Source organism: Arvicanthis niloticus, chromosome 17 (genome assembly GCF_011762505.2).
Source record: "Arvicanthis niloticus isolate mArvNil1 chromosome 17, mArvNil1.pat.X, whole genome shotgun sequence".
Lineage (NCBI taxonomy): Eukaryota > Metazoa > Chordata > Mammalia > Rodentia > Muridae > Arvicanthis > Arvicanthis niloticus.
Window position 1 is genome coordinate 21,249,553 of NC_047674.1, and position 144,179 is coordinate 21,393,731.

Here is a 144,179-nt window from a genome sequence, read left to right on the forward strand (position 1 = left end):
TCGGTTTCATACAAAGGTGGCACAGCATATGCAAAAATAACCAACACTCAGTTGAGTACATAGCCTCTGTGCCCTTACAGATGTCTCTGCTCAAACCGGTATGCAATACACATAGGTTTATTTGTGTAATATGTATTCTATTGTAACATATACTGTTTCATATGCACACAAACACATATTTCTGAAATCAGATTTGTTGAGGGATAACTTACATGCAGTGTATTCACACTTTCTTATAGCTGAGTTGAGAATGTGGTGACAACGCCTGTCTATATAACTAGCCACGGCTTCAAGGTAGCTCAAGAACGGTCCTTCCACACCAAATGATGCCCTGGCACCTCTTTCCCATCAATCATTTCTCCCCACCATGGTCCATCTCAACCGTTGGTTGGTTTTATAGTCCTATAGTTTGTTGTTTTAGAAGACCATACAAATAAAATCATATGGTACAGCCATTTGTTTCTGGTTCTCTCAGTTAGCATAAGGCCTTCAATTAGATAATGTTGTATTGAGAAATATAACTGATGTGTAAAGTGTTCTTCTGTTTTGTATAAACATTTTCAAGCATGAATTAACACTGTAATGCAGAGCCTTGTGCTCATCCCCAATGACATACTTCTCATTAGCACTGGCTGAAGTTTCTCCCTAGCTGTAGCTGACGTTCTACCTGACCAGTTCCATAAGTCTGTCTTCAGTCTTATAGACAAACAGCTAGTGTTACCTCTCTATATAAATATTTAATGAAAACCCTTAGAATAATGGGATATTTTATATACTTCTTTTTAAATTGGTTTTATAATTATACTAGGTTGATTCATGACAAGATATATTTATTTAATAAATGTTAAAATTGTGAGGCATAGTGATGTACACTTATAATCTCAGCACCTGAGAAGATGAGACAAGAGAAGCCCAAGTTCAAGGTCAATCTGTGCTATGGTGTTGAGATTTTGTCTCTAATATGTGTGTGTGTGTGTGTGTGTGTACACATACATACATACATATATACATTGAGATATATAACATATATATGTTAACATTGATATTCACATAGATTCAGCATATTTTGGGAGTATAAAAAGCTGTTATTTTCTAAAATGAAATTAAGCTAAAAATATGTTTTTAATTATTCCAAATTACCCTCTAGCTCTTCACAAATTTTTATTTTGTAAATAACAGAGAAAGACTGCTGAAATTAGCAAAATTTGGTTTTTATTCTGGCTGTTTACTGATGGACATTTTAGAAACTTTTTATTTTTTGATAAATTTGAAATGCATAAAACAATAGAACAGTGTAATGAAACCTCTTGTTACAAGCTCCAATTTTAGCAGTAACTTGTGTATGGCCAATCTTGCCCCATTTGCTTTCAATATTAAAGTATTCACCCCCTGTTCCTAGATTATATTGAAGCAAAACTGTTGTTAGTGGGTCAGTTCTCTTATTAATGCTACAAACATTCACAACCTACTTCATGATATCCTAGATAGGTTAGATGCTGCCTTCCAAAACACACCATTCCTGTGTGGTATGGTGGTACACACCTGTAATCCCAACACTTAGGAGACAGAGGACCGAGCAACACCAAAAGATCCAGGCCAACCTGGTGTATATCGTAAGTTCCAATTCAGCCAGCTCTATCTGCTTGGCAAGATATTTTCTTAAAAGTGAAAGGAAAACCAAAACCATTCCTGATCTATAGTGTCCTCAATATGTGGCTGTATCTTTCTCTATCCCAACTAAATAGTGTCTATACACATTATATAATGGTCAGTGTAGTTTACATCTTCTAAGGACTTTTATATTAATCATTTCCAGATAGCTCTTGTACTTTCTGCAAACCTGTTGTATTTTAATTAGAAATGTGTGAATGCCTATGAATAAGATAGACAAGAAGCTTAGGTAGGTAAGTTAGAAAGAAGTCTAGAAATGAGACTGAAGCATCAATCTGTAATAGCTACTGTTGTTGACTTGATGGGACATAAAATGACTTAGGAGATGGCCATAGCTATGGGAGATTATCTTTATTAGGTTAACTGAGGTAAGAAGACCAGCCTACTGTGGGTGGTACCATTCCTTAGGCTGAAATTCTGCACTGTATGAAATGAAGAAAGTGAGATGAATATAGCATCATTTGTGTTCTCTGCTTCCCAACTATGGATGTGATGTGTCCCACTGCTTCAGGCTCCTGCTTTCCTGACTTTCTTCACTATGGTAGACTGTATTCTGTAACTAGGAGTCCATAATAAATCCTTTCTCCATTGAGATATTTTTGTCAAGGTATTGTATCACAGCAACAAAAAACTTTACTAGGAGGCTGTCTATTCTTTCTATATTATTCTATACAACCTGGTTTAAATATCTTTTTATGACAAATCCATACATCTTTATCTTTTTCCAAGTAAAAGGCTGACGTCGAACAAGTAAGGAAATTCAAGTTTTATTTTTGTATGTCCCAGAACCTTTACCCTTCAAACTTAAAGTACTCTGCTCAAAGTCTTTATCTTTCGACCATGTCTTCTAATGACTTCTGGTATTTTCAGCTTTATAAATGCTTTCAATTAGGTTCTTTCAGTGAAAAGTATTTTAAACATCAGCTCATAGAACAAGACCAAAGCAGGGTAAGTAAGCACATAATAGAAATTGTCCAAAAGATATAACAGAAAATAACTCCAAGTTGATTGATGACTGCCAAGCCCTCATCATAAATGTTCATTTATTATAAGCTACATTTATTAATTCCTGTGACTATGATGACAAGGGACGCTTCAGAAGATTAGGGTCTTTTTTTAATGAAAAATATTAACTGAATCAACAATTTCATGTAACACAGAGATTTGTTAAAGGGAAAGCTGCATGAAATAATCCAATCAATTTCTCAGCATTTCTCAAAATGGTGTTACAACATTGGCTGTTTGTGGGTCTCCCAATTGAAAGATGGATAAGGTGGTTTGATAGAGACTCAAGACATGTATTTTCAGAGATGACTGGAAAGCTAGGGAAGCAATTTTTGGTAAAAGCTAAAAGGAATAAGTTTTATACCACCTAGGAAAGGCTGAGGAGTCATTTAGAAATTATGATTAGGTGCACAGCTCCTTCCACAAAGCACGGAAACTGTGTACTTACTTTCTTCACTGAAGGCGTAGTAACAACTACGCACTATCTCTACACAAGGCGTGGTAACTATGCAGTATCTTTAGTGGAGGCCTGGGAAGTGCTGTGAAATACTGCTTTACTGCTGACATAAATTTTCTATGGGAGTCTTAATTTATAGAAGCAGATGAAATTCACACCCTAGAGTCAAGGGAGGTATAGGAGGAGGTAAGCAAACAGCCACACACCTAAAAAGATAGGTTTGTTGTTTAAAATGCCCTTTTATTTAGATAAATGAGGACAGTGACACCCCACAATTTTCATTTTGGAATACTCAACCTGGAGACACTGGCTACTAGCTTTGTCCATCCCTTTTACTGCAGGTCCACACCCAGACTGCAGGCAGAGAGACCCCTGGGAGGAGGGGACAGATGAGACATCAGTTGTTGATCAGATCCCCCCTCTACTTAGTAATCTCATTGCCTTCAATTCTCCTCCCTGGGGGACCTTGAAGGGTAAAATAGGAACAGGGAGAAGCTCGAGAATCAGACAAGGCAGGGAGCAGCTGTGCTTGGTGGCGCCTTCATCTCACAAAACCCACAGCTCTGCCTCTGCATCCCCAGACTGAGGCAGACAGACACTGGTCTCAACTGCCCTGGGACCAGCTGATGGAGCCTGATTACACCCTCCATTAGATTATCTGATTAGGAGAACTGGTGCATTAGTCTACTTTTAATTTGATAAAACCTAGGAATCACAAAAAAATGGAGTTTTAGTTGTAATTCCACAGAGCTTAGTAAGGGGAAAAGGCACTCTGTTTGTGAAGCGCAAAAGAGAAATGTGACTATTTTAGGTGCATGAGATGGGGATTTGTTTAGGATTTGGGCAGACTCATGTATATAGAAATTGAATTTTTATTTTTATTTAGTTATTATGTGTGAGTGTGTGTGTGTGTGTGTGTAAGCATAGGTTCATGTGGAAGTCAAGGGACAACTTTCAGATATAGATTTTTCCCATTCCGTCTTGTCTGAAACAGGGTCTTTGTTGTTTCTGCTGTGTAAGTCAAGGCTAGCCAGCCTGCCTCCACTGGAAGTGCTGGGATCATAGATGCACAGCACAGCATTCAGCTTTTTATGTGTGGTCCAGCTAGCACTGTTACCTATTTAGCTAGCTATCTCATCTGCCCAGAATTAGTATCCATCATTCACTTTTAATTCATATTTGCACTTTAAAATAAGGTACAAGCCCCAGGCTATCACTCATTGACTCAGAGATTGCCTAACATACACGATGTTCTGGGTTCAATTGCTAACACCGGACAAAAGGAAAACAATGGATCCTATGATGCTCTCTGATGATGCATGTCCATGATGTACAGTGACCAATTTCTTAGCCTTTCTAGCTTCTCAGCTGTTATCATGTTTGCACCCTGGAAATCTTTGAGTTCTTCTCCAGTGATGTTGTCAATGGCAGTTGTCCTACTGCGCTCTATGACATTAAAGCCACACACCCTCCATCCTTTCTTTACCTTCTACTGTTCTTCTCTCAAAATAGTATCTTCAGTGTGTATGGAGCCTGTGATACTGGAAAGACTAGATAGCTTGAACAAGCACATTTCATGGTAAATACCTAGATGGGTGTGGTCTGTCAGGCTCCACCACCTCATGGCTATTTTAGTGTTTTGTTTCAAAGCACAGCTGCAGTTGAAAACCAGATCTTCTGTTATTAAGCAAAATAACTTTTAAGACAGAATGAATGAATACTGCAAACTGGCTCCCTCCTCATGGCTTGCTTGGCCTGCATCCTTATGCAACTCAGGATCAGCTGCCCAGGGGTAGCACCACTCACACTAGGCCGGGCCCTCCCATATCAATAATTAATCAAGAAAATGCTCCCAGGGCTAGAGAGCTGGTTCCACAGTTAACAGCACTGGCTGTTCTTCCAGAAGACCCAGGTTCAATTCCCAGCACACACACATGGCAACTCACAACTCTCTGTAACTCCAGTCTCAGGGGATCTGACACCTTCACGTAAACACACATGCAGGCAAAACACCAATGTGCATAAAATAAAATTAAAGTCTTAATTTTAAAAAAGAATATATCATATGAAGAAAATGCCCCCACCGACATGGCCCCCAGGCCAGTGTTATGGTAGTATTTTCTCAGTTGAGATCTCCTCTTCTCAGGGGACCCCAGTTTGTGCCTCAATGACAAATCAACAAATAACCAGCACACATATATGGTAGACATCTGCATGCTTATTACTAGTTAACCATCGTGTTTATAAGAGAAAAACATTTCAGCCTTCTCTTTTAAGAAAGAAATTCTTGAAAACGTTCTCTGTGTAACATTGCCCTTTCCCCAACCCTCCACTCATACGGCTGTGGGTGTTAATCAAACACCTCGCTGCTGAGCCACCCGCCTCACCTTGCTTCCCAATTTTTATTTTCCAAAATCCACTTCTATCTAGTTTTGCAGTCCCCGGCCTGTTCATCAACAGCATTGCATTGACTAATGCCATCATTGATCATCAGTGTTCATCTTACTGCGCCAGTTGGTAACATTGTCGCTGTGGTCGCACTACAATTGGTAACATTGTTGCTGTGATCACGCTACCTAGAAGGGCTCCTTAATGACTTCTAGAACACCATGCAAACCAACTTCTCTCCATCATTACTGCCCCATTCTATCACCTCTGCTAGCATCTCCTTTTGAAACTTTTTAACCTTAGAAAGCCCTGATGCTCTCTTCTCTATATCCTGTTTGATGACATCCTACTTTTACTATCTTTTACATCTTCTGCAGATTCCTCTTCCCAGCAGTCCCAGGGCAGACTACTCCCACCCCTGTGCTTTATTTAGCTGAAATATTAGCATTTCAAGTGTAGCTACTGAAAACCAAACCTCAGTTCTCAGCTGCCCACTTAACATTTTCATCTGGATGACTACTAAGTATTGTTGGGAGCCGACTTTTAGCAGAAAGCGGCTATCAGCTTTGCAGCCATCTTGAGCCATATACCCTGACATGAGACTTGGATTGCAATAGCCTACAACAGCTGAGCAACTCTGATACTCTTGGTTTAGATACCTTGGGTGTGTGAGATTAAAGGTGTGTGAGATTAAAGGTGTGTAACTTAAGAGTGTGACTTAGAAGTGTAGAGATCAGATTTAGAGACAAGACCTAAGGGCATGATTAAAGGTGTGACCAAAAGGCATGGCTTAGAAGTGAGACACATAAAAGGCAGAGGCAGACGGTAGAGAATCAGACTATGGATGAGAGAATGAGACACTTAGAGGAAGAGAGACTGAAGAATAAACAGGATTGAAACACACTCTGTCTGGTCTCCATTCTTCCTTCGAGTCCATCCTCACTCTCTCTCTTTCTGAACCCCGACCTGAGGACCGGAGCGGCAGCTTGAGCCTGAACCGCCAAACACGGGGCAGCCCGGGCCTCAACATTTTGCTCAGGCCGAGACATTTTTTGGCCACCCGAACGTGGGGTTAGTGCGGTTCTCAACAAAGTATATTAGGCCAACACGCGCCATTCAGTTTTTCTCATGTACTTATACTTATTTATATTGCATAAATAGATGAACCATATATACTTAGCCTACACAAATACATGTTTGTATTATATACTATACAAAAATATATACCCACTCTTATGGCTTGTTCTATATAAATTTTGAACTGATTAGCCAAGCCCTGACAATCACATAAACTGTGATAAAGTATCCCTTAACCAAAATTTCTTATAAGTTGACCCCTGACCAGTATAAATTTGGTAGCAATCATAGTTAGAGGAATAGAATCTTTAAAAGTTTTCTGGCCAGCAGCAGCACCAGCCCGGTAGTGGATGGGGTTGACCAACTCAGCTACCACCCAGGCCCAAATTCAGGGCTTTGAGTTAGCCCATCCCAACATCTACCGCATCTATGAGCTTCTGGAGCATGTGATGGGGCCAGTCCTGAAGAACCAGAGCCACAGCATCTCAATGAATCTGGGCAACAGCAGGATATCTGAGAGGAGTTCAGAGAGGGTCTGGTATTGATGGTATGGCAAAAGCCAGGGGTCTTGAACCAGACCAACGACTCATTGCAATGAACATTTATTTGCGCATGAAGCTGTTTGTGTAAAAGGGTATACTGTGTGATACACTGCAGCTTCCAATGCCACTATAAGGAAAGGACTATGTTGGAGGGGCAGAAAAGATGAAAGAGCAGAGCCGTGCATGCACAGCAGAACTGGGAACCTCAACACCTGTGACAGATATGAAGGAAGGCTGCAGTTGATAGAGGAACCTCAGTAGGGGTGGCAGGATGTCATGCAGCAGCCTGGAATTTACAGGGACTCAGTCCCCTAACAATTTGCTGAGTCACATCCTGGTTCTGAACAGTGACAGGATGTTCAAGATGAAGAATGGTCCATTAACTGGATTGAACCTTCTCAAAAGACTGCCTGCATGGTCTGTACTTCTCTGGGAGGCCATGCTAGTCCATGGCTGTGCTTCAGCCCAGTGCAGGCAGTACTGCCACCAGAGACCAAGCACAGAGGTCCTTGCCACATACTGATGCTGGAGACCACGTAGATTTTCATGGTCCGTGCTATTGCCAGAAGCCACGTAGAAGCCCAGAATCCATGCTTCTGCTGACTATAAAGGGCAAGGAAGCCACTCTTGCAGTGTAGTGTCGATGACTGCAGACACACAGCTGAGAAAGAGGAACATAGAAGGCTTTTGTAACAACCCCTACCCCCACCCCACCCCCATGCCCAAAAGTAACAGCCTAAAAACTGAGCCATCAAAGTGAACTCTTAATGTTTTTAATAAGGACGTTGAAGTGTAGCTCTCCACAATTGGTAACTTCTGGCAGGGGTTGCAGGGAAAGAAGGACTCAGCTTCCCTTAGGAGGCTGGCCAGTGGGAGTTTGACCAGGCGCCAGTGAGTATATGAACAAGACAAAATGAACTTGGGGTTTTTTCCTTCTTTCTTCTTTTTCTTTATTTCTTTTTTTTTTTTTTTTTTTTTTTTTGAGTCAGGGGATGTCGCAAGGGTTGGGAGGAGACATAAGAGGACTGGGAAGTGAGTGTGATCAGGGTGCATGATGTGAAATAATCAATAAAAATAGATTAGAAAATAGCTTTCTGAATTATTTCTGGGTTTTCTGGAATGGACTTGGTAATCCAGCTATATATTTTTAATTCATTTTATTTTTTTTTATCTTACATATATGTGGTGTGGGGCTGTGCATGTGAGTGCAGGTGCCCACAGAGGTCAGAAAAGAGCATTTCTTGGAGCTGAAGCTGTGTGGGAGCCAGATTTGAGTCCTTGCAATAGTGGTGTATGTTCTTAACTACCAAGGCATCTCTTGAGCCCCAAATCTGGCTACATTTAAAATCACAAATGAATCTGGGAATCTGGTCATAGCGTGAAGTGGTTATAGAGGCAACAAAATATCACCAGTGAGTCTCCTAAACAAATGCTATATCAGTTTCCTAAGGTTGTTGTAGCAAATTATAGAGACAGGGGACATTCATTGTTGTGTTACTGAATTCTAGGATCAAGGCATTGGCAGGGCCACGTTCTCTTGAGGGCCAGAGGGATGTCCCTTCTCTGTTTTTCTTTTTGGTTTTTTTTTTTTTTTTCTTTGTATTTGATGACTTCCAGAGCTCCTGGGCATTTCTATAGGTACATCGATCTTTCTCTGTTGTGTGTGGTTTTCTTCTCTGTGTGTCTATGCCTAAGCTGCCCTCTTCTTAGAAAGAAACCAGTAGTGTTAGATTTCAGGTCTTTCCTGCCCTACATCAGTTCACATCAGTTTACAGCACACCTATATCCATGTGCTTGCTATGTTGTATCATTTTCATCAAACTCAGAATTATAGTGATGTTTGTTGCTCTTAACTGCACTGGGACAGATGGGAGAAAATGAGCTTCAAATTCCCGTCCTGAGTGTGACATTCATGACCTAAACGCCAACGTGGCCTGAAGGAGCTCTTGCCATGCATAGCCAGAAAGCTGGGATTCTGAAAAAACAAATGCAGGATCTCATCTTGCAAGTGGCTGGGTTTAAGAGTGAACTGAACTTCGAATCTTTCAAGGTATCTCTGGTGAGGAGAGAACACTCTCTGAGAAGGAATAGAATCGTGGGAACTGGAGTGGAGACAAGTGGAAGATGTCACTCACGCTGGGGGCATCAAACCACTTTATTCTGACCAAGAAGACACCCTCTTTGCAGCAGACTCAGTCCTTCTATTCTCATGTTATGGCTCTTAAATGTTTGGATCCTGATACCAATCAAGAGCTCATGTGTGGAAGAGTTGGTCCTTAGCAGATGACACTGATGAAAGGCAGAAGTTTTAGGAGGTGGGGCATACCTGGAGAAAGCCGAGTCACTGAGAACTTGCTGTTGAAAAGACATGGTGACGCTCTCCCTTTTCTTTCTCACTCCATCCTTCACTTCCCCCGGGCCATAGACGTGTATAGTGTCACGCTGGCGCACACACACTCCTCCTTGTCATTTCTACTCTGGACAAGGTCAGAGTAGCAGAGCTAAGCAGCCAGAAGCTGAATCCTTGGCAACAGTGAGCCGAAAGAAGCCCTGCGTCCTTTGTTTCTCATACGTACGTTGTCACAGTGATGTCAGCTTCACTTTTTCAAAACCTACTTTAATAAGGGTTCTTAAAGGCTTCAACCTCCCTTACAGCCCATCACCCATCAGAGGTAGTAGAGAAGAAAGGTTAATAGGAAACAAATGTTATGGACCTGTTTAGAAATAGTTCTTTGGGGCCATTCGAATCTTCATTGTCAGCAGCCCAGTTCACTGGGCAATCACCACTCATGAACCTGCAACAGCACTTCAATCCAGAAGAAACTAGCGAACCGCCGGTGGCTCGGCCCTTAAGGCTCCTTAAGGCTCCCGCCCGCAGAGGGCGCCCCGTCTCTTGGTCTCTTGGTGCGCGGGTTCGAGTCCCGCCGTCGCCTTGTCCCGCGTCTTGTAGGGGGGAAAAAAGAAGAAGAAGAAACTGCAAGGCTCAGCGAACCAGCTTGAATCCACTAAATATTATGAGAAGTTCTTTGGCAAGTTACTCTCTATGAAGTCATGACAAGTGGAAATCAGGAATGCAATGCAAGGTGAACCAGTACATGAGGGTAGTCAGTAAAGACTAGCGAGGCAGAGCAAGGTGAACCAATGCCAGAGCCTCCTCCCACCATCTGTTGGGTCATATTTATAGTCTTTCTAAATATCATGTGCCCTCACAAGCATCTGCTTCAGCAAAACTTCCTATCACCTGTCGGCCCTAGCAAAACATCATATGACATAACTGAGTTTCCAAAGAAACAAGAAACTTCCACTTCACAGTGGCATAAACTAACATGACTATCTAAGGAAGGAAGCCTCTCCTTTACCTAAAAAGCATGCAGTGGTATCCCCTAAGGCAGATAGATAGATAGATACTGCGCACAGCCCTGAATGTTCTTTCCACATCCTCTGTTTGAGATCAATAGCTACATTCCAAGGTAACAGGCAAGCAACAAGATGTGACTTACAAGGAGGTACACTTCACACCAGAATAACTGCATTATTTTCTTTGTGTTGCAGTGTATGTTAAGCCTCTTATATGTTACATTAGTGCTGTAATACTGTACCTCCAGAAATACATGGCTCTTTCCACATTAGGGACATACATATAGAGATTAATGTTTAGGAATACATTTCAGTGTATGAGATTATTGTGAAAGTAACACATACTAGACACAGGTAAATACAGGTATAGATCATCCAGTTATAAGCTCTGGATTGTAGCTGGTTATTTCAGGATTGCAACTATTAATTGTATCATTTCCCTATTCCTTTCTTTGAATGTATTGCATAAAAAGAAATCTTTCAAAACCTGTATAGGCTTAGTTCTACTAGCATTGGTTCATAATATTTTTTGTATCAATGATATTCTTTGTTGTTGTTTTGCTGCTCTTTGAGAATTTCTTATGTGTATAAAGTGAAATATGATCATAGTCCATCCCTCTGATTCCAAAACCAACTCCCCACCTCACATCCCAATTTCTTGTCTTCTTTCTCTTCCTCCCTCTCCTTTTCCTTCTCCCCCTCCCTCCTCCTCTTCCTCCTCCTCCTCCTTTTTCTTCATAACCCACCAAGTCCATATAATGTTTCCCATATGTGCATGAGTATGGGCCATTCATGAGAGTAGGGGCACCCTATCAATGACAACCCAAAGAAGAATGTCTTTCTCTAGCAGCTATCAGGGCCTCCTGAGATCACCACAACCCACATATACACTGGAATTTCTAATGGCCTGAGCTTCTGAAGACCTTATGTGAGTAACCACAACTGCTGAGGGGTCATGAGTGCAAGAGCTATGTCATATCCACTCCTCCCCAACTCCACCTCTTGTATTCTTTCCCCTTTCCCTTCTGACATGTTCCCAGAACCTTAGCATGGGGAAGGGACTAATAATAAGATGTCATATTAAAGGTCAAACATCCAGAGTCACTTATGGCTTTACATTCTATATTTGGGGCTTGGTAGGACCCCATATCACCAGAAATCAGCTGGTAGTAATACAAATTGGAAACATGAGATGGAACAATTTGATATTTCATTAGTGGCAAGACTGGTTTCCAAGGATCTGATCATAGCTTCTTATGTGACCCTTCGTAGGAGTGCTCTCATGATGGGCCTCTCAAAGATCTTTGTTCAGCAACAAGATATCTCTTAATATTAGAAAGACATTAACAGGGATTAATTCATGTGGTCAAACAGAACACAGTGGAAAAGATTTCTGTAGCATGTTTTATTTTATTAGAAAATGTGGAAAGTATTATATAAGAACTATATATGAAAAGGGGAAAGGAAAAGGTACAGAGAAATGGGAGGGGAAAGACCAAATAAAGGAAAACTGAAGACAGTAAGCAGCCATGGAGGCCAACAGTAGGAGCTCATTGGACCGGGGTCAAAGGTTGGAGAGTTACATGGGACCAAGAGTGAGCAGATGCTTTCCTCTGAGAAGGCTTCTATCTATTCAGATAGAAACTCTGCAGATGAAAAGACTTCAGATACCAAAGGCAGGAGGGAAGGAGATGGAAGAATAGACAGCAAAGGACACAGTGACAACTGTTAGACACACAAGCCAACATTCTGGAAGGTTCCTAGCAGCAGCACTTCTTGCAGCCACACTTCTGCTGGCAGCAGCACTTCTGCTGACAACAGCCCTTCCCACAGCCGCAGCCACAGCCACAGGAGCTGCAGCAGGTGCGGCGGCAGCAGCAGACTACCACAGGCTTGCAGCAGCCACAGCAGCCGCAGCAGCTACCGCAGCAGCCACCACAGCAGCCACAGCCACCACAGCCACCACAGCCGCCACAGCTGCCACAGCCACAGCCACCACAGCTGCCACAGCTGCCACAGCCACAGCCACCACAGCTGCCACAGCCACCACAGCCGCCACAGCTGCCACAGCCACAGCTGCCACAGCCGCAGCCTCCACAGCCACAACAACCCATGATGTCAGTAGAGAGGATTCAGGTGCAGTGAGGAGAGAGACTCAGGAGAGGGGAGAGAGATGTGATGCTGCTCCTGCAGGGAGAGCCCCTTAAGTAAGATCTTGGGAAGGGGGAAGGGGCAAGATGGAGAACACATGACCTGAGGTCATTTCCTTGTGAACCAGCTGCTGTTTGCCCAGCAGGGTCACCCAAAGTTCTCCCTTGTTTACATCCCATGCCCTTCACATGACCTCTCACACTTGCTGGCAGTGACTTTTCCTTTGTAAAGCTGCAGTCACAAGCAAGTGAGAAGGTGGTGATGTGGAGGAGGGACTGTCATTTTCACAGTCACACTCCGCATTTTCAGATTTTGAATGAAGACTCCATCACTTGCAGCCATTTTCGCTTCCTCTTCTGTGCTTTTCTCCATCATCTGTTTGAAATCTCCCTGCTTTGACAAGTAGTCTCACAGTGAAAGAACACCTAGGGCCATCCACGTAGAACACAGCATGTTTTAAAAGGTCTCCTGTCTTCTACATCATCTTACCTTTCTTCTCATCAAAACAGCAAATCTCTTTTTATGATTTTTATATATTGACGGCTATATTTAAAAATCATGTATCATAAATGTCACTTTTCCCTCTTTAACTCACCAAATTTCCTATAAAAGTCCTGATACAATCCTTTTTATGATGGAGTTCTTGCTTGCCTGGCCTCATTCATCGCCTCAGATTTTGTTTCCATCTGTACCTCAAATGTCTGTCTCTAGCTCATACTTATCCCATAATCTAATCTACCCATAATCAAGTCTCTAACTCATCCAATATGTGTGTGTGTGTGTGTGTGTGTGTGTGTGTGTGTATTGAAAAAGTGTGTGACTCCTTGCTTTCCCTCACTTCTGTTTCCTCTGCCTCTCTGAATTCAGTTTGCTCAGCACATCTCTAGGTCACTTGTATATGCACATAATTCAAGCTACCCACTCCCTAAAAGCCTTCATGAAAGCTATCTCTACACCAGATGTGCTCCACCCATGTGGGCAGGACTAGGCAACAGAGAGCACCAATCAAAATTAAGAATTTTTAACCCTTCCTGGGGCTGCTCAGATCCTTGAGCACTGGTGCCAATTGAGGAAACAGGTTCTGAGCACTGGGTTTGGGTTTACTAAGTGAAGAACAGAGGAAATGCTTGCTATGGCTGAGTTTTCACTAGAACTTCTATATACTGAGATAGGTGCTCCTGGAGCTTTGTATAGAGAAGGGCCTTCTCCGTGACCTTTTTGAAGGTGAACAACCCTGTAAGCCTCACTATGATCCAAGCCATATTCTGATCCTCCCCAGGCAAATTCCATTCCTCCCTTGTATAAAGTTCTCCTTTGGCACTTCTCCATGCCCTGGCATGCGACAATACCAACCCTCCTGCTTAGGAAAAGGCCATCTAGGTTATTCTTCTGGACACCTGGGTCAGGCTAGTAAGCATCAATATGTTTTATACACATGAATTTATATTCTACAAATAAAAACTAAAGTTAATTCGTGATTCAAAGTAGACGATACCAAAAGCTACATCACTATAATATAGGTGGTTATAAAGACTGGGTGCTACATTTAAACCTGTCATTAAGGCCCGCGTGCCCATTCCATAAATCACACAGTGCTGCCTCATATGCAGAGGTGGGAATGGTGACTGCAGCCCAGCTGACCCCACTGCCTGTAAAGAGGACACTGGTGTTTGCACTTGGCAGTGACCTTTGACCCTGCCCTGATTTTCTCCTTCCCATCCACAGACTTCCTGTCTCTTACAAGCTCTCTGAAGGCAAGGTCTAGGCCTCATCTTTCCTTGTGGACATCTCAGAAGCACACAGCCCATGTGGCCCAGGGGCTCCCCAAAGAGGCCTGTGCTCTGTTAGCCCTGCCCACAACTTCACAGAACAACAGACATGCTTCCAACACTGTGAAGGAAGATGGAAGACCACCCATTGCTTGCACAGCCTTCCTGGGTCCCTGGAGCCCAGATTTCTTCCCAGGCATGTTAGGCTCTTTGGATTCATACTGGAGTGTAGTTTTAGGAAAAGCAAACATGACTGAAATATGCAGAATTCAAGGCTGTTTGAGAAGAGAGGTAAATAACAGCTGGTGAGATTCTCATGTGTACAAGTCACATGACAGTAAGGAAGTGGTCATGTGTTCCCTGCTGGACTCCTCAGCATTGGTACTTAAGGGGCTCCCCCTGCAGGAGCAGCATCACATCTCCCTCTCCTCTCCTGAGTCTCTCTCCTCACTGCACCTGAATCCTCTCTACTGACATCATGGGTTGTTGTGGCTGTGGTGGCTGTGGCTGTGGCAGCTGTGGCTGTGGTGGCTGTGGCAGCTGTGGTGGCTGTGGCGGCTGTGGTGGCTGTGGCAGCTGCGGCGGCTGCGGTGGCTGTGGAGGTTGTGGTGGCTGCTGTGGTAGCTGCTGCGGCTGCTGTGGCTGCTGCAAGCCTGTGGTAGTCTGCTGCTGCCGCCGCACCTGCTGCAGCTCCTGTGGCTGTGGCTCCTGTGGCTGTGGCTGCGGCTGTGGGAAGGGCTGTTGTCAGCAGAAGTGCTGCTGCCAGCAGAAGTGTGGATGCAAGAAGCAGTGCTGCTGCTAGCGTGGCTGCTGGCCTCTGGGCTTCTGCTGTAGGTAACTGATAGAGGTGAGTCTGCCTGTCTGTCTATCTATCTATGTGTCTGCTTCTGATGAGATTGGGAGTCACCAGCACAAACCTAGCTTACTGCCATTGTAGTCTGGCATTGCTAGAGTTGATATCCTGCCAATCCTTGATAGGCACCAAGCAAATGAATGAATCTGTTTGTCATTTACCATTCAGTCACCACTGTGTCAGATGCAATCTGACCAGGTTATGCTGTGACATCCTGCAGTGCCTGTAACTCTCACCCATGACCTGTTTTCCCATTGCATTGACATATCTGTAATTACAAACCTTCTCTTGCTTAATAAACTTCAGCAAACCGCTCTCAAACTGCTGACTCCTGTGTGTCTCATTTGCTTTCAGTCTCTAAACTGTCTTTCCATGGGGAGAAATAGCTCCATCTCAGCAGACAGGACATTCTGGATGGGAAAGCAGCAGAGGACTGGGGACAAGATAGACTGTGATGTACACAGACAGGCAGTTCTGGCTGACCCTGGGGTAGATCTTCTGGATGTTGGGGAGGGACAGGTCCTTGCAGTGAGTCATGGTCCCCAGTTCAGAATTCTCCTTTTCTTCCTACGTACTAGTCATGACCTGGGCAGCTTTGCTCTTTCAGGAGATCCCTGTCAGGGTATGCTGCCTCACCATGGCCTGAAGCTGCTGGGCCCAACCACTGTGATGGCTGTTCCCTGGGGTCAGCTTGCCTGCATTTAGATTAGCCTGGAAAATGAATGCAACAAACTCTGGGTTTGCCTTTGGGGTTGTTTGCAGAGAGGATTGTACTCCCACCCTAAATATGCATAGCACCTACCTGGGTTTAGAGCCCAGATGGAACAAAAGGGGGCAGGGAGAAAGCTAGCAGAATATCCCGCTTTTCCTTCTCTGCTTCCTTACAGGACACAAATGTCACAGCTACCTGTGTCACGTGTCTCTTATACCATTATATTCTGTCCACACATGGGTTTATGAAACCACTGGTTCCATCCTCTGACACTGTATAGCAAATAAAAAAAAAGTTTCTTGTGGTTGTCTGTCATGGGCATTTTGTCACATAACATGTACAGTAGCTAATGCAACAAGTGTGAATAAACACTTATGAAACAGTGTGCCACAATCAACCTAAGTTGACTTCTTTTTAAGTTGAATGTCTTGGATTCTTTTGTTCCAGGACTTGAAGATTGACCTACCCGTACCCACTGTAAGTTTCCTCATTCACAAAGCAATGTGTTTCCAAATCTTTGTTTGTTTCTCATAGTGTTTCCTGGTCATTCAGTGTAGATTCCAGATTCCCGCACTACTCTACTTCAGTTGGCAGCATCAGGAGCAATAAGAAGGGACGGCATCTCAGTGCGGGTTGGCCTATAAGACTGGGCCAATGCACATCAACCCATTGATCATATCTGCCTTGGATCCCCTAGGCTTGTCTTCATTGTCATTCTCAGGAGAGCAAGTCACAGAAGAGGAGCACAAACAGGTATATCTGAAACCAAGGATGATTCATCCAAAACAATCATCCATTGTTCATGAGTTCAATTCAACTAAGAACAGATAGAATGAGACTTTAGAGATGACTCAATGCCAAGTTTTTTCCTCCTGGGAGTTGATGTTGATGCTGTGTGGATGAACCTCTAGAAACTAAGCAGTCAAATCAGTTTGAGTATCCAAAAAAAAAAAGCAAAAGCAAAAACAGAACAAACAAGCATGTCTGCCTCTGATGCCTTGACCATCTGTAGGATCCCTGAGTCTCTGATGGCCACAGGTTACCCAGAGCCTGTTAGTTACTATCAACCTCCAGGATTCACTCTTGGATTCCTCCCATATCTCCACTTGGAATTGGCCCTTCCAATGATACCTCTCGTCTGACTAGAGAGGAGTGAGGAGAACTCAGATTCATCTATCTGATCTCAAGTCGGTTATTCACTCAGACCCTTGGACTAGTCCCTTGAGCATTATTGCTGGCTAGAACAACTCTGGAACATCTAACCTGTTGTAGGACCTAAGACCTAATTCCTTCTAGGTGTTTGATCCCCTTGTCTCATGCCCTGGAGATCAGTTTGTTCTTGGTCCATAGCATTATGTAGTACATACATTTGTGAAGAAAAGATCAAGGAAGGATGTTTGAGAGTTGGCTCAGTCAGTGAAGTGCCTGCCACATAAACATGAGGACCTGAGTCTAGATCCCCAGCACCCACATCAAAATCCAAGCATGGAAGGTATCTTAGTTAGGGTTTCTATTGATGTGGTAAAACACCATGACTAAAAGCAATGGGGGGGGTTCTTACAGCTTTTAGTCCATCATCTTGGGTATTCAGGGCAAGACCTCAAGGTAGGAACCTGGAGACAGGAGCTGATGTGGAGTCCATGAAGAAACGCTGCTTAATGGCTTGCTCTTCATGGCTTGCATAGCTTATTTCTTATAGCAACCAGGATCATCTCTCCAGGGATGATCACAATAGGTTATCTCTCCACAATAGGTTAGACCTTCCCACATAAATCAGTAAGCAAGACAATACACCCACAGGCCTGCCCACTGATCAATCTTATAGAGATATTTTCTCAATTGTGGTTCCTTTTCAGACAACCCTGACTTGGCATAAAAATAGCCAGAACAGAGTGCCTACTGTATAACCTAGAGACTTAAGTTTAGATCTCTGTCAGGGTCCAGCCTTGACACAGGACCGAAGTTTTCAACTGGAAGCAGGGATAACTGGAAGGCACATAATAAATATACACAGACTACCTTTTGGGTACAGGTTGACAGGTATTTTTCAAGGCTTAAAGTTTCTCTCTCTTCTCTCTCACTCTCTGCTTTCTTTCTCTCTTGCTCATTCACTCGCAGCTTGAGGCTGCACACACTCTGCATTCTCCTGCACACTCTGTTTTTTCCTGTGTGGTTTTCTTTTCTTGAACTCCCACACTCCTACACACCTTTGTGTGTTCCCGTTTCACTCTCACATACTCTTCACACACACCTCATATACACCACATGCACTCTCCTTTCACTCACACACACACTCTCCATACACACCTCACATTCTCTCCTCACTCACTCTTCACATTCTCTCCTCACTCTACATTCATTCACCTCACATGCTCTTTCATTCGCCCTCTTATTTGCTCTCTCAGTCCTTCTCTCTCACCACATTCACCTCACATGCATCTTTGCCCTTCTCTTGCCCCAGTCTTTTATTGTTACTCCAAAAGCAGATAGGAAAAAAGATATTGTATAATCATTGCCAAATCAAATTCAAAAGAATAATCGCATCCCACAAAGAATTAATAATTACAAATGTCCCCCAAAATTTCAAGCTTCCCTATTCCCAGGCCTGTAGCCAAAATAATAATAATTGCAAATTTATCATTATTTAAACTTTAACTTTTAATTTATTATACTTCAGAGCTCAGAGCTCCAAGGTCAGCTACTTGCATTTTCCTGTAAAGCTCTAATGATAAATGACATGGGCAAAGCTGCCAGGCAGTGGTCAGAAAGAATCAAATTAACTCAGTAACTAGGTTACTACTTCTGTACATTGCACACAATGACTCTCCTATGAGTCCCAGTGTTTTGACTTAGTTTTACTAGGATAAGATTTTATGTATTCTATACTTGCTTATCTAAGAACCACTCTTTAATGTTATGCAAAACTTATTTTATATCCTTCCGGTCTGGGCCAGAGCACTGAGCAGATCTTGGGTGGCAGCTCTGCCCCCAACTTCCAAGAACCCAGAGGAAGTAGGGATCCCAGGCGCTCGAACTCAGGCAGTATCTTAGGTAAGCAGACAGCAGGGCCCGCCCTAAACAGGGAGTAACTGGAAACCAAAAGGACCCAGGAAGTCACTCCCAGCAGGAACACTGGTTCCTTCCGGTCTGGGCCAGAGCACTGAGCAGATCTTGGGTGGCAGCTCTGCCCCCAACATCCAAGAACACAGAGGAAACAGGGATCCCAGATGCTCTAACTTGGACAGTGTCTTAGAAACTAGTTCTCAGATCTGAGGGCTGGATCAGACCTCTGCCAGGTCTGCTGTTGTGTGGACCCTGGATTCCACCTGAGACATACTGGAAGGTCCACTCAATCCAGAGCCACAGAGGAACAATTGAACTCAGAGCGTCAGCCAACATATCCTGAGATATTCTAGAGAAGACACTGCACCCAGAACAGCAGACACCTAGCTGGACTACTACCTTGGAGGTACCATATCCTGAGGCATCCTAGAGGTACCACTGTAATCAGTGCAGCTGGAAAAGATCACAGAGACATCTGGACCCCTAGGAGATCAGACACAAGCTAGATAACTAGAAAGACAGGCTTCAGTCAGAGACAGCAAGTACAGGCAGCACTAGAGTTAACCAGATGGCAAAAGGCAAGAGCAAGAACTTGAGCAACAGAAACCAAAGTTACATGGCATCATCAGAACCCAGCTCCCCCATCAGAGCAAGCCCTGAACACCCCATCACACCAGAAAAGCAGGAATCAGAATTAAAATCACTTCTCATGATGATGACAGAGTGCTTTAAGAAAGACATAAATAACACTCTCAAAGAACTTAAGGAGAGCACTGGTAGACAGATAGAAACCCTTAAAGAGGAAACACAAAAATCCCTTAAGGGATTGCAAGAAAATGCAACCAAACAGGAAAAGGAATTAAACAGAACCATGCAGGATCTAAAAATGGAAGTAGAAACAATAAAGAAATCACAAAGGGACAATACCCTGGAGATAGAAAACCTAAAAAGATCAGGAGTCATATACACAAGTATCACCAACAGAATACAAGAGATGGAAGAGAGAATCTCATGTGAGAAGATACCATGGAAAACATTGATGCAACTGTCAAAGAAAATGCAAAATACAAAAAGCTACTAACCCAAAATATACAAGAAATCCAAGACACAATGAGAAGGCCAAACCTAAGGATAATAGGTATAGATGAGGGGGAAGACTCCCAACTAAAAGGACCAGTAAATATCCTCAACAAAATTATAGAGGAAAACTTCCATAACCTAAAGAAAGAGATGTCCATAAATATACAAGAAGCTTACAGAACTCCAAATAGTTTAGACCAGAAAAGAAATACTTGCTGCCATATAATAGTCAAAACATCAAATGTACAAAACAAAGAAAAAATACTAAAAGCAGTAAGGGAAAAAGGCAAAGTAACATATAAAGGCAGACCTATAAGAATTACACCAGACTTCTCACCAGAGACCATAAAAGCCAGAAGATCCTGGACTGATATCATACAGACCCTAAGAGAACACAAATGCCAGCCCAGACTACTATACCCAGCAAAACTGTCAATCATTATTGATGGAGAAACCAAAATATTCCATGACAAATCCAAATTTACACAGTATCTCAACACAAATCCAGCACTTCAAAGAATAATTGGTGGAAAACTCCAACACAAGGAGGGAAACTATAACCTAGAAAAAGCAAGAAAGTAATCTTCCAAAAACCCCAAAAGAAGATAGTTACACAAACATATCTCCATGGATGTTAGCCCAAAAGCTTGGATTAGCGAAGACTCAACCCACAGACCACATGAAGCTCATGAAGAAGGAAGACCAAGAGGGGATGCCTCAGTTCTACTTAGAACGAGAAACAAAAATGCTCAAGGGAGCAAATAGGGAAACAAAACATGGAACAGAAACTGAAGGGAGGGGTCATCAGGAGACCATTCCACCTGGGTATTCATCCCATGTACAGCCACCTAAGCTAAACACTGTTGTGGATGGCTGGAAGTGCATAATGTGAGGAACATGATATAGCTGTCTCCTTAGATGTCAGCCAAAGACTAACACACTCAGATGACAATGTTCACAATTAACCACTGATATGATCAGGGGTTTCCCAATGGAGAACTTAGTGAGAGGACTGAAGGAGCAGAAAGGGTTATTGACCCCAGATGGAAAGCAACAATACCAAACAACTAGAGCCCCCCAGGGTCTAAACCACCAGCCTGGGAACACATAGGGAGGGACCCAAGACTCCAGAGGTATATGTAGGGGAGGATGGCCTTGTCGGACATAGGTGAGAGAGGAGTTTCTTGGTCCCATAAAAAAAAAATGAACACACAGTGGGGGGGGGGAATGTAAGGGTGGGAAGGGGATAGTGAGGGGGGGTAGGTGCGGTCACTGCCTCCTAGAAGCATGAGGAGGGGGATGGGATAGGAGGTTTCTGGGTGGTTAGAGGAAGTAGGGTAAGGGGATAAAATCTGAAACGTAAATACTACAACCAATTTTAACAAGCGGGAAAAAAAAGTCTTCAGAACCAACATCTTAAAAAAAAATGTCAGCACCCTGGGGGTGGGAAAAATTTTTTTTTTCTCTTGATACTAAAACTTGTTCTGAGAATTGTATATTGCAGAATACACAGCCTTGGTGTATCTACTCATCAAGCATACTGAGCAGATCTGCCCAAACCTCCGATGTCCTGGAATTCCATCTGGATTCAGTGAAGACACAGCATCAAAGGCTTATCAACTTACTCTTCCCCCCACCCCTCTTCTAAAATCTCAACACCCTTAATCAGCTTGGAGAAGTTAAAGAAGAGTCAGCGCCCCTATTCCCTGAGCTTGGGGACTAATGTGGTTAATAATGGTCTGTCTTTCTAGGGACAAGTAGTGGTTTTGTTGGAACAGGGGGGATTAGCTAGGACTTATTGCATAGCCATAACCTATTGGTAGAAATCTGTATAATTATTATCAAGATGAAGTTATAATTTCTTAAATGGTACAAAATTTACTTTGATCTCAAATTTAAGGTTTTCATTGGTACGAGCCTCTTATTAATATAAAAATGAGATGAATATTGATACGCTCATGGGCATTGTGCCTGTATAAAACATTTAGGAATACAATGCCTAGACCCAGCCTTTTTTTTAACTTTTTTAACTGATTTGGGACGGTTAACCTATGAGTTAAGGGACTATAGCAAATTCATGGCTTTGAGTTTATTGTTAGGGTGTTTTCCATATTTTATTTAGAAATAGCTGAGAGGAGTGAACAGACAACAGTCCAGGTTACCTTACATGGATAGTTGGTTTTCAAAACATCAGAAGTCCATAGAACTGACGCTACAAATATTTATATATTAATGTTCATATTGATTAGAGACCTGTCTGCTCCTGACAGCTTCCTGTCATGGATTCTAAGAAGAAATTGAGCATCCTTGGAGTTACTACAGTTGTGTGGTAACAGCCACTAGGCAAGAATTGCCTCTCTCCACCTACAGACAAATTACTGTCCAGAAAAGGACACACATGCAGAATAGTCGACTGATTATATCTGCCTAGACAGAGTAATCAGTCCTTAATAATCCTGCATCACCAAGGTCTGTCAGATGATTCTGGGCCAGAAGGCTGAAGATTTGATGCTCCAACGTTCGGTAGTATAGGGGCTTTTCAGGTGTTCAGAGGTCTCTATAAATTGGCTAAGTTTTAGAAGCTATGCTTTGTGCTTCCCACAATTATAGTTAACTCAGTCATTCTGGATTTCTGACGGGGTTGAAAACTTATAGCTATTTACCGTAAGAGAAAAGATTTGAGTGGATGGTCGTCAGCTGACATTCATCCTAAAGCCAGGTTCAGAACTAAATGTTTTAGTTAGGATAGATGACAGAGGTGCTGGTTAGTCAACAAAAGGATGGACTGGGTATTAGGACTATCTTGTACCTCACTGGTACAAATTGGCATAATTATGCTCTAATTGTATTTTGAGAGAAAAGTTTCATTTTAACAGGAAGGGTGATGTGTAGGGGGAGTACTTAGAGGAAGAAAAGGAGTAAGAAGAGGAGAAGAAGAAGGAGAGGAGAAGCTAGGTGATGAAAGAGAGAAAGAGGGGGGAGACAGGGAGGCAGATATTCATGTATCTCCACCAGTCAAAGATAGTTGTTATATCTAGGTTGGTCAGTGGGTTACACCTCTGATTGAACAATTCCAAACTTATAATGCTTATGATTAACATTATTTTAAAACAATGTATAAATGCAAAAAGGAAAAGGGGGCATGGGATAGAGGTTTTCTAAGGGGGGGGGAATGGGGAAAGGGATGGCATCTGAAGTGTAAATAAAATATCTAATAAAAATTTAAAAAAAAACTTATTTTATAACTTAATAAATTTTTCCTTTCTCGGGGTTCCAGTGTTGGCTCTATTTTATTTTCTAATAATTTCTTCAAACTTTCCTTGCAAGTCAAGCATTCATCTGGAACTACCATTGTGCAGTTATTGCATTGTTTCCAAGATGAGAGCACACAGGCCATTAGGACTGTGCTGTGCTGCATCCTATGCCTCAATTTTTAATTGTTTAAGAATCATTACATCAAGGAACATCTAGTTTCACAGAATCTGCCAGAGCAGAAGGAGAAAGAAGTAAGAAAGTCAGATATAGTAGAATAATTATGGACACCAAGGCCAACTGAAAAGCAGTCACACACAAATGAAATCTACACAGCCGTTGTCCAGGGCTAAGGTTAGGAGAAATGGGAACAACTGTTTTTTACAAGGTGCTGCCATGGGCTACTGAGATGTCTCCACCCCAGCCTATTGCAGGCAGTCCTTGTAATTGTATGCTGTCCCCAATGGATCTCCACAAGTTGTGTAAAAGTCAGATGCATAATATAAGTTTATGTAATTTCAGCATGCCTCTCTAAGGAGATAAGACATAGAGATAGGAAAACTCATGGGCCAGACAGACAGGTATACAAAGCTGTGATACCTTGTCTCAAACAAAGTGGAAAGCAAGCACCAATACCCAAGATTGTCCTCTGACTTCCATTGTACACAGTGGCACACATCAATACAATACACACACACACACACACACAGGTGCACACACATAGACACAGACAGACGCACACAGAGAAAGAGACAAAGTGAAAGAGAGAGATGGAAGGAGAAAGGGAGAGAGAGGAAACATAAACAGGAGTGTTCATGTGTAACCCTGGACTAGAGATAATGAAATAGATGGATTTCTGTTCCGGCTCCAATCTTTTTTGAGATCTTGTCTCAAAAAAAGAGGGCATAGGAATCAAAGACGAAACTGGATTTCTACCCCTGACCCCCGACCTCTCCATGCATCTGCACGTATCCACATGAATATGTACAGGTACAACACACACAAACACACACATACATCAGAGTGCATGCATTGTTTCATTTATCTTTTATTATCTTTCAAAATAAAATTTTAATTCATTTTTTTAGAAAACGTAGACATGTGTACAATACGCTTTAATATTATCCACCCCCGATACTTTCCTGAAACTCCCCCAGGACCCACCGATCTGTCTCCTTCTCATTCACACCTTCTTTTAAAATTATCCACTGCCTTCTGAATTCAGTTGGTGCTGCCCAAATGCAAATGGATGTGAGATCATCCACGTGGGCAATCTAACAGCAGCCACATCCTCAAAGAAAAGCGACTCCCTCAGCAGTTACCAATAGTTCCTCAGCTATGGCTTGGGACTTAGGAGCCCCTTCCCATCCATGCTGGAAAGCTGACTGGCTTAATTTTGTACAAGTCTTTTGCAGGCAACAAGAGCTATGGTGAGACAATGTTTATGAGCCACACCATAACTAGAAGGCAACATGTTACAGTTCTCCTCCCTGTCTTGTAGCTCCTACGTTCTGCCCACTCTTTCATGATATTCTCTGAACCTTGGATGTGGGGAGTTTTCACAACTGAATACCCATAGTCTCTAATTCTCAGCACTTTGACTAGTTATGAATCTTATGAATCTTTGCCTTAAACACTACCCATTTCAAAAACAATAACAACAAACAAATAGAAACACTTTCTGTCCAATAATGGGAGCAGAATAAATGTATGGGTAGAAATGTAAATATTTAGAAGGTAACTTGACAACTTGGCATTTAGCCGACCATCAGCAATAGTTTCTCTCCTTGCTCCAATGATCTCCCCAGTAATGAGTTTTAACCATGGTTACAGTACCAGACATGAAATCCTTCATGTGAAGTAGGCTTCCAATCAAATCGGAAAGTGGTTGGTTATTTCCTTAACCGTCATACCACTATTACACTGGTGGGAGCAGCTTTTCCTGACAAGTTGGTATTGTTGCATGCAGTTTGTCTCAGGGCAAGATCATTGATATTGTTTGGTCCCCGTTGGTTTGCTTAGTACATCCCAGCTCTATGTAAACTAATTGCCATAGGGAGAGTTTTCTGGTCAGTTTGTGTTGGGGGCCGACTTTTAGCAGAAAGCGGCTATCAGCTTTGCAGCCATCTTGAGCCATATACCCTGACATGAGACTTGGATTACAATAGCCTACAACAGCTGAGCACACTCTGATAACATCTTTCTTTGGATACCCAGGACTTTCCTTGGGTGTGTGAGATTAAAGGTGTGTGAGATTAAAGGTATGTGAGATTAAAGGTGTGTGAGATTAAAGGTGTGTGACTTAAGAGTGTGACCTAGAAATCAGATTTAGAGACAAGACCTAAGGGCATGATTAAAGGTGTAACTTAGAGGCATGGCTTAGAAGTGAGACATATAAAAGGCAGAGGCAGACGGTAGAGAGATATACTCTTTAGGGAGACTCTTTAGAGAGTACAGCTAGACTTGGGACTTGGACTAGGAAGAGAGACTGAAGAATAAACAGGATTGAATCACACTCTGTCTGGTCTCCATTCTTCGAGTCCATCCTCACTCTCTCTCTCTTGCTGAACCCCGACCCTCGGACTGGAGCGGCAGCTTGGGCCGGGATACAGTGGCCTCCAAACTCGGGGCAGCCCAGGCCTCAACATTCATTCAGCTCGGGCCTCAACAAGTTTGAGATTGGCTCCTCAATGGTGTACAATCAAAGAGGGTGGTGTCTTTAGGAATAGGGTGTGGCATTTGGTTATGATGGGCAACCAAGATAAAAGACAATAGTTTGCATTATTTTGGGTTCCTCAAGACCCCTCTGGCCAATAAGTAATAGGAAGGTAAGCCCACTGCTGGAACTGAGAAATACTTTAAATAATGGATGCAGTGGTGTCCACCACTGGGATACCTTGTATATAACTCCATGTTTATATTATATTTTGATTAGCTCACAATCTAGTAGATTTCTCTAAGGCTTCTATACACACCTTAGTTTTGGATAACTAACACCTCACCCTGCTCTGCTCCATCCACCTATGCTGATTTGTTTTTTTTAATAGATGTCAGATATTTATGGTGTCAGATATCTATGATGTCAGATATGGTGACAAGAGGAAATAGGAAAACTCAGGGAAGTTTTTTTAAAAATGAAAAAGTTTATTTTACAGAGAGATTCTGAAATGATGGAGTGCCTGCATACCAAAAAGAGGGTCACATCATAGGGAGCAGGAGGAGAGAAAACCCAACCAACAAGGCTGAAGAGCAGGGAGAGTGCAGTTATATCCAGTAAATTGTACTGATGTCCCTAAGAACTAGTTTTCAGAGGTGGACAAGGAGAACTGTGAGGCCAATAACTAGAGAGGGCTAGTTGACGATGTGGAAGTGATGCTCAAATTTTCTAAGATAGTATATCATCACCATTTCATGAATGTGTCTTTGTCAAACAGTGCTGGATCGTCTTGCAAGTATCATTTGCTATGAAAAAAATTAAGTGCAGAGGTGATATTTAGAAAACAGAGCCTGGTCCAGCTTGTTCCCAGGCAGCCACCACGTTCCTGCTGCTCCTCAGGCTCCAGCCAGCTAGATGTGCAGGCCCTGACACCCACGAGATGCCAGCGTGGGCGATGACTCTGCCAATCTACCACGCTGCATCCACAAAGCTCAGCTGAACCCCTGACAATATCTGCCATCTTCGAACTACCCAGTAGAAATGAGACTCTTAAAGGATAATGATCATCTAAAGGATTTATATATTTATATATATTTATATTTATTTATATATATTTATATATTTAGAAATGCTCAATCAACAAGATGCCCACACAATTAGAGTTCTGACCCAATATCTAGCCTTTTGACAGAAGTTGCTACCCAGGACAGCTTTAGACCCATCCATGGTTCTCCATGGCTGATAGCCTCCTTCTTCTCCTCCCCTTGCTCTATTTCTTCCCTCCCCTTCCTCTCTTTCTCTCCCAAATCCACCTCCTCTTCTACTGCCTAATCACCGAACTCCACCGTGAATACAATGTAGCAGAATAAGTATCCTGCTCCATTTAAGTGCAAATTCGTCATGGCTCCTAGAAACAAAATGAACAAAAGCAAAAGGCATCCTAGACTGAACAAAGGTCACTATGAAAATTGCCCAAATAAAGGATGAACCACACAGAGTCTCTATTTTGCTACTTTTCTGCTATGGGTCTGAACTGTACACTCTCTTTTATATACTGATGCTGTAACTCCAAAGACTGCAGAAAGCAGATGTTATCTGGAAATAGCATCCTTACTGCAACTAAGAAGAAGTGGATAAGACAACATAAGATCACACAGGTAGTGTCCAGGATAATTTTATGTCAACTTAAAACAAGCTGGTATCATCTGATAGGAGAGAACTACAATTGAGAAAATACCTCCATCATCAGGCTGTAGGCAGGCCTGTAGAGTATTTTCTTAATTAGTGATTGAAGGGAGAGGGGCTAGCTAGCTCATTGTGGGTGGGGCCATCCTTGGAATGGTGATAGTGGGTGCTATAAGAAAGCAGGCTGAGCAAGCCAGGAGGAACAAGCCAGTGAGCAGCATCCCTCCACCACATTTGCATCAGGTCCTGCCTCCAGATCCCTGCCCAGTTTGAGTTCCTGTCCTGACTTCCTTCAATGATGGCTAGAAACATGGAAGTGTAAGCTGTGGTGTTTCACCACAGCAATGATAAACCCAATGAGGACAGGTAGATTTGAATTCATCATGACTGAATTGTTCAATAACTAAGAAAAGAGAAACACATTAAAACCAGGAAGACCCTGTGAGGACAGACATTTCCCAAATCTACTTATACCTTGAACTTCTAAGCATGAAAAACTATGAGAAAATAAACACTCCTGATCTAAGCCAGCCACCCAAGGTACTTGATGGAAGCAGAGAAAAGACACTGGTGACACTTGGCTTTCTTTCCTCTTTTTTCCTTTTGATCCATCGGGGCCTCAAGCCCTTGGGTAGTTGCCACTCACATGTAGGGTGATTGTTCTCCCCTGACCCTGTACTTTTCTACAACCAGTTCCACAGACATATCCAGAGTTTCCTGCATCCATCTCCCAGGCCAATCTAAACCAATCTAAATGCAGGCAAGCTGACCCCAGAGAACAGCCATCACAGTGGTTGGGCCCAGCAGCTTCAGGCCATGGTGAGGCAGCATACCCTGACAGGGATCTCCTGAAAGAGCAAAGCTACTTAGATCATGGCCAGTATGTGGGAAAAAAGAAGGATTCTGAACTGGGGACCATGACTCACTGCCAGGACCTGTCCCTCCCCAACATCTAGAAGATCTACCCCAGGATCAGCCAGCACTGCCTGTCTGTGTACATCATAGTCCATCTTGTCCCCAGTCCTCTGCTCCTTTCCCATCCAGAATGTCCTGTCTGCTGAGATGGAGCTATTTCTCCCATGGAAAGACAGTTTAGAGACTGAAAGCAAATGAGACACACAGGAGTCAGCAATTTGAGAGCGGTTTGCTGAAGTTTATTAAGCAAGAGAAGGTTTGTAATTACAGATATGTCAATGCAATGGGAAAACAGGTCATGGGTGAGAGTTACAGGCACTGCAGGATGTCACAGCATAACCTGGTCAGATTGCATCTGACACAGTGGTGACTGAATGGTAAATGACAAACAGATTCATTCATTTGCTTGGTGCCTATCAAGGATTGGCAGGATATCAACTCTAGCAATGCCAGACTACAATGGCAGTAAGCTAGGTTTGTGCTGGTGACTCCCAATCCCATCAAAAGCAGACACATAGATAGACAGACAGGCAGACAGACTCACCTCTATCAGTTACCTACAGCAGAAGCCCAGAGGCCAGCAGCCACGCTAGCAGCAGCACTGCTTCTTGCAGCCACACTTCTGCTGGCAGCAGCACTTCTGCTGACAACAGCCCTTCCCACAGCCGCAGCCACAGCCACAGGAGCCACAGCCACAGGAGCTGCAGCAGGTGCGGCGGCAGCAGCAGACTACCACAGGCTTGCAGCAGCCACAGCAGCCGCAGCAGCTACCACAGCAGCCACCACAACCTCCACAGCCACCGCAGCCGCCGCAGCTGCCGCAGCCACCACAGCCACCACAGCCACCACAGCTGCCACAGCTGCCACAGCCGCCACAGCCACCACAGCTGCCACAGCCACCACAGCCACAGCTGCCACAGCCACAGCCACCACAGCCACAACAACCCATGATGTCAGTAGAGAGGATTCAGGTGCAGTGAGGAGAGAGACTCAGGAGAGGAGAGGGAGATGTGATGCTGCTCCTGCAGGGGGAGCCCCTTAAGTACCAATGCTGAGGAGTCCAGCAGGGAACACATGACCACTTCCTTACTGTCATGTGACTTGTACACATGAGAATCTCACCAGCTGTTATTTACCTCTCTTCTCAAACAGCCTTGAATTCTGCATATTTCAGTCATGTTTGCTTTTCCTAAAACTACACTCCAGTATGAATCCAAAGAGCCTAACATGCCTGGGAAGAAATCTGGGCTCCAGGGACCCAGGAAGGCTGTGCAAGCAATGGGTGGTCTTCCATCTTCCTTCACAGTGTTGGAAGCATGTCTGTTGTTCTGTGAAGTTGTGGGCAGGGCTAACAGAGCACAGGCCTCTTTGGGGAGCCCCTGGGCCACATGGGCTGTGTGCTTCTGAGATGTCCACAAGGAAAGATGAGGCCTAGACCTTGCCTTCAGAGAGCTTGTAAGAGACAGGAAGTCTGTGGATGGGAAGGAGAAAATCAGGGCAGGGTCAAAGGTCACTGCCAAGTGCAAACACCAGTGTCCTCTTTACAGGCAGTGGGGTCAGCTGGGCTGCAGTCACCATTCCCACCTCTGCATATGAGGCAGCACTGTGTGATTTATGGAATGGGTGCACGGGCCTTAATTACAATTTTTAACAAGACAAAGTCATTCTGGATTATGCATTTCAGTGACACAATGATTTGTATGGCTTGATCTGGGGAAGAAAGTAGTTTTTTCCTATGTCTGGATATTAATTTTCAGGGAAAGACACCACTACTCTCACATGGGCTCTTTCTGTCTGAGACCTTGTTCTTGCTGTTTTGCCTTTTAAATAAATTGTGCCTGTGACAGCAGGTTGGATGGAGTGCAGGCACAACAGGATCAGAGGAGAGCTGATCAAGGCCAGCGCAGGAATGGAAGGCGTTTACTGATATGAGATCAAGGGCATCCCTGCGGATTATGATGGGGTTTGAGAGTTGTCACCAACGAGGTAAGTGTACACATGTATAGCAAAGCAGGAGAAACACAAGTGAAGACTTTTCTCAGGAATACACGGAGGAAACATTGCTGGTGACCACTGGGAGCTCAAGCACAGCCGCAAGGATTAGTGGGATTCCAGAAGAGACCTTCACCTCTTGTGCGATAAAGGCTCACTGGCCGGAGCCTGTTTCCTGAACCTGGCGAAGCTGTTCCGTGGGGATCTGAGGTGGGAAGTTTCATGAGCTGTATTCATTTGTGACTCCTCGTACTTGGGTGGTTCATAAGGGCTCGGTTTGAGGAGAACTAGAGACATATGGGCAGATTTAAAGCCGTTGGTGAATCTAATGGGAGAGTAGTGGGGAAGTAAAAGAAAGGAATACTCCAAACGTGATTTTTGAGCATCGGCATGTAAGGTGTGTTGAAGCATCTGCGTGGACAGTTGGTACCTGGGAGGAGCATTTGACCAAGTGTGGGAGTGAACTCCAAATGGGCCTCAGAGGCCCCAGGGCAGGAAGATGGAGTCAAGAGCAGAATACAGTTGTGTTGTCGGAGACAAGCATGAACTGACTTACACTAGCGGATCAATCCACTCAAGAGTGTTATATAGAGAAATTAAATCCAGGCCAGTGAATTGGACCAGGAAGGGGGTGAGTCTAGAGATAGGAAGGAAAGGAGGGAAGATTATACCAGGACTTGTAACACACAGTTCAATGAGTTAAGAAAGAGGAGTCTTTCTCTCTTTTTTTGTTAAATAGGAAGTGGGCAAAGTCACAAGACACTAACTGGGCAGTTAATGGGAAAAATCACAGTAATGTAGACGAAGCCTTCTCTGTGTGTTAGGGTTGGGGAAGGGATTCTATTGGGATGTTCTTAATTTGCCTTTCACCTTGAGACTTCTTATTGAAGTGGGAAAATTTCAAGTGGGTGATGGGTAGAAACGCATAGAAGAACATGGAAAGGCTGCTTTCAATTAGGTGTCCACTTCCCTGCAAATCTGGAAGATGTGTATATGCTGCTGCGAAGATAAGTGCCCCTCCCCCACATCAGCTACTCTGCACTTGCTTGTGACTGCAGCTTTACAAAGGAAAAGTCACTGCCAGCAAGTGTGAGAGGTCATGTGAAGGGCATGGGATGTAAACAAGGGAGAACTTTGGGTGACCCTGCTGGGCAAACAGCAGCTGTTCCACAAGGAAATGACCTCAGGTCATGTGCCTTCCTTCCTTCCTCTTCCCCCTTCCCAAGATCGTACTTAAGGGGCGCCCCCTGCAGGAGCAGCATCACATCTCTCTCCCCTCTCCTGAGTCTCTCCTCACTGCACCTGAATCCTTTCTACTGACATCATGGGTTGTTGTGGCTGTGGAGGCTGCGGCTGTGGTGGCTGTGGCTGTGGTGGCTGTGGTGGCTGTGGCAGCTGTGGTGGCTGTGGCAGCTGTGGAGGCTGTGGTGGCTGTGGTGGCTGTGGTGGCTGTGGTGGCTGTGGTGGCTGTGGCAGCTGTGGTGGCTGTGGTGGCTGTGGCTGTGGTGGCTGTGGCTGTGGTGGCTGCTGCGGTAGCTGCTGCGGCTGCTGCGGCTGCTGCAAGCCTGTGGTAGTCTGCTGCTGCCGCCGCACCTGCTGCCGCTCCTGTGGCTGTGGCTCCTGTGGCTGTGGCTGCGGCTGTGGGAAGGGCTGTTGTCAGCAGAAGTGCTGCTGCCAGCAGAAGTGTGGCTGCAAGAAGCAGTGCTGCTGCTAGCATGGCCACCAGGTCTCTGTTTCTGGGTCATGGGCACCAGGAAACCAGAGCCTTTCCTTAAACCTCCAGGCCAGCTTTACTGTCCTCTACCTGTCCTGGTATGTCTCCCTGCCTGTGGCTTTGCTTCTGGATTCTGGGCTCCTTTCTTTTCTACTTTGGTATTTCTAACCTTCCTCTCTGAGGTGTTTGCTCTCCAGTAACAAACAGTCACGCCCTGCAGAAGTCATTCCACTGTGCTCCTTCAGAATGTGGAGTCAAGTACTTCTTGATGTTTCTGCTTGATGGAGGACTGTTTCTTCCCTGTTCATTTCCAGTCTCTAAACCATTTTATATTTGTACCTATCCAATATTATTTTTGTTTTCTAATAAAATATAAATAACTACTGAAAGTTTTTATTGTCTCTTCTTTGGTGTGGCCATATCCGCAACCCTAAAACTTCTATAAATCCTTTTTTAAAAGCCTTTGGTGACACCAGTGGTGGCATAGTGGGTCAACAACCTTGCGGCCAGTTCTCTTTCCTCTGTGGTCACCAACAGTCCTAGTGTCAACATACTGCTACTACTCAATCTGCTTCTCCTTTCATCAGAGTCTATTTCCAAGTATTATCAGTTACAGACAATGTGTCATTTAGCTTTCTGTCACTGTGACAAAAATACCTAAGTAAGTCAACCTAAAGGAGAGAAGATACATTTAAGCTCACAGTAGGTCAACCTAAAGGAGAGAAGATACATTTTAAGCTCACAGTAGGTCAACCTAAAGGAGAGAAGATACATTTAAGCTCACGGTTTCAGAGTTCTCAGCTCATGCTTGCTCAGTCCCATCCCAGAATATGTGTACCAAGGCACATAGCACTGCTGGAAACATGATGGAGCAGATACGCATCTCATAGCAACTGGATATAAAGAGAGAACATGCAATAGGGGAAGGAGCTGGGAACAAGGACTCACCTGTTCAACTAGGTCCAACTCAAGTTTCCATCAATTCTTCATGGGCCATCACTGATAGAGGATTAACCCACGGATGAAGCCAGACCCCCTCAGACAAAGCCCATGTCTGCTGTATTGGGACCAAGTCCTCACCACCTGAGTTTCTAGAAGACAGCTCAGCTCCAGATTGTGAACGTCAAGTACTGTGAATACATCCAAAACCTTATTTTACACACACACACACACACACACACACACACACACACACACACACAGGTGCGCACACACATGCACACCCTCACACACACATAGTCTCATACTCATACAGATACACACAAAAATCAAAAACACTGATTACTGAAATACAGATAATTCAGTCTTTTTTTCTATTTCTCTCTATTGAAGACATTTACTATTGGCCTGGAGGACAGATGACAGACTTTGTTTTCTTTTGGGGTGTGTGTGTGTGTGTGTGTGTGTGTGTGTGTGTGTGTTTTGTTTTTGTTTTTTGTAACTTCAGCTATGATGTGTACTTAAAATTTTGACATTGTTCCTCTAGCTTCCCTAGGTTTCTATGAGTTTTCAAAATCTGGTCAGCAGGAACGTTAGGGTCAGATGTGCTATATTGGGGGAAGCTGGTCTTTCTATAATCACTGTTCAAAATCCCTTTTGTTTTGTTTTGTTTTGTTTTGTTTTGTTGTTTTCCAGATAAGGCTGGCCAGAGAAAATAACAAAAAAAAAAAAAAAATGGCTTTAAATCCCCTCTCAGCCAGTCTTTGGGGTGATCTAGCTAGAGTCACCTCTGTTTGCTATAATATTATCAGAATGCTGAGTTCACCCCCTCACAGCACACTCTGTGGGCACTTAAAATTGTACGTGTATGAAGCATGCTCTCAAATTTCTGATGCTGAAGACGTTGCCCCAGCGTACAGGTGAGAACAGACCTCTCCGGTATGAACACACCTAAGTCTCTCCAGCATTCACACCTCGGGAGACTCTCTGTGGAGATTCCCCCTGCTCTCCCTTGTCCCTGCAGAGGATCACTCCTCCTCCGATTCTTCACCTCTGGTCATACTTGTTGACTCTGAGTTTATCTGTCTCTGGTCACAATGTGAGTTTCCTGAAAAGCCTTGAAATCCCATTGCCTGTTTTCAGAGAAAATTTAAAATATTACATTAAAATGAGGTCATAAAGGTCCTGATCCTGTGACTGAATGAACAGGTGCGGTCATACGTTGAGGGAAGAATTTGTAAAGAACACGAGGCTCGCAGAACAACGTTAGCTGACCTCCATTGCAGTCAGGAGACCCCCTCACATTCATTAGCCTAAACCTCCCTTCACCTCAGCCTGCCTACACCATGTGTCCTCTGACACTAGGGTCCACTGTTAGCATTCGGTCTAAACTCCACCCTCCACAGTTACCTGGCAACAGCCAGGTATGCTCCTCCCCACAGTTACCTGGCAACAGCCAGGTATGCTCCTCCCCACAGTTACCTGGCAACAGCCACCGTAGGCTTGGCCCACTATAAAAGGGGCTGCTTGCCCCCTCTTCTCTCTCTTGATCTCCTGCTCTTTTGCCTCTTGCTTCTCTCTTGCCCCACCTCTCTCCATGTGCTCATGGCTGGCCTCTATTCTTCTCTACTTCTCTACTCTCTCTGCCTCTCTCTGCCTCTACTACCCTCTTAACTCCCCACTCCCATGCCCTGAATAAACCCTATTCTATACTATATAGTCCTGTGGCTGGTCCCTCAGGGGGAAGAGTTGCCTTGGCAAGGGCCCAGTGAGACATCCCCTTCCCCCATACCTCACCACACACCCACAGAACATATTCTATATCACTTTATATTTTTATAAACGCATCATCCCCTGGCACAGAGTGTAATAGGGAGAGTAAGACAATGCCAAGGCCGTAAGAAATAGGAAGTCAAAGATTCTGTGCCATGAAGCCATAATGGTTACTCCTGCTTGTAAGCTTGACAAGATGTAGGTAGAATCAGCTAGATATTCTAGCCCCAGTCCTGACACTTTGTGAAGTGTTGGGAATTAGGGTTTCAGCAGACAAGTCAGAGGGAGCACATTTACAAAACCCCAGGGACTTTATATATGTGCTGTTTTTCATTCAGGTCCCTTTGCTGGTGTCATGCACTCACTCACACTTTGTTTGTGTACATTGTCCCACCTTACCCCTGATACTCATCATAGATTTGTGTTCCTCTTATTTTCCACAGCAAATGGTTACCTACTGAGCAGAAAGAATTGTGTCATGATGTTCCCGTACCAACACCATGGTTGAAAAAGATGTTCGTCAAATGGCAGTGATACACTCTCTTGTAAATTTTGAACATCCCTGCTAGGTAGTCAGGTCAGGAACCTTAATACAATGAAGTTATTTCTGGTCACAAGTTCCTCTTCCTGTCCAACCCTGGATGAGACCTCATATGACTTAGAAACACCAATGAAATCGGCTGCCAACTCTTGTTATAAGCGTCAGTGGAGCAGCCAGGAGAGCGCCCCTAAGTCCTCCCCCTCACTATGCTCCTCACATGAGTGACTACTTTTCTTCCTGGGGCTCACTACCATGCGATCCCCTTCTCGGCATGTGTGGACGCATCTCTCTGGGATCTATGAGTATAATAAACTTTGCTTCCCTGAGTTTTTGTTCTGTCTCCTCAGGTGATCATATCTGAGATCTGGTTGAAGAATAAAATTGTCCGTATGTCCTTCAGAAACCTGTGCTAACAGTTAGTGGTGAAAACCCACCAAGCCCTCACAGAGCACCTCTCCTACTTCCATGGGCCCCGAGCAAACTCACTTCCAGGAAATGGGACAAGAATAGCAAACATCTAGAAGGAAATGGGTTTGGGGGCCTACAAAAGGATGGGTGTGCCCCAGATTTCTGATCAGCATTGCTGTGCAAAAGACTGGCTCAAAGGTCCTGAGTGGGAAACAGTAGCCCTGGAATCAGATGAGTGAACCTGAATTTCTCTCTCTGTCTCTCTCTTTCTGTCTCTCTCTGTGTATCTCTCTGTCTCTCTCTGTCTCTGTCTGTCTCTCTCTCTCCACTCCTCCCTCTTGGAAGACAGCAGGTTCCATGAGAAGAGACAATTCCAAGAGTAGATAGATACATGGTAAGAGGATGAGTCAGACAGGGGGTCCAAGAATGAATCCTGCAAGCTGACAATAACTAAAGGATTCTGGCTAATCTGAGGCCATCAGAGGCTCAAGGATCCTGCAGATCAATGGACAAGACACCAGAGACAGACACGGGTGATACCCAAACCATACTGTCAGCTTACTGTCAGGAGACTCACCCACACCACCAACACTACCTTGATACTCCCTGGAAATGGTAGCTAGCTTTCCACAGACACTGCCTGAGCCTTGGGGCAGGTGGTCATTGGTTCACTGAATTCTTCTCTTTGCTTCTCTGTTCATTCCATGTGCTGTATCTGCCATGTAAGTTTCTACTCTGGTTTAGGCTCTGCTCAGGATTACAAGGAGTCACTCTAAGTAGACCTTAAGAGGTTTCAAGAATGTCCTCCTGGGAAATATACTAAAGGAGCCAGGCTTGCCTTGGTTCAGCCTGACCACCTAGTGCTTGCTGGGATCTCCAACCAACTCCATCCATTCTCATTCTATTGTTATATGAACCCTCAAAGAGCTGGAATCTGGAGTCTACAGAGATGGGGTGGAGCTTGTGGGAAGATTAAATAAGGAGGCATTTGAGGACATATTGCCTCGTGCATGTGGACACCCTTTGCGTGTGATTTGAGGGTCTTTATTCTACTGTTGATTTCACATCGTAACTGCCTTTGACCTGTGGTTTGGAGTGGCAACTGGGAGTTTCATGATACCCAAGCTAACTATAGCTCAATTTCATCGTCCAGACCTTGGATAGATGAATCAGATGATAGAGAGACTTTTTTAAGTGTGATAGCCCATGAGAAGTGTGTAATGAACTACTGAGATCATGGGCAAGAAAGGCAACAAGACCCAAAGAGTCCTTGGGGTGATCTTAACAATGAAGCCATGGGCCTTAAGACCAACACCTAGTAGGACTCTAGTAGTAGGCAGAGAGCAGCCTTCAAAAATGAGGATCCTTATGAGAAAGGTGATCTCATATTTGCTTCAGACTTTGGTTGCTGTCAAGTGAGAGGTTTGTGGTATGTTCTCATGGATAACACTGAGAGTGACAAGGTGCCCCACCCCCACGTACCTCCCTTCTCAAATCCACAAAGGGCCATTGGCTAGACATCGATGTCTACTGCAAACCATTTATCTCCCCCTTGGAGTCTCTGCTGCCTTCACATATTGATTGGCCTTATCTGCTGAAATAAAACTCTTGTGTCTAGGGAAGTATAGAGAATGGAAAGATGGGAAGAAAAAAAAGAGATGAATCTTTGAGGTTGGTTTAGTGTGATTTATTAAGACAGGAGTTGCTTTGTGTACATAGGTAAGCTTTGCAGAGATAAAAACAGAGCAGAGATAAAAAGTAGGCGATTTAAAAAAAGGTACATCATTAACTATTTTGACTACATTCCATCACAGTTGTGATTAGAATGTGGTGATTTACAGAGAAGGTTGCATATTTGTTCATCTCTACAGTTGTTACAAAGTGTGAGATTTCCATGGGCTGGTAATAGACTCAGGTCACAATTGTAACCTACAGACAAATGGGAACAGATAGACTGACACAACTCACCTATAGCAGTTACCTGCAGGAGAGGTCCAGAGATGGGGGAGGGAGTGTGCAGGAGAGATCCAGAGGAACTGTAAGTCTAGCAGCAGCACTTCTTGCAGCCACACTTCTGCTGGCAGCAGCACTTCTGCTGACAACAGCCCTTCCCACAGCCGCAGCCACAGCCACAGGAGCTGCAGCAGGTGCGGCGGCAGCAGCAGACTACCACAGGCTTGCAGCAGCCACAGCAGTTGCAGCAGCCACAGCAGCCACCACAACCGCCACAGCTACCACAGCCACCACAGCCACCACAGCCACAGCCACCACAGCTGCCACAGCCACAGCCACCACAGCTGCCACAGCCACAGCCACCACAGCTGCCACAGCCACCACAGCTGCCACAGCCACAGCCACCACAGCTGCCACAGCCACAGCCACCACAGCCACAGCCACCACAGCCACAGCCTCCACAGCCACAACAACCCATGATGTCAGTAGAGAGGATTCAGGCGCAGTGAGGAGAGAGACTCAGGAGAGGGGAGGGCGATGTGATGCTGCTCCTGTAGGGGGAGCCCCTTATGTACCCACTCTGGAGAGGAAGTGAACCTGGCATCAGTCCCACTTCCTCAGCAGAAACCTCATGTGGACCCTTGTGCACTTCCTTCAAGGATCCTGGCTTGAAAGAATTTGCTATGTTTAGCTTTTATTTTCTTTTTAGAGCTATCATTACTATAAACCAGTAAACAATCATTGATTCTCCTCTCTTTACTACTCTCCCCCTCCATCCCAGGTAACCCTTATTGTTGTAAAAGACAGGGTAGATCTAGGCTTCTCCCAGACATTTTTTTTCTTCCTCACCACAGCTGTAGAGGGTGCCATACACAATGAGCTGAGATATTTCTATCCAATCGCTAGAACATTTTATAACTTGAAAGGGGGGAAAATGCTTGTATACAGTGTAACTGCATCCCACTCAGCTGAGTTCTTGGGATATTTCTTACGCCTATGATGTAAATGAATCTGGATTCCAGGGGCTTCTGCTACCCTCAGTCTGCCACAAGGACAACCTTGAAGGTATGATTTAAACTTTCTACCAGTTTCCTGGAGCCTGGGCGATACCTGACTAACAGGCCCCTGCTCTCAATGGATAGATGCTGTGATAAAATGGGCTTGTGGGCCAGTTTGTTCTGTCATGTGAGGACATCTGCTTTGTCTCTTTCTCACCCTTTTGGTTTCTGCATATGACACAGAGACTCAGAGATGACAGTTGACCATCTTGGACTCCTCATACTCAAGAACTATGATGGATAAATCTTTGATTTTTATACGTTACCCAGTCTTACGTCTCAGGTGTTCTGCTATACTTCTGTTATAGCATAATGGACTAAGGCAGGCCACCATCCAATCTATTCAAGACCTGAATAGAACAAAAAGACAAGTAGCTAGTTCTTGTCTCTTTGAGCTAGGATGTCCACCTTCTTCTGCTCTTGGATGTTGTCACAACTGAACTTCAGACCTTTGATTGATGAAACTTATATCATTGGTTCCTCTGTTTCTTGGGCCTGTTTATTCAAATGCAACTTCACCACCATCTTCTCTGGTTCTCCAGCTTGCAAATGACACACGAACATGTCAGCGTGTTACCCAATTCCCATAACAAACCTCTCTTTGCATTTGTACATCCTGTTGATTCTGTTTCTCTGAAGAACCCTGCCTTGGTTTTATAATTATGTCATGATCTAGGTCACTAGCACTGGGTGTCTTAGTTAGGGTTTTACTGCTGTGAAGAGACACCATGACCATGGCAACTCTTGTAAGGACAACATTTAATTGGGGCTGACTTACAGGTTCAGAGGTTCAGTCCATTAACATCTCTCTATGCTGGCTGCTCTTGACCCTTCTTAAAGTAGGAGAGGGGGCAGAGGCACTGGACAGAGGACAACTCCTGCAGGTACTGCTTGGAGGTCCCATGACAAATATCTGTAGTTCCAAAGCCTACCTCAGTCACCAGCTACCACATTACGTTGTGTCTACTGCCATTTGTAACACGGCTGGCCATGTCTGTGTCATTGGCACACTGCCCTGACATCACTCTACTGACATGGAAACACTATCTGTCTTCTCCCTGGAAATATGTCACTGTCCCAAAATTATTTTCTCTGTTCCAAAATACTACCTTGGAATCTATTTTCTTTTATTTGATTGCTTGTTTGTTTTTGGTCTTTACATACTTTAGACACAAGTCTACAGTGGGATATAATTATAGGTTCCAACCTGGTAGCATAGCTTATGCTATTTATAATATGCATTCACAAGAGCATGTGGATTGCTCAAACTAGCCCTAAGAAATGGGACATCACATAAACATCAGTGTTTGGTCCTTTATCTGAAAAGTGACTTTGTTAATTTTTGTCTCATTTGTATGAGGAGGTCCCTTAGTCTCTAATTTTTTTTTTAAATTATGCATGTGGGTGATTTGTTGTGAGTGCTAGCAAGTTCACGTCATAGTACACATGTGGAAATGTCTTAGTCAGTGGTCTATTACTGTGAAGAGACACAGTGACCATGGCTACTCTTATAAAAAAAAAAAAAAAAAAAAACATTCAACTGGGAATGGCTTATAGCTTCAGAGGTTTAGTCCATTATAGTCATGGAGGGAAGCATGGTGGTGTGTATGCAGATGGGCTGCTGGAGAAGGAGCTGAGGGTTCTACATCTTGACTTGTAGGCAGCAGGATATACCAGGTACCACACTGGGCATAGCTTGAACACATATAACCTCAAAGCCCACCCCCACAGTGACACACTTTCTCCAACAAAGCCACACCCACTCCAACAAGGCCATACCTTCTAATAGTGTCACTGCCTATGGGCCAAGCATTCAAGCACATGAATCTGTGGGGCCACTCCTATTCAAACCACTACAAGAGGTCAGAAGACAGCTGTTAAGAGTTGGTTCTCACCTTCCATCTTGCTGAAGCAGTCTCTCTTGTCTCTGCTGCTATGGAGTATATAGGACAGGCTAGCTGTCCCACAGCTTTCAAAAAATTTCTCCTATATCCGCTTCACATCTCAGTGTAGGAGTGCTGGGATGGTAGATGGGCTAAGGCATCTGGGGTTTTATGTGGGTTCCAAGGATCAAACTCATGTCCACAGGCTTCCAACCTGGGTCATTATGCTCTTTTACCCACTGAACCATCTACCTTGCCAGGGTCCCCTAGCCATGATCCCAAGAAACCCTGACACACCTACTTTGCTATGTCTCTAAATCTAGTCAGACATTGGAGAATACCCTGACTAGCAGAGTTTGGCCTCAAGGCAGACCAGTTCCTCCCTAAATAGTCATAGAAGAAGGGATAAAGATTGTGGCTTGCTGATCCCTCTTCCAATTTTAATAAGCTTTCTACTTCCTCCCTGTACATTTGTCTCCGCCTCTTTTTTTGTGCCAGTCTCCCATACAATTGAATTGGAAATGTGCATATCTACGGGTCATACACATGTTCCAAATATATTTGTGAAAAGTCAACTTGAAAAATAGTATAGAGAATTATCTCAACTGGTTCCCCTCCTCCAAGTCTTCTTTGTCACTTGCAAGTATCTGGATAGTGGTGATGCTGTCATTTAGAGGCTCTGCTATTGATTAGACTCACAAGGAAATGGAATTACATTTTTTTTTAATCCTCAATCAGTAACTCTGTGGTTTTTTTTTCTGTGTTTTAGAAGTGAATGGCTGAAAGAGCTCTTTCATTTTTTTTTTTAAAGTGTTCTGCTGCTGCCTCTTCGATGGGAAAGAACAGAGGGTCCTATATGCTAATATGATACCCAGGGAGGAAAAGAGCAGAAAAGGACAGGTTTCAATGGATGTGACATGAGGATGTGTGTTAGAGTCATTTCACAGAGCCGATGGATGATGGAAAGCCAATAAAAGACAGACAGAAACTACAGAAATCAAGATGCAGTACCCAGGGATCTGAAACTTTGATGCCTAATCCTAATAATAATGCCTTCCCTCATAGAATGGTGTGGGTGTCCCTTTAATTATTCAGAGTATAAAGCCAGACTACCACATAAATCGCACTTAAAAAGAACTTTTATTCTATTAATTTTATTTTGCTTTGTGTGTGTGTGGTTTTTTTTTTTTTTTTAGACAGGGTCTCATGTAGCCCAGACAAGACTGGCCTCAAACTCACTTTATAGCTGAGAATGTGGTTGAACTTGTTCCCCTGTCTCCTGAGTGTTGTGATACAGGTGTGAACCACCGTGCCTGGGTTTTAATGCATCTCTGAGGAGCAAACTCAAGGCTTTGTATTCACAAGCTAAGCAAGTACTCTACCAACTGAATTATGTCTTCAGCTCTAAATCTTTATCCAAAAATTTTTTCTTTTATTGGATGTTTTCTTTGTTTACATTTCAAATGTTATCCCCTTTCTAAGTCTCCCCTCTGGAAACCCCCTATCTATGAGGGTCCTCCCCCACCCACCCACTCACTCCTGCCTTCCCCACCTTGGCATTTCCCTACAATGGGGCATCGAGCCCCTGACAGAACCAAGGGCCGCTCTTTTAAAATAACATTAGACTATGACCAGAGCTCATTCGAATGTGTTTGCACTGATATTTATCTGGCTGTGAGCAGTCAACTCATCTCAGCATGGCCATAGACCAAAATCTCAACCTTCAGTCAAACAACCCATAAAACCAAGGTCATAGGATGCCATTGGTTATCTAACCATGCAACGCATTTGTTAGTAGTACAAATATCTATATGAATCATGGCTCAGATGCGTCAGCATGCCAGCTAAAGGTAGTCAGGTGTCACTACTCTGATGCTATTTGGGGCACCTGCCAATTAACTTCCTGCTTACAATTCTATTTTGAAAGATAGCCACTTGGGAATCGCCAAAGCCAATCAAAAAGATTTGTCAAAATCTCATTCGGTGCAAGATAGTATGGAGAGTGCAAGAAATGTGCATTCAATTACTCTAAGCTGACAAGAAAAATAAAAAGAAATAGAGAAAAAGAAGAAAGGAAAGATGTGAAGTCTAGTAAGGTAGCAGTTGCCTCAAGGTGATGATTGGCGAAGTTATTGATGAATATTAGGACTTAGAGGTGACAAATTCCCTCCAATTATGTGATAAGAGGGGAGAGTCTTCCCAGGGAGCAGAGACTCACTGTTCAGCTCTGGCTGGCCTAGAGCTCTCAGAGACCTGCCTGTCTCTGCCCTTCAAATACTGGTATGTAAAGCAGTGTACCACTGCACCTGGCCCTGGAAGGCTTTTTGAAGAAGAGCTTTGACTGCATCTTGAAAGGAAAACAGGGAAGGAGGAAGTGGAAAGGAATTAGGGACCAAGGGTCTTTGACAAAAGTCTGAGATTGTCCTGCGTGGATTGGCCTTCCCCCTCCAGACAGCTGTGCCTCGATCGTCCTAGACATTAATTCTCTGACAGAAATGATAATACCTGATTCAAGAGTCACTGTAAAATGCACAGGAAATAACACTTCTAAAGTACCCATAACTGGGCTGGGTAGACCATGTCTTAGCTAGAGTTACTATTGCCGTGATGAAACACCATGATCAAAAAAGCATGTTGGAGAGGGAAGGCTTTATTCCACTTATGCTTCCATATTGCCAATCATCACCAATGGATGTCCGTGAGTGAGCTCAAGCAGGCAGAGAGAGACAGCAGGCAGGAGCTGATGCAGAGGTGCTGCTTTCTGGCTTGCTTCCCATGGCTTGCTTAGCCTGGTTTTGTATAGAACCCAGAACTACCAGCCCAGCAGTGACACCACTCACAATGGGCTGGGCCCTCCCCCATTGATCACTAAATTTGAAAATGCCTTACAGCCGTATCTCATGAAAGATTTCCTCAACTGACTCTCTGTTCTCTCTTCTTTCTCTAGTTTGTGTCAAGTTGACACACAAAACCAGCAAGTATAACCACTTAACTTAGCCATTGTTAGTATCTCAAAGCCATTATGAGATCTCAAAGTAGATCTCATAAAAAGAAAACAACTTGCCTACAGCATCAAGTTTCATCCAATAAAGTGAGTAGATAGTCAAGCTGGAAACAAAAGTCAAGACTAGTTATAACGTTTAGGCTATTCAATTTTTGATGCTTCTTCTGGAAGTAAATTATACATCATGATAAGAATGTTATATACCCAACATAACCTGTGGATAAACTTAAGAACTCTGCCAGGCGGTGGTGGCGCACGCCTTTAATCCCAGCACTCGGGAGGCAGAGGCAGGCGGATTTCTGAGTTCAAGGCTAGCCTGGTCTACAGAGTGAGGTCCAGGACAGCCAGAGCTACACAGAGAAACCCTGTCTCGAAAAACCAAAAAAAAAAAAAAAAAAAAGAACTCAAAGATGGGCCAGCTAGGTGGCGATCGGTATGGAATTTCATACCCATCCACAACTCTCAAACACATTAAGTCTTGCTGAAATTTTGTTCATAATACTTTATATCTGCTTGTCTTCCCAGCAAGTTGTGTACCTGGGAAGGCCAGGAGCCAACATCTATTATCTTCTGCTTGCTCAGCCCAGAGGAAGCACAAGAGCTTGAGATTCATTCTAGACCCTGAATAGATAAACACATCAGTGGGAGAGAACAGGGAATAATATCATACACACATATACATAGATATGTATCTGCATGTGTCCATAACCATATCTTATATACACATATATGTACATGTGTGTGCAAAGTATCTATAAATTATGTGTCATTTCTTGTTCATAAGAAACCGTAATAAAAGTGAATATATTACCTCGTGTGGTGATGATATTTAGTTTTCTCTAGAATCATCACCTGGGAAAAAGGTTCCCAGGTGATGATTCTAGAGAAACAATTGTCACAATCAGGTTGGCCAGTGAGCATGTCTGTAGAGGACTGTCTTGATTGTCCTGGAGAAGATGAACCAAGTAGCAGGTATGTATGCATTCATTTCTTTCACTCTTGACTGCGGATGTGATGTGGCTATTGTAAAGTTCCTTTCACTTTGACTCCCCTGCAATGATAGTTTGTGTGGTGGTTTGAATGAAAATGGTATCCTTTGGCTCCAAGAAGTGACACTATTAGGAGATGTGGCCTTATTGGAGGAAGTGTGTCGCTGGAGGTCTCCTTTGAGGTTTCAGAAACTCAAGCCAGGCCTAATGGCTCACTCGAACTTTCTGCTACCTGCAGATCCAGATGTCAAACTCTCAGCTACCTCTCCACTACTCTGTCTGCTTGTGTGTTGCCATGCTTCCCTCCATGATGGCAATGTAATAACCTCTGAATGTAAGCCAGCCCCAATTAACTATTTTCTCTGTAAGAGTTGCTGGGGTTATGGTGTCTCTTCACTGCAAGAGAAACCCTAAGATAGGTTGTCACCTAGAATTGTGAGCCAAAATAACCTTCTCTCCCCACTAAGTTGCTTTTTTGTTATATTTTATCACAGCAAAAAGAATGAAACTAGGACACCTTGTTACTAAGGAAACAGAGAGAGAGAGATTACTTCTCTGGGGTAGACCAAAGTAGAGGAGGTTTTAAGAGGAAGATGGGATATCAGCTAAAATCATGCCACCTCTAAACTGCCTTTGGTATAGGAGACATTTGAAAAGTAGCTATAGTCCCGCCATGTCAAGAATGTCTCCCATGCAACTTCCTTGGAATCTAGAAAAGCAACTTGAAGAAAACTCTTGTGGCTATGGATGTGGCTCAGTGGCAGAACACATGCCTAGCACATGCAAGGCCCTAGACCCTTATTTTAAAAGGAAAAGATCTGTTAAGAGTGTCACTAGGCATGGTGGCGCATCTCTGTAATCCTAGTACTTGGGAGGTAATGGCAGGAGAATAGAGAGTTCAAGGCCACCCTCATCCATATAGGGAGTTAGGGGCCAGCCTGGGCTACATGAAAGTCTGTCTCAAAAAGGAAACAAAAGAATCTCTTTTTCAAGATTAAGCATTACACCTGTGAGGGGTTGATAATAGCTGTTACCTGCTAAGTCAAAAGCTTTAGTGTGCTCATGTGTGCCCAAACTATCTCTGAGATGAGAAGAAAGTGGTTGCAGTGTGGCTTCTGCTACAGGGAGAGAACCAAAGGCCACACGGTAGAGTAGGGAAGGCAATGTGACAGCACATGCATGCATGAAACTTAGGAGGGTGGGAAACAGAGAGGAGGAAGTGGAAAGTCGGGGCAGTTCTGAACGCAAATGCTTTATGGTATAGGAAGCAGCATGGGCAGAGCATGGAGAAGAGAAACCTGGGCTTCCATCATGCTGATTCACTAATTCTTTCCATTTCTTTATTGCCCTAGCCTAGAGTCTCTTTTGTTGTTGTCATTGTTGTTGTTGTTTTGTTTTTTTTTTTTTTTTTCAAGATATGGTCTATCTATGTAGCCCTGGATGTCCTGGAACCTGCTGTGTAGATCAGGCTGGCCTCAAACTCAGAGACCTGCCTGACTCAGCCTCCTGAGTGGTGAGATTAAAGGAGTGCACTACCAGTGTCTGGCCAGTGCCAGCCTCTTTAGACTTGTTGGAAGAACGGAAGCATTCATAGCCAGAAAGGGTCCAAGGAAACCCCACTCTTTCTCCTCCTTTCTGACCTGTCCAGACTCAGGGTGCAAAGGGGCCCATGTATTGCATGGTTAGTGAGTTGGGCTCGAATGGGATTTAGGCTAACATCAAGGTGGGATTGCATCTCAGGAGACCTCAGAGAGTTGGTGGGTTGGGAAGAGATACAGGTCTCTCCTCATGGGACTTGCCTATGAGGTTTGCCTGTGAAGTCAGCGAATGAGAGAGGTGATCCACAGACACCAGCTAGGACCAGAGCCACATGACATCCCCCACCCACGCCCCTATCCGTTCCTCCCACCCCTCTCCCTGACATAGCACCTATGCTCCATGGCTAGCCAAAGTTTCCGGTCCCTTCAGAAACTGCCAAATTCTACAGGGTCAAAGCCAAACACATCCCCTCTTCCTTTCAGGCCCACTCTTCATTGTTTATTTAGGCAAATTAAGAAACAAAACCCCACTGATGCCACTAATTCCCACCTCCTTTACCTAGAAAGATGTAGGGGAGACCCAAGGACGCAGACACTGCTGGGGAAACGTCATCCCAGGCAGCAGCACATGGGTTTCTCTTTTCTAACAGTGATGCGTGTGTCAGGGGCTGGGGAGCAGTGTGAAGAGGATGCAGGAGTGTGGGTGTCAGAATGAGACTGACAGTGCAGAGGACAGAGAGCTGGCAATGCAGCAGATGTAAACAGACACATGAAGAGGGTTTTAAGGCATATCAAGTTATTTTATTAGGAAATTTATGGAGTGAATATAGAAAACATCAAGCACAGTCAGAAAACATCAAAATGACTAAATATACGTCTGAATATTTATAAAAAATTGAACACTTAAGGTAACTGCAGTGCATAGGATCAGGATTCCTAGCTGGCTCTGGTTTTATCCAATCAGCTTACCATCCAGTCTTCGGTTGTGTGCCTGTTCTATGTGGTCTGGGTAGATGCATGCAGAGCCTAGACAAAGCTTGAGGTTCACAAAGCAGAAGGAGATAAGCTCATGATAGATGGAGAAAGGGAAGAAGGGAGGAAATGGAGTGAATGCTTACCAGCAGGACACAGTGTGGCCTCCCCTATCACCTTGGCAGGAGCAGAGCAGCTGGCTCTCTTAGCAGCAGCAGCACTTCTTGCAGCCACACTTCTGCTGGCAGCAGCACTTCTGCTGACAACAGCCCTTCCCGCAGCCGCAGCCACAGGAGCTGCAGCAGGTGCGGCGGCAGCAGCAGACTACCACAGGCTTGCAGCAGCCACAACAGCCGCAGCAGCTACCGCAGCAGCCACCACAGCCGCCACAGCCACCACAGCCGCCACAGCCACCACAGCCGCCACAGCCACCACAGCCGCCACAGCCTCCACAGCCACCACAGCCACCACAGCTGCCACAGCCACAGCCACCACAGCCACAGCCACCACAGCCGCAGCCTCCACAGCCACAACAACCCATGATGTCAGTAGAGAGGATTCAGGTGCAGTGAGGAGAGAGACTCAGGAGAGGGGAGGGAGATGTGATGCTGCTCCTGCAGGGGGAGCCCCTTAAGTACCAATGCTCAGGAAAGTCAAGCAGAACACATGACTCCTTTCCTTGTTGCTGTTTATTAGTTTCTACAGGAAAATCTTGAATTCCTCCTGTTTACTTCCCTGTCAGACAGCCTAGTCATTAAGTCAGTTGTTTTCAGTTTGCCTGTCCCTCTCAGTGAAGACATGGAGAAACTGATACCTGCCTCTAAGTACAGTCAGTCTTGGAACAGCCATGCCAGGGAGGAATATCTACCATAGATACTTTCCTCCCTTCCTGCTATTTTCCCTGAGGCATTTCTCCTGACACCTGTAAGGGAATGTTCCTTGTGGCCAAGTCAACAGAAAAAGATACAACCTGTCCTAAGGAGGTAGCTTTCACCATCTGCTGTGTCCAACATTGGTTTGAATCTCAGTTGAAAGGACCCTAGGTTTTTAGGTTTAGTGGCTATGTCTTCTACCTAAGAGGATGCTCTGAACCCAATGAACTCCTCAGGGGAATTGTCAAGTCAGCCTCAGTGAAGAGGTCCACCATCTTCAAAGCCCATCTTCCTCCTCACAAATCACTCTCCCCACAGGGCTGATGCTTCTAGGTCCTGCCTTAAGATTATCAGATGCCATAGCAAACATGGGGGCAGGGTGTGGTCTCAGAGGGCTCAAGAAATCTTCTGTTTAAAAAACATGAAACAAAAAACCACCCCCCACCCCACCCCAAAAAAAAAAAAAAAAAAAAAAAAAAAACCTTTCTGCCTGAAGAAAGAGGGACATCACTCTTAGGCCTCCCAAAATCTGAATAACAGAATACTAACTCCACAGGATGCTGACATATCTCAATGAAGCCACACAGGCTTTCTGACTCTGGGTTTAGAAGTTCTTGTTTGTCATGTGTTCATTGCTTCCAAGAAGAAAGGGTAGGGGTTGCTCTGTGCCCCTACTGTGTGACTTCTGGACCTGTATTCAGTCTAGAGCACTGTGTTTCTCTAAGGGTGGCCCCACAATCAGATTTTGAAAGTAGATGTAGAAAATCATTTTGCATAGTGACCACAGAGCAGAGGGTCTATAGAAAAGCTACCTATCCTCAGACCATCCAGCTTCAGAGTCTGTGACCCTGAGACTACCAGAGACCCCAATCAATATTCAGCTTACATACACCTCCAGTTGTTTACTGCAGTGGAGGTAAAATTAAAGGCGCTGGAGTGATGTTTTCTCAGTTAAGAACACATGGCTTTAGCTGAAGACCCAAGTCCCCGACACCCACAAACCTTTGTGCCCTCTATCCTATCCTCATGTCTATAACCCCCTTTCCCATTCACTGAATTCCGAGTTCCAGGAAGATTACAATTCAATGTCTCTGCTACCGGTAAACTCTGACATGCTCTCACTTGTTACCGTGAAGTCTGTAAAACAGCCTGCCTTTCCTCCTCTGTGTCATTAGCCAGCAATGCCTCCCTGCTCCTGCCATGGAAGGCTGGCTCCTCTACCTGTGTTCTCAAAGTTACCTTTCAAAGCCTTTTAAGTCTTCACCTGCATCTTCCTCTCTTCCCTATTCCCCAGGCCCTGCCCACTCTAGATACTATAAGGAGGCCCACAAATTCTTCCATCTTTCTAGATTTTCACCAGCACCAAAGCCTTTTAAAATGCTATTTCTCCTGCCTTTAGGAAAATGCCTATTAACTTAAGCCCCCTCCAGCAATTGCCTTTTGTCCTTCTCTTCCTTATCAGCCACATTGCAGCAGGCATTGTCAGAAAGGGGGAGGGGGGTTGGGGGGGAAAGGGAGGAAGAAAGAGGGAGAGAGGAAGGGATAGAGGAAGAAGGAAGAAAGAAAAATGTTTACTCTAAAAGACGTAAATGAGAATGGTGACAATTAGGAAATAGGGGTTACATTGGGAAGCATGAATGTGGAAAGGGGCAATTAGCAAAGATAGGCGTGGTTATGTGTAGTAGAAATGCTGTCTATATTAAAGATACTTGCCACCCACACGAGAGAGTGAATCAGAACTCGTCTTCTCACAAGTTACAAAAAAAGGTATGTGAATTTACTACAGTCTCAAAGCTAAGACTTGAAACTCTGAATCCACTGGAAGAAAACAGGAGGATGTTTACAGATGTTAGCATTTTAGAAACAGTTGTTGTGTCTTTAAAAGAAACAAAATAGCTCAGTGATGGTGGTGCATTTCTTTAATCCCATACCCGAGGCAGGTAGATCTCAGTTCCAGGACAGCCTGGTGGTCTACAGAGTGAGTTCCAAAACAGCCGTGGCTACACAGAGAAACCCTGTCATGAAAAATATAAACAAGAAAGAAAAAGGAAGGAAGGAAAAAAGGAAGGAAGGAAGGGAGGGAGGGAGGAAGGAAAATAAATTTATCAGTGTCTCAATAGAATTATCCATGGAACTAGTGCATTTCATGACTTATTTCTTGCATGCCTTTCAGTGCAATATAATAGTCTTCTCCACATATATCTAGCAAGTATTTTGATTTTCATGCTATTATTTTTTTTCTGTTTTGAATAGCTTTTTTTTTTGCATGTTTATGTGTAGGGGTTGTATGTGTGGAGGTGTATGTGTATCTGCATGTGTGTGTGTGCACATGGTATGTAGGCTCATGTGGAGACCAGAGGTTGGCATCTGTTTTCTTACGGTTTCCACTGCTGTGATAAGACATTGGGACTAAAAACAGCTTGGAGAGGAAATAGTATTTCATCTTACAACTTGTAACCCATCAATCAGTGAAGTAGGGGCAGAAATTCAAGGCAGGAACTGATGCAAAGGTCATGAAAGAACGCTACTTATTGGCTTGTTCCTCAATGGCTTGTCTATCTTGCTTTCATGGAATTCCCAGGACCACCAGTACAGGGGTAGCACCTCCCATAGGGAGCTAGGCCCTCTCACATCAATCATCAATCAAGAGAATGCACCATGGCCCCACAAGCCAATTTGGTAGGGTCATTTTCTCAGTTGAGGTTTCTTCTCAGATGACCCCAGCTCATGTCAGGTTTACAGAAAAACTAGCAAGCCCATCTGGTATTTCCTTAACCACTCTCCACCTTATATAACAATGTAGAGTCTCTCATTTGAACCCAGATCTGGCCAGTTCAGCTGGTCTAGCTAGGCAGCTTGCTTAGGGGACCCTCTATATCCTTATGTGCTAGGACTGTAGGTGTATCAACCCAGCCACTGTTTTTATGTGGGTGAGAGGAATCCAAACACTGAACCATCTTTTTATCCTTGAATGGCTTCTTTTTAAAATAAAATTTCCTATTTAATATATAGAGCGTATTGATGAACATCGACTTTAAGGCTCTTTCCTCTCCAAACCTTCTTACCATTAATATATTATGTGGAAATAAAACTAAGACACAACACCTTCCATCTGGGGTACCAGCCCTGACTGGCAAGGATGAGGAAGATGTTCATCTCCGGCGGAGGTCAAAGAAATCTCATTCTGAAGCGGACAGAACAACACGTTTATTAAATATTTCAGACAGTTCACATTCCATTGTTGAAAAGGAAGTGAACCTACCTAAAACTGAAGTTCAGATGAAGCTGTGTGCCCTTGTAAAGAAAGCAGCCAAGAGGAAGTCAGTGTTCATCACAAAGACCAAAGCATCAACAAGAAGTGACCATAAGCCTCATGCCAAGCCAAACATTCAGACCTCCTCCTCTCTCCAGTCTCTCTCCTCACTTCACCTGAGTTCACTCTCCTAACATGGGTGGTTGCGGCTGTGGTGGCTGCTGCAAGCCTGTGGCAGTCTGCTGCTGCCGCCGATCCTGCAGTCGCTTGTAGCAGGATGATTTTCTGCTGCTGCTACTGTCTGCAGTGGAGTGATTTGGGAGGAGCTAATGTGGGAGGAGCAAAGAGGAGAGGAAGAGGAGGAGCTAGGAGGAGGAGGAGGAGAGATGTAGGAGCCATGGAGAACTACAAGTGGGTCCAGAACAATCCTGGGTAACGATTTATATCTTAAGGTTAGATACTGGAAAACAACTCTAATTGTGTGGGCAAATTGTTAATTGGGCATTTTTAAATATATAAAGCCATTGGATAATAATTAAGCGTTAGAGTCTTATTTCTACCGGGTACTGCATGGATGGGGGGATATTGTCTGGGATTCAGCCAAGCTTTGTGGAGACAGCGTGGTGGATTGGCAGAGCCAGCCGCCACAAGGGTGTCTTGTAGGTGCAGAGCCAGGGCTGGTGTTACTGGCTGGCTGTTTCTAGCTATGGGGCACACGTGTAGCCTCTGGTTGCTTCCAGCTATGGAGTGCGTGGCTTCAGGCAGAGCATGGCCATGGCGGCCTGAGCTAAGCAGAGCCACCACCACATAGATAGTCGGCCCACGCAGTGGTTTGTTTGTTTGGTTTTTTTTTTTTTTTTTTTTTTTTTTTTTTTTTTTTTTAAATATTACCCTCAACAGCCACTCCTGTGGTTGTGGTTGCGGCTGTGGGAAGGGCTGTTGTCAGCAGAAGTGCTGCTGCCAGCAGAAGTGTGGCTGCAAGAAGTGCTGCTGCTGCTAGCGTGGTTACTGGCCTCTGGCGTCTTTGCTAGGATGTCCTGGCCTGTTGGTTGGTCAGCCTTTCTGTTTTCTACTTTCTTCCCATGACCCAGAGGTCATTCCCATGCTTTCAACTGCTATGGATTTGTTACTCTCCTGCCATATCGCAGATTAATAATTGAATAGTATCAATAGCGGTCTCTCTGAACAATGGAGGCAAGTAACATTTTCAACAGGTAAGAACCGACTCATGGACCTTGCTAAGTGTTTCAAGAACGCTTTCCGCTAAGTATGCCTTACCTTTGGTCATACAACCCACACCATTTCCACTATACTCTTACAGCCACAAATTCTGTAATCCTAAAATTTAAATGCATAGGTGCCATTATACACATACACACACACACACACATGCACGCACGCACTCACACTAATTTCCAAGGATTTCTTTTGTGCTTTTATCTATTATCTTGCTGAAAACAAGTATTTGTATTCTATATATTCATCCACAGTAAATACAGAGCCCTTGTTGGGAAGAATTCCCCCTGCTGTCAGATTTGCTTCTTTTGTGATCAAAGGCACAGATACACTATAGGCAGAAATACTGTTCACATGTAGACTGTCTGGAAGCAGCCTTGCTCATCCAAGTTCAATGTCCCTTGTCTCATAGTTTGTGACAATCATTTCTAGAACTATAAAAATGTTGATACTCTTTCCAAAATGACTACACCTCGAATCCACCTTTGTGTAGCGTTGAAGAAGCATAAACTTCGTCTGGGTTACTACTGTTCAAAAGTGATAGTGAATAGGCCGGGGAGACGTATGGCAAGTAGGAGCATGAGGACTTGAATTCACACCTCCAGCACCCACAAAAAGCTGAGCATGCCCATGTGCACCTATAACCCCAGCATAGGAGAGTGGGGTTGAAGACCAAAGAATCACAGGGCCAGCCAGTCTAGCTGAGAAAAAGCAAGCTCCAGATGCAGTGGGTGACCTCAAAGAGACGAGATAGAGCATAATATAGCAGGACACTCAACATCCTCTAGTTTCCATGCAGGCATTTGTGGGCACGTGGGTGTGTACACGTGTCTCCCCGCTCTCGTGGATTGTCGACCAAAAGGTCTATGAAGGCAGTAGCAGCAGAGATGACGAGGGGTGGGGCGGTGGTGATTCAGAAGCACTGTGAGTACTGTGAGTGAATGACCACACTGGGGCCAGCTTTCAGGAGGCAGAAACCTTTACTCGGGGTGATTTAAGGCTTGTAACATTTTGGGGGACAGTCAGGATGAGCAAAGGTCATTGGATGAGGGCTTAGGGCACAAAAATGCCTCATTAGCATGGGAAAGCATTTCAGGAATCTCAGGTGCTAGCTGAAACAGATGTTATCAGGAAATTGATCCTGTAATCTAATTGAGGCTATGTGAAATTCCTCAGGCAGAGGTCTATGTGGGGGCTTAGAATTCCTCAGACAAGATCGGAGGAGGCTCTGCTAATGAACAGAGTCTCCCTTATTGCAGAGCCCAGAGACTATCCGCTCAGAGTCACTTCGACCTTAATCGGCTGTTTTCCCACATGTACACACCACACATACTATGCAGTAGCTGAAGTCTCTATGTCAGTGTCTCCTTTGAGATATTTTTCTGTAGTTATGCAATGGGCTACCATGGGTAGAAACTGAGTGAAGGGTATTTCTTAACACTGGACAAAAAGGGTTAGAGAAAGGGCTCAGTGGTTGAGAGTGCTCTCTGTGGAACTCTGAGGACCTGAGTTCAGATCTTAGCAACTATGAAACAAGCCGGGCTTGATTGTGGCCAAGCCTGTAACCTCAGCTCTGAAAGGAACACAGAGGATCCCTGGGGCTCACTAGCTGATGGCCTCGGCAAAAATGGAATTTCTGGCTCAGAGAAAAAGACCTTGCCTCAAGGGAATGAGGCAGAGAGTGGTAGAGGACACCAACACCCCCTTCCGGCCTCTGGACACAAACATACACAAGAGCATGCATAACTCACACACACACACACACACAGCATACATACACACACACAAGTAAAAAATGTAAATAGTTTAAAACTATGTATAAATCTATAATGTATCAAAATTAAAAGTTTAAAAGAAACTTGGGGAAATATAAAGAAGTGTTCATAATACAGCATGTAGAAGAAAGACACCCCAAGTCCATCTCCCTGCCATCTCTCAGCCCACCCCACTGGCTCCCTGTCAGCTCTGATGATGCTCCTACACTTAGTGCCGTCATTGCATGTGTACTTCTGAATTCCTTTCACACATGTATCCTTCTCCCCTACTACCATCAGTTTCTGACACCACCCTCTGTCTGCTAAGCACTTAGTGGTGCCGCCTCCACTGCCCTCGCTCACTGTCATTTAACAGCTGAGGTCTGGGTCACATATCACACCCACAATGACTTCCCTTTACATTTTGCATTTACTGTAAGTCATTTCATCCACAAGTTCCCGGTCCACCCTCCTGGCACAGAGTGCCCAGCCACCCACTCTTGCCTACTTTACACTCTTCAAATGCATAAATCTTGTGTCGTCTTTAATACTGTTGTCCAAGCTACTTCCTCTGATTTTCTCAGCCCTTTGCAAAAGTGGCTCCTGCTTCAGTTGATGATATAAAGTGACCTAACATTGACTCAGTCAGCTTTCCTGTCCATCTCGTCTGAAATTGACCTCAAGATACATAATCTGCATACTCTGTTTCACTTTGATGTGCTGTTCTTTGTCTGTTTATTGCCCCCATCTTCCTGGTGCCTGAACAGCTCTGACGTTCTGGGGATTCAGGGCAAGCAAGTCTGAGAGGTTTTTCACCAGCTCTCCTCTTCACCCTTCACAGCCAGTTGTCCCTCCCCTGGGCAGGCATCCATTCTTAAACAATCCCAGCGTAAGTCTAGGTAAAGTGCTCAATCAAGGAACCACTGCAGGCAGTCTCAAATTTCCAGCCCCTTTCACAGTAAATGGCATCCATTATGATTTAATGAGCAAATGACTTCATCCACTTTCTACGGGATGACACCAACTGGTTGCTGTCATCAAGAATCCACTTAAATCCATTTACAATGCCAGTGATGATGGGTACTCAGTGTCTGATGTGATGCATACGGGTCAGACACAGAAGACCTCATTAAGTGTGTCCTCAGTTGTGTCCCTATGCCTTAGAAGACATTCTACATAAGAAACTCCCACAGGCAGCAAACCAAGAAACAAAGCCACAATTGTAGCTTCTAGAAATACTCAGAATTCAAACTGTCTGGGACAACAGAGTCTCACAAAACAATGCAATAAATTTCATTCAGAATGAAACTATTTCCAAAGGAAGGGATGGCCACCCACATGTCCTCTGGGTCACCAAGTCTCTGAGGGGTCAGCAAAGCAAGTGATAAAAATTTAAATAAAGACCTCTTGAAAATGTTTCTTTATTGTTTCCTGACAGTGTGATGTCACCCTGGTGTTTTGTTTTGTGATTAGAATCATTTGTGTATGCCTGAATGTTTTTCATGTATACCATGTGAATGCAGGTGCCTGCGTTACATAAAATTGTGTCAGAGACCCTGGGACTGCAGGTGGAAGCGATTGTGAGGCACTTAATATGGGGCTGGTAATTCAATGTGGGTTCTTTGTAAGAAACACTTTTACAGCTGAGCTGTTTCTCCAGCCTCTACCCTGTTGCTCTCAAACACTAACTCTGACCCTCCAGTCCATCAGTTTCTTGTTACTGCAAGTTTTATATTTAGGTACAAAAAAAAAAAAAAAAGACCCTAAGCGCCCCCCCCCCCCTCAAACACACACACACACCCTCCAATGTAAAAAAACAGAAAAATGAGTTGGGAAATGGTAAAGATTTTCAGATAAAGTCTAAAATGTCAATCAATGTGGGTGCTCTGTCAGTCCCCATCTGTCTCAACTAGTTCCTGCAGGCCACACACTCAGCCTCCAGAGAACTTGCTCTCAGCCAGCATGCATGCATGTGCAGACAGTAGATGGTAATGCATCCTCCAGGCCATTCAGCTACACTAACCCCAAAGGCCATCTTTGTTCAGCTGAACCACTAGACTCTTGATGCTGGGGTACAAAGTTTTACCAAAGGGACCAAAGCAAAAACAGAGAGACATCCCAGTTTCTTGAAACCTAAGGTCTTCAAATGGTTTCTTTTTTCAAGAAAGATGCTAATGGTATATTCTTTTCTCTTAGGGTCATTCTGACAGAGAACAGAATAAAGAATTAAAAACTAAAAACCCTTGAAGGAAACATAAAACAGGTATCTGGGCAGCACTGCTAACACAGCAGGTAGGACCAAAATCTTCATCAAACAATTCTCCACAAGAGTCAGAGGACATGGGGATGAACACTTTTACCCAGAAATAACCAGTTGGTAATTGTTCATAAGACTGTGAGAATGCTGTGTGGGAGACTCTAATTACCACTGAAAGCTCTAAGAAGCCCTTTGAACCCGAGGTAACTAAACAGGCTGAGTGTTACCATGTGAACAGTCCAGACTGAGGAGGGAGACTCACAGGGGCAGTGCACTGGAACAGGCAAACAGATCACTGAAGGGATGACATAAAAAAGGACATGCGATAAGGGACCTGTCTCATTATTCATCTTTTCAACAGTGGAATTTGTCGTCCCTTGGAGGGAATTTTCAGTGAGGGCAGGGGACAGTTCCATAAGGTGTGGTGAGAACAATAGGCAGATGTCTGTTCATCAATGGTCCTTAGAGCTCGGTAAGCCTGAGTCTTTCCTTGGCAACACTAGAGGTCCGATTGTTTTTCCCAAGGACTCACTTAGGTTTTAAATTCCTGAGTTCAATGATTCACAGAACAACCCACTTGAACAAAAAATGTGGTCCCTAATGTGCACTCACTAAGGAGATGATCGGTTTGCCTACGAAGTGGGTTTTCACTTGGTCTGAAGGTTGTGTTTTCATTAACTTGATAAACTGATGTGTGATTTTGGTGAAATCTAGCTTTGTCATGAAGAGTCAAGAAGAGGATTCTAGAATTCTAAAAGTGAATTAATAAAAACATATAGGCTCAAACCTTACTCTTAAAATAGATTCCAATCTATTCTTCCTGAAGAAAACTTGAAGATAAAATTCCATGTTAATCATTTAAACTAGTTAAGTGGCTAAATACAGTTCATAGATGTAGTTATCCCTAGTGGAGGACATCCACCCATCCATCTAAATTAATTTTGATAGCAATAAACGGATTAGTATTATGATCCACATCTTACACATAGAAAAATCTCTAACTGGTAACTTACATAAGGCATCAAAGGCTTGAGCTTCCTGAGGTGCACAGCTGGGATTTGAATCCAGACTTACGGGGTTCAACAGTCAACATTAGTCACTGTGCCACAAATACCTGCAGAGCCATGAAAGCAGTAAGTCCTGTATGAACCGAGGTCAGTAACCAGAGGGAGATGGCTAGACATCATCATGTATTTTAACAGAGGCTACCAAACCTGTTAATCATTCTTTCTGGTCAAGGAAAAACATCCTTAGGAAATACACCGAAGACAACTAAACCCTTGGTAGGGTCAGACCACTTAACCAAAGGCAGCAAAGATGCTCAGATACCAGGTTCTTTCTAAGTTGGAGTAGAGTGTTCTTACAGATGGACTTTGCACAGTTTCATACCCACTTTATCGTGGCTGCCATTTATATCACTGCTTCCTTCTCCTACTCATACCCAAAATGGACAAGCTGGTTAGTTTCTATCATTAGACAACACAAAGTCCCATGTGGCTTATTTGATCTACGTTACCACAGAGGATACTTCCTATATGAAATCCCAAACAGATCACTAGCGAAGTGCTGAAATGTAATCACTGAAATGTAATCACTGCTGCCCATCTTATTACGTATGAACGTGAATTATGATGGGTAAGTGGCTGGCCGAAAAAGCCCTTGTGATGGGAAACAGAAGGATTATTTCCAAGGCCCGCAGCACATCACAACTGGGAACTGAGTCACAGTGAACCAGTTTCCCTAATCTCATTATTCCAGGAAATGAGTCAAAGAAACGTTAGAGTATTTGCAATTTAGCCATCCTCTTGTTCACTGGCTTAAAAATGTGTATTCAAGTGCCTACAATTTGGTGTGCACTGACCTTATGCCAGACTCAAATGAAGTCTGCATGCTTCAGTACGGGAGAGTCAGTCAATATTGGGGTGTTCTAATCATAGTTATTTTACCTTTGCATTTAAAAGTGGGATAAAGAGCCAGGCTTAGTGTTTGCTGCCACGCTTGATGTGATCTATAGGGTCACAGAAAATAACCACTCTTGCAGGCTGTCCACTGACCTTCCCATGTGTGCAGCATGGCAAGTTCATTCACCGACCCCACACAAGAGACATAAATGAGATATAATTTTCATACTGTAAAAATTTCCTTTCAATTATAATCAAAATATGACATATAGTTATAGTACATGAAACATATCTCAATTCCAGTCTATTCACAAATCTATTTGATTCCAGAACATTTTAGCACCTCCCTGTTTTACGGTTCCTACTGCTGTGAAGAGACACTAGGACCACACCAACTCTAATTAATTAATTGGGGCTGGCTTACAGTTCAGAGGTTTAGTCCAAGGTTCATCATGGCAGAAAGCATGGCAGGACACAGGCAGGCATGATACTGATAAGCAGCTGAGATTTGTGGGCAGCAAGGAGATAGTATAGTGACACTGAGCCTAGTGTGAGCATCTGTAACGTCTAAGGCCAGCCCCACTGACATCCTTCCTCCAAAAAGGCCACACCTCCTAACAGCGCCACTCCTTATGGACCTATTGGGGGTGGGAGTTTCATTCACACCACACCCCAGAATGGGGTGATACGATGAACTACACTTTCTTCCATCTTCAAAAGTTTTCTTCCGAGTTCTGTATCATTAATAATTTTTCTGCCAACCCTCTGGCCACCTATAACTCAATGTGGTTCTCAAACATCCCACCGCTGGCCTACTCATTTTCATACACCCACTCCTTTGAGGCCTAGAAAATACTTTTTCTCATGTTTAACTTTCTGGGCTCCAAAAATTCCTTCCCAAAGATCTGTTTCATGTTAGCCTTTGGTCTTTCTAGCAGTGAATGTTTGGAGGCAACACACTCTTTGCCTTCACTTATCTGAGCACATCTGTCTATCTGTGCTCCTAAGTGGTGCTTCCAGGAGACAGGGGATGCTGTTTACTGGACAGTCTTCCCTCTCCATCGTTTACAAGCTCTGGCTCCAGGATTCTGCACCACAGTGCTTCTGGAGTCACAGATGAGGTTTTGCCTCAGCACCTTTACTTTCTCCTGATTCTTCAGGATTCTCTTTTACTCACTTGGTTTTCAGCACACTGTGGTGTGTTCAAGAGCCTCTAAATTACAGAATCATGATCCTGAGACGTTTAACAAGGTCAACACAGCCTTCCAACTTCTTGCCTCACTGAGTTCCTCCTTCTTAAAGCTCTCTGACCTTCAGTCAATCGTACATCAAGATTGTAAGTCAGGCTATGTTCACTCTTTTACTGACATGACTTGGAAGCCTATCTTTGACCAGCTCTGCCGGGCCTCATAATTGTGCCTGCAGCCTTCATTTTCCCCAAGCTTTATAATCAACCCAGAGCTTTTCCAAGCCCTAGATTTCTGCACTAACCTGACCTCCATGCTGTGCTGCTCTTGACTTTGAACTACTTCCTTGGCTTCAAGTTCTTCCTTGACTTCAAGTCTCAGCTGGATATTTCTTTTTATAGACTATGTTTGCCAGTGCTCTACTTTGGTTTAGGCCCCATTTTCTGTATCCATGGCACCTCAGCTTCCATCAGCATTTATCTCCTGGGGATTTATCTGTATTCCTCACTGCACTGTATCTTAACCAGGATCAAAACAACTATGTTTGGTTTTGGAGGAGGGGGTTGTTTTTGTTTTTTTTAAAAAGAAATAAATACTCAATGAAGATACAAGATTCCATCAACAAACATTCCATATCCAGAAGTTTGGTAAAACTAAGCAGAGAAAAGGGCATTTCTGTTGAAAGCAGATACAGACAAAGGAGCATTTTTCAATCTCCCAGATTATCTAGTTGTATTATCACACAATTGAAGAGGCCATCCCAAATGGTACACAAATTCATGTCTTTATTTTTAAAAAATTATTTTAACAATATTTTACAATGAACAAGAAATTAACTGGACTTAGTTGTAGACCATTGCCTAGCATGTGCAAGACTGAGGGTCAATCCTCAGCATCTCCAAAAAAGAAAAGAAACAATTATCAAAAATCAGTAAGTATCTATACCTAAAACCATTTCCTGCACCAAAACTGAGCTAAAAAACCTTAACATGTTAACGTTTTCCAAACACAGAAGGCCAGCCCCTGGCCTCTGCCCTTTGAACTTCCCTCACCCTGCATTCCTACTCTCCACAGAGGTGCTTTCAAGACAGTTATTAGGTAAGTGTTCCTCACGAAAAACAAACTTTTCTAAGAAGAAAGTTCTAAGCATAACTAACACTAACTACTAACTGCATATTATTTCTGTAAGAAGTCAAAATCAAAACTTTTACGAGTTGTTCCCCAAATGTTTTCCAAACAAAAGCTAATTCTGAAGATGCTAGTTGTGAAAAAATAGACTTGTACTTTCTTTCACAAATATAAGGTTCATTCCAAGCTAAGTTAAATGAGGAGATACATAATACTGACAAACTGTAAAGGAAGTCTTTAAGCCATTCTTTTAGAAACTTTAGAGGTCACAGGTAGGAGTGACAGAAAGAGTAAGGTATAAAATAAGACATGAGATTCAATAGTCTCTCAGTGAGTGCACTGAATGCCCTCACATTTAATTTAAATGCTGACATTTTACAACAATTTGAAAGACCTGAAATTTCTCTCAGGTAGAAATAAAATACCATATATAAATAGCTAGTAAGCTTCAAAATAGAATTATCTATTTTGTTGAAAGTTCCCTATTGGGCAAAATCAAGAGTTTTCATATAAGCATACGCATGTATGTATACATGTGTACACATGTGCATATAAATATGTGTATGTATGTGTATGCATATACATACAAAAATGTTCCTGCAGGACATACACTCCTGGATCCTGATGCCATTCACACAATGGGCTAGTGCTGCATGTGGCAAAATGGAAAGGTGTCCAAGTTAAAACAAAGAAAAAGGTTGCAAAAGTCTGCATGTTTAAAAGGCAGAACCATGAAAGGCATGCACAGGTATGTAGACAGACAGACATAATGGAAAGCATTCCTGAAAACTACAAAGAATACAAGGACCAGTAACTAGCCCCTAAAGTGTGAAAATCAAGTTGCAGAGGGAAACATTCTGCATTTACCTTATACCCTGTGTACATTTGCACAACTGTTTAAAAAAAAAAAAAAATCCTAAGCATGTTACTTAGAACATACAAAGGCTTCTAAGTCCTTAAAACTCTGGCTCTATTCCCCACATTCTAGGAAGACTATGTAGCATTAGTTTACAACCTTTGCTGTCTCAAGTGTTAATCACAAGACTACTTGTTTAAGATTGTGACTCAGACAATAAGTGGTCAAGACTCTGGAGAACAAACCAACTTAAAAAGGTAATCCAATGGGCCTATCGGCAATTAAAATGTTCTGTATAGGATTTTTTTTTCCTTTTATAAAATTCTGAATCAAAACATTCTGCTTTCATTAACCTCCACGGATCTAGGTACTGGACACATACAGATTTCAAAACAACAGATTCCTTCATCTTTTCTTCAGATATAACTGTGAAACACCCATCAGCTCAGTCCTGGTTATACTCACATCTTCATTTGCTCAAATACAGCCATACAAAAAGCAAAGTAATTACATTGCTTTAGAATATACAAAGTTCAGCTAATTGATAAATTCAATACAATAAGCTAATTTATACAAACTTTTAATTACCTTTAAAAAAAGCAAATTTTGAAACTGTGGGGAAAATTGACTACATAAAGGTAAATTGTCCCATACAATGAGCCACTGTCAACCTGAGGTGCCAAGCTGGTCCATCTCACCCCATTACTCTACAGGTTAATAAGACTCTCGGTGGACTAGGTGGGTGTGGTGGCAGAGGCAGGCAATTTCTCTGAGTTTGAGACCAGCCTAGCCTACAGAGTGAGTTCCAGGACAGCCAGGGCTATGTAGAGATCCTGTCATTTTAAAAAAGCAAACAAAACAAGACTCTACAGAGCAAACTGTAATTATTCCATCAAAGTATCAATTTTTGAGAATGTAGGAAGTAAGTAACTTGGTAAACAGATAAGGTCTACTCACACCTAAATATGAAAGCACAATTTAATCCAACAGTATTTTCTCCCAAGAATAAAAACTGTTACTAGCTTACCTTTTCTATGCCTTGTAGATTCCAGTACATGAGCAAATAGAAGAAAACCACTTAGGGTGTAAAAAAAAAAAAAACAAAAAAAACACCACACCCACGGCAACACCATTAGTACTTTAAAATATTTAACAATGATTTCAACTGGAATTTCACCAAAGAAAACAACCCCTTAAGTTCAGAAGGAACAAGTTTTCCCTAGACAGAGGTAAATAGATCAAGAAGACACAAACTTAAAAGTGCTGTGTTCTCAAAACGTTATCTGGGGACTGAATACCTGCACCAGGTCTAGCTGCTTTTCTACTAACTCTAAGGTGGTTTGTGCCTTTCTCACCATCTGGATTTCACAAGTGCACAGTGCAGTTTCCAGTGCTTCCCTGCTATGTTACATGAAGAGTCTGAATGCAAGTAGTATGACTATCTTCAGTTTCTATTAAGCCTGACATCGAAAAGGTGGGCAAAACATAAATAATGTTTGTTTTCATTTTTGAAAAGTTATTTTACATCAAATATCTATGTTTACAAGTAATAAAACTATTAGTCATATCTAAAGGGTATGTTTTAGAAATCCCTCTACTTATCTGTAATATACTAACCTATGAAAGAGTCAAGTTTCATAAACAAAAGCTCTTGGTGGGATCATCAACAGTGATAAAAACTAAGACCGCAGAACGGCATGTTTCATAAATGCTGGCACAGTGACTGTAAGCAGCAAGTCACTCTCAACTTTGCAACTGACAGGGAGAGTTACCAAGTACCTCCCATATAATGGGTGTTTAATTTACAAAGCAAATGATTTTATGGAAGATGACAACCTAACCTCTATTTAAAAAAAAAAAAAAAAGTCTAAAATAAAACATTCCTTAAGTCATAAAAACAAGATCAAGATGTTTTTAAATTTATCAACACAAAACTTCATTTGTAATCAGAGACAGAGCAGACATCGTGTTGTGAGCAATGAACCCGCAGTGTGAAGACCCTCAGCCACCACTCTAAGCACTGTCGTTTCAATGCACGACAGACACAATGCTGAAAACTAGGAGCAAACCCAAATTTAAGCCTAAAAGACAGGGATTTTTAAAAGACAAAAAGCATGCGGAAACCCCCTTTAACACTAGAACTGTTCTGAACCTAAGTACTCATATTTTTATTATAGGCACTCACTGAAAGTCAAGCATTTAATTATATATCTAGAGATCTACTAGAAAAAATAGTCTTTAAAGTTATTTTGATAACAACTGTTTAATTTACTTATCAGATGGAAAGCCTGGTGGGTTATTTGGGTAATGGCCTATAATTATATAGTTTAACTTGTACATATGAATTGATTTGGATCTAACAATCTCAAACAAAAGTTTAAAGACATTTACGTTTTCCCTCCATGAAAACAGATGAGATCCCCCAAATATACAGAGAGTTCAAGACTATGCCCAAAATGCAGGTGAGCCCGAGCAACACTAACTTGACTCTCAGTGGCAGGCTGTTCAGATGTACGTCTTGGGCACATCGCTTGTCAAGTACCTATAAAGCACAACTTCTGATAAGCAGGGCACCCGACTCCCGTGCTTCAAGTAAACACCAAGAGTTTAGAGTATGATGATAATAGCCATCACTGCAAAAATACATCCAATATGAAGAAAACGTGTGAGAAAAATGAGGCTTGTATCACTTAAAACCAATGCTTTAAAATTTTTAAGTTACGTTCTAACAGGCATTGCATACTGTGTACACAATTTCAGCTTTTTTGATGGCACAGAGTCACTATCTCTTAACTGGGCTGGCTGTCCCTATGGGGTCTTTGGCAGTATGTGCTTTCCATCCTTGTTCTGGACCCCTTCCTTTCATCAACACTAATACACTGTGGACCAATAAATCAAATTATCAACCTATTAATCACTCATATTCAAAGAAACACATATGCTCTACATACAGAATTCATAACTTAGGAGTATTGTTCAAAGATTTTTTTTTTTTTTAATCATTTCAATTCTTAGTTGTATTTGGTTTTGATGAAAGGGCCAGATTATCCTGGGATGAATGAGACATTGCTACATATAAATATTTAAACAGTTCATTTGAATATTAACAAAAAGATAAACTAAAATTAGTATTGCTACCTTTTTACACAAATATTTCATCACTTCAAGGTAACATTGGGTTCCTTTTTCTTTATCCCCAAAACAAACCACAAACAAATGTTTGATAGATAGTATCAGCCTGTCCAGAAAATGTGGGGGGGGGGGGGAACCTTAGGTGCAACCATGTCACAGTCAATGCATGTCTGCTTCCAATACATTCAAAGACAATGAAAACAGAGGGGAAAAAAAATAGGTAAAGTAGGCCTTTTGCAGTCTGAGAATTCAAGATCTTTAAAAAATATTTGTAAATACACATACATGCAAATTCTCCATATTTACAAATTTCACAAAATTAAGAAGTTGCAGAGAAATTAGAAGTAGCATGGTGAATCTGACAAGCTACATTTAAATGCTTTTCCACTGTCACATTCCTGAATATAGCAGTCCTAGTAGTTTTAATAAATTTTCTACATGGCCTTTTAAAAAAAGTTAGTCACTAGAAGTCTTTAAGAGTTCAAGATGTTCTCAACTCACTACTCATTATTTAAGGCCACTTTGGTAAAAAGGCATTGCAGCAAGAACACAAAAACAATAGCATATTTTCTAATATTTATTTTGTTCACCTGCAAACTGTAGCAAAACATGATCAGCTTTATCCGCAGACAGGTGTCCTCCACATCTTTAAAGAACTTAGCCATGTGTGAATAGAAGAGCTCTTTAGAAGGAAAAATTCAAGAATGAATAAAACCTTCCGATTTAAATTTTCCAGAAGCAATGCTTCAAATGATTTTAATCATTCATTCCAAGCTATATGACAGCACCTTAAAAGTGGCTGATCTATTTCCTCAGTAACATTTCTCACATAACAATGTGTTAAAGTTACAAATACTGATATGCACAAATAGCTAATTTCTAAGAAAAATATGTACAGTACTGCAGCATAATGAATGTGGGATCTGCAATAACTTAACATTAGCCAATTTTTAACTTACATGATGCCGCTCCCTTTCCCTGCCACTTCACAAGTGAAAAGCTGTTGCTGAGCCCTCTGTTCTGCACACATTACCTGGTGTTTAATACACAATGCAGGCATTGTAAAGACTTCTCTCATGTTTAAAGCTAAGATCAGTGAAACGAGACAACAGTGCAAGAGGCGAAGAGATGTAATATGATCACATAAAAGTTCGTTCCAGTACAGTGTCTATATAAGGCTATAAGAAAGGATTGGTTGATGAGCTTCCTGTTGGAAATTGTCCCGTTGGTGCACCAGTCTGTTGGAAAGAAACACAAGGACAAAATAAGCAAATAGAAATTATGTCTGTAGGAAATGAGAGCACTGAATTCTTAATTCTAACATCAACGTTTTATTAAAAATTTGTTGTTGACAACATTTATTCACCATTGCTGTCAACAAACCATCAATCTACTACTACTTGTTACAGATTATATATATGCTCCTTTCACACACAAGCACAGCTTGAATCCTGCCTAAAGGCAAACCTAGCACTTAAAGAACTTGTAAGTTCAAATAAAAAATTTCATTCTTGTGATTCCTTTTCCCTAAATCTAACAGTTTCTCCTCAAGTATAAGTTGACAAGAGTGGATGCATTTCATAATGAAACAGCTAATCTGCTATTAGGACTCTGATTTGCAACTACGTCTAAAAGGTCTTGTAAGGGCCTGCATACTCCAATAGCAATCACATAACAGAACAGGCGGTTGTGTGCAGACACAGTCACAGTATAGCTAGACTCCAGTTTCCCTAGTTTAAAAATAAGACAAAACTTATTTTTTTAAGGTTCTAAAATTTACTCACCATAAAAGGATTACTAGACACTCCAGCAGCTGCTACCTGACCAAAAGGTGTTACCACTGGTTTTGTTTGTCCAAATGTGGCGAAACCTGCACCTTGTTTTTTTGTTTGAGAGAGAAAGAGAGAGAGAGAGAGAGAGAGAGAGAGAGAGAGAGAGAGAGAGAGAGAGAGAGAGAATGAGAATGAATGAATGAATCACTGGTTATAAATTATACTGGCACCAAGAGCCTATCTCAGTATTAGAAGTTTCATAAAAATTCTTAACAGATGGAAAAAAGAAGATTAACACATTAGGTCTCATGTCTTTTTAGATACCAGAGACAAACTTTCTATGGCATGTATTTAAAATTAAAAGCCTATTTGGAACAATAAATGGATTCCTCATGCTACCACAGTATTTCTTATGAAATGTCATCATTTATGACAACTCTATGCGCCGTATTTCCTAACTACTGAATACATGAGATCCATGAACATTTTTGAAATGTATGGATTTCAAAGTTAAGCAAGTAAAAATTTTGATTAAAAAAGAAAAAAAAAAGGGCTGAGGGAATCTTCTAGCCTGTTATAAATAAGCTAAAACTGCACCACTGTCACCTATTTAGAATATTAATCAAAATACACATGCCCACCCCAAAAAGCATACCAGGAACCACCTGCCATAAAAAGAAAAAACAAAACTAAACTCCAAGTCTACAGGAATATACAATTTGTGCTTCAAGTCAAAAAAAAAAAAAAAAAAAATAAGAACACACAAAAACACAAGTGATTCTAAGAAGAGTTTTACAGTCACCGATGTCTCCTAACATCAAGGAAATTTATAAAACCACAATCTTCTTAAGCCCACACCACCAAAGGCTCTCTTCTAGTGTAGTCAGCACTCAGCACATAAGACACTGCAATCTTAAGATAGTCTTTGTCTCAAGCACTTAGTATCACACTATGTAAACAGTACTGAAGTCATGCAACTGGTGAAATGTCCATGCTTACCATTGGGCTGTTGAGAAAAAGCTGTCTGTTGAGGGAAAGCTGCTTGGGCTGGGAAGGCAGGCTGCTGGAAACTGCCACTAAAGCTGGTGGGGAGACTGTACTGGGCAGGAGTGCCAAATCCTGCTGGCATACTCATAGATGCAGTGCCAAAGGTTGCCGCTGATAGAAGAAAAAAAGGGTAGGTCAGAGACACTGCAACAGTCCACAGTGAATACAAGCACTTACCTTGAAAACACTAAGACACATATTAAGGGCATTTGAAACTTCCAAATCCTGACAAAGTCAGTATAGCTTAGCGCTGTCTATGGTAACCCAGGAGTTTTCTTCTGAAATGTAATGACCAGAGGGAAAAACTACTAGAGCTGTCATTTAAAATTCCAAGAAAACATCCATAAGCAATTACATAAAGTCATACAACAGCCTGCATTCAGAAGCCAGTCATACAGTCATGTATACAGCATTATATACTGGGTTTGACGTTGTTTTCCTATATTCAATTAAAAAACAAAACAAAACAAAACAAAAAAAAAAAAACAAGCAAACTTTAATTACTAAGTATCTCCTAGCATGTAAGGTTCATTTTTCTAAAGAAAAAAATCTTACGACCTCTTCAAAAGAGCTCACTAAAAATTATAGAATCTATAGAACAACTAGGATGAAAGGAAGGACATTCAAAACAATACTTATATAACTACAGACAAAGAAAAGTTCTACTTAAAACACCAAGTATTAGAACATATTAAGTACCTAGTAACTAATTATATGTGTATATACACATTTTATATATGTATATACATACAATATATAGAAACATATATATTTATACACGTGACACACACACACATATATAAACTCATACTTCTACACCCCCATTTTACAACTGCAAGAGAATGAAGGCTATCTGGGACTAGTGAGCTACAGAAGTTGGTATAAACGCAGATTGGAAAATAAGTGCACAGACCATTTTTAGAGGAGATGAAAACTATCATCTACATGGGTCCTGTGTTCAATGTTAGTAGATCCTCTTTGGCTTACTGTGTGTGGTGGGCAGTGCACTAACTGGCAATCTATGTGGAAATCGCCAGTGTTTATGTGATATGCATATGCCACCCCCATTTACATAAACAACCACATACATGAACAAATTCTCATCTTAGAGACATGCAATAGCTGAATGCTGAGTCACCTATTGGTAGGAAATATCTAAAACAGCACCTTCCAGTGATATTCTAGGAAGGGACTTAGTAAAATAAGGATACCAGGAAGTATTGTAAAAGCCCATCAATTTGTTGAATTTCCCAATTTCAGACATTTTACCAAACTGATGACTGATTCAAGGCAAAGTAATTAAAAGGACTCCATAAAATGTTTTACCTAAAAATAAACTGAAAAGTGTTCCATATGTTACCCACAGTAACCCTACTGTTTGTGACAATGCAAATTTGTTCAAGGAACCTAATTAAACTAAAGTAGGTTTTTGTTTTTTAATTTTTTTACTACAGTGGGGGGGAGGAGAAAAGAAAAGAAAGATCAGGCTATTGGGAAGTAAGTGAATGAAAGAAAGTCTGAGCACATTGCAAGGGAGACAGGAGGGTTTCACCGCAGACAAAATGCACTAATGCAACTGACAAGTCACTGTTTAAAGCACTCAATGCAAAGCTTGGACAGTTAGGCAAAACCAAACTCCAGATGAGATAAAGCAGGAAAATGATTTGGTACATCAAAAAGGTATCACTTAAAGGGATTATGAATTTAAACATAAGAAAAATGATCAAAACAGCTATTAACATTCTACTGTGACCATGGAGGTAAGCAATGCTTTTCAATATTAAAGCATAAATCATTACATAGGATACTCATGTTGCTTTAAATACAATGTGACCTTAATGCCACACATCCATGCCCACTCCATATTAAAACATGGAAATAACTTAATTCCACATGCAAGGATCCAGAACACTAGCAAAAGCTTCCACAAGCAGCTAGACATATTGCCACACAAATCTAGTTGTGGCCACCTACCAAAATGAGCGTGAGGAAACACTTGAGAATGCATTGCTCCAGAAAGGCCTTATGGGAAGCCATAAAGAGACCAAGGTCAATTAAGTTATATACAACTACTGTTAAAGTAAAAGTTACCTGGTTTCATTAAAGATCTCTAGAGTTAGAACACACTGATGCCCACTGGGTATCACAGGAATATACAAAAGAAACACACCCCCAAATCAGACTGCATGTTTCAATTACATTCATGACACTGTAATGTGTCACTTTTAACAGTTTAGAACAATAAATGCCAAATGAAAAAACATTGATGAAATTCAATCTTAAAAATCCTTTGTAGTTGGTCACAGCAGACCATACTTTTAATTCCAGCATGGGGAGGAAGACTGTCAACGAAGCCAGCCTTATCTATATAGCAAATTGCAGATCAACCGGACCTGCAGAGTGACACTCTGTCTCAAAACAAAAACAATCTTAGCTTTAGCATTTGAAAATACAACTATAACCCTAAAAATGGTACAGTAAAAACCAGGTATGGGCATACACATAAAATCCTGACAACAGTTTATATGTAGAGGCAGAAAGATCCGTAGTTCAAGGCCAGACTCAGCTACCAAGTAAATTCAGGGTAGGGCCCTTTCCTCTCTCCCTCCCTCTCTCCATCCCTCCATCCCTCTCTCTCACACACAAACAAAGCATCATGAGACAAATCCATAAATGTTTATCACCTGAAACTTCAAATCTTAAAAAGAATCCCTGAATAATACCAGAATGTTTTCTTTACAAATCGAAACACTAACTAGAAATATCTAAAAACAACTTAAATGAGCTAAGAATTAAGAGAAAAACCAAACATACATATGCTTTAGTCTATTTAAAGCATCATGGCCAACAGAATAGAGAAATGGATTCTGAGCACAACTCACCTGGTGTACTAGAGGATAGAATTACATGCATATATATATATAAATTTTAAAAACGTATGTTTTTTATATAATAAAAAACCTGGCTTACTAAATTCTAAAACTGGTGTTTGAATTAGGGTTATTTCTATGCATTTTACACTAGAATACTTTTTAGATTAGCACAAATCTGAGGCACACACTGATGGAAAAGTCTGAGTCTTAGTTCTGGTACTTTCTAGGTCTTTCAGTTTCCTCACTGCAAAAGGGAAGACGAAAAGGTACAGAGATAATAGAACCTATGTAATTTGCACAAAGCTACTATAAAAATTAAGTGTAACAATGAGCTAATGTACTATATGGAAAGCAAGAAATATTTTTTTTTGCCAAATTAAACACATTTTATACTGTGCCATACATTCAGCAAAATACTGAGAAGGAACTAGACAGATACTTCAATTTACAAAGTTCCTACAAACACAAAGACCTATGGTTCAATCCCAGAGCCCATGCAATCGCTTCTCTTGTCTGCTGACTAAAATCCACGTGGAAATCAGTTGTGGTACAACAGTCTGTAATTTCCCCAGTCTGCAATTCCAGACTGGGGAGGAAGAGAGACAAGAATCCCTATGGCTTATAGGTCAGCCAGTGTAACCTAATGGATGAGCTCCATTTTTAAAGTTGAAGAGAGAGAGAAAAAAAAAAAAAAAACAATTGACAAGGAAGAGTTCTGTGATAAAGTTTAGTAAATGTATTTGACTCTCTTCTTAGAAATGCAAAGGCTTTGACTACTCTTGCATCAGTAATGCTTGTTAAACTGTGATATCCTGGTATTTCCCCTATACCATTACTAAGGCACAGAACTTTTTCCATTGAATAATGATTTAAGAACTTCCCGAGGCTGGCAATATAGATCAGCAGATAAAAGTGTTTGCTGCATAAGCCTGAAGCCTGGGTTCAGTCCCTATATCCCACAATAGAACTAGTCCCAAAAGCGGTTTTCTAATCTCCATACAAGTGCTACAGGCCATTCATTGTCTCCCACTCCCACCCCAATTTCTCTGTAATAAAACTATTTTTAAAACTTCTGATTGAACAGTAACAGCCAGTATTAAGCACTACTGTCTGACAGAGTTGACATCCTAGGTTGGTATTTATTTTTCAATTGTTAAGAGCACAGAACTGTTCATTGTTCTTCCAGGCTATCTGAAGGAGTTTCTTTTTACAAGGTTAACATTTTTGAGAAGAAAGAGCCCTCAAAAAAACCCAAGTGCTGCGGAGGACCAGACGTTCCTGCAGACCATGCATGTGTCAAAGCTGTGCAGTACTACAGCTTCAACATGTGTTTCAGCTTAATCAATTAAATAATAACCTAAGAAAGAATGCAATGTGATATAGTCAAAACACATTACAATGCAAAAATTACTTTAAAATAGCCAGGTATGGTAGCATGTGCCTTTATTACTAGTATTCAGAAGGCAGAGGTGTACAGATTTCTGAGAGTTCAAGGACACACACACACACACACACACACACACACACACACACACACCAAGTTCCAGGACAGTCAGGGTCCAACAAAAAAACTGTATCTCAAAACAAAAAATTACTTTGAAATAAAAATTTGTAGAAATAGTATTTTCTTTCTGATAAACTTCAAAATTAAATATTGCTTATATAAGCTATAGATTTTATATATAGTATTATAGTCTATGTAGAATCTTAGCTCTTAAAATACTTTCATATTGGGCAGGAGACATGGCTCTGTGGTTAAAAGCACTCACTGACTGTTCTTCCAGAGGTCCTGAGTTCAATTCCCAACAACCACATGGTAGCTCACAACCATCTGTAATGGAATCTGATGCCCTCTTCTGGTGTGTCTGAATACTTACATAAAACAAACAAAAACTTTATTTCAGAAGAAAGCACAGCGTTGGTGAGGAATCCCGTAACTCTGATGCACATGGTAGAACACAAACACACAAGGTGACTTGAAGCCTCTGACCTCAGACAGCCTGGCTACCAAGGAGCACTGCGCACACCAGAGAGCAAGGACAGATTTAACTAGAGCTAAGTTAGCATACTCTCAAGCAAGGTGAAATCTGAGCTTCTCTTTTGATTATCTCTATAAACTGAACAATGTGCTATGATAACTTTAACACGGCAAGCTCACATTAGGACAACTGGTTCTCTTTTTGCACTGAGTTCCAGTTCATAAGGGATTAGCAAGAAGCACTTTTATACACTTAGCTATCTCACCAGCACCTAAACAAATCATTTTTAACTAAATCTGATAGGAATTTCAAATGCTTAAATTATGACTAAATTATTTGTGTAGATGGAAAATACTTATTATTCAGACTTGTGATAGCACAGTATTTCCTGATTCTCTGTTTAAACAGATTCCCCCTGTAGTAGTCTAGACTGGTCTCCAATATCTCATCTTCCTCTGTCTCTCCCTCATGATTGCGTTTACAGACAAAATACCACTATGGAATCTCTACTGTCATAATCCTTAGTCTTGCCAATCATAAAGCCATTTGTCATAACTACTAATTCTTAATGATTTAGGGATATTATAATAATATATTCTTTTTGAGAGGTTGGGGGTTTGGGGTATAGATTACTCTGAGTAGCCGTGGCTATCCTGAAACTCACTCTGTAGACCAGGCTGGCCTCAAACTCACAGAAACATTTCTTGCCTCTGCCTCCAGAGTACTAGAATTTCAAGGCATATGCCACCACAGCCCAGCCTATAATGATAGACTCTTGAAACTTCACATCAACACTTGCTTTAATTGGAGTTGAAGCTCTCGTTCCAATATTACTCTGAAACACAGAAACAAAGCTTACAAAGTCTAGACTGACTGGACAGTTGGCCACACTACCTGTAACTGCTGACATGCCATGCCATGCCAGACAATGGCAGTAAGACAGAACTGGAAAAAATTCAATGAGAATAATGTCTGGCTTGCATATCAAACAAGTATAGAAAAAGAGGGGGGAGGGAATAAACAGAATTAATGAAAAATAAAAGGTATTAAAAGATAAAATATTCAAATACTTAACTCCAAATAAGTGGGGATATAGTTTAGTTGGTACAATGCACGCCTAGGATGCAGGAGGACCCAGAGTTTGATCCTCGGCTCTTATTTAAAAAAACAAACAAAAAAAGAATACAACAACAACAACAAAAAAAAAAAAACCAAACAGTAACCCTGAAAAAGAGGTACTAGAGATATTTAATTAGAATTATATAATTGTATTTATATATAATAATAAAGTATTATAAATAATAAAATAAAGAAATATAGCACAGTTCGTTCATCTGATATAATCTCTTGGGGCTTTGAGAAATATTTTGTTAATACTGAATGACTAATAGCTATCAGGCAGCGAGTACACAACTACTCTTGTCAATAACATTCTTCTACCCATATTTGAGCTTTCCTACCTGAAAGACCAACATTTCTGTCAAGAGGGTTGAAACACAATTTCTCAGCTCCGGTATGTTAAATTCCTAAATTTTATACATTTTCAGGAGCATTTGTCTTTGTTGTTTTTTAGACAGGGTCTTTCTGTGTGTGTGACTCAGGCCAGCCTCACACTCTTTATCCTCCTGCCTCAGTCTTCCAAGTTCTGGGATGAGAGCACGGCCAGCACACCAGCACACCCAGCTGCTCATAGTCCATATCTGAGTCAAGTCCCCTACCGTTTCTCTGACACTACTGTTTGCTAAGAAGAAGGCCTCATGCTTAGGCCTTTACAATAAGCTCCTTCCCCAAGGGTTATAACTTACACTGTCTGTCCTTACCTGTCGCTCCTCTGGCATTGGTCTGAAATGGATTTGTAGATGATGCCGCAGAAGGACCAGTAGCAGCAACAAATGGATTCGTAGAAGGCGTAGCTTTTAAAGAAGTATAAAATATGCTATAAAATTCTAATATTTTATATTCAAGATTTTAAAATTTTTTTCTTCACTGTATTTTTGAAGACAAACGTGAACTTTTTCGATAACAAAACATTGCTGTCTTACTGTCTTCCAGTACCCCTAAAAAGAACGTCATAAGGCATATTCAGGTTCTGTATAAAAAGCACATACCCCCAAATGGAGCAGGCCCACTTGAAGCAGGTTGTGTCTGAGCAGAGGCACCCACAGGCACTGTTCCAAAGACACTGCTGGAGAGAATACCAAGTCAGTATTTCAGAGGCAAGGCTGTTACCTACTCAATGCTCACATGTACAAGCACATAAAACAACCAAGCCACATATCACTGCAGTTCTCACCACAGATGATCCAGGTGAGTTTAGATTCTGAAAACTGATTCAAATTCCAGTAATAAGTTGTTTATGTATGCTATCTTCAGTAATCAGCAGTATATAGAAATCCTGTTTAAAATATGTATCTAAGATTGAATTCCATTATCTGATAGCATAAGTACTTTTAATAACTGTATTTCAAAGCAGAGAGAACTTGTTTTAGTTTATATTTCTACTAATCCACATAATGGCTGACTAAACAGAAAAGAAATGTATCTGTTAGCATCTGTTTGACATGTAGGATGAACATGTAGCTTTATATACAAACTGCACAACACATATGAGTACTTCATTTTCTTTGACATGACACCAAAATGGGTAGTTTCTAAAGTTAACTGAAATAGGGAAATTGAAACCTACTGATGAACTTTTTCCACTCCACAAAGTCAAAGTTTTAATGATTTTCAATGACTCTGAACAATTTTCTATCTTGGTAGCGATTTAACAAAATGAAAACTACTTATTCAATGAGCTGCGTCAATCTTCCAAATGCTGACATATTTTCATACGCAAAATTTAAAATTCACTTTCATTTATATCACTAATCATTTCATCGGAGTACTGGAAAGCTATCATATGGTAGAATACACAAATTTCCCAAAATTTTAACATTTGCTTGAAGGCATCAATTACAAGTTGTGTTTCTTTTTTGAGACAAAGTTTCATATATTACAAGCTAGCCTCCAATCTGTTACACAGGGTGTTCTAGAACTTCTAATCTTTCTGCCTCTACCTCAAGGTACTGGTAATGGCCCATTTCCGGTGCTGGGATTAGCTCCAGAGCTTGGTGCCTGCCTGGTAAGCACTGTGCCTGAGTTCTCTGCCTTGAGCAGAAGGTGCAGTCTTTACAGCTCAAATCCAAACCACCATAAAATGACTAGCTGGTCGGCCCCAAAACTCAACAACCATAAATTTCTTTCAAGCAGACCATCACAATGCACTCAAACTACTTGATACATGCATAACATTAACATGCAGAAAATACATGTAATGGAAAACATTTAATAAAGTTGAAAATGGTTGTAATTTTTACCAAGAATATTAGTTAGAAAAACTCAATCAACATGATTGTAAGGCAAAGAGGGAAATGGTGGCATGTGCAACTTGAGAGCATGAGTAAAATCCATGACTCAAACACTAGGTGTAGTGGCTGGACTAGGAACAGCCCCCACAGACTATGCATTCTAGGCCCCTAGGGAAGGACTATTAAGAGATGTGGTCTTGTTGGAGGAAATGTGTCACTGTTACTATAGAGACAGTCCTGAGGTCTATGCTCATGCTACACGCAGTGCGGCACCCAACTCCCAGCTCTTTATCCAGAACCATGTCTGCCTGAACACTGCCATGATTCCTGCCATAATGATAATGAACTAATCTCTAAGCCAACCACAATTAAATATTTTCCTTTATAAGAGTTGCCTTGGGGCTGGAGAGGTGGCTCAGGGGTTAAGAGCACTGACTGCTCTTCCAGAGGTCGAGTTCAATTCCCGGCAACGACATGGTGGTTCACAACCATCTATAATGGGATCAGATGCCCTCTTCTGGTGTATCTGAAGACAGCTACAGTGTACTCATTTAAATAAAAAAATATTTAAAAAAAAAAAAAAAAAAAAAAAAAAAAGAGTTGCCTTGGCCATAGCGTCTCTTCACAGCAAGGAAAACCCTAACTAAGACAACAGAAGAAGACCACATTTTTTTAAAAATCAGAAATAAAACAATGTTCATGAAAAAACACGTCTACTATAATACAATCTGATGATACTACCTTAATTTCTGCTCAAGATCTCAGCAGATTTTCCTGCTTTATTTTATTTTGTGTACCACAAATATAAATGTCAATCACTGAGAAATCAAATTAGCATCTCAGAATTATTATGAAAAAGAGGTCTGACCTTACAGACCCTAAAAAAGAGGCTTAGGTAACTCAAACATTCCACAGATCACACTTGTAAACAACTTATGTATCACAATGCAATATCAATAATTCATTTATCACATGGAATTCATCTATGTTTCTAGGCCTTAAGGTCACCTTGAAGGTATATTATTAAGATATAATAAATACTTTTTTATTTGGCTTCAATGTGTCCCATCTCAAGTAGTTAGAATTTCTCTCTGGAGGTGTCATAGAGAAATGAAATAAATAATAGTAATACAGCAGATATAATCTACAGAAATGGAACAAAAGAAATAACTAGAATACTGTATATTCTCAATAAATTTAAAAAGCTTGTTGAAAGTCTAATGCTCTTCCAAGTTTGGCATTGCATGCCTACAAATACTGTGGAGACAGGCATAGGATCATGAGATCACAACCAACCTTCCGTAACACAAGGCTAATGTTTTAAACACACAGACAATGATGAGCTAGAGCGCACAGCGACATTGGGGTTTGGTGCACACCGACTAAAAACTAGCTTGACATGCAATCTGACAGCTAAACAAACTCGGCTGAGTACAATCCATATGTAATTGTCCATCTAAAAAAAAATTTTTTGTTGCTTGAAGTACATTTAGCATCCAAGTGGGAAAAGGGGGTAAGATTCCTAAGATTTAATAAAAGAATTGTGGCAGATACAAGAATTATATTTTAAATAGCAAATGACACTCAATTTCCTTAGACTTAAAAACCTACTCAATTATTTTAAAATTACAACTCCACAACAGTCATGTATTTTAACTACATTATTCAGATGTGTAAAAATCAGAAAGTAACAGAGAGGCATGCTGACTGCGACAGGGAGGGTACCTGCTAGCATTACTGGTAGACGTGTACGCATTACTGGAGGTGGCTGCAGAACTGAACACGCTGTCTAACTCCGCCAAGGCTGCATACTTGTCTGAAGATGCACTTGAATGACTGGGAACTGAAACCACAGAACCAACAGGAGCTTTACCCGTGGTCCCAAAACCACTCCCTTGATCACCTCCTGGAGGCAAACAAACAAAAAAGTTACACCAAAACTTTAATATCATATTGTCAGTTTATCAATCATATTTGCCATGAACCACAGGTAAAACCCAAAACTGACTGGACCTAAATTTTAAATGGACAGGACTCAAAGAACTCTAAGACAGATGGTTTCATTCAAAGCAACACAGAAGACTCTATGATAGACCTAACATACACAATCTATTAATATTACGAATCTAGCTTATAATAGGAAATATTTACGGTGCTTCCTGCGCTAGGCACTGCTGTAAATGCCTTACATACAATAATTCAAAAAATCTAAGTCCAATACTTCAATTCTATGATCGTTCCAGTTTGGAGATGAGAAAAACAATGCCAAAGAACAGGGTGAGAATCAAGGGTAGAACATATTCCCACTATTCTCCATCATATAGCTGTTACAGGAAAATACTAAAGGTCAAAACTTACTACAAAAATACATTAGAAAAATAATGGGTCAAATCCAAAATGTTAGCAAACAACAGTTCAAAACAAGTATGCCTAAAATTACAAAATAGCACTTTAATCAGTTATGTGCATGAAAAATGTTGGCCCTCTGTAGCCACTGAATACTAGAGCATGCTTTTTAAGACAAAAATACAATTATTTTCAACTACTTTCCTTTCAAAATCGTTTATAAAGTAATTTCTAGGTCTTAAGTTTTATAGTTGATATTTTTCATGCAAAAATTCTAAGAACCTTTTACTTAAAACATTCAATCAACACATATACTTTCTATACAAGTGAGAAAAGCGTTATGTCCTCAGATTTCAATGTATGTAATTTAGACAAATTAGTATCCGTTTTGTTTACACATTGATACCTTGCCCAGCACTGAAGATATTGTCTAAATTAGCAAGTGCCGCATATTTGTCTGCTGTCTGTAAACCAGCTTTGTTTGTTGAAACTTTACTAACAGTTGATGCTGTCTGATGACTCTGGGATGTACTGAAGGTTCCAAAATCAGCACTGGAGGATTTGGGGAAGTTATCAAAATGAGCAAAATTAGCATTTACTGATCCAGCACTTCCACCTGTAACAGAATAAACAAAACATGAAATTTCTACACTTTTCTCAATATTCACTGGTAGATTTATTTGATCATTTCTGCCTGAGGTAGCTGTGCGTACATATACATATACATATACATATATATATATACATACATATATATACATATACATATATATTCATAATCATGTATATTCCTAAAAATCAAGTGACCGCTAAATGACAACCATCTATACATGACTTTTGTAAAATATGAAACTTGACCTTCTAAGGCCCTGACAACATGTCTACCCTGGGATAGACAACAGAACGTATGGGTGGTAAGGTCTGCAGTGTCATCAAAAGTTCCTCAGCAGACTCTGAGCAGTGTGTAAGATTATAATGATAAAATTGTTTCAGTCCTTGCCTTTTTTCACTTGAAGAGCCATTACTTAACTCTGCAACAATTCAATGTGTATTCAACAAATCTGATGCTCAGGGTAAAACTAAGTCCCACCACGTAGTTCAAAGTACAAACTTAAAGTACCTGACAGTGACTGTTGCCTTCATAAAGCACAACTCACCTAGCTGTAGTAGGCACATGACCTACTAAATCTGTAAACTATGTTCTCCATCTGAGACTTCAATGGTACCTCACCAAAGACTACAGGCAGTGCACTCCACCCAATGCTTTGAATCCTACATAAGTACTAGTTCTTTTTTCTTAAACTGTCAAAATCATTTCATACATATTAAGGTGACAGCAAAGTTCAAAGATTTTTTTTTAAGGCAGGATGGATCATTAAAATGCCTTTCATCAATCAATTCTTTGGCAGTCTAAAAAATGTATATATAAACTGATAGATCTTTTTCAAGAATTAAACTTTCAATGAAAACTAAAAAAACTGGGCATGGTGACACATGCCTATAATCTGACTTATTCAAAAGGCTGAGGCAGGAAGACTGCCAGTTCAGCATCAACCTGGTCAGCACATTAAGTGTTCATTTTAAGAATGAATTTTCAAAAAAAAAAAAAAAAAATCAACTAAAACTACTAACATAAACAGATATGTATGTTAAAAGACACTGATCTGGTATGAAACAGCTAGCAAATAAACTAAATACTAAATTTCTACGATTTTTATAAAAATTTGTATTTCAAATTATTAAGCCAAATAACTTTCACTGATAACTACTATATAACTTTAGTTCTTGAATTTATGAAGAGAAGAGAGAATAAAGGTAATTTATGAAGGCTAATCATTAAAAAATGATGATGATCTATAACTAAAAAACATGAAACAACACAAAAAACATATGAATTAACAAAAGATGCCTACTGGACACAGAACTTACTGTGGGTAGCCTGGAGAGGAAAAGCTGAAGTAAATTCACCAAAACTGCAGCTAGATGAAAGTACTCTAAGTGCTGGACAGCCAGAAATTATGTAAATGATGAAGGTTAAGGAGGGGGAGAAAATTGAAAGAAAAGCCTTTAAGACAACACATACAGAGTTAAAAGTTGAAAGAAAAATAAATAGTCAGCCAAAAAGCTAAACAAGGGCTCAACGAATTTCTGAAAACAGTACACTTTTACAGAGGAATTTTCAATGTTTGAAAACCAATTCCTGCACAGAACTGTTTCTACATTTGATTAAAGTGGCCATTAATAATTTATACCTGACTAAATAAATTCAACAATTTGCTGTCCCATAACATAACATTTTTATTTCTATGGAAGCCATCAACAAGCTTCTGCAGCCTAAGACACAACATGAGCCATAGTCATGGTGTTTCATGTCCTAACAACTTGTGGTGCTCTCCGACTTTGGTGAGTGGAGACTTGCAGAACATGTGCAGGAAAAGGAGGACAGGAGATGACGCACAGTAGACAGAATTCAGAGAAAGAGACTTCAGGTTTCCCCAGAGCCTTGTAAAATAGAGCTACTTTAAAATTAGGTCATTAGAGGATTTAGTTTTCCAAAACTACATTTGGAGAATTTTGTTTTTCAAAGTAAACATTTAAGCGCAATGCTGGAGAGGCTCTACCTGTAGTTTGGGGCTGAAAAGAAGAGTGACTTGCTGTGGGGAAACCTCCAAAATTACTCGAACCACTAGACTGTCCAAATGCATCAAAGTTTGCAAAATCTGCATTTGCAGAATTCTGAGCTGTAAATGGCAAGGACAACATATGTTAATGAATATGAAAACTATAACTGAAAAGACATGACAAATGAATTTAAGAATTTTATGAAAATGTATGTCAATGCAGTACAACTCACTTTAGAGAGCATTCATTTTAAAAAATCACATCTTAAATGCTACCAGTATTAGACCAATTGGTAATATATACTAAACAGCATCCAGAGTCTCCAAAAGTGCTTTGTAAAGGGATAATCTATTCACAATACCCTTGAATTGCCGCAGTTACAGCACTATTCTAAAAAGACTCAAGTAACAAAAGAAAGCTAATTCAAAGCCCTAAATATATTCCTCTAAGTAGACAAAACTGTGGATGCAGTTCATCAAATTCTTTCTTTCTTTCTTTCTTTCTTTTTTTTTTTGAGACAGAGTTTCTCTGTGTAGCCTTGGCTGTCCTGGACTTGCTCTGTAGACCAGGCTAGCCCTAATTTTTAAATTTTTAATTGTATTTGTGTATAGATCAACAGAGGGAGAAGTGGATTCAAGTGTCTTCCCTGGTTGCTCTCCTCCTCATTCTTTTGAGGCAGGGTTACTCACAGAGCCTGTGCACCCTGTTCCACTGCTGGACACTGACCCACACAATCACCATCTCTGCCCAGTGCTGCAGTTACACATGCACACCTCTGTCCCCAAGTTGCCTGTGTGTGCTGACTAAACTGAGGTCATTATGCTTACCCAGCAAACATTTTATTCAGCCACTTTCCCAGCCCAGTATCCCACTTTAAAATGACAATGAGCTTGGTGAATCTGAAGAGTAATGTAAAGACCTAAAATCATGATACAAAGACTTTTGTATCACACTAACAAAATACTTTTTTGTTTTCTTCTGTATTTTTTTTTTCTTTCTTTCTTTTTTTGGTTTTGCTCCTGTTTTTTAGTTTTGAGAAACAGGGTCTCATTATGTAGCCTGGGCTGACCTCCCCCTCACCAACTCATGCCTTAGCTTCTAAGGAGCTGGGATTCTGGGTATGTACTATCATGTCCAGCTTTCTGGTTTATCCAACATTCATAAATATATCATACCATGGGCACATAAAACTGGAGAAAATGTATACACACACAAACACACACACACACAAAACAGCTAAAGGTATTTACATTCTTTTAGAATCCATTTAAAATTCATTAAAATTTAGTAAACAATAAAAAGTAACTACAACTATGACAAAAGCCTAAGATCAAAATTCTAGGCCTCTCTAAACTTTACAATAATTCAAAAGCATAATAAATGCAAAGACCTGGAAAGATAGCTCAGTAGTTAAGAGCATTTGTTGCTCTTGCAAAGACCCAGGTTTGGTTTCCAGCACCAACACAGTGGTTCATAACTGTCTGTAACTCCTGTCTAGAGAGTTCAACACCCTCTTAGGGCTTCTGCAGGTACTGTACACATGATACAGACTTAGATGTAGGCAAAATACTAGTACACTAAAAATAAATATTAAGAAAGAGGGGAGAGGAGCTAGGAATTAAGACTTTAGTTCCTTGTTTGGTCAAAGAAGAGGTTTGCTATATGGGCCACCTAAAGGAGAAGGAGAAAGGTTCTCATTTGAGAGATTTTCGTAGATCGGCTAACACAGGACAAAGAAACTTGCCATATACCTCAACAACTGCAACTTGAAAATTTCTAACCCTCCTCAGGATTTCAACATGTAGCCTTAGCTGGCCTGGAACTTGACATGTAGATAAGGCTGGCCTTAACTCAGAGACCCACTGTTCTACCTTCTTTATAAAGTCAAGTGGGAACAGAGACACAGCTCAGTGGTTAAGAGCACTTGATACTCTTGCAGAGGACACAGGTTCAATTTTATTACGCACATGATGATTCATAACTATCTATCCCTCCAGTTTCAGGGAACCTGGAACCCACCACCCTCTTCAGACATCCACTAGCATCAGACACAAGTGGCATACAATCATATATGCAGCCAAAACAGCAACACATGAAATAAAATAAATCTTCAAGTTTTCAAACTCTTAAGTCCTAAGTTCTAAGTCCCCTGGCTGCACTCCCCTAACATATGCCCACACACCTGTGACTTGTCTAGCAGTCTCCCTCCTGCCAAGAAACATGCAAACCTTCAACTGATGGATCTCTAGATCCAACTGCTAACTTAGAAGCAATACAAGAGAGAACTTTCCAAGGTTCCAACAGGGGGCAATTAACAAGTTCAGAATACTATAGAATTCCTAAAACAAATAATCTTTCTCTAACAAATCACAACGAAAAAGAGAAGGAACAACCTCTAGAAACCTAATCAATATTTCAGTTGCAAAGGATGTATTTTTTTTTAAATCGAATTCCAATGAGTCATATACATATTGTGTATGAGGGTAAGTGAATGGGTTTATATCTATATTATATCTATACATAATACAGTATATATAGAAACATAAATCCAAACTGGAATGAAAATTCAAATACTGACCAATAAACTATTACCATTATTTAGAATGATTCTACCACTTACTGTGATATTTAACAATGAAAATTCTAGGGTCTGGGGCAAAGACTCTGACTCAGCAAAGTAGCTAGTCTGTAAGAACGAGGACCTGAATTTAGATCTCCTCCACAAATGCAAAACAGTGTCTGTATCCCCAGTGCTTGGGGTAGTAAGATATGAGACCAAAGGCAAGATTCCTGGAGCTCACTGGCCAGCTAGGCCAGCCAACTGGTCAACTTCAAATTCAGTGAAACCCTGTGTTAAAAATAAGTACAGAGATACATTAAGACACCTGATGCTGACCCAAGGGGTACTGTGCAAATATGCAAGAACAGACAAAGCCCACAATGGAGGGAGGTATACAGACACAAGTATTTGTGTCTAAAATTTGTTTCAAAATCTGATGAGTGGAACGACAAAGAAAACAGAACTAGGCACATGAGATTAATACTTAAGTTACATTACACATTTGCATTTGGTCATTTGTCATTTTCCATAATAAAAAGGCAGTATCTACATACATATTAATGTCTTGCCTCAGATCATGCTGTTGGCATGGCTCAGCAGGTAGGCACCTGCTACCAAGCCTGAAAACCTGAGTTTAATCCTCAGGACCCACGTGAGGGGGGGTGGGGAAAGTACTAAATCCTACAAGTTGTTTACTGACCTCCACAGATGCAACATGGAGTGCACACGTGTGCACGCATATACATATATACACACATACATACACACACACACACACACACACACACACACCAGAAAGGATAAAAAAAAAATGTTTTTAAAATTTAACTCTTGTTCTCCTATGTTTTTTCCTGAAAGAAGTCACATTCTGTGTTATACATCGGTACCATGGTACATTTTAATGGATGGCCAGGTCATGGTGGCACACCCTTTAATTCCAGAACTTAGGATAAAGTTCTGAGTTTGAGGCCAGCCTGGTCTACAGAATGAGTCCCAGGTCAGCCAGGACTACACAGAGAAACCCTGTCTCAAACACAAACAAACATAAAAAAGGACCATGGTTGCATATATGCCCTAGCTGTGAAATTACATGTAGTAATTTCAGCACTCAGGTGGCCTAGTTGGACAACAAGGAGCTCATGGTCATTCTTAGTAGAGAGCAAGTTCAGGGTCAACCAGCTTGGGCTACATAATATGCTACCTAAGATATTCTCCTAAAAGTACCATGGGTCTACGTCTATATGCTACAATGTTCATGGATGATCACAATTCCTCAGCAAACTACCCTTACTGCTAATTAAGTATAACAAACAATTAATGTTTCTTAGTGTTTTACACATATCCTAGGTAATAACTATCAGAAAAAGACATACCTGCATGACTGTTAAAATGTGCAAAGTTAGCAAAATTGGCTGTAGCTGTTGACTGAGGAGCTGGAGCAGCAAAGATGTCTGAGCCAAGATCACTCAAAAGGTCAAACTGCTTCTTCTCCTGCTGCTGCCCTTGAGAGCGACCTACAACTGGGGACTGCAAGCACAGTACTTACTCATGGTGTTTCTAAAATACAGACTTATGCATTAACTATCAAGAGTTTCCAGTCAGATTTGCTAAGTTTTATATAAAGCTATCTCCAATTCACTGCACTAAAAATGCATTTATACACAGGAAGAGTTACAGTATCCTGACTTTACTCCTCTCTTCATTTTTTTCACTTTAAGCCTTGTGGAAAGAGAAGAATTTAGTCAGAGGCTCTAGAATACACTGTCAGAAAGGTAGGATTTGATCTGCACTACAACTTCAAAGCCATTCCTTCAAGTACAGTATAGCCTAACAGTGTCACACAGAAACATAGTCATTACATCACAACTAAAACAAAGTAAATGTTGAGGATACAAATGGCTTTGGTGTTCACTGGTGAGGGACACTGTTAAAACCATTACACTTCAATGATAGTAAGCATGCTACATAATCAGGGATTCTGCAAATCCTATTATTTTCTGTTAAGGCATCACAGAAGATCTTTACAACGTGACAGCAAAGCCAAAGCCAATAAAAACACATATTCCTACCACATATCAACAACCTTCTAATGCATTTCACAAATCACGCAGACAAAGGTTCTTAGCACTCAACCTTCCAGAGGTCTTTAGGAATTACCAACCCCCTCACCTGACTAGGTGTGCCCTTATTTAAGTGCAGTGCTGGTGCAGAATCTCCCAACAGAGATTTCAGGGGCTTGACCTCAGGGGTGCTGCTTGTACTGCTGGCAGAAGACCCTGAAATAGATGCATGAACCGATGCCACCACTTTGGCTTGCTCTGGAGGAACATACCTGCAATGTGGAAATCAAAACAGACTGCTAAAAAAAATCTGAAGAATCCATATTTTTTCCTTTTGGTTTTCGATACAGGGTTGCTCTGTGTAGCCCTGGCTCTCCTGGAACTTGCTCTGTAGACCAAGCTGGCTTTGAACTCAGATCTGCCTACTTCTACCTCCCAAGTGCTGGGATTAAAGGCATGTACCACCTCCACATGGCTATGGAATCCATATTATTAAATCTAAATTCTATACAGCACTCTTACAACACTAATGTTAAGGAAAGGGTAGAACTTAAAACTGAGTTTAAGGCTATTAATTGCCCAAAATTATTTAAAGAAAAGTAAGTACTACTGGTCATAAATTTTGTTTCAATGATTTACTCCTGGCTTTCCTGAGACAATGCACCATATGCGGCTGGAAGACAGAAGGTCTATAGTTAATCATTACAACAAACAGTTAACACTGTAATTAAAAGTGAGGAACTCTTAAGATCATAAATATCTAGAGGTAAATGAAACAGTGAGGAAACACTTATAATTAATGGCCTAAAATATATAAACATTAAAAATAAGAACTCCACGTGAAAATGGACAAAAGAAACAGGTCATAAAAAATACAAAAACTTAAAGCAAATAAAATATAAATTAATGCATCATTCACCTCTGATCTATATGAACCGAGTTTTCAGTTGCTATCTAATGACAATATACATATAGGTATGCTCTATATTCAGAAGTATTACTCCTAGAAACTTAACCTTAGCAAGTGACGAGATAAGTATACACAGATACACAATTATGTTACCCCTTAATGTTTAAAATCTTAATGTTTAAAAACTGGGGAACAAAGAAAGGTAACAAGATATTCGTCAATAGAAAACTTTATATACATTATGCTAAAATGTATATAATTCTGCATAGCCATTACCTTTCTTTGGCATGTACAGATGCCCATGTGACTCAGCAAGTCCTTCAAGTCTGATTGGTCACATAAAAAAGACACAGGGGAGGGAATGAAGGAAGGAAAAAAGACTGCAGGAATATAATGCCCAAATATCAGCAGTGTTCATCTCAGGGAAGGGATTGTTTGGCAACTTTTGTTCTCTATAATTTTAGGTGTATTCTTACCCTCATCTTCATTCATCGTTATCGAGTAGGGAGGGAGAAATAAAGCATTAAGGTAGCTAAAAACACTTATTTCAGAGACAGTGTTCAACCCGCAACTCTACCACTCAACAACTACAAAACTTTGGGCAAATCTTGATGTACATGCTTCTGGTTTTTCGCCTATGAAATTGCTGTGGGATTTAAACAAATTCACTTTGTAGTGTAATTAGAATTAGCTGCCAATGTGTTAGCTATTAACTAACCACAAAAAATACAACTACCCCCACTAGGAGAATACAAGTTATGTTGAGATCTGAGAATCAAATATATATGTTCTCCAATGCTTTGGCATTGCACTGACAACATGAATTCTTAGGTGTGGCTAATTCCAACCACAGGATGAGACAGATAACAGTTTATGGCTATAATGATTCATAGTGATTCAGCACACTTAAAGTAAGAACGTGTATCTAAGTGAAAAGAACCATCTCAGACTCCTCACAACACCATCACTGTCACAATGCTTGCTCCCACAACAAACATGCTTAGGGAGGCTGTGTCCAATGGCTGCCGCTCAGACCATGTGTAAACCTGCCCCTGCTCTCTAATCACATCAGAGTGTGATGAGGCAGACATATGCAGACTCTGGCTCCCTTGTCACTTTTAAAAAGCTTATGTCTGTACTATTCTTTCTTAGGAATACTGTGCTTCTTAAGAAAGGCAGGAAAGTAAGACAAACTATTACTTGAGACTTTCGGGGTTCCTGTTCTAAATGCAGAAAAGGAACTGAGGGTTTTACTCTCCTAGTGACGCTCATATTCCCTGTCTCACATCCCTGACCCCCTTTGCAGCAAGCCAGCTTAACTACTGACAGCACACTCACTTTCTGAATTGTTAAAGGTAGTCCCGCTGCATAAGCAAACAGCTATACTGAGGTTACTTAAGGAGAACAGTTTTATTTTATCTATAGGCTGGGAAATTTAGAAAATTAAGAACAAAAATGATAAAAGGATGGTTTCTGTTATAAAAAAATCATTTGTGTATGATATTTAACTATCACCCCAGGACCTTCAAATATTTTCTTCCTTCTTGAACCAAAATTTCACTGGTATATTTTCATCTAGTGCATATGAAGAGAGTCATAGATAAATTAATCTTCTTAGAAGTAGTCTATTTAGACGATGTCAAGAGCACAGACTACACAGAATGTGTAACTCAGAGCAAATGTGTTCACTATTCAAGGGGATCTTCCCCATAATCCACAGTAAACTCCCTCCAGCCAATACTGCCTTTGACTACATTACTCCCTGGGTCAAAATACTGTTTCCTCAGGGAAACAAGAGGCAGTTTATCTCCCAATTATCTACTCCCCCTATCCTCAACTTTCTCACCGTCTTAATCCCCCAAGAAGGAATACGGGCTGCTCAGTATTGACTGCTATAAAACCCAAACAGATCATAGTTAATTCATCAGTACATATTTACTTCTTTCATAAAGCTAAAGCTGAGGGGCTGAGTGACTAAATACTAGCTCTATCATTACAAGCCCCATGCTCTGCTGAAGGGACACCCTGGCTTTAGTGTAGTGTACAGGGAGTAAAAATGTTCCCTTCTCACCCAACCAGCAAGTTAACTTCTTGGGTGAAAAATCAGAGCTATTTAGAACCCAACTCTCAGCAGGACACAATCAAACAAACTACACAAGAGCTTTAACGACGCCTAGACACGACATAATACCAACGAAGTAAGGAGTGCATGGTAAGAAGCATTACAGACTAAATCATTTAAGGACAGCAACAGGAGGGAGGGTTAGGAGGAGAGCTCACTAACTTTCCTCGGCATGAGACCTGACATCGTAATGAAAGGCTGCTTTCTGCTGGACATAGATGTGGGAAGATAAAGCACACACAGAAGGTTTCTAGAAACCAAATCTAACCAAGTCAAGGGTGATGTGGCTGTATCCACCAACCATCAAGTTAACTCCTAGGTTCGGCCGCCCTGCCTTAATCTGTCAATCAACTCTTCCCACAGTCGTGATCTGGTTGGTCGCTTTAACTAAACACCAATTATTCACTCACCATCTTTTCTTTTCATATTTCTCTTGTAGAAACTCTTTCACTTTTTGTGGATCCCTGAAGTCTGGAATTGCTGAAGATCTATCATCAAATAATCCTAGCCAAATCTGTTTGCAGACCTTTGAAAAGAATTGAGAAAAAAGGGTTAAAAAAAGGTCTTAATTAGTAAAATTTCAAGAGAAAATTCTGTTTCTTTGAGAAAGCCATTTACAATGCTGCTTGCAATGAGGATATTCACTATCATCATAAACCAAGGAACTGAACTTACTAATATACACTGCAAGACAATGAAATCTTAGCAACAAGCTCATAGAGAAATTTACAAGCAAACAAGTGGTAAACTGAGACTTGGGAGCACTGGGCTTGATGTCAATCATGTCAAAGCAGTCAAATAAGCTGTGGGAACCTTCCTTTACCAATAAAACAGAAATTGGGCCAAGAGCAATGTAGGAACCCTTTAACAAGCTAAAAACAAGCCAAAAGAACACAAAAACAGCAGAATTGTGAACAGTCTGTCAATACAGTATCATAACACAAATACTAGCCTTGAGTGTCTGAGATATTTATCTCTTTTGAAGAATTAAGAGAAATGAAATTCAAACAAGACACAAAAAGGAATTACAAAGGAGAAAGATACTTTTTAAAAAGACAAAAACCAGTCATAAAATGTTTAAGAGTTTAAAAGTCCTTAAGCCTAGACTATGTAAGAAACAAGACCACAACTGTTAAGAATAAATTAGGAGGCAGGGTATATAAACGGTCCCTACAACAAAGATGTACACACTGCAAGTTAAGTATCTTAACACCATATGCCACTGAAACCCCAATAACAGAGACACAGGATACAGACCTATGCATGGTCTTACTATGAAAGTAAGAGTAATTTACTGACCATATCTTTTGATGCTGAGTATGGAGCAACTGAAACTCTAGAATGTAAATGGTACAACACCTTAAAAAAAAAAAAAAAAAAAAACAGTTGGGCGGTTTCTTAAACACTAAATACACCTACTCCATGATCAGGTCATTTTGGAGCTACCTGACCAAATGTATGAAAGCACGTGTCTGCACACAGGATTGTTCACAGCTTTACTGGTAAGCCCAAATTGGAAAGAATGCAACCAACTGTATGTAAGAGGTGATGGACAAACAAATTACAGCACAGACCAAGAAAAATACTATGCAGCAAGTAAAAAAGAGCAATGGAGTGAGACATAAACTTTTTGGTAGTCTCAAAGAAAATGACACATAGGTTCACAGAGAAAGGTATTTGAGATGTGGCATTGTTGGAGAAACTCTGTCACTGGAGGTGGGCTTTGAAGGTTCAGAAGCTCAAGCCAGGCCTAGTGTCTCGTTCCCACCCTGCTGCTTGCTAATCCAGATGTAGAACTTTTAGCTCCTTCTCCATGCCTGCCTGCATGCCACCATGATTCCTACCATGACAATAACAAACTAAACCTCTGAAACTGTACACCAGACCCAATCAAATGTTTTCCTTTTTAAGAGTTGCCGTGGTTATGGTATCTCTTCACAGAAACCCTGAGACAAAACTTCAAAATGATTGTGCTGACTGGAAAAAAAAGAAACCAAAAGCAAAATAGGCAACACAACTCACAAATAAAAATACCTGTGGACAACTTAAGTTCAATCACTGGAACCCACAGTGGAAGGAGAGAAGATGCCCAAAAGTTGCCCTCTGACCACCAGGTGTATACCATGGGAGGGAGGCTGTGCATATATACAAATACAAATACTAATTTTATAAAAAGACCTCCATTCCTTTGTACAACTGACAACTGATATCACACACCTCTATGTACTACTCTTTCTACTAAACAAACTAAAAACCAAGTGGTTCTTAAATTTAGTCAGTAAATTTGTCACTAAGCAAGACTCATATCAAAGTCTGAACTTTCCCAACATACCCCACCTCCAAAAGAAAAAAAAAAGCCTCTTTACCTCCTGGAGATCAACTCATCTGGTCCCTGAAGAGTTGTGTTTTCTTCCCAATATCATATTAAGACTACCATCTATAAGCCTTTGTTAATAGCAGTCTGTTTTCTGTCTGTTATGTTTTAATAAAATAAATTTTATTAATGGTAGAGAACAAAGAGAAAAGGCCAACTAAAATTGCACGTAGTTGATGTCTGCCAAGTAAAATAGGACAAAGGTGAAGGGGGGTGGTTATAACAGCAGACCATGAACTCCAAGCTAGGCTGAGAGAAAGATAAAGACACAACACTTAGCAAAGTGAAGGTCCTGGTACCTGGCTAATGTACCTAAGCTTCACAGTGAAAGAACTGGGAAGCTGGGCAGTGGTGGCGCATGCCTTTAATCCCAGCACTTGGGAGGCAGAGGCAGGTGGATTTCTGAGTTCAAGGCCAGCATGGTCTACAGAGTGAGTTCCAGGACAGCCAGGACTACACAGAGAAACCCTGTCTTGAAAAAAAAAAACAAAAAAAAGAAAAAAAGAACTGGGAAGAAAGGATCAGTGGGGAAATGATGCCACAAAATATTTACATTGTAAACCCAACAGGTGATAGTGATTGATAATGTAAATGGAATGAAAGACCACTGGAAGACAAGAGGTGGGGATTCAAGGGCTATGTGAATGATCCTGTGAACACTGGCTGGAGTTTAGCAACAGCAAGAAAAGTGTGAGGAGCTAAAATCTAAAATGAACAATACTGTGTGACAACAAGACACAGGAAATAATAGCATCTATTAACATGAGAACCTGGGGGTGTGGGCTAAAAACAGTAATGAGGAATAAAAATGACTCCTGGAAGCCATCATTTGTAAGGGCTCAACAGGTAATGGGATTAGTTTTGATGATCTCTCAGGGGAAAGGGAGTGGATAATCATGCTAATTATAGCATAACGTGGTTGTGGTACTTGAGAGCCTGAACTAGCTCAGCCAACTCTTGCTAGATATGATATGTCATATCTTCTTATGTAAAATACAAATAATAATGGAACTTACTTGATATAGATATTAGGCAGGTTCAATGAGTTAACACTCCTGATACTGAGGTAAAAACTATATTACTGTAACAGTGAACTAATATAGCATTTGTATACTGATAATTTTTTTGTGCTGTTTTAATTTGAAAAATCTGCAGTAGTAGGTAATTAGACAGCACTGGCTGAGGAGGGAAAGTCTTATCAGGAATGCTGGAAACTAGGTCCACTTTAATCCTGCTGCAGACAGAATCAAAGTGGTCTTGAAAAATCACCCTCTGATGAACTCAAAAAGTGCTTTATACTTTTACAAGAAAAAGATTACAAACTGCCATGTTAGACTCACTATGTATGTGCCTTATGCAGTACTTCTCAACCCTTATGATGCTTTTAAGTTGAGCCATAAATGTTTAATGAACAAGATGACTCAAAACTCATCTTAAGAATTAAAAACAAAATTAAAGAATAAATGAACAGACATTAGCCAACAAAAAAATTCATAAAGCTGTGAGTTATCTTTTCTTCACTTTAGTGCTAAGTAATTATAGAATTGGCATCATGATCACCAATAACATAATGTAAAGTATTTTTAATGTATACTTTGATCGGTCAAGAATTTGTTGGCAAGTGGACAGTTAATGTGGAAAACTGGGAGTTAACCAAGAGATGACTGCAAAGCACAGCCTGGCTGTACGGAAACCTCAAGTTAGAGCATAGTACTTCAGACTGAGTAATGACAGAACCCACCAGCCACCACAATGAAACATTCAGCAAAACCCACAAACACACAAAAGAGCAAGTTAACAAACACAAAGAAGAACAGCTGCATATCATAGCCAATCACTTGTATTAAAAGGGAAAGATAAGAAACACTTTCAATAAGTTTGAGAAAGAGATTGGGTAAGAGCAGGAGTCATTTATTACTGTTTTATAATCCTCCAAGGAAAACAAGATGGAGTAAGAACACCAACATCCATATTCCCCTTTGTTGAGATAACCTCTACTGTCCATAAAAAGGATGGAAAGTATAAACAATGTAGCATGATTCTGCTCACTTCTAGATGAGAATAAGAAGAGCAGGAGGATGGAGTTGGAGCATCTTTTCTCAGTAATCCATCTCTACAAAGGATTTCTCAAAATTTCTTTTTGGTCTGTTGTCTCCTAGATAGAGATAGAGTACTGACTCATGATGGTAAGACATAATAAAACATTCAATAATATTTTCCATAAAACACAAAAATAGAGAGCTAAATAAGATGAAAATGTCATGAATAAGTACCTGATTACTGCTTTTTCAAAATAGGGGCAAAAGAAAAATAAACAGTAAAAAGTATTAATTACAGAATAAATGTTGTAATGTTATTAGAAATGCTTTAAATAGTTAACTATAAATGTATACAAAAGTCTATTACCAACTTCTTCTTTCTATTTACTTACTTTTAGGGAGACACAGTCTTGCTATATGCATAGCCCAGACTGACCTCAAACTCCCAATCCTCCTGTCTCAGCCTGGCATTACAGTATGGTACAATACTACCATATCCAGTTCTATTGCCAACCCTCATCCTCATCCCGTGGAGGTGCTTGGAAATCAAACTTATGGTCCTGTATATAGCTGTAAGCTTTCTACCTCTGAGCTACACTCCAGCCCACTACCAACATACCCACCCTTCAATTGAATGTGGTAGACATGGCTTTAACTCCAAGACTTGGAAGACAGAGGTAGGTGGATCCTCTATGTTAGGCCAGCCTAGTCTACATAGCTAGGACTAAATAGCAAAATCCTGTCTCAAATAACAACAAACAAGGTAGAGAGAATCTATAATGAGAAAAATATTTCAACTACATGTCATGGCTCAAGTAATACAATAGCAAAGCAAATACAATATAAACAATTCTACATGCAGTAAGCTGCATTCACATGACTATGCTAGTACTTCTAGACCACCAGATGATAAACCAACCACCATTATCCACATGTCTCATGTAAAAGAAATTAACAGTTCTATATTTATATGCATTTTTAAAACCATTATATTCCATCTTTTCTTAATGTTTTTTAAAAAAAGATTTGTTCATTTTTTTTTGTTTATGAGTACACTGTGGCTGTCTTCAGACACACCAGAAGAGGGCATCAGATCCCATTACAGATGATCATGAGCCACCATGTGGTTGCTGGGAATTGAACTCAGGACCTCTGGAAGAGCAGTCAGTGCTCTTAACAGTTGAGCCATCTCTCCAGCCCTATATTCCATCTTAACATTTTGCTTTTTGTAATATACTATCAAGAATTAGAACATATACAGCTGAGTGAAAATAGCCAGAAGCTTATCTGTCAGACCAGACATAGGTCTATAACCCAGCCACAAAACCATGTGAGAGAACAGGAGACATAGGACCACATCTAGCTTAAAGGACAGACTTCCCTGCCTTATAATGACTTCCTTGAAGAAGCATCAAAGTTCTTATCCTGAGCAATCATACTCAATAAACCCTGACCCCTAGGTTAACGCTTCAAAGGAATCTGGTAGTGCTGCTCCTCCAACAAGTCCTCCCAGCCAATCCAATCCAAAGGAGAAATGATCAGCAAACCCCAGACGCACACCATAAGATGTGTTGCTAACTCTGTGTTAGGTTTTTTTGTTTGTTTTGTTTTGTTTTTGTTTTTCACGCCACCACCGCCCAGCCTGTGTTAGTTTTTTAGGCAAAGATTTTATGATGCATGAACCTCCTGTCTAATGTGTTATTCCTCTGTTCCACCTTCAAGTAGAGAAGTCTTGAGCAAAAGCATATTTCTACCTCCGTGAAACATCTGGAGAATAAAATGCTTTTTCCCTTTGTTCCACCTAAAATATGTATGCTGACCTAGAACATTTAGTTCCCAACTCAGATAGAATAAATTCAATGATCAAAATTCTAAATATATATCTACTACAGGTCAGCCAAAAGCCACACCTACTTGCTTACCTAGGGTCTGACTAGTTTAGACTACAATATGTTTATTAATCAGTTCCAGCAAAGATCTTAAGATATTTACATTTCATGCTACATAGGAAACATCTGCGTAAACATGGACTAACAATGATATTATCCCCCCAGCTTCCAAGACTAATATTTAAAGAGAAGAACTGAAGCCTATTTTAGATGAAGGCATTGAGAAGTACATAGGAAATGATGCTATAAAAGGAAGGAAGTCTTCCACTGGAGACAACAGCCATTACTGCACAGTGCTGCCAAGGGTAAACAGGGCAATTTTAAATGACAACCTCTTACAGTAATGCCTGCTTGCCTTAAGTAAAGCATTTCTACAAAATTCTCTGTATACTAAATTCTATTCAAGGCACAACATGTTCCTTTGTGATAATTATTTTCTAAACTTAGAAGTCAATCAGAAAGTATCTTCCCACATAAAAGTGTCAGCTTACATCAACATAATATATCATTTTTTAAGATACTGTTATTTAAGCCTCAGGCAATAAATAACACAGAATTCATAATATATTACACAGGAAAATGAAACTCAAGAGAGAAAAATGGTTGCTTACAGTCACAAGGTTCATAAATCACTGGTAATTAAATGAAAACTGCTGATGTTTTTCCTGGTCCCATCGTGAGACCTTTAACTACTTGTTTTTTCAAATAGGATTCTGGTTATAAAAACACAGATAAAGTAGGTAGCCATGAAGATACATGCTCACAATCCCTGCACAAAAAGGTTGAAACAGGAGACTCATGTAGCTCTTGAGGCCAGCCTAGGCTAAACAGGAATTAGAGTTATGTCTGGGCTGTATAGGGAGACTGTCTCAAAAACATCAATGAAAATAAAAAAAGAGAACATGGGAACAAGAGCCTACTCTAGTCATCCTTAGTACGTATACACTGCTTCTATTTTTTACAAGCCAGGCAGTGGTCACAAACCCTTTAGTCCCAGCACTTGGGAGGCAGAGGCAGGCATGTCTGTCAGTTTGAGACCAGCCTGATCTACAAGGCAAGTTCCAGGACAGACAGAGCTACACAGAGAAACCCTGTCTCGAGGAAAAAAAGAGAATTATATACTTAACCTTGCCACTTCCCTAAAATACAATTCTTCAAAATGTCTGTCATATGTGATGAAGATGACACTTGAGAAAAAATAGCTAAAATAATTTGCCTAAGAAAGACAGAAATTATACAATCCCATTTATATGAGATACCTAAAATAGAATGGTGGCTGTCGGGGCTGAGGAGGAGACCAGAAACACTAATTTAAAGCAGTATGTTGAAGAACACTGTGCCTGCCTAGGGTTAGCAAAAGTGTTTTACACACTCAAAAATGTATCAGAGTCTGTCTCGTGTAAGTGTTCTTACCACAATTAAAGAACAAAAATGAAGAATGGAAGGGGCTGGACACAGATCAGTTAGTAATGTCTAGCATGCAAGACGCCCTGGGGTCTATCCTTACTAACAAACAAGCACACGCACACATGCACGCATGCACATGAAGGAAGGTGACGAATCAAACACACATAACACAGAAAAAAAAATGTATTTTATCTTAAGAACTTTTTCTCAAAACCAATTATACCCTCAAACTAGCAGAAAGCTCATCAAACTCCAGCAAACAGTGAAAGGTGCTGCCTCTACAGAGACTGCATACCTACAGAGCTTCAGCAGGGAGGGGAATTTACTTCTGGAAAAAACTGTACAATTATTATATTCTTTTTTCTCTGGAATTATCTAGTCTACCATTCATTGGTCCTTTTTCTACTAACTCTGAGAACAAAAAACCCAATATTGAAATTCCTCTAATTAAAAAGTCATGATTTACATGCAATGTCACAAAAGGCAGTGAAGGAAATGATGGAAATCCTCCCCCCCCCTTTTTTCTCTCGTGTGTGTGTGTGTGTGTGTGTGTGTGTGTGTGTGTGTGTGTACACGCGCGTGTGCACGCGCGCGTAATGTCTTCCTCAATTACTCCCCACCTCAGGGTTTGGGTTTTTGTTTTTTTTTTTTTTTTTTTTTTTTTGAGACAGGGTTTCTCTGTGTAGCCCTGGCTGTCCTGGAACTCACTCTGTAGACCAGGCTGGCCTCGAACTCAGAAATCCACCTGCCTCTGCCTCCCAAGTGCTGGGATTAAAGGCGTGCGCCACCACCGCCAGGCCCCACCTTAGTTTTTGACCCCTGGATCTCTCACTGAACCTGGAGCTCAGTGACTGGCTACAATGGCTGGACATCAAGCTCCCAGAACTCTCATCTGGCTCTAAAGCAGCCATCAGACAGAAGCTGGAAGTAACCTTGGAACACAAAGGAACCATCAGGAGACACTCTCAGATTAAAGCGGACGGATCCAGCACCTAATGCAGAGGGCTATGTGGTAACAGCTTAGTCCCAACCACGCCACACTGGAAGGTGCCAGAACCTCTGAGAACTGTCGGAGCTTTTTAAAGTCACTACAACAAGACCTTGATGACAACTAAGAGATCCCAGGTCCAGTCCTGTTCCTTCCCACCCTGGTAATGAGACAAGCAGTGTCACTCAAGGCCTCCTGCAATGACTGCTACTGCCATAAGTCCAAGTGATCAAAGGCTGAAGTCTCCAAAACTCTAAAGCAGAACAAACCTAAGGCTGGGCATGGTGGCGTGTACCTATAGCTCAGCATTCAGAGGCTGATACAGATGGACCACAGTCATCTCTAGGCCAGACTGAGCTACAGAGGTGCTATCCCAAAAATAAAAACCAAAATAGATTTCAAAGTCAAAGTAAATACTTACTCTTTATAGGTTATCTCAGGTAATTTATTATAGTGACAAAAAGTTGACCAAGCTACAGGATGAAGTAGGTGGAGAGATTCTGTGAAACAATTTGTTGGTCAAAAACACAACTAAATACAGTGTTTTGCTGTCATATAAATCCTAACCATCTGGCACCCCATGCCCTATAATGTGAGAGGTATACTCTGCTACATCTGCTTCTCTTCCATTAGTCCAAACACACAGTCAAACAGTCAAATAGTTTACAAAGCATAGCTAAAGAAACTAAAGAAATACTCGTTAAAATATATGACCTTGGTGCATATTTATAAATAGCAGCACTGTTTATCATAACAATACTACCAACACAGCCCAATATTTCAATGATGTCTATAGGCACTTCAATAATGACTATAACCATTAGTTTTTATAATTTTTCAAATTAGTGAACAATTCTTGACAAAGTTCTGCATGATGTGATAATCTCCCTAGATGGATGCACGTGATAAACCAATGCACTGAGGGTTTCAATTGATGGTTTCATGTTTCATGTCTTTTTGCCTTGAATCTCGGTCATCTTTCCCACTACTTCTGGGTGGGAAGCATGGCCTTTTGCAGTTGACACGTACACAACTGTAATATGTGTGTGTAATACAATATTAAAGTGTATGTCCACATGGTTGTACACAGATGCTTCCCAGTATATGAATGTCTGAGTTACTGTATACAGCACATGACATGCAGGTTAGTCCTGTTCACTGTAAGTTATCTATTATTCATGGTGCTTTCTAGATTAAATTAGCAATGTTTTCCAAAAGTGACAACAATCTAACACATCCCCCAGCACACTGAAACTGTAAGAAGATGGTGAAGCAGTGAGAGAAGAAAAGATCTAAGAATGCTGCCAAACCCAACATACTTTCTGACTTCCTAATTAAGAAGCACTCATCTCCAGACATAAATCTATTCATGTATATGATATTTGACACTGCCATTTTAATCCTAAATATATGTGTTTAAGTATGGTATTTTTTATTTTTATTTTTATTTTTTAAAGATAGGGGAAGGGCAAGGCAGACAAAAGAAGGCATCAGTTACCTTGGAGCTGGAGTTATATGAGTTGCCTGACTTGGGTGCTGGGAACTGAACTAAAGTCCCAGTAAAAAGTAGCATATGCTCTTAAATGGTGAGCCATGTTGCCCAGTTTTGTAGCTTCCTATATTATACTCAAGTCATCTACTAATTCAAAATAATCACTGGCAAAACTGGGAAACTTTTAAAGTATGCTCTATTTGCTAAATATGTATTTTAGAAAATTTCACAAATTTAATTGTGAATTTACTCAACATTTTAGAAACAAAAATATATGAGTATCATACTAGGCAAACAAAAATATATGGGTATCATACTAGGCAAATAATTCTGTTCCATTCTGGTTTTTGGTGATTTTCATGCAGCCCAGGCTAGCCCAGAACTTGCTACGTAACCAACAATAACCTTAATCCTCTTGCCTCTCTCTCTGAGTACTGGGATTACACATGTCCAACAATGGTTGGTTGGGCAAATTATTTTAAATAATTACTCTGAAGCATTGGGAAGAAAGATAATAAACTTGTAAACAATTTCTAATAATTAAATAAGAGATGACTAAAACCAATAAAATCTTAACATTCAGCCTCTTCTGTCTCTAAGGTCATTACAGATACGCAAGCAAATAGTACACCGTTAAGTCCTACTGCCTTCCTAGAAAGTAGGTTTTCCTGTGAAATAAAAATGTTTCCTATCCATCAACTGAGCTTAGCTGACCTGACCTACTCAACTTTACCAAGATTAAAAAAGCATTCCCACTGGTCATAGTGGTGCATGCCTTTGATCCCAGGCAGGTGGATCTCTAAGTTCGAGGCCAGCCTGGTCTACACAGTAGTTCTGGGACTGCCAGGGCTATATAGTGAAGCCCTGTCTCAAAACCTTCCCCCTAAAACAAAAGAAAACAGAAAAAGCAATCCTATATTTGTTTTAATTAATTTTACCCATTTTTTAAAACAATAGACCACTTTTATTAGCAAGAAAACTTAAATCTAAAAATAAATAAGCAAACAGCATAGATTCCTGGAAACCCATGAGAAGTCATAGAAACCAGTTCCCCTCCATATCCTTTCCCAGCTCCCTCTGCTAAGCACCTGCTAAGCATTAAGCATCATATACACACAATGAGATGGCCTCAAGTGAAAGCTCATCACAGAGCATGCTCACAAGCTTATTAGCACCATATTACAGAGCTGGCTCTTCTTCCTCCCTTGAAATACAACACATCCACCAAATATGCTTTCTACAGCCAACACTGCTAAGTTTTAAATACCTATCCATGTTTTACTTTTCAGTACTACAGTAAATCACTTAGACATTAATCCCAAATGCATTATCAAGTAACTTTCTAAAATATCTAAATATGGAATACAAGAATTAACATTGAGAAAAGAAACTCACCATTTTAAGCAACTTATTAAATCACATTAAAATGATTGCAACATATTTGAAAATTGCAAAATACTTACTTCGTTTCCATGTTTTTGCAGGAATTCAATTTCCTGTTGTGTAAATGTTGTCATGGAGATAGATTTCACCCTGTGAGGTGGATTTAACCCTCTCCTAAAAGATAAAATATTTTACAAATTTTACTACTCTCTATTTTAAAATTATTCTACTTATTAAAAAACTTACAAGTATTTTCATTCCATAAATAGAAGTATTAAATATTAAACTATTCCTTATCATAGAGGTACAGTAAATGTAGTTAGAATCCAGAGTACTAGTATTCTTCAAGATAAATCTGAGCAACTACCCAGGAGGAACAAGTAGTACCTCTAACTAGCTTCTGGAGAAAGTATGACCATATGCATCTGTGTGACAAAAGACTCTATGGAAGAGCACTCTGGAAGAGCACTCCAGTAAAGAACTTTATAACTACTTACATATTCACATGAGGCCCTAAGAAAAAGCTAGTGGTGTGGTCAGATGTGTGAACTGAATGAACACTGTATGGAAGGTGACAAAGGAAATCTGAGGTGATTCATCAGTTTGAATAAAGTCCCATCTTCCTGTCTGTTGGAGCATGGTCCATGAACAAAGGAGATTTTCAAGACCTTGTGAGGGGGAAAAAAAAAAAACCCTCTATTCCTCCAAAACATGGATTCGTTCTTAGAATGCGCTTTCACACCCCTCTCCCAGATGTTATAATAGGAATGGTTTACTTTGGATTACCCATTATTATTCAGAATGATGTTTCCAAGCATGATGTTTTTGTGATTGTGTATAGCCCAGACTTTGGGGACCTTGCCTTTCTGGCCGTATACAACTTGAACTCAAGTGAACTTTGCTCAAATGACCTTGCTTAATCCTCAGAATGCCCTCAGAACACCAACTGTTTGATGTTCTGAATGAAACTGGCTATTGCATGAGATATAGTTGACTTCACTTTTAGATTCTATTCTCCCAGATTCACTCCACCAACTAGAATAATAATACCTACCAATCAAATAAGGATTTATAAGTATTTTTTAATTTTTTTAATGATTGGTTTATTTTATGTATGAGTACACCATTGCTCTCTTCAGACACACCAGAAGAGGGCATCAGATCCTATTACAGATGGTCGTGAGCCACCATGTGGTTGCTGGGAATTGAACTCGGGACCTCTGGAAGAGCAGTCAGTGCTCTTAACCACTGAGCCATCTCTCCAGCACCACAAAGACATTTTTTTAATCACCTCAATAAGCAGTAAATGTTCAAGACCAAGCCTAGCCAGGTGTGCTTTAATCCCAAGACTTGGAAGGCAGAGGCAGGCAGATCTCTTGAGTTCAAGGTCAGTCTGTTCTGACAAGAGTTCCAGGACAGCCAGGGCTGTTACACAGAGAAACAAACAAATGAAAAACCAGCAAGAAGCAGCAGCCTTGAAGATCATAGAGAACGGACTCAAGAGACAGCTAGATCCAAAAATCTACACTTAAAATTAAAATTAAATTATACAGTTAATTCTACAATTAAAACTTATAATACAGTCCTTCTCTATATATGGATGGCTTCAAAAAAAACTGAACAAAAGCTGGGCAGTGGTGGCGCACACCTTTAATCCCAGCACTTGGGAGGCAGGGGCAGGCAGATTTCTGAGTTCGAGGCCAGCCTGGTGGTCTACAAAGTTCCAGAACAGTCAGGACTACACAGAGAAACCCTGTCTTAAAAAACAACAACAACAACAACAACAAAGAAAGAAAGAAAGAGAGAGAGAGAGAGAGAGAGAGAGAGAGAGAGAGAAGAAGAGAAGAGAAGAGAAGAGAAGAGAAGAGAAGAGAAGAGAAGAGAAGAGAAGAGAAGAGAAAAGAAAAGAAAAAGAAAAGAAAACTGAACAAAAATGTACTGAGAATTTTGCACCTAAAAGCACCAAGTGGCTTATCTACCTATCAAATCCAGGCTAAAGAATCCAAGCAATGTTCCATCAAATTACTCTAAGACCTTATTTAGAGTCCAGTTTCCAAACTATAAATAAATATACAAGTGTAAGGTGTATGAGTGAACACAGACAGACAGACAGACACACAGACACACAGACACACAGACACACACACACACACACACGTACGAATTTAAGTTTAAAAGGGGCTAGGGAGAAGGCTCGGCAGTTACTTACTATTTAGAGTATTTACTACTGTCCTCATGGAGAACCCAGGACCTACTGCCAGCACCAACAGAGACTCACAACTGCCTGTAACTCAATTCCATGGGGAGTTGACTCTTTTCTGGTCTCCAAGGTCTCCTGCACATGTAAACTCACACAGGCATATGTACATACATTAAATGAACAAAAAATCTTTAAAGGTTAAAATGTGGCTGGCTGACAAGCTGAGTTGCTGGGAAAGGCACTGGTGATCAGAGCTTACTTCCTAGAATCCACATGGAGGGAACAGCTGACTCCCACCAGCTGTTCTCCAACCTCCATATATATATGTGCTTATAGCACACCCAGACCTACACATGTACACAAAATAAATGTTAAAGAACTTAAAAAATAAAAAACAACATTAGCAGCAAATAACCAAGAATGAACTATCATTCAATGCAACTGGCCAGAAAAATGTAAGTTCACGTTTAAAACAAAAGCAAACATACAAAGCCCCTCTGTGAACAATTAGCATATTTAATGTTGACTTAGCTGTGCTGTGTGACAGACAAGGTAGTCCTTGGGCTCTGCTGTCTACTTTTCTGTGTAATAATGTGCATATGTGTGTGCTGGGCATATGTAGATGTCAGTGCAGGTGTCTGGGAGGCCAGAAGACTGTATAGGATTCCCTAGAGCTGGAGTTAGGTCAGAGTGAGGGGCTGTGTGAGTGCTGGGACCTAAACTCAGGCCACAGGCAGGAGCAGTCCAGGCTTATAATACCAAGCTATGTCTCCAGAAAGAAAAGGAAGTGGGAGGAGATGGAACATCTTTCAAATCCCAGTTTTCTGAAGTGAAAGCCTATAATGTGTAAGTTAAATTTTCAGCAAACCAGTTAAAAAGCAGATTAAACACCTGAACAAAGGCCAGGTGTGGTAGTGGTAGCTCTTTAAGCCCAGAGCTCAGAAGGCAGAAGTAGATGGATTTCTGTGAGTTTGAGACCAGCCAGGGCTACAGGAGACTCTGCCCCCTCCCCCAATAATCAGTCAACCAACCAACCAATCAAAATACAATTTCTAAATAGAAAATGAATGAACTAGAAGACAGAAGACAGATAAAGAAGCCAGCAGGTAACATAAAAACGGAAGGAAAGAAAGGAGGGAGGAAGGGAGGGAGGGAGAGAGAGAGACAAGGAGGGAGAGGGGGAGGGAGAGAGGGAGAGAAGGAAGAAAAGAGGGAGGGAAGGAGGGGAAAATACAACTAGAAAGCCTAACAGACAGAACTCAAAGAATGAAGTTATATCTGAATGGCTGAGATTTTTTTTTCAGATTAAACAAAAGTTAAAAACAAAATTGTGGAAAATAAAAACTACTTTTAGAAACATTCTGGCAAGATTTCAAAGAGTTTAAAATAAATTACAACCATTTTTCAGTGGCAAAAAAATATCATCTTCATGTGGTAAAGGAAACACCTGCTGTGACCTAGAAAAGCCATTACTGAAGAACATGGTAAAATCCCAGTAGTTTCAGACAAAAAAAAAAAAAAAAAAAAACAAAACCTGTTACCCAGGAGACTTTAGTAAAGAAATCTACATCATATACACTTAAAAAAAAAAAACTATACAAAAAGTTCTTGAGATGCAAAAGAACAGGCATAGATCCCAGCAAACAAAGGCAAATCTAAACACACAATGTCAACTTGTAACAGTAACAGAATTTTTAGCAATAAAAATACTTGAGAAAGCATTTTGTACTTTCAACTAAATATTATCAAATTAAAAAACCTATTAATCCCAGAATGGTAGTGTGAATAACATAGTTTCAGTGATTAACAAGTATAAAATTTGCATTTTCCAAAACCAGGAGAAAGAGAAAATCAGAACAAGCCTGTTAATTTTTTAATAATGTCAAACATATATACCCTTGCTATATAAACCTTGTAGTAAAAGTCACAAGATAAATATAAATCTATATTTGTCCCCAAACTTGTCTTTTGTTTCTCTATTCATATACAACAGAAATTAGAAACAATACAATTACCTCTCAAATGAAGAACCGTTTTGTTTTGCTTGTTTGTTTTAAGGCAATGAAATATGGTAAAATAAAGAGTTAAAAGGAGCTGGACAGATGGCTCAGTGGTTAAGAGCACTGACTGCTCTTCTAGAGGTCCTGGGTTTAATTCCCAGCAACCACATGGTGGCTCACAACCATCTGTAATGGGATCCAATGCCTTCTTCTGGTGTGTCTGAAGACAGCTACAGTGTACTCATATAAATGAAATAAATAAATCTTTTAAAAAATAATTAAACAGGGCAAGCTACTGCAAGCAACAAGTCTGGATTAATCTTACGGGTACGGTGAGTAACAGTGAGCAATTGGAAAAGCTGGTTCCATCCACATGTCGTTCCCGGAAAGGCAAAGACTGCAGTGTAGAGAATCACAGATTCCAGTCAGGGATAGAAAAATCCTAACAGTTTTGCAAGGTGATGGAACACCTCCAATCTGAGGTGGTAGTTACAAGAAAGAAAAAAAGTGTGTGTGTGTGTGTGTGTGTGTGTGTGTGAGAGAGAGAGAGAGAGAGAGAGAGAGAGAGAGAGAGAGACAGAGACAGAGACAGAGACAGAGACAGAGACAGAGACAGAGACAGACAGACAGACAGGCAGACAGATATCTTAAGACTGATTCGTAGAACTGTTTTCTGAAGTTGTTGAGAGTTGTTGTTGGTTTTTCCTAAGACCAGGCCACATAAAGCCCAACTCTGGGCCTACAGCTCATTCTGTAGCCTGCTGGCCTTAAGCTCTTGATCCTTCTGCCTCCACTTCCCAAGTGACTGGGATTCCAGGTGTGCACCACCATGCCCAGCTGGCAAAATGTGTTCTCTAGCTATCAAATGTCATCTCTTAAACAGAATCCTTAGTGGATCAAAACTGACATATTCTTAGCATGTACTCCTGCAAACTGATGCCGTGTCTTCTCATGCTAGTCTGCTTACCACATGAATACAGTTCATTATAATGATATGAGTCATACTATCTATCTGATGAAAGTATTGGGCAAATAAATCACATCATTTCTTTCAGAGTCAATACCAAAGCACTGTCCACCCTGAACTCTAAATATACACACTGAGACTCCAAATTTGGGCCAACATTTTTTGCCTCATTTAGTAACTGGAGTATTTATGTTTTGAAAGCATGTATGCCAGTTTACTGGCTTTAAGTTCCAAAGTAACCTGCCAATCCAGCCCAATATGTTTCTGCAGTATAATTAAGTCATATACAGATCCCCAGGAGTTTTGTTTTGATGACCACCGCCCAGGTACAACTGTAACCAGATGGTATGACTCACACATATGTCTGCCAGCCAGCATGTTCCTAGCTGGCCTCAATCTCGCAAACAGTCATTTGTTCAGTTCAAGTACCAATCTGTGCTGGATGAGTAAGAAAGCTCATTTGGTTGATTTTATTAATTGTTTTTCTCCTGCTGAGGGAGAAGCTGTTCAAAATATTTTATGTCAGAAAGTAATAAAGTTAATTTGACAGCAGGTCTATCCTGATCCTAGTTATTTACTAAACAAACAAAAAAAATGTTTATTTCATATTACAAAAAAAATCTAAAACAGAAGATGTCTGACTCTCCAAACTGTTGGCTCCAAGGCACTTTATATATTTAAAGATTGTTCAAAATATTAATCCACCCAGAGTTCAAAGGTTCAAAGTGTGTGTGTGTGTGTAAATGTACAATAGTTACTTTTTTTCCTTAGAAAGCCACAACCCTAAGGGCCTTATTTTTTGTTTGGTTGGTTTTTTTGTTGTTGTTTTTGTTTTTTGAGACAGGATTTCTCTGCATAGCCCTGGCTGTCTTGGAACTCACTCTGTAGACCACTCAGAAATCCGCCTGCCTCTGCCTCCCGACTGCTGGGATTAAAGGCGTGCGCCACCACTGCCCAGCCCCTAAGGCCCTTATAATACTCAGGGCAACCACTAAAAAATCAACATTCAAGTCATGAACTGACTGATACTAGTAACAGTGACAAAGCTAACAACAGTGTGTTCACTAGATCTTTAATACCCCACTGACAGGACAGCAAAAGAGGAAAAAGATTAGCCCACAACAAATAAGGGACTAAAAAAAACACTGAAGAGCCCCTAAACAATACAGTTCTTAAATAGCAAACTTCAGAAGAAAATCTAAATATGCCAAACCAGGGCCTACAGTTACAGCCTCTAAGGAAGCTAAGACTGAAGATCAACTGAGGCTAGCTGTTCAAGACCAGCCTGGAACAATATTGAGTCTTTGTATAAAAAAAAAGAAGAAGAAGGAGAAGAAGGAGAAGAAGGAGAAGAAGGAGGAGGAGGAGGAGGAAGAGGAGGAGGAGGAGGAGGAGGAGGAGGAGGAGGAGGAGGAGAAGGAGAAGGAGAAGGAGAAGGAGAAGGAGAAGGAGAAGGAGAAGGAGAAGGAGAAGGAGAAGGAGAAGAAGAAGAAGAAAGAAGCATCAATAAGCCAGCAATAACAGGCTGTAGAGTAAGCCAGAGCATGTTCTGCGCCCCTTCCGAGTCCCCTCGCCAGCAAGAGAGACACGGGAGGCAGTGTTCGGGTAGTTACTACAGCGAGGCTTTATTCTTGTATCAGCTGAAGCGGAAGACCCCAAGCCCGGAAAAGGCACTGCTTATGTGCACCCTAGAATGGCGTGTTCACTTCTGATTGGCTGTTCACTCATCACCCCATATTACGTCCCGGGATGGGCAATGACTTGGCGCGCTTTCGCCTCTTGCACCTGCGCAGTTTAGTTGTTTACTTGTGGGAGCACCGGGATGCCAGCGCCATCTTGTAATGGTGAATGTTGTCACAGCTCGCCGCGGCTCCCTACAAGAGCAGAGCTCCTGCAGAATGGGAGAAGCCAAAAGTAGACACCAATTCCCATGACAGGACCCAGCAAGCTTCACTGAGAGAATGAATACAATTAGGGTCAAAAATCACCACAGTTCCTCAACAACCACCCGCCTAACCCCTCACCAGGCCCTGAGCGAAGTCTGAGGAAAAGTTTAATCTGGACAAGTTCTATGAGAAGACTGTGGAAACAGCATATCTGGGGATTTATCTTAGCCTCCACTCTAACAACTGAGCATCACATAATGACAGGTTACATGCTCTTGGTACTCCCTCCAATTAAAAATGATGACAACAAATATCTTTGAAGTTAATTTTAAAAATAAAAATTAAAGTTAAAAAAAGGCAATTCGGGCAGTGGTGGCGCAAGCCTTTAATCCCAGCACTTGGGAGGCAGAGGCAAGCAGATTTCTGAGTTCGAGACCAGCCTGGTCTACAGAGTGAGTTCCAGGACAGCCAGGGCTACACAGAGAAACCCTGTCTCGAAAAAACAACAACAAAAAAAGCAATTCATAAGTATTAAAAAATTTTTAATTAAAACATTTTCAACTCAATAGAGGGACTGCAGGACCCTTGGCCCAAAGCACATTTAGCAGTGAACTCAAGTCCATTGTTAAGCTATGGCCTCTAGTAAAACCACAATGCAAAAGATGGGCAACAGAATGAAAAGAATGAACAGCTGAAGAGGCAAAGACTGAAGAGATGTGCACTGGGTCAGCACGTGCTGAATGTTGGGAAAGCAAGGAATTCCCTTGTAAAGGGCAGGATCTACATACTGACAGCATTTGGGAAGCCAAAGAATATCTAAGATTGTGAATTAATTAATTAATCAATTCTCAAAAAATGGGAAAGGAAAAATAATACAAAAAGATCTTTATAAATTAGTGAAGCTGATGATAGCTGAACCCGGACAAATGGATAGCTGAGGTGCCTACTTAATGTATCAAAGCGGTCCTGGCTGCCAGGTTCTCGATGCGTCCCTCAGTCCCTTCTTATTACAGGTAGTGGCTAGCATACTCTACCCCATACTCTAAATGTCTCCAGCTAAAGGGCTAGGCTGTCCTCACCATATAATCCAGCCATTTTGGATACCCAATTTTGTCTACACTTTACCCTCCTGGACTCTGTTTCCTGGCTCTCCCTTCTGCCACTCACCTCTCTCCTTACAGGTTCAGGGTCATGCTCACTCTGGATTATCCCAGGTGTCTCTAACCTCTGGCTATGCTTTCCCTTTTATCTACAATGAATGTTCTTCTCCACTATACCTAGAAGTAAATAGTCATGTCCTTCCTACTAACAAACCAAGAGGTTTCAGCAAAAGTCTCTCACTGAAGAAACAGGCCACAGACAGAAATGGATGAAATGAAAGCATGCAGAGGGGTGGCAGGTGCTGGCAGTAGAGGCAGAGATAAATACCCTCAGACTGTAACTGCTCTTTATGACAAGAGACTAACTAGGCACTCTCATACAAAAGATGTAGCTCAATAATTGCTGGCATTGCTTTCTGACAAGCATGCGTTCATGAGTGTTGGCATGCACTCCTGCATGCGCACTTATGAGATCTGGATCTTAGTTTTGAATTAATTTGTACTTTGAAATAATAACTACACTCTACATATTAAGTGTGGTATGTTGGTTCTAGAAGTACTGACAGCTGTTGAGGTTTTTTTTTCCTTTGGTTTTTGTTGTTTGTTTGTTTGTTTTGCATCAAGCCCAGTTGAGAGTAAATAAAATGAAAGCTTTCTAGAGTTGCTTTCTTTAACAAAATAGTATTTGATAGCATGATTATGTCCCCTGTATTGAAGATCATCATTTTCTAAATGCTGGGGAATCTCCCAGTCATTACTCAAACAGAACTGATACGCAGAACCATTCTGGTAGTTGTTGTCTGTCTGGACACATAAATATTTGTATAAATGCTCAGCAGACTAACAGTGGCACATACCTTTAACCACAGTACAGAGGAGGAAAAGGTAGGTGGGTCTCTGAGCTAGAGACCAGTGTGGTCGACACAACAAGTTCCAAAACACCAGGGTTATATCATGAGACTGTGCCTAAAAACTAACTAAAAAATAAACGGGGCTGGAGAACTGGGTCAGCAATGAAGGCTTAACAGTTAAGAGAACATACTGTTCTTGTAGAGGACCAAGTTTGATTCCTAGCTGCCATGTCAAGTGGCTGCAACTGCCTGGTAACTCCAGCTCGCAGGGTCCGATGTCTCTAGCCTCCAGCAGCATTGGCAACTTACCACTCCATCCCTATCCAATTAAAATTTTAAAATACTTTACCAAAACAAAAACAATGGCTCATAACCCACATCCATCAGAATCCACCATTCTGAGAAACATAAGAAATTGTCATAAAGGCTAATTAAGGATAATGCCTCTGGCTCAGAGAATAAAATCTCTTGCCAAAGTGGAGGCCTAACATTCCAGTTGGACTGGGTCACTCACCTGGGCCAAGGGACCTCCCCTAGAAAGGCAGGCTCACCCTAAGCCATGCTAAAGAGATAGGCAGAATCCTATCCTTTAATTAGGGACTGTACTTTTTCTTCCTAGAATTCCATGCAGCATTTTAGCAGGCTATGGACACGCAGCTTCCTAAGCCAGCCTATTTTCTGAATCTTTTAGAAACAGCATGACTTCTCCTTTACTTCTTTCTTTCTCTTCTGTAAGCATTCTTTGTGTTGCCTTGGCTGTCCTGGAGCTCACTCTGTAGACCAGGCTGGCCTCGAACTCAGAAATCCGCCTGCCTCTGCCTCCCAAGTGCTGGGATTAAAGGCGTGCGCCACCACTGCTCGGCTGGAGGGAGTCTTTCCTTTAAACCCTAATAAAATTTTCCTTGAGCTCCCATGTGAGTCTATTCTTGAATTTTTTTATTAATGAGATTGAGTGCCAAAAAGTGACCCTGATTTCCTATGTATCAAAATCAGTTTTGTTGAGTTAATTTTTTTTCTAAGGCCATACCTTTGGTATTAAATACCTTTGCTCTTAAAGCTTGGGTGAGATAGTTCCACACCAGAATTCATTTTTCTATCACAAATATGCAATATTTGCAAAGTGTTATCAGTACCAACTTGCCACCAAAGAAGGAAGCTAGACAAATCCTCCTGTAGGCTGTTTGTTTAAATGAGACTTAAATGGACATGTGAGACATTCCTTTAAGCAAAGTTGAAATTTGTGTATTAAAAGGCTATGATTCAGACTGGAGAGATGGCCCAGTGGTTAAGAGCACTGGCTGTAATGGGATCTAATGCGTCTTCTGGTGTGCTTGAAGAGAATGACAGTGTAATCATATACATAAAATGATAAATAAATCTAAAAAAGAAAAAAGGCTGTAATTCAAGAACTAGCCAATACTGCTTATGAAAAGCAATCCCATGGCTGGAGATGTGAGGACGCTAGAGCTGCTGACAGAAAGAGCTGAGCACTGAACAATGCAAGGGACTGAGCAGCTCTTCCTTTCCAACTCATGGTTACATGCAGGCTTCAACTGTTCTGTATTGGGGTTAATAGTTCAGAACAACTTTATAATATGAGGATGCTACTTACTGGTGTAGTTTACTGTAAATAATGGTGAATGAACACTGATCAGCAGTAATGCTTCTATTATCTATTATCTATCGTGTGATGACTCTACCATGGGGGACCTGTCAGTCCACATAGCAAGTGCATTTAGTCACTGAGCCACCTTGCCAGCTCATTATTCTTACATTTAAAAGGAAAGAAAAATGAGCCTATCACAAATGAATGAAAAATCTACACCAAAATATTCAATACTTCAAAACACAGTTCAGAGTAACAGAGATTAAAAACAAAAATACTCTCAAAAAGAGAAGAAAACATGGCACAAAGAATCAGTAATGGGACTGGAGAGATAGCTCAGCAGTTAAGAGCATCAACTGCTCTTCTAGAGGTCTTGAGTTCAATTCCCAGCAACCACATGGTGGCTCACAACCATCTGTAATGGGATCTGATGCGTCCTTCTGGTGTGTCTAAAGACAGCTACAGTGTGTGTGTGTGTGTGTGTGTGTGTGTGTGTGTGTATAAAACAAATAGAATCTTAAAAAAAAAAAAATCAGTAACAAGAATGGCATCACATGCCACTCCAAAGCCTAAGAGCAGAAGGGAAAGAGCCACCTCACTTGCAAAGTGACTCCCCAGTCATCTTTAACCAAAATACTAGAGTGGAGGGGCCAGAATCAGAGTCCAGAGGTATAGGGAACTCACAAATCAAACTAGAAGAAGCTTCCCTAGACGGTAGGTAGCTGTACAGGGGTCTAGAAAGCAACACTGCCAAAGCACATTACAAACATTACCCAGAAATGACTTAACAGAAAACAGTAAGTGGGCTGGGGAAGATGGCTCAGAGAGTCAGACCACTTGTTGCACAAGTCCCTGTCCGGCCCCTAGAAGCCACTTCAAAGCTGGCTGTGCTAAGACAAGCCTATAACCCAGGGCTTGTGGTTGCTAGTCTAGCTCTATGTTCAGTGAATCACACACAGACACACACACTCACATTATTAATTGTCCACACACTAAAGCAAAAGAGATGAAGAAAACTAGACCATTAGAACCCGAGGAAAGAATCCGCTGTGTAAGAGATCGGTGAGAGCAAGAGGGCCTGTCCTGTCTTCTTCCTGTAGTGACAGGGTGGGGAGGACAACTGGGGGACAAGAAAATAGGAATATTGTGTTAGGTAAAAACAATAAATATGAAAGGAGACCAAGGGCTTAAAATCTTTTTGTGGTCATTAGAAATCCTTTTGTGGGGTCAGGGCTTGAGAGACAGCTCAGTGGTTAGGGGCTCTTCTTGCTGCTCTTGCAGGTCCATTGTTCACAGCCTTTACTTTTAAAAAGTGTATGTGGTATTTTTAAAATAAGAGTAAATTCTGTGAAATTCACATAAAATGAACTCAATTTACTTTTCAAATTTAAACTTAAGTAGCATATACTTACAGATTATTTTATTTAGCTGGTGGGAAAAATATTACCATAAAACTTAAACACCTTTATAAAGCTTCAAGAATTCTAAGATTCTTGACTGCACACTAGCTACGTTTAAGAAAATACTTTGAACAAGTGTTCCAAGGTAGAGCCAACTGACTAAAAGCTTGGAAAGAAAATGGATAAGGTTTTCATATGTTCCTACATTATTAGTCCTACTAATTTGAATTCTAATTCTACCAAAAGGCCTGCAGATTTTAACAAAAAATAGAGAAAAGACGTGATAATTCTAAGAAAACTTTCTTTCCTTTTCATTCAAGTGATGTCATATTTCCTACAGTAAAATAAGAAACCCATTACTCTCTTACTACAATAGGCCTAAATTACCCATACAGTTACCATTTGTACACTATTCCCACCCTCCCTGAGCCTCCTCTTCCTCAAGGTAGCAGCATTCCGATTGCTGTGATCTCTGCTATCTATCTTCATCACACTTGACTGCATGCTCCAGTTTGTTAAGGCACCTCAGAAAATAAGCCACCATAAAAAAAGGGTAAATTCATCAAAAGGATTAAGACTTTGCTAACAAGTCTTACACAAATTACCCTCAAACTTCCTTTTCTGTTTGTTTGTTGTTTTTCTGAGACAGGGTTTCTCTGTGTAATGCTTGCTGCCCTGGATCTCCACCTATAGACCAGCCTGGTCTACAACTCAGAGATCCACCTACCTCTTAATCCCAAATGCTGAGCCTGCCTCTTAATCCCAAATGCTAGGATTAAAGGCATGCACCATAGCTAGGCAGTGGTGGTGGCGCACACCTTTAATCCCAGCACTTGGGAGGCAGAGGCAGGTGGATTTCTGAGTTCGAGGCCAGCCTGGTCTACCGAGTGAGTTCCAGGACAGCCAGGACTACACAGAGAAACCCTGTCTCAAAAACAAAACAACAACAAAAAAAAAACAAAAACAAAAAACAACAACAAAAAAAGGCATGCACCACCAGCAGCACCTTTAAACTTCTGAAATGCTCATCATTCCCTGTATTTTAAACAATTCAAATAAGTTTCCTGTCACCAATATAAAGTAATGCATTTTCTTTTCATCATGTAAAGTCAAGTGTCCCTGAAGCCACAGCTCCAGTGCGCAAAAGCAGTAAAAGCAAGTCATAAGGAATGTATGTGTTCCAGGCGAAGTCCTCAAAAAGCTGTAAATGACTCATCTTTTATACACACATTAGAGAAATTCACTGTGCTTCCTAGACTTTCATTACTTCAGCCACATGAAATGGAAAAATGCACAAAGGAGAGCTGCTGCAAGGGGTAAAGAGACCTAGTCCCAAAGCTCTCTTTAGGAGTGCCTCACAAACGTATCATGTGTAGCTTGAAAAAAAAGATCAGTCCAGATATGTTTGTCCCTTAACCATGTACTGCACAGATCCTTGTTTTGACTTCCCTTTGGAAAAGCTCCACACATGTCTAATACATCATGGGCATTCAATGGCAAGTCCTCCCTCTGTCCGGTTAAATCCTATAGTGACTAAGTACAGTTGTCTGGGCCCAGGCATGGTGGCAAATACTCGTAATCCCAGAGGCTAAAAAGAAGTATGGTAAACTGAAAGCCATCCTAGCCGTATGGTGGACGACCACTGTCAAAAGAACAAGCAAACTGTCTCTCATGTTCCTTTTTTAATTTGCCTAAGCCTTCAATAAACAATTTATGTGTTTGTTTGTTTGTTTAAAATAAAACAATCTCCTGTTACTTTCTGATTCTACTCTTTACAATTTCCACAAAACAATTTCATCCCAAACCTGTCCTTAGGCAGTGCACTGTGGCTCACCAATAATTCCAAACTCAGGAGACTGAGGCAGGACTACCTCTGTTTACAGCCAATTCGGGCTACACAATAAGACCCTGTCTCAAAATAACAAAAACAAAAAGTAGGCTGCAGCTCAGGTGAGAGTATTTGTCCTCAATGCTGCATAAGCCAGGCAAGGCAGTGCACACCTGTGAACCCAGCACTTGGAAAACAGTGCCAGCAGGTTCAAAGCCATCCTTAACACTACAGTGAGTTTGAGGCCAGCCTGGGTTACAAGAAACTATGTCTCCAACAACAAAAGTAATTACAGCAAACCCCAGCTTCAGTCCTTAGAGGTTAAATCCAGAGCCTCAAGTCTGGGAGTTTATAATTCAGTCACATGAAGACAAATTTTTATTGTCTGTAGTTTATTATTTGAATATCTGTTCATAACTTAAGTAGTCTACAAAGACAAAGAGAGAAACAAACCAGTAAGTCACAACTTGCCTGGTCTCCCTAACACTGAACTGCATCGAAATTGCAAGTCTCTTTTAAAAGTTTCAGAATCATATTCATTTACTGTGAATTAGCACCATCTGAATATACAAGACAGAAATCTGGGAAGGGGGAAAGAAAAAAAAAAAAACAGAGATTAGCTTTGACTCTAGTAGTTAGTGCCAGCAAAAAGGAAAAAAAGATGGCTTCATCTAAACAAAGCTACTATTGAGGGACTAAAAAGTAGGTTATTATATCTATCATCCTAAAGCACTAAACTCGTGATAGACAGTTTACCTACACTGCTAGAGAAGTCAGGCAGCGGCAGGCAACAAGGCTTGTTTCATCGTTGGACCTACACTGCTTGCCCTATCCTCAACTACAGTATATTCAATAAGTTAATACGGCCATGTGCCAGTCCCACTAACAACCATGAGCACACAACGCTGCCATCACAGGTTTCAATCTTAAGCCAAGGGGATGAACACGCGCCAACATGTACGTGACTACTCTTTCCATTATCCATGCTGTCTACGTAAGAAATACCACTCTTCATTCCACTCTTCCTAACCTCCAGCATTATCATTCCACTCTTCCTAACCTCCAGCATTATGGCTCTCCAGAGATACAATTCCTCAGGAGCTGCAGTTTTTCCAAATGCTACAGCAGACACTTTATGGACACACGGCAGCATCAGTGTTTTTGTTTTGTTTGTTTGTTTGCAGGAATCTGAGCCTTCTGTACTAGGACTCTAGGGATCCTTCTTTTTTTTTTTTTTTTTTTTTTTTTTTTTGGTTTTTTCGAGACAGGGTTTCTCTGTATAGCCTTGGCTGTCCTGGAGCTCACTCGGTAGACCAGGCTGGCCTCGAACTCAGAAATCCGCCTGCCTCTGCCTCCCAAGTGCTGGGATTAAAGGCGTGCGACACCACCGCCTGGCGGGATCCTTCTTCTAACATAAAGATGGAGCATGTAGTGAGGACTCGGGCTCAGGGTAGGCAGTGTCTGGCTAACCCAACTATACTCAAGTGCAGATTGTGACTCCAGGAGCTGTAGGCAACCATCTTTTCATGAGGGAAATATCATTTAAACCCTACCAGCAAACTGTCTTCATCTTCTGAGTCCATTTGAGTCAGGAGTGAGGTCACAGCCCAAAAGGATCCGATCTGACAGACTGATGGAGGCGCTTCTCACATCAATGTCTTTTATTTCCTTCTCCCTCTTGTAACACCCACTGTGCACCTACAGTGTATCAGACATTATATGAGGCCCTGTCTGTCTCTAGTATGAAAAAACAAATCTACATCAGAAGCTTTTATTCTCAGTATTTCATACTCAAGAAAAAACTGCTAAATGGCTATTTTCAGTATTAATTGCACGGCTTTTAGAGGTAAAAGAAAAAGCAGTGTAACCTAGCTAAGTACTCCACTTTTCTACTACACAAAGCTGCTGCTACCTGGGACTTGTCTTTGAAGATCTTTCCTCAGATATCAACTCGTCCATGACATCTACATATGAACCTTCACATGTTCCAAGGATAACAAATTCAAGAAAAAAGAATCCCTTAAAATAAAAAATTATACTGGTAGCCCAGAGAAGCAGCTCTGTGCAGTAAAGGCACTTGCCACCAAGCCTAGTGACCTAGTTCAATCTCCAGGATCCCCAGGAGAAAGGAGAGAGCTGCCTCCTACAACTCCTCCTCTGAAGCTACCCAAGTGTTATGATGCATTTGTATACACAACTGCACAGAAAAGAGCTGGGCAGTGGTGTGTGTCTGGTCGTATGTTCAGGTCCTTGATCCACTTGGAGTTGAGTTTTGTGTAAGGTAATAACTATGTCTCTGATGCAGGGATGGTGGTACACACCTTTAATTCCAGCACTCAGGAGGCAGAGGCAGACAGAGCTCTGTGAGTTCAGGGCCAGCCTGGTTTATAGAGGGAGTTGCAGGACAGCCATGGCTACATAGAGACCTTGTAGAAAAACAAACAAAAATCACACTGATAGATCTTATATGTCTAATATTTCTAAAACATTGAAAATATTTTACTATATACTTGCTGCAAGGGAAGTACTTTATGTACTTATAAAGAGCTCTAAATCATGTCAATTCTAAAGCAATAAATTATACATATGTAAATATATATGTATAACAACCCAAAGACTCAAATGCAAAGGACCTCATGTTTTGCAAAAGCAGGACATACTTCTTAACCACATACTGAAAGTAAAGTACATGGGGCTGGAGAGATGGATGGCTCAGTGGTTAAGAGCACTAGTTGCTCTTCCAGAGGTCCTGAGTTCAATTCCCAGCAACCACATGGTGACTCACAACCATCTGTAACAGGATCCAATGCCCTTTTTCCGGTGTCTGAAGACATCGCCAGTGCACTCATATATATAAATAAATAAATCTTTAAAAAAAGTGAAGTACACTTTAAATAAATTGGACTATTTATTAGCTTAACCCAAGTTGCCTAACATAAGTGACTTTAATGTCCTAATTGTGTTTCATTTATAAAAATGAAAGCCATGAACCACACATACAGCTGTGGGGAATTCTGAGTATTTTCTAACTATAAACCTGAAAATCACCTCTAGAACCCTCTTACTGCACTACTCCAAATCTGAGCACAGTACTGACTCTCTTCTTACTCACTTATGCATTTCCACTGTCTCCATTAGAATGTAAATGCTAAGAGATAAAGCATGTATTCATCACCACACCCTAAAGCTTCATCCAAAAACCTAATAGGAACGACCCAAAATGTTATACTCATGGAGAATCAAAGATGCCTCCTTGCCCAAATTTAAAATGGGGGGGGGGGGGGGTAGAGCCAATAATGAATTATTGGCCACGTCAACATCTTCCAACTTTTTAGAAAATTTCCCACATGTCACACACATTGTTATTGATAATATAATAAAAAAAAAATTTGGAAGGCCGAGGAAAAGGCACAGCCTGTAAAAGTGAACCCAGATATACAAATCATTCACCCCTGTCCCCACACTTCGACACACACGGTAATAGTTTTTTTTTAAAGACCCAAGGAATATTAACTACCAGTTCATTAAAAATGTATTGAATTCAAGATAACTATTGTATAATAGCATCTAATCAGTTCCAGAATCACCTGCAACCTTTCCAAATGAAATTTCACAGGAACAGAAATTCCCATCACAGCACGGCTTAAACAGAGAGGCCTAGACATATGCCATCTGAGTAATTTCAGGTGGCCACCTCCATCTCCTTTCTCAATATTGTCTTCCCTGTCCCCATTTCTCCATACAGTTAGGACACTTGGGTATTGATCCAGAAATCTCATCGAGCTCCATTCTCATTTTGAACCGCGCCAACTCCTGATAACCCATTTCCAGTAAAACTTTCCCCAACTCAGGACACTTGGAGCCATGCAGCCACAACCCTCGTGCTTATGCTGCCTCCCGGCCTCACATAATTAATCCTCTAGAGAGAACTTTTCTCCTGGGATTCACATCTCAGTCATCAAGACCTTTTAACGTCCCCCCCACCGCCCGCCCCCAACACGCCCCAGTTACCTGAGTGCTGTGGACCGGAGGAAGATCCCCAGCTTCTGCGTCCCTGCTCTCTCCCTTCCCACCAGTTCCGTGGCACTGAGCAAATGCCGGGCTCCCAACCGCGGAGCTGCGGGTCGCACAAAGGCCCCTCACGGCCCTCCCGGGGCTGCTCCCGGTCTGCGCCCCCCCGAGGCCCGGCCACGCCCGCTGCGCGGCGGGAAGCCGGGATGCTCCGCCAGGCCGGCCGCTCGCTGACCCCGACCCCACCCACGCCCCACCCACGCTGGCCACCCCAAGGCTGGACCCTCGCCCGGCCAAAGCGCAAGAGCATCCCGGGCCCCCAAGGCCTAGGCTGGCCGCATTCCCAACGGGCCCCGCCGCTACGGCCCGGTACCCCCGACCCCCGTCCGCACTCACAGGCTGCCGGAGCAGGAGGTGCACACGAACGAGCCGACCGTCATGTTCACGTAGGTGGGGCCGCGCTGGTCGCAGTCGAAACACTTGCGGTTGTGCGGCAGCCCCGTCATGTCCCGCAGCATCTTCAGGTGCTTCTCCTCTTGCTTCCGCTTCGCGCTGGCCGCCATGGCCGCGGCTCCGACCGAGGAGGCCGGCAGGGCCGGGAGCCGGCGGCGCTGCCGGGGCCCCGCGCTCCCTCCCACGGGCCGCCCTGGCCGCCGCCGCCTCCGCCCTCCGCCCGCGCGGGCTCCGGTCTCGGCCTACGCTCGGCTCTGCCCGGCTGGACGAGGCGCGGAAGCTGCGCGGCACGCGCCGACCGGTCACTCCAACCGGCCGGGCGGGACAACCGCCACCGCAGCCGCTGCCACCTTCCCGACTTCTCCTAAGGGGGAAAGACGAGGTGGGGGGCGGGGGGGAGCGGCAAGAGGAGGCCCGCCTCGGGCGGCCGGCAGCCAAGTGCAGGCCGGCGCCCTCTGCTGGCCGGGAGGAGTCACTGCAGCCACGCTGCGGCAGGGCTCGGAGTTGGGCGGGGTAGGGAAGACACAATGGTGACAATAAATAACAGACCTTATCCTCTGGGTGCTTGTACGAGCTAAGCGCTTCGTGTAAGCAGGCTATCTTCCTCCAGGCAGAAATGTTCCCGGCAGCTTCCCGCTGCTTTAGGGGAAACTCCACTGTCCTCTCTAGCAGAGTCTAGCCTAGTCGATTTCTTTCTTCCACATCATTCCCATTCACTCAGCCACTCTAGTCTTAGATTTGTTCTCTCCAGCACGGCTTACTTATTTCTCATTCCTGCCCTTGCTATTCTCTGTGTAGCAAGCAAGATTCACCAACTTCACCACTCCTGACACTTTGGAAGGGTTTAATTTTGTCCTAGGCAAGGCGTAGTTTGGGGGCGGGGCGGTCGGGGGGAGGTATGCCTGGCCTCTGTCTACTAAATGCTGTGACCGCATGGCCCCTCTCTTTCCAAGGCACGGCATCCAAAAACCCTCACATATTGCCTGATGTCAACTGAGGTTGAGAGGAACTGGAATGACTCCTGCTTGGGCAAAGCCAGATCACCCCCTGGCATCTGTTTCACTTTGGTCACATGAGGTTCAACCAGCCAGAGTGCCCCATGGATCTTTGCGATTGCAGCTCACCTCTCTGGAAGCTGCTCTCTCTCAAATTACTACGTTTATTTCATAGCTCCTTCGTAGCCACGGTTAATTGAAGTACTGTTTTCCCCCCCTGCTCTGGACTCTCCCTTCGGGCTCCACATGGCCTGCCCCCTTGAATTTTCTTCACTGCTCTATTCATAAACTTCCCAGAACTCCGGAACACTTCTAGGCTCGCAGCTCCTTGTTGGTGGAATGCATGCATGACATGTATCTGAATATCTTCATAGCTGCTCCATGAGCTAAACATGATTGGTATTTCCATGCCACCAATTGGGAGTATGATGCACTGGAATAAATTTAATACGGTATTTACCTGCAGAAGCCAGAGTTCCCACCTAGTCCAACTGCAACACCCACCTTTTGTTGCTGCAGGAAATCACTGCTAACCCCTAGGGCAGTGGTTCTCAACCTGGGGGGGTGGGGGGGGTGGGGAGCGGGGGGGGGGGGGGGGGGAGGGTCGAACAACTCTTTCAGAGGGGTCACCTATGACCATCAGGAAACACAAATATTTACATTACTATCCATAACAGTAGCAAATTACAGTTAATGAAGTAGCAATGGAAATAGTTTTGTGGTTGGGTCCCAGCAGCGTTAAGAAGGTTGAGAACCACTGCCAGCAGGTATGAGAAACCATCTGTACCTTCATTTCTCAAAGGAGTATCGGGAGACTCAGAGAGCTGGGTTACAGGATACTGCCCCAGCCCCCACCACAAATGGAGTAGTTTTCACAAGAAGAGAATTCAAGTTTCTTAGCTAGAAATGCTGAGTCAGCCCGGGGGAACCATCAGGTTAACATAACATTATTATAATAGTAAATGGTGTTGTTATATAAAAGGGGGGCAGATAGGATGGCTAGTATGTTTCTAAACTGTTTCCTACATGAAAAATTAAACTATTCTTAGTATCCCGAGTTCACCTTCAACAACTATCAGCTCATGCCTCTCCTTGCGTTACTGATACCCTTACCCCATCTCTCTGTCCCCTTTCCCAATTTAAACTGTCAATATATCATCTATCTTAAAATAAATCCACTTATTACTGAAAATAATTCAGGACTGAGACTGTAGCTCAGTGGCAACGTGGTTACCATGTATAGGCTGGCCCTGGTTTGATACCTAGTCCTAGAAAAGTAAAATCTCCCTCTTCCCCTCCCACTCCTGCTGTCCTTTTTCTTTCCCTCCTTCCTCCCCCTCCCTCTCTCTGCACTCTCTCTTCCTCCCTCCCGCTCATGTAACTACAGTACAATCAGCACACATAGAAAGTTAGGAAGAATTCTTTGACAATCATCAAACGTTCTACCACTGCTGAAGTTAGTGCTCAGATCAGTAACTTTGAGTTTAATACTTTCCCTTGACCGGTTAGTGTACAACTGTACTTAGGTATTGACAGAACATGGTCCAAGAATGGGGTCCTATGAGGAGATTTCTGAGTGCTTGTGGGAAAACTCCAAGAAGCCAAGACGAGTTTTGCAACCTCGGTTTCTTCAAACTTGTCCTTGGGATGCATTTTTTGTTCTCCTTCCGGGTGTAGCAGACAGAACTGAAGTTACTTCAGACAACTCATTTACAACTGTCTATTGTTATTTGTTCACATGCCTCTGTGGAAAAAAACGTGTTTTCGCCTCTCCAGCTTATCCACCACGTGCTGCTTGCCCTGTGATTGTACACTTAACTTATGTGACTCCTCTTAACCGTCAGAGTATAAATTGTCTGATGCTCTGAATAAAGTCCGCTCTTGTGTGAGACTTTAGTCCACCTCACTTATCAGCTCCATTCTCTTGGACCCCAGAGTCTCCCGGCCTCTAGAACAGTAAACAGGTGGTATGTCTCCTGCTATCTCTTTCTGCTCGCCCACTCTCTCTTTCCTATAGTCTCTCACTGTGTCATTTAACATATCCACGTCCTCTCCATTTTCTACAAATACGAAGTTAGATCTAGTTTATTTGAATCTGGTTCAGTTTGGGCAAGAGCATGTTTTCCCACTGAGAGGCATGTAACAGCAGTAATGATGTTAGCAGTCACTGACAGTCAATGCCTACAGTCATTGACAATTACAAAATGATGATATTCTTGTTCTGTCATGCCCAATTCCTCATTATTTTAGCTAAAATATTTCCATTAAAATAGACAAAAAACAAAACCTGATGTAATGATTTACCCCTTTAATACTAGCACTCAGGAGGCAGAAACAGGTGGGTCTCTGTGAGGTCAAGACCAGTCCAGTCAACACAGCACTTTCCAGGCCAGCCTAGACTACATGGTAAGATGTTGCATCAATCAATCAATCAATCAATCAATTATCAATCAGAAGAACATACCCACATCTACTAAGTACATGTCAAAAAGACAAGATAAATATTTGATTCCTTGAATTTACTTCTGGATTTCCAAGCTTCTCTACCTGTGACCCTCTGGTTGCATTTCATCTTCCCATAGCGATCAGAGTTTTTTAAAGTGTCACTATAAATCAATGATGTCATTGCTGACATCATCTCACCATTGGCCAATGGGAGACTAAGTAAGTTCGAGTGTATTTTAACAAAACCTAGACTTATAATCCATTGAGCTGCATTCTGACAAGGTCCCAGGCCAACCAAGAGATGAAGGCATGCAGAATGCCAGTCTATCAGAACAAAACTGCTGGCCCTACTCTGATGAGAGGACAGCACCACAGTCTGTAACTGGTTCCCAGCAAACGCCTCCTGTAGCCACCTGCAGCCACGAATCAACTGGGTTCACCTGAAAGGGGGGCTGGGAATGAAAGGGGACGGAGGGCGAGAAGAGATGAAGCCAAGACAAGGTTCTCTGATCAAGGCTCAAAGCTTTAATGTTCAGCTCTCAATTTAAAGGGGAAGGCCCAACCCAAAACCCTTCCTGGTTTCAGCTAGAGATGGGTGGGATAACCCATAATCCACTCTAGGTCACAGCCGGAGATATCTCAAGGCAAGCCCAGGGGCAGTTCTGCTTCTGTGTTCTGTGCAGCTAAGGTGGGTAACTCCACCTAGATCCTATCACTTGGTCTGTTGTGGTAGGCAAGGTCTCTCAGGCCTGCTCAAGGCTGGGGGAAGGGCACAGCCTCCCACACCTCTTCCCCCACATTCCCACCCTTGGCTTCTATTTTTGCCAGGCTCACTTATCATTTGTCTGCATTCTGGTCATTCATCTCTCCTGTGGTCTATCATCTAGTAAATGCCAGAAAAGGAAGGGTGGGTAGCAGCAGCTTCTAAGGCTAGTTAAATGAGTGGTTGCATCTGCTGTGTGTTCATTGTTGAAGAGGCAGGAGTGATGATTTCCAAAAGACGGATGTGGAGCCAGCTGAAGTTCATATGAAGTCCAAGGTGTTTTGTCTAAGAAACACTGGCCCACTGAATGTTAGCTTTCTCATAAGCTAACATGTTGATCTCATACATAAGATCAACATCAAATTCTCCTTTTAAAACATCAGAGAAAAGCTTGGGATGTAGGAAGGCTGTGTTTATTTTCATTCCTTTAACCCTCTCAAGAACATGAGAGAGACAATTAACCCATTTTACAGACAAGGAAACTAAAGCTTTGAAAGGCTGTCTTTTATGTCTGAAGCCCTGTGAGCAATGAAGTGTGCAGTCAAGACTCAAACTCAAGCTGGGCAGTGGTGGCGCATGCCTTTAATCCCAGCACTTGGGAAGCAGAGGCTGGTGGATTTCTGAGTTCGAGGCCAGTCTGGTCTACAGAGTGAGTTCCAGGACAGCCAGGGCTACACAGAGAAATCCTGTCTCAAAAAAAACTAAAAAAAAAAAAAAAAAAAAAAAAAAAAAAAAAAGACTCAGACTCAAGCTACTTCTGCCGGCACCTCCATGGTGTGTTTATTGGATTTGCTTAGCAGAAATTACCTTAAAAGATGTTAGCTCTGCGGCCAAAATAATCTTTTCAAAATGCAAATGCAATTCAGGCATTCCCCACAGAAAGCTCCCCCAACCTCCTGTTAAGCCTTTCAGTGATTTCATGTTGCTTTTAAGATGAAAACCCAGGGGGATTGGGGGCGCGCACATGCACACACACACACACACACACACACCCCGCTTCTTCTTTTCCGTAGCCCAGACTGGCCTGAAACTCACCATGTAGCCTAGGATGTCCTTGAATTCCTGGTCCTCCTACCTCCACCTGCCCAGAGTGATTACAAGCTTGTGTCACATTCTCAATTTTATGCTACACTGTGGATTGAATCCAGTGCCTTCTGCGTGCAAGAAAAGTACTGTACTGACAACGGAGCTGTTACAACTCCAGGCCCCTAGAGGCTCCTTGTCTACCAAATTATGTCTCCCTGGCCCAGCCCCCACATGCTTTGGGTACCACCTTAAGTCTCCCCCGTTGCTCTTCATCCCTGCGTCTAGTTTTATATGCATTCTCTCCTCCACATGATTTTAAACTGAAAGTGGTCTCTCCCATCACATCCATCATGCCCAGCTCAGATCTTGTTTTGTTTGTAAGACACTTCCTGCTACACACACACACACACACACACACACACACACACCCTCTCGATGGTCTGGAACTCACTGTGCTGGGATTTCTTTCAAGTGCTCGGATTAAACATATACCCCAATATACCTGGCCCTAGGTCAAGTATTTTTCATAGACCTACCCACCCAAATCCTATCCCATAATATATATCGATAGCCCATTTACCTCTTCTTCATGGCACTCAGTGATTTGGCTATTTACATTGTGGTGTGCCGGGCGGTGGCGCACGCCTTTAATCCCAGCACTTGGGAGGCAGAGGCAGGCGGATTTCTGAGTTCGAGGCCAGCCTGGTCTACAGAGTGAGTTCCAGGACAGCCAGGACTACACAAAGAAACCCTGTCTCAAAAAACCAAACAAAAACAAAAACAAAAAAAAAACAACAAAACAAACAAACAAACAAAAAAAAAACATTGTGGTGTGATTTTTCATTTAGATCCATCATCCTGCTATACACACACACCCCTTTATTTGGTAAGAGACTGGGTACCAGGACCCAGAACTGCATTATTGCTCCAGCACCTAAAATGGTTTTGGTACTTAGAAAGGGCTCAGTAAATACTAGTTGAGTGAGTAAATAAAATACAGCACCAGACAGTCAAATAGGAAAGCTCTTTTTGGTCTGAGGCAGCAGGGTTCAGCATTCTGTTTGCTCTTTGGGCTCCCAGAATGGTGACAGTTCTGTCAAACCTACAGTGGTTTTATTAAGGAACTTCCAGATTCTGAAATCAAACCCCCAATGGAAAAAAAAAAAAAAAAAAAAAAAAAAAAAAAAAAAAAAACCCTAAAACCTCCTGGAATGCTGACTGGGTTGCTTCAAGGTCCTTGCCTGTCTTATCACCAGGGGTGAGTCATTGAAAATGTCCTGAACAAACCCTGGTGTTTGAGAGGCCCCACAGAGTCAGAAGCCAGCTGCCAGCTCATCCTTAGTGGCCCCACCCTCCACGCTGTAGGCCAGACCTAGAGGCAAAAGCAGGATAAGCCATAGCAAACCTCTGGCTTGTCCCCCGAGCTTTTGAGTGGAAAAGAGAAGGCTTTCCATTCATGGAGGACCATGGGTCAGACTTCTGACACTGTCTGGTTCCACAACGTCACAGAGATCCATTGCCAGACAGGAGCCTGTCCCCTTGGTTGTCCTTGCTACCTGCAATGTATTCTGAGTTCTTATTTTTAGTAGCTTGGATTTAGGTAGTGAATAGCGGGGTTGCCTTGTTTTGCTTTCTTGGATCTGAAAGGTCTAAGTTTTATGTTGCTGAGTTTTGTATTGCTGTGACCATATATGTACTGGACAGAAACAACTCAAAGGGGTTATTCTGGCTCATGGCTGTGGGGCCATTTCAATGTACCATGGTAGGGAAGGCCTGGCTGCATTCATGGGACCAGGAGTATGTAGTGGAGGCTGGCTCACCTGACACAAATCAGCAAGCAGAGGACAAGGAGCTGACAACAGGGCCAGATATGCTTATCCCTAGAGACCAACTCCTACCCACCACATCCCACCCCATCCTATGAAAGGACTCCAGAGCCTTCAAAATAATGCCATGGGGCTTGCTTCTACATGACCTCGACTAAACTTGGAATGGTACAGAGATGGTTAATGGGGCCCTGACCAGGCATAGTGTTACAGGCTTGTATTCCCAGCCACTCAGGAAGCTGAGACAGGAGGATGGCAAGTTTGAGAACCTATCTCAAAGCTATGTTTTTGTTGCTGTCTGTTTCTTTCTTTGTTTTAATGACAGAGTTATTGCACTTGCTAACACACTCAAAGTCCTAGCTCAACCCCAGTGTGTTGGTTTGAAGGACAGCTGTTTAGGAGTTTGTGGAAATTTGGGGAGTTGGACTCTTTCTGGAGGAAATGTGTCACTAGGGGTGGAGTTTATGTGTTTATAGACTCACCACACTTCCTGTTTGCTTTCTCTGCTTCCTGCTTGCAGTAAGGGTTGTGAAGTCTCAGCATCCTGCTTCTGCCTCCATGCCTGTGGCTTGCTGCCCTGCCTCCCTGACATCAAGGACTCTTACCCCTGGGAACTGTAAGCGCAAATAAACCCTTTCTTTCATCAGTTGCCTTGGATATGGTGTTTTATCACAGCAACAGAAAAGTAACCAATATACCTGGGTACCACAAAAAAAACAAAAACAAAAACAAAAACAAAAACAAAAACAAAAACTTCCTCCTGAGCATAAAGGATTCAAAAACATGAGCCTGTTGGGGGACACTGCAGATTCAAACTAGAGCAGTTTAACTGCCTTCTAAAGATATCTCCATTTTTGAGGATTGTTCTGCCTCTTTTTTCAGAACCTCAAAAAAAATTAAGGGAAGCATGAGTTTTCTTTATGGTTCCCTACCTTCCTCCCAAGCCCTGATTGTCTTGCCTGGCCCTGAAATGTATAGCCTGGAGTCTCATAGCCTCCACATCTTTTCCCAAGCAATCCATCTGGGCTGGATGATGTAGTGCTTCTGTTTCCATTCATTGTCTTCAGTTGTTCCTTCACCCCAGTCTCCTCTGGGACCCGAGACTGACTCTCCAGAGAGGGAGGGGTTAACTGACAGCATGAAGAATTTAGAGTATAGGGAGACCAGGGTTGTGTGTTTTCCCTTTTGATGAATGTTCTTCCTTCCCTGTGGCATGACCTTTTCCAGCTTTTGGCCAAGGAGTCAGTACTAATTTTTATGGCCCGTGTAAGTCGTGCAAAGTTGGCTCCACAAACACCTCCAGACTCCCACAGGTTTCACATGGTAGGCGATCACCCAAGTACAAAGCACTGTAGAAGAAGAGTCAACGTGATATTTTCCCTTCCTCTTCTTCCGGTAGTACCTTCCTTCAGCTGTGGTTTGCTAATTTTTAAACATTGCTTCCTGGCTTGCTTTTTCAATTTTCGAAAAGCAGTGAGCTAGAAAGGCGGGTGGGGGAGAAATTACTAAGAACCAGCAGTCAGTGTGCACTTCCTGGAAATAGGGTGCTTTCTGAGTATTGTGCAGACGGCACTCAGGGTGTCAAAACCAGACACCCAAAAGATGTGAGTTCCTCACCACCAAAGCTGACAGGTGGTCACCTGGCTACTGTCTCTGCCACGAGTGTCCATCTCCCTGAGATGCCTGCACACTAAGCTCTGGCTGCCCCTGCTGATGAAGACCTGTTTCGTTGCTTCTACTTGAATTCTCTTTTCTGTACTCATTTTAAACCTCCCCTCACCAGCTGAATTCAGTGTGCTCAGAGAGTTCCGAGACCTGATCATAGCCTTTGTTACTCTGCTGGGCCATACCAAGTACTCCCGTTGGTTAATGGAGCCCATCTCAGGGCAATCCAGAAACCTAAAGCAATCTCCTCTGGCTTCATTATTCACTTATCAGAAAAGCAGTTCTTAGACCTTCAAGGGAAACCAGCAGTGGCTTCCAGGCTTCTGTCAGCATCTATGTACTGAGCAGCGGCTCTCTGCCAGACAGGGCAACAGACACAGCGTCTCATCTAGGAGGGCTTGTGTCCCACGTATAGTATAATTGGCCAGATGACTCAGAGGCCAAAGGAAGGAGGATGATGGAATACACAGTGAAAGGAGCAGATTCTGCAGGGAGGTCACATGGTCCTGAGTAGGTGAAAGAGGGACAATCCTCAGACTCACATAGCTGAGAAATGACATACAGCACGATCCGGCCTGGAGACTCTGCACCATGCAGCCTTCCTTCTTTGTCAGTCTGTGCCAGAATCAAGACTCCCGGGCTCCCCTGTTGGCCAGTACAGAACTTGAATCACAATCTTTGGCAGCCAAGGGAAAGAGAAAAAGCCCCTGCAACAGGAAGAGTCTGGGGTAAGAAACGCTCCATTCACACTGTCAATGGAACGTTGTTCTTGCCCGTGACTGAAAAGAGAAAGGGGAGCTTCCCTTCTGGTTCAGGGGAAAGAAAGAGGCCCCTGTGGGCAAGAAAAACCAGCTCTAGTGATCAGAAAGAAAACCCCCACAGGGCTTTCTGGTCCCACAGAAAAAGGCAAATGGACCCTTCCTGTCTCTCCTCCATTTGAAGGGAGCACATAGAGTGATATTTTATTATTACAGGGTGTGTGTGTGTGTGTGTGTGTGTGTCCATGCACCATGGAACCATGGGGAGGTCAGGAGTGACTTCGCTCTTTCTACCATGTGGATCACAGGGATTAAACTCATCTTGTCCAAGCCTGGTGAGAAGCAATTGCTGTTCCAGATAAGAGGTACTTTGCGCTTAGCCAAAAAGACAGAGAAGTAATGATAGGGGTATTTTTAAAGTGGCTCTCTAAAACACTCATTGTAGCGAAATTTTTGGTTTCAAAAAAAAAAAAAAAACCAGTTATATGATTATGTTTTTGTTTGAATCCCAGGTGTGAAATATGGGCCGCTTCAGAGTGTCATAGCCACTAACTATGATTTGTCTCATACTCTAGAAGAACATGATTTTTGCCAACTGCAGATAGTTTATGTTTGGAATTCTGGAGACCCTTGAGAGGGCATAAATTCAAGAGCCCCAAGAAGGCCCCTGGCAGCTGGTGCTGCCCCTACTGTTGGCATTCCTTCTATGCTCGGCCCAACAGTTACCTAACAACAGCCAGGTAGGCCTGGCTTGCTGTAAAAGGGACTTTTTAGTCTCGGACTCTCTCTGACTCTGACTCTCCTTTCTTCTCTCTCTGACCCCTTTCTCCCCTTCCCCTCCCGCCTCTCTCTCCACATGTTCTGGCCAGCCTCTTATTATCTTCCCTCTCTTTCTCTCTCTCTCTCTCTCTCTCTCTCTCTCTCTCTCTCTCTCTCTCTCCCTCTACTCCCTTCTCAACTCACCTTCCCACGCCCCCAAATAAACTCTATTCTATACTATGCTCATCGTCATCGTCGTCATTGTCATTGTCGTCATCGTCATTGTCATCGTTGCATAGCTGGTACCTTGGAGGAGGTGGAATATGGGCCTCCTGAGGTACCCCTGCCACGGCAGCATACTGAGCACATCCTTGACTCTGTAAAGCATACCTTTAGTCTTGATTAAAAACACACCACTTGCTGCTGATCCCTGCAGCTGCTGGTGGTTCCCACTGTTGTGTTTGCTGCTTTTGCAATTGCTGGGTTGCTGGTTGGAGATATTCTGACCATGAAGATTGGACTTGCCCCCTAGGAACTCAAGGCTCCTAATTATCAGAAAGTAGACTAAAGAGATACACACCCTGCTTTTTCCCCTCTAACCTTCTTTCTCTCCTACCTAGTTTGGGGGCGAGGATGAGTTGTGGGAAGGAATTAGAGTGGAATAAGTGTAGAACAGGGTAGTAAGAAAAATAGAACCCAATAAAATAGCCAAAAAGGATGGTTACAACTCATTGCTTTTCTTACTGAATTCCAGCAGTCAGGCAGTGGCTTTTTTTTTTTTTTTTGAGACAGGGTTTCTCTGTATAGCCCTGGCCCTGGAACTCACTCTGTAGACCAGGTTGGCTTCGAACTCAGAAATCCGCCTGCCTCTGACTCCCAAGCACTGGATTAAAGGCATGCGCCACCACTGCCCGGCCAGGCAGTGGCTTTTGATACAACTTGGGTGAACTGAACATAAAGTACCTCCATTGGGCAATTGCTCATGAGATGAGATGTGATTTGCCCAGAACTACATACCTGACACCTCAGTAATAATGCCTGCTACTAAGCACCTTCTGTAAAGTGGCCCCCATAAATCCTTGCATTGTTATGATCACTTTATTCATGAAGAACCAAACCTCCAGGCGACCTGACCACCATGGTGCTTCTTTGAAGGCTGGTTTTAACCAATTTAACCAGGTGTTCAATCTGGCAAGATCTAAAATCGCCTGAAGGGTAAGTCTCGGGCTTGTGTCTATAAGGTATTTTCTATGTTTTGATAATTGGTGTGAGAATATCCACTCAAACTTGCATGGGCAGCAAGTGCCATTCTAGGGGGGGGGCTGAGATCCCAGACAAAGCAAAAAGAGACAAGTCTGCCTCCAAGCATCTCTCTCTCTCTCTCTCTGTCTCTCTCTCTCTCTCTCTCTCTCTCTCTCTCTCTCTCTCTTCTTCCTAATTATGGATATAAGGTAACCAACTGCCTGCTGCTCCTGCTGCCTATCTCATGCACTGTGATGGGCCTTACTTTCAAATCCCAGCCAAAATAAACCGTCCCCTAAAGCTGTTTTCGCTAGGTACTTTGTCAGGGCCACAAGAAAAATAACTCTGCAGTCCACCTGATCTCTGTTGTAACCTCTTTCTTGGGAGTCCAACCCTGTTCTGTGTCAAACCGGGAAAAGGATGGTGGCCAAGGTCCAAAGGCAAGTAAGTGTCCTTCTTCCCAGTTCAATCTGAGGACAAGACTTAACTGGGTAATTTGACCTGAAGCCTACCTCTGGAAGGATGCTGCTGCACGCGCCAGAACACTCATTTGCTAGCTGGAAAGCTCTTCACTTGAAAAGTGATTCAAGGGCTGGAGAGATGGCTCAGTGGTTAAGAGCACTAACTGTTCTTCCAGTGGTCCTGAGTTCAATTCCCAGCAACCACATGGTGGCTCACATCCATTTGTAACAGGATTCAATGCCCTCTTCTGGTGTTTATGAAGACAGCTACAGTGTACTCGTCATATATAATAAATACATAAAATACTTTCAAAAAATATCTGCCAAGCATAATGGTGCATGCCTTTAATCCCAGCACTTGGGAATCAGAGGCAGGTGGATTTCTGAGTTCAAGGCCAGCCTGGTCTACAGAGTGAGTTCCAAGACAGCCAGGGCTATACAGAGAAACCCTGTCTTGAAAAAAAAAAAAAAGATTACAAAAAAATTCCACTAAAATATCCACTCTGACAATTGCTCCTGTCATTGGTACTGTGCTGAGAGAGTAGAGTGAAACAGGTATAGAAATAAGAAGATCCCTGGAACAAGTGTATAGGAGCAGTCCTCCAGCTGTTTTTACTGTAAATAAGTGTGCAGTAAAAGTAGTATTCAGTATCCCAGCCCCGAGGCTACTAATGATTCAGAAAGTGATAGCTTAAATGAGAACACACACTTAGTACAGCACCTGTACCATGGGTGACCACCACTACCTGTGCTCTTCGTGGTTTGAAATGTATCTAACTCCCCTCCATTTAGTGTGTGTCACCTCGAGGCCATCGCACATCAACCACAGCTGCAGTTCAGCTTTGACATCCAGAAGCTTCTGTAAGTGAAAACCCCCTCCTGCTCACTTTTGAGTTCAGCACTTGGAGCGGATAGAGTCCCTGTGGTCTGGGTGGCCTGAAAGTCGGTCAGTGGTCTGCATTGAGGTCTCTGTTTTCCTCTGTCTGTACAAGTTTTTATTTGTTCTGAGTAAATATCTGATGAAGTTCAGTTCAGTCCACTTGACAGATGAAATGCCCCACAGGCTGCTAACCACAGAAACGGCATGTCCATGTGTTAATGTTTAACTAGAGGGAGAAAGTGGAGTAATGGTGTCCATCTTTAACTGGCCCTGGGTCTCCTGTGTGTTCCTGGCCTTCGGGAGACAGGAGAACAATGATGGACTTTAGAGTTAGTCTCAGTTCCAACCTTAAATGTCTCACTTAGGACCTACAGCATTTTGTTGGACTTTTCCGTGCCTCAGTCTCCTTACCTGAAAACTGAGGGGGGAAATCTTACCATCCTTATGAAGTCGCTATGTCAATCCAATGACTTCATCAATAATAATTTAGGATAAGGAGGAAATCAGTCCACCATCCCCACTCTTGCCACAGGAAGGAAGGACTCTGTTGTGGGTTCCAGTAGCATGATGTACCAAAGCTGGGGAAACTTTTATTTTTTATTTTTTATTTTTTGGTTTTTCGAGACAGGATTTCTCTGTATAGCCCTGGCTGTCCTGGAACTCACTCTGTAGACCAGGCTGGCCTCGAACTCAGAAATCCGCCTGCCTCTGCCTCCCAAGTGCTGGGATTAAAGGCGTGTGCCACCACCGCCCGGCGCTGGGGAAACTTTTAAGTAGCAACCTGAGTACCTCTGAAGTGCTATCATATCTTGTTCTAGTCTGCCCTTTTAAAAATGGGATTAGTCCCGAATTTTATGCGTGTGTGTGTGTGTGTGTGTGTGTGTGTGTGTGTGTGTGTGTGTTTAATGAAGATAGATACAAAGCCAAGAGGAGCCTCTTCAGGAATGTTAAATATGCTGTCCGGGCTCACCTCTCCTGCTTGGATGGTCCGTTAATAATCACTGTTCAGCCTTGTGCCATTCCTAACCTGCAGATTGCTTCAGATGATCCCAGGTGGCTAGGAACCTCGCCTTTAGTTGGCTAAATGATCTTCTGACCTTTGCTCTGCCTCACGTGACTGGACTCTCTGTAGTTCTATTTAAACTTCCTGCTGGCTTTCCTTGGTGCGGCTGAGAGCTAGGGACCTCTCTTTCTAGGGCAGCAATCTCTCCTAGGATTTCTTTGAATAGCTGTACTCCGACATCTGTGGCCATGTGGAAAAGTGAGGAGCCCTGAACACTGTTATTGAAATGGTACTTGGGCTGACAAAGGCTAGGACAACTGTTCTTCAGAAGTTTCAGGTTTGATCTGATTATAGGTCTCAGACCTTCTGTCTTAATTTTTCTGAGCCCCTATTACATACCAGTAAATGTTCTGACTCTCCACTTCTATATCTACCTCCCTACCTGTATCTCTTCTCTCTCTCTCTCTTTTCCTCTTCCTCTCTCTGTCTGTCTCTCTCTTCCTCTCCCGCTCTCTCTCTCTCTCTCTCTCTTTTTTTTTTTTTTGGTTTTTCGAGACAGGGTTTCTCTCGAAACCTGTAGTCCTAGCTGTCCTGGAAGTCTCTCTCTATCTCTCTCTATCTCTACACACACACACACACACACACAGAGAGAGAGAGAGAGAGAGAGAGAGAGAGAGAGAGAGAAAGAGAGAAAGAGACACAAACTCCTCTCCTGTATTCTTCAGATTCAACTTTTGGCAAACTCTAAGCTACATCAAAGCCATTTAGAGCAGCAGTTCTGAACCTGTGGGTCACAACTCCCACAGGGGTCACACATCAGATGGCCTGCATATCAGATATTTATATTACGATTCATAGAAATAGCAAAATTACAGTTGTGAAATAGCAATGGAATAATTTTATGGCTGGCGATCACCACAACATGAAGAAGTGTATTAAAGGGTCACAGCGCTAGAAAGGCTGACAACAGCTGGTTTAGAGGCAAAAATTAGATCGGTGCATGGTGGTACATACCTTTCATCCCAGCTCTTGGGAGGTAGAGGCACCAGACTGAGCCATAGGCCAGGCTGGTCTACATAGCAAGTTCAGGTCAGTTAGGGCTACATAGTGAGACCCTGTGTCAAGACTAATTTTGGTCGTCAACTTGACACACTTAGGAAGAAGAAACCTTAACTGATAAATTGCATGGGGAAAGGGCACCTGAATGGAGGTTTGGCCAGTGAGCATGTCTATGGGACATTCTCCTGTTTGCTGATAGTTATCGAATGGCCTAGTCCACTGTGGGTGGTGCCATTCCTGGGTAGGTGGTCCTGTATAAAAAAGGTAGCTGAGTTACCAAGAGGAAAGGAGCCTTTAGTAGTATTCCTTCATGGCTTCTGCTTCAGTTTCTGCTTCCAGGTTCCTGCCTGAGCTCCTGCCTTGGCTTCCTCCTGGTTCTTTTTGATGATTGTATTAGTTACAGAGACAGAGAGCAGACTAGCACACCCTGTGTCAAAAAGAATTGTTTTAAGAAGAAGACAGGGTGGGGCAGTGGTGTCACATGCCTTTAATCTCAGCACTTGGGAGGCAGAGGCAGGTAGATTTCTAAGTTCGTGGCTAGCCTGGTCTACAGAGTTGAGTTCCAGGACAGCCAGGACTACAGAGAAACCCTGTCTCAAAAAAAAAAAAAAAAAAAAACCAAAAAAACAAAAAACCAAGAAGATGACAGAGCAAGGTGCAATGTTCTGCCTGTTTCCTTTAACTGCCGAGTATTATCTATGTTTTGTGTATCTGTAACATTGGTTATAGGATGTGCAGATCCTGCTTGCTGACATTCCTGATTCTACTCTTTGTGTCGCTCAGCAGGTCAGAACCACTTCCAGAACTTTCCAGCCTCAGGGATGGCTGACACAGTTTGTCTTCCGAGATACAACTGATTCACTCCTAAAGGAACACAGCTAGGTTATGCAGATCCCTGGAACCTCCAGGGTGAAGAAGCATGCTGCAGCTTGTATAGTGTGTGTGTGTGTGTGTGTGTGTGTGTGTGTGTGTGTGTTTCCAGGCGAGGGAATAGCAAGTCTAACTGAGATGGAGGTGGGGTTACTTTGTGCCCTGTAATTCTTTTGTTCTTAATTCTTGTTGGTTACTTAGGGAAGGAGCGTGTGCATGCTGCCCTGTGGAGGCAGGAGGACACCTTTATGGAGTCCACCCTTAATTTCCACCCTTTCTTGGGTGCCACATCAGGGCTTTCTAGACAACAGCTCTCTCTCTCTCTCTCTCTCTCTCTCTCTCTCTCTCTCTCTCTCTCTCTCTCTCTCTCTCTCCTTTTCCTAGACAGGGTTTCTTTGTGTAGGATTTCTCTATGTAACCCTGGCTGTCCTGAAACTCACTATGTAGACCAGGTTGGCCTCAATCCCAAAGATCTGCCTGCCTCTGCCTCCCAAGTGCTGGGCTTAAAGGCTTGTGCCTCCACTGCTCAGCAACCTCAAACTTTCTATGTAGCACAGGATGATCTTGAATTTCTGATCCTTGTCGTCTATCTCTAGAGTGCTAGGACTCCAGATCCTACTGACAATGGATGATTTATATGATGCTAGGGATGGAATTCAGGGCTTCCTGCTTGCTGGGTAAGCACTTGTAGCAACTCAGCCCCAGCCTCGGGCTCTTAAGCATGATTTAAAGCAGTATAAATCAAGGGGGATCTTCAACATTTTTTGATGTGACTTCAGAAAGTAGTAATTTGGTTTCTCCACTTTCCATCCTGACTCCTGCTATTGTCCCTCCTACATCAGTATGGGAAGGGCCCATTTAAACATGGAAGTAGGATTCTGTCACATTACTACCCATCCAGGAAAGTCCCATGTCCAACCTGTGCTCACTATCTTGTGCCCTCTTCCTACATAACATTCATGAGGGACTGGAGAGATGGCTCAGTGGTTAAGAGTGCTTGTTACTCTTCCAGAGAACTCAAGTTTGATTCCCGACACCCAGAAGGCTGCTCCCAATCATCTGTAGCTCCTGTTCCAGGAAATCAAGTGTCATCTTCTAGTATCTGTGGACACCAGCCATGCATATGATACACAGACATACATGCACACTAGATAGTCATATACTCACCAGATCCCTGCCTGGGGTTTCCTCTAGCCATTGGCTCTCCTTTTAGGAAGATGCTGGCCTGGATAACTCCTTAACTTCTCTCTATCTCAATTTTTGCTCCGGGGCTGTTTACAGTTGACCCCTATTTAATCTGGCAGTCTGGCCTGCCTTATCTCCCCACACATACCCTGCTCTTTGTGTAGGAACTTCCTACATAACTATGATTGTTGTATATTATGTTTGAGGTCTTAACCATGCCCCCACGAGACTGTAAGCTCTAAGAAGGCAGGAGGAGTCTTTTCTGCTTTTTCTCTAATGTATTCTAAGTGCCTTAAGCAGGGATAGACACTTAGAGGGCTGTTTCTATGTGATGGTTGGACACTAAAAGCCCTTGGTGCTGCATTGAATGATGCATTGACTGGCAGTCAGAGGTTAGAGGTTAGACCTCTATAAGGATTAGGAAGTAAGAACATGGTGTGGTGGAAAACAGAAGAGAAGCCTGAACAGAGCAGGAGATGTCATTACTCTCCAGTATATACTGGATGTTGTTTACCTATTGTTTTAAAAAACATAATGTTCTCTTTGTTCCATTTATTGTCTTCCCCAAGTTTTCCCCATTTCAATTTTATTTTTATTTTTATTTTATTTTATTTGTTTTGTTTTGTTTGGTTTTTGGTTTTTTTGAGACAGGGTTTCTCTGTGTAGCTCTGGCTGTCCTAGAACTCACTCTGTAGACCAGGCTGGCCTCGAACTCAGAAATCCGCCTGCCTCTGCCTCCCAAGTGCTGGGATTGAAGACGTGTGCCACCACTGCCCGGCGCAATTTCAATTTTATAACAATTACATTTATTATATATGTTTTCTGAAGTACAGAAATGAAAATATCACTCATACATGATGCATCTTTTAAAAAATTATTTTATTTATTTACATTCCAAATGTTGCCCTTCTTCCCAGTTCCCCCTCCAAGAGTTCTTCACCCCCACTCCTCCCCTTTGCCTCTGAGTCCAACCAGAACTGCACATATCCAGCATATGTGACTACCCAGGGAAGCATGAGCAGCCTGCCACAAGTGGCCACACTCCCCAAGAGTGACTCCCTTCCCAGGCAGCCTTCAGACGTCAGCGTCAGCTGTGCCTTCCATGGGGTGGTGTCCTGAGGAGGGTCCCTCCAAGCTCATTCCGGAATTTTTTCATACCTTTTTTTTTTTTTTTTTTACATCCTGACAGCAGTTACCCCTCTCTCTTCCTCTCTCCTCCCAGCCTTTTCCCCTCCCTCCCTCCCGCCTACCCCATCCATCCATCCATCCATTCATCCACCTATCCATCCTGTTTCTCTTCAGAAATGGGCAGGCCTCCAATGGATAACAACCAGACATATCAAGTTGCAGTAGAATAGGGACCTCCTCTCAAGTATTAAGGCTAGATTAGGCAACCCAGTATGAGGAAAAGGGCCCCAAAGCAGGCAAAATAGTCAGAGATAGCCCCTGTTCCACTATTAGGAGCTCCACAAGAAGACCAGACTACACAAATGTAACACATACAGACATCATGCTTTTTTTTTTTTTTTTTTTTTTTTTTTTTTTTGGTATAGGAATAAAACTGACAATAGTCTGAGTAGGGAGCTGTATGGTAATTCTTTTATAAAACACTAATGTGTTTTATAAAATTTTTTAAAAAAGATTTATTATTTTTATTTCTATGTATGTGTGTGTGCCTATGTGAGTGTATGAGCGCCATGTGTGAGTAGATATTGAGGAAGACCAGAGGGCATCAGATCCCCTAGAACTGGAATTACAGACAGTTGTGAGCCACCTGATATGGATGCTGGGAACTGAACCAGGTCTGAGTGCTCTCAGCCAGAATTATCTTTTTAACCCCGTTTTGCTTTGTTTAGTGAAAGAACAGTTGTGTAGTGTGAGGGCTCTGATGAAACATCAGGTTTCTCTTTATTGGATGACAAATATAGAAAACAAATAAATATACAAAATTCAAGTGCTTGATGGGTTCCCACCTGTTCCCGAGAATTCATGTTCTGGTAAATGTCGATAAAGGAGAAAGATATTTTTTCACAGGCTCCTATGAATAAATTCCTGCCTACACCTTGTAAACAACCCTAACAAGATCCATTGGGTCACTAAATAAATAGACATAGAAGAAAGTAGAAGGGGGCTAATTGGGAATGAATCGGATTAATGGGCCCGGGAGGGGCAGAAGAGAGAGCAAGGAGCTAGATGATTGAATAGCTTATAGTAACTACCTTTCAATGACTGAAAGAATCCTTTCACATCCTGAGGTGAGGTCATGTGACTGGGAGCCAAAAAGCCACAGTGAGATGCCAAAGACCAGCCTCAGCATGGAGAGGGGTTCTGAGAGAAGGGGTGTCAGGGAGCCACTAAAACAAATGATTCAAAGTCAAATTGTGGGTACAAGCTGCTGGGATGGCTTTCCAGACTGCTCGATTTCTCCCTCTCTTCTCTTCTCTTCTCTTCTCTTCTCTTCTCTTCTCTCTCTCTCTCTCTCTCTCTCTCTCTCTCTCTCTCTCTCTCTCTCTCTCTCTGTGTTCTGCTCTGCTCTGCTCTGCTCTGCTCTGCTCTGCTCTAGACAGCTTTTTCTCGATATTCTAAAACCTCTCTGGTTGGGACAGCTCTCTCTGCTAGTAAATCTATAAGCTACCTGGATAGCTAAAGTCAGAAAAGCTGCTAAAAAAAAAAAAAAAAAAAAAAAAAAAAAAAAAAGCAAGCATTGGTTCTTCTGACCAAGTCAGAAATAATGTTAAGAAAAAAAATTCTTGAAGAGCTGTTTTTACTCTCCAGAGTTCTCCAGACAGCTCAGCTCTCGATAAACAAAATTCTAAAGAAGAATTGCTATCTTCTTATTCTGTTAGTTCATCTCATGCAGACCAAAAGCCCAGGTTTTTGTTCCCCTATCAATTCAGTTATTTATTGCAGGTTTCTTTTGATTATCCTATGAATCAGCATCCCGTGACCCCAGTCTTTTGAAAACAGCAACACACCTTTTCTTTTAACATTGCAAAAGAATTCAGATATCTGCCTGCTTGTTACACAAAAATGCTAAACTACCAGGGTGGGACCCTGTCCTGAAGTTACCATTTCTTTTGTTGTTGTTGTTTGTTTGTTTTGTTTTGTTTTTTGAGACAGGGTTTCTCTGTATAGCCTAGGTTGTCCTGGAACTCACTCTGTAGACCAGGCTGACCTTGAACTCAGAAATCCACCTGCCTCCCAAGTGCTGGGATTAAAGGCGTGCACCACCACCAGTGAAATTACCATTTCTACCATACCTGGACCTAACCTTGCTGGGTCCCAGGCTGGCTTTGAACTCAGGAATCTCTGCTTTTATATCTGCCTGCCTTTGTACCTTTCTGACAAGCTGGATCACTAATGCAGCTGTCTCTGTCCCTTTAGACTCACGAAGCCCCTCACAATTCATACTGCATCGTTATATTTTTGCATAGCTGAGAAATTATATATTTGCAAGCTCATGTATTTAGAGCTCTTTCCCATAGCCTTAAGGGCGGTCCTGACGGTCCCCTTTACCATTTTGTGGAGACATAGCCACACCCTCGCTGTTTCTAATTCACGTGGAGTCATTAACATTAACCGGGAGGCCATTCCTCCGAGGAATGTGAAATATGAACATTGTTATACAAACAAGCTTTACACCCATAGTAGCCCTCAGCACTCTGGGAAGTTCGCACCGGGGGAGGGGGGCCCTGTCCCAGGACTGTCCCCACCAGGGCCCCGCTGGGCTCGGCAGTGAGACTTGCTGTCTAGACTGTTCAGCCGGAGCAGGGGTCACACTAAGCCAGTGAAACTCATTATCAATCAGTAACTACTACTACTGCCAAACCCAACTGCGAAGGAGCTGCAGCTTTGCATCTTGCTGGAAATGCTGGGACAAGAAGGCTTCATGATTGTGTGAAACAGAGTCCCGCGCTTGAGGACAGTTAAAATTGTGTCCGTAACACGCGGAAAGTGGAGAACCGACCTCTTGCACACATGTAAAATAACATACTTTGAGTCTTTAAAGGAAACTATGCTCTGTTTTTCATTCCTGTTTTGGGCAAAATAAACAGAGCCTCTGGCATTCTAGGCAAAAAGAGTTCTCTCCCTGAGCTATGCCCCTGCCCAGAAAAACATGCCTTTCTGTTGGTGTTTGTGTTATAGCGATTTTAATGAATGTTTATTGTTTCCTTCGACTCCCTTTGCAAAGGTTGTTTTTCACAGTCCTGACTCTGATGTGATTCATTAAGCATGCACAATGACATTTTGCTGCTCAAACCCAAAAACTATCTTCAGTCTAACCTTTTAAGAAATGCCTGTAAGTGCTAAGACCTGATGAGAGGCCACACCAGCAGAAGAAACGCTTTTTCTGGCTAAAGAGAACCAGCAGCAGCAGCAGCAGCACTTGGCTGACAAAGAACAGGATAGCTTTGGTTTCTTAGACAAGGTGGTCTCCTGAGAAACTCGGGCCCCCTTTGAAGGGCTGGTGTGGTTTCACAAAACCTAGAGCCTTCCTTCTCACTGCCATTGAAGCCCACAGATATTAACTAATCCAGACAGCAAGCCAGTCTCTGCAGCTTCTCTGTGCTCTGTGACTGAGAATTCAGTCCCACTTGCCTTTTAACTCTAAACCTTTTCATCGCATGGGGCTTCCTTTAAATCTGCTCCGTCCCCTTTAAGCCATTACCTCTCTCTAGAAAGAACTAGAAAGCTTAAAGCATCCTATATGGTCCTATAGTGCTAGGAATTCAGATCCACCTTGTCCAAACTGCCCCACCCTATTCTAAGTGGTGGCTATGAGTTTAGGCTCAGTCTGGACTAATCCATGAGGCTTTAGGTTGGTTGTGTCAACTCTCTGTGCCTCGGTCTTCTTGTTTAGAAGTATATAGAAGTATACAGTAGCAATACTAAACACGCCTGAGTGTTGAATGGGTCATTTGATAGCTTAGTGGGTATAGATGCTAGCTGCCAAGCCAAATGACCGGAGTTCAATCCAAAGGAACCATATAGAAGCACCAGAGAACTGACCCCATAAGCTGTCCTCTGACCCCCCATACACACACATGTGCAAATAAATAAGATTCAAAAATAAGAAAATAAACAAGACACAAAACTTATTAGCTATTACTGCTTTGACGTAGAAATGTATTTATTTGGCTCTAGCCAAATTCTGTCTTCTATGGTGTCTCTCCAGTGGTGATTTTTTTTTTTTAAAGACAGGATCTCATATTGCCCAGGGTGGCCTCAAAGTCACGTCTCTTTTACACTACGTAACAGAGAGACTAGCTTTGAATTTCTGATCCTCCTGCTTCTACTGCCTGAGTCCTGGGATCATAGGTTTGCACTACCACATCTGGTTCTATACGGTACTGTGACCAAACCTCAGGCTCCATGCATGCTGGACCAGTTCTATACCACGTGAGCTACATCTCCATCCCCATCTTCAGATTTTTCTAATCGACATACTGGTTCTTAGTTATTTGACTTCCCAGAATGCTCTCCATAGTGGTTATTTACCAATCAGGTACCATTTACTGAGTAACCAGATTTGACAGATATTGAGCTCAATGGCTTTTCTATTTGAGATGGCATCTTACTATGTAACACAGACTAGCCTGAGACTCTACATATAGACCAGGCTAGCCTCGAACTCAGAAATCCGCCTGCCTCTGCCTCCCAAGTATTGGGATTAAAGGTGTGTGCCACCACTGCCCGGCACCAAGAGGTTTTTAAATGTAATTTATTTTCTTTAGCAATACAGCAACAGAAGGAGGCAACGCAGAGCCCCTAAGCCAAACATCAAGTAGAGCCCAGGGAAGTCTTGAGGAAGAATAGGAGATAGAAGTGAGCAAGTTGGAGAAATCATGGACACCACAAGAAGACCCACAGTGTCACACTGTCCTGAGACCATGGGGGCTCACAGAGATTGGGTCACCAATCAGGTAGCACACATGAGGTGGACCTAGACCCCCTAGGCATTTATGGCAAATGTGCAGCTCGGTTTTCATGTGGGTTCCTGACAAAGTGGAGAGGGGGCGTCTCAGCCTCTGTTCCCTGCCATTAAATCCCCTTCCCCCTACCTTGATTGCCTGGTTGGACCTCAGTGGGAGAGGATGTACCTAGTCCTGCTGGGACTAGATGCCACAGGTGAGGTAGTACCCAAGGGGGACTTTCCCTTCTCTGAAGGAGAAGGGTCAATGGGAAGAGGAATTTGTAAGGGTGTGACAGGAAAGAGACAAGGGAGGGGGGCTTTGATCGGGATGTAAAGTGCATTTTAAAACTCTAGGAAGTTCACATCCATCATCAATTCTGGGGCGGGTTTGGATGCCATTGGGAATCACAGTGGCGTTGTTAAGTTAGTGAAACTTGTAGGTAAAACATATGCATACCTTTGATATATATGTGAAGACATCTCTCTAAAACTCACCTCTGTGCCTTCGTTCTCAGCAAAGCACAAACGTTGTAAGGACCTCTAACTGCTGGTCCTCCTGATCCTGGAGTATCACTTCCAGCCATTGCTTTAAGGTTTGAGATAACACCATTTATCTGCCTAACAAGCAGTGTTTCCTACAAAAGATGGTGGAACTCGGTGATGTAATCCTTTTTTTTTTTTTTTCTTCATTGCTAATTGTGAAAACACTCCTTGGCGGGTTTTACAACAAAAGAGAGAGAGGAAAGAAAGTCCACGACTGTGTCTTTAGTAATAGTCCCCATTTCAATAACCAGCCATTCTCTTAAGGAGTCTGTTTTCTGCAGATACGTAGAAAGAGATACGGAAGCAGAAATGCTGACATGTGTTTGCTGAGGGAAGATTGCCACATCAGCTCAGGGGGTTGATCTGAAACTGGCCTTTGCCTTTCCTCACCTAGGGCTGCTGATGGGGCTGGAGGGGCAGCTTAACAGCATTATCTCACACTCCAGATGGACACACTCGGGGGCAGAGCAAATAGCAGGGCAGGCAGAGACGTGATGTCTAATGGGTCATTTATTTAACATGTTATCTGCTGAATTCAGTGTACAAAGTCCAATGCCATGTGGTGTTGGGGAGTGGAAGGAGTTATCAGACGCAGTTCCTGTCCCAAAGGGTTTTCTGTGGGGCAGGAAGGGAATGTAAATGATCTTAAATGTCACAAGGCAATGAGATGATGTGAGACATCCAATTTCCTCGCTCTAGAGGAATAAGGAAAGGAGAGACTCTGAGAAGGAGGAGGCAGGGTTTGGAACCCACATGGCCATGAGAGGAAGAAATGTCTCAGGCAGAAGAAACAAGTCAAGCGATTAGGAAACACAGAGGGACAGGATCCAGAGGGAGAGGTCTGTTTATAGCATAGGGTTCCAGAAGGTGAGGTGAGCGTTTTTTTTTTTTGTTGTTTTTTTTTTTTTTTTTTTTTTTTTTTTTTTTTTGTTTTTTTTTTTTTTTTTTTTTTTTTTTTTGTTAGTAATTTCTGCCTGGATGTGGTAGAAGACACCTTTAAGTTCAGTGTCCAAGAGACTGACCCAGAAGATTACAAGTTTGAGTCCAGTTTGGACCATATGGTAAGACTGTCTCAAGTACATGAACCAAAATACCAACAACAGGAAGAACAAAAACCCTTACTGGTTTCTAGCAATGCTTCAAAAGCATTGCTAAGTACCCTTGAATGGGATGAATTTCCACTAACCAGGCATTGTTCAGATCCTCCTGCAAGCCCTGCAGATGGGTTACCACAGAGAGAAAGCCACTTGTACGAAGTAGGTAGGGGACCAACGCCATCTTCCAGGTGGCAGTGTATGGAGTCATGTTGAGCCTTTCCAATGAGACCTGGTGAGTTGGACCTAAAAATCCATTCTGGTGACAGAGACACTAGTAAAATCTGTGTGTCCTTCTTGCCAGAATTTACTAAAGCAGCTGCTCAATTTCAAGCGTTCAGATGAGAAAATCAAACCGCACATAATATTTGCACGGAACCATCCACACACCTCGCGGTTTATTTCATAATCCAGATGTGTTGAATCAACTCTCTTCATTCGTGTGTGAACACTGTCAAAAAAAAAAAAAAAAAAAAAAAAAGGTAGGGGCAGGAAAAGGAGGAGAAAATAAAACAGAACAGAAATGAGGAGAAAAAAAAAAAAAACAAACAAGTTTTATAACCAACTCTCCAATTCTATATTTCACAACTCAGTAGACTCTAGGAGCATAGTATGGTTTGTGTCCCAAACAGGAAGTAGAATGTTGTAAGTGGAGTTTGCAGACTTGGTCATGATTTTTTAAGCCACCTGGTGGCATACGTAAATCTTACACTTTTCTAACTATGTTATATTTTTCTCTATATATGGGTACACTGAGCTTTAATGCAACAGCAAGGCTGACTTTTTTTTTTAACTTTACTTTTAAAAAATTACATATATTTATTTATTTGGGAGGTACCATGCATGTGTATACAGAGGTCAGATGACATTTTTCTGAAGGTTGATTTCATGTTTTTTTTTTTTTTTTTTTTTTTTTTTTTTTTTTTTTGTCCTAACTGAATCAGTGGCATTCTTCTCCCTTGTGGACAAACATACTCTGCAGTGTTCTATAGTGTTCTATTAGTAGAATGTGTTCCCATTGTCCCCAGTGAGCTTTTAGCATCAGCACATCAATTATGCTGTCTCGAGGCAGAATATGAGACAGGGAAAAGATCTATCAGACCATCAGGGTTCATCTGGGGAGCAGACCACATCTCCCATGTGGGACAGTTGACAGGCTGGTGTAGTCCAATGGCCAAGGAGAACTTTGCTATGTGAAGTTT

At 42.0% G+C, this 144,179-nt stretch overlaps 1 protein-coding gene across 14 annotated transcripts; it reads right to left on the minus strand.

The window, feature by feature from the left end:
• Window positions 1–60,621: 60,621 nt before the first annotated feature.
• On the minus strand, window positions 60,622–118,866 carry Agfg1 (ArfGAP with FG repeats 1). 14 transcript variants are annotated; one of them, XM_076914915.1, is made up of 17 exons: window positions 118,037–118,173; window positions 116,347–116,451; window positions 115,579–115,723; window positions 100,268–100,361; window positions 89,026–89,141; window positions 85,693–85,855; window positions 84,897–85,050; window positions 80,963–81,082; window positions 80,271–80,342; window positions 78,748–78,957; window positions 77,721–77,901; window positions 74,754–74,830; window positions 74,466–74,558; window positions 69,768–69,815; window positions 67,746–67,904; window positions 66,759–66,850; window positions 60,622–66,212 (listed from the first exon to the last, which is right to left on the minus strand). In XM_076914915.1, the coding sequence occupies exons 3-17, from the start codon at window positions 115,593–115,595 to the stop codon at window positions 66,153–66,155; spliced, it is 1,656 nt and encodes a 551-aa protein (XP_076771030.1). In that variant the 5' UTR covers window positions 115,596–115,723; window positions 116,347–116,451; window positions 118,037–118,173; the 3' UTR covers window positions 60,622–66,152. The 14 variants fall into 14 exon arrangements, 13 of the variants coding, with proteins under 13 accessions (XP_076771030.1, XP_034377034.1, XP_034377030.1 ...); XR_013104624.1 differs by lacking the exons at window positions 115,579–115,723; window positions 116,347–116,451; window positions 118,037–118,173 and adding an exon at window positions 118,433–118,865 and having other exon boundaries at window positions 60,622–64,475; window positions 65,565–66,212; XM_034521143.2 differs by lacking the exons at window positions 115,579–115,723; window positions 116,347–116,451; window positions 118,037–118,173 and adding an exon at window positions 118,433–118,866 and having other exon boundaries at window positions 77,721–77,838.
• Between the last annotated feature and the right edge of the window lie 25,313 nt (window positions 118,867–144,179).

What these genes read in the sequence shown, in the direction of transcription:
- Agfg1 (XM_034521138.2), bottom strand. Translation starts at nt 118,599, where the DNA reads ATGGCGGCCAGCGCGAAGCGGAAGCAAGAGGAGAAGCACCTGAAGATG. An exon ending in ACCTCCTGCTCCGGCAGCCT is followed by an intron (nt 100,362 to 118,432) that starts GTGAGTGCGGAC and finishes TTTATCTTTTAG; the next exon opens with GAGAGGGTTAAATCCACCTC. An exon ending in TATCTTCAGTGCTGGGCAAG is followed by an intron (nt 77,902 to 78,747) that starts GTATCAATGTGT and finishes GTTTGCCTCCAG; the next exon opens with GAGGTGATCAAGGGAGTGGT.